At 37.7% G+C, this 120,900-nt stretch overlaps 1 protein-coding gene across 4 annotated transcripts; it reads right to left on the bottom strand.

Annotated features, from left to right (window-relative positions):
* Positions 1-4,369: 4,369 nt before the first annotated feature.
* On the bottom strand, positions 4,370-119,398 carry dgkza (diacylglycerol kinase, zeta a). Of its 4 annotated transcripts, none has more exons than XM_084403478.1 (34): positions 69,240-69,352; positions 48,600-49,447; positions 47,657-47,765; positions 47,444-47,539; positions 46,950-47,027; positions 45,997-46,053; positions 44,148-44,216; positions 43,987-44,058; positions 43,777-43,893; positions 43,170-43,241; positions 42,984-43,079; positions 42,767-42,849; positions 42,072-42,132; positions 41,310-41,423; positions 40,986-41,126; positions 40,804-40,882; positions 40,617-40,672; positions 40,192-40,254; positions 39,810-39,883; positions 39,496-39,607; positions 39,206-39,405; positions 38,000-38,103; positions 35,671-35,750; positions 30,986-31,055; positions 27,982-28,022; positions 27,685-27,878; positions 23,222-23,323; positions 20,661-20,717; positions 15,758-15,792; positions 12,307-12,356; positions 11,093-11,213; positions 8,697-8,733; positions 8,347-8,446; positions 4,370-5,833 (listed from the first exon to the last, which is right to left on the bottom strand). In XM_084403478.1, the coding sequence occupies exons 2-34, from the start codon at positions 49,412-49,414 to the stop codon at positions 5,717-5,719; spliced, it is 3,672 nt and encodes a 1,223-aa protein (XP_084259604.1). In that variant the 5' UTR covers positions 49,415-49,447; positions 69,240-69,352; the 3' UTR covers positions 4,370-5,716. The 4 variants fall into 4 exon arrangements, with proteins under 4 accessions (XP_084259604.1, XP_084259605.1, XP_084259606.1 ...); XM_084403479.1 differs by having other exon boundaries at positions 38,000-38,100; XM_084403480.1 differs by lacking the exons at positions 48,600-49,447; positions 69,240-69,352 and adding an exon at positions 118,869-119,398.
* Between the last annotated feature and the right edge of the window lie 1,502 nt (positions 119,399-120,900).

The following is a 120,900-nucleotide window of genomic DNA, read 5'->3' as shown; positions in this document are numbered from 1 at the left end:
AACCATTCTCATAGATCGTGTTCACATAAAACCTACTCTCAATAAACAAACACACACTTGTCGCACAAGCAAGCATCTTAACAGCGGCGCACACACGGCCTCTGACTGAAAAAGTGACCGCAGAGACTCAGATGAGACTTTTATTGCGGACAGAATGAAAGGGAGAAGATAGTTTGTAAGCTGTATTTCAGTCAGAGCACATCTTCTGAAGGTCGTGCTTAAAAAAAAGAAAAAAGAAGACTGTAATAGACATCATGCATTACATGTAAATGTAAGATTGTACTGATTTGATCACAAATATTTGAAAGGAAAAGTATACTAATTTAAAACAAAATTATACAAAAAAATCAGGAATCTGTTAGTAGCTGATTTGAACAAAAAAAAAAAACAGTTTTGTGAAAATACTTTAAAACATAATCAACTTTTGAGGGGAAAGTACTGTTCGTTTTATACATTCACTCCAAGATGACTAAGTAGACCACAGGGGAAATGGGGGTGATGGAGGAAATCAAAGTGGGGTGAGGGACAAAGAGAAAGAAAGAGTGGGTTGAGAGGCTGGGAGGTTTATACAGGCTACATATTTTGTAGCAAACTGAAAAGGCAAGACCTCCTCCCTACTCTCCACAGCGAAACCTCTGTCTCACAACAGAGGACCAGATGGAACAATCACTGTTTGAATAAAAGAGAGTTCACAGCCACCACAAATGATCAACAACTCCCCAACACTCCTCCTCTCCCCGCTCTATGTCTCTTTAGATCCACGGGAAGTCATGGGAAAGCTTGCCAAACGGGCAAAGGGTGAACCAGCATGTGAGAGTTTGTCCATGAAAAGGTTAAAGAGTTGAAGCAGAAGTCTGTGCTTTTTAAAACAGAAGTTTAGCCAGCATTCACATCATCATTATTCTAAAGGCAGGGGTCACTCAGAGCATGACCAGAAGAATGGACTCTACACTTCCTCTCACACACACATGCTGCTTCTCTTTTTCTTATCGCAAAAACAAATAAATATGTAATGAAAGACTATACAGACTTCTAAACAGTTCACAAGAACCCCAAAGATTTTTACCTAAGAGTGAAGATTCTATTAAACAAATAAATGAATCCTCCTGGCAATATTTTACAGCAATGTTTCACTTGTTAATAGAGTTAATGCTATCATGAACTAACAATTTTTTATTTTATTTTTAGGTTAACATTCATTTATATACATTTGTTCATTTTTAATTATTGTTCATTCATAATGCATTAAATAAAGTTAATTTATGCACTCTCACAAAAAAATAACAAACCTAGATTAAGACATTTTGTAAAGGTTTTGTTAAATGTTAGTTTAAACTAATGTTAACCGATTGAACCTTGTTAGAAAATGTTACCAAAATATTGACACTCTATCAGAAGTCTAACAGTTTTCCTCTCAAAGAAATCACTGGAATAGAGTTGAGCTATGACTATTCGACCATGAAGAACTTGCTGAACATTGGATCGTTCTCATCTATGGTTATTCCACATCATCAGGATCCTCCATTCATACCATATAGGGTGAAAATTCAACGACTGGCTTCAGGCTGTGAGAGAGGCATGAATTATCAGAGACAGCAATTGCATTTCTCTTATTAATGTCTGCCTCTCATCTCTGAGCTGGCAACTCACTCTTGCCAAGACAAAAGGAAACTCAGTATCAGAGTCTGAGGGAAATGTCACTAATACATTCCGAGGATGATTCAAATATATTAAAATGAAATAGCTGTATCAGACATCCATCAATCTATGTGGGAGAGCTGACGTGTGCAATACAGAAGAATACAAATTCTTTACAGGCTCCTCAAAACAAAGCCCACATGCATATGCACTCTTTAGGTACAAAGGTGTAAGGGTTCCGTCCCAGTGACAGCTTTTGTACCTTTTTTCGGAGAGTTTATCATTCTACGTGAACAGTACAAAATGAACAGCGGGGTGTATGAAGGATTGTTTACTCTGAAGAGGTCTTTCTGTTCGACTGGTGGATTAGATCTCATTCCGATTCTGTAGAATGAGCCACAAAGTTCATACTTTAAAAAGATTCTTCACATACTGATAAGGACAGAAAGACCATTCAAGGTCCAATCTTTTAAGATGCGTTTTCAGCAACAAATGACCTTGCTGTGCAGAATGAAATATTCAGTATGCTTTATTACGTTAATAACCAGACAGTAACAAAATAAGATCACTGAAGAGATAAATATTGACTACATATTGTTACAGAACAGAAAATTCATAAAACATTTCTTAAAACCCAATATATTGTATTGCACTGGAACCTATGTTTCCTGCTTTCCCATTATCAAAACATCTAACAAATTCTAGCTTTAAATTGCACTGGAAAAAAAAAGAAAAGAACTAAAACTAGACACAAATTAGTGTCAATGTCAGATAATTTCCCCTGTAAATCAAGGAAAGAGACAGTTCTTCCTCTTCTTACTGCTTTCATGCATCTCGACAGCTAAAGGCTTAAGAGCTTAATTGAGCGAGAAAATACACAGCAACAAAACACATTCAGAAATTCAAAACACATACATATTACATTGCTTTGCCCTTTGAAAGTAAAAGTAAAGATATTTTCATAACAGAATGGAAATCTAATCTCTTAAGTAATAATGCAGCATACATATTAAGGGGTGTTTATTGATAATAATGTTGACAATGTTCAATAGCGTCTCTACTATATGAGGTAAAACAGGATATTAGATGCATGTAATTAATGGTTGCTGACAGTGTATTGATGATAAGAGACGCTAAAATGAGCTATGCATTAAAAACTTGGTGTTAATAAGAAAGGGCGTGTAAGGTCCGGGCCTAAACAGCTGCTTGAGAAAACATGCAAGTATGAATTATGTATAATGAAGTAATATACATAACCATAATCTGTTGGTTGGACAAAAATCACAGCTGAGGAAACTGAAGTGTAATATTATGATGCTGCCAGAACCACTCGCAATCTCCTCTGAACGTGCCGAAGAGTAGATGAATCAATAACAAAACAAAAGAACCATATCATTAAAAGTCTGGGTGATAAAATCTTAACACCAGACTAAATAACTCAGTGACAGTGGGCTTATGCGGGGACATAAGACTCGCTTGCCCTTAGAGGTGTTAGAATGATATGCTAAAAGCAGTCTACAAATAAAAACTGGCCATTAAAATACCCACTTTACTGAGTTAATAGTTGTGGATTGAGTTCATGCAGTAGAACATCACAATGCCAGTCAAAATGCATCATTCTAATAATCAGGAACAGAACTGTGGACATACAAATATTTCTAAATCACCTAAGAAATTGAAGGCTGTTAAATTTCTATGGACTCCATGTCAAATAAAATCCAAATCAATTACAAGTTTTACAGAAACAGAGAGAGAGAGAGAGAATAGTATAGTATAGCCTATTGTAGCAAGGCTCTAGCATATTTTAAATGAGAAATAAAAAGTTGTAACAAACTGAATTTTGTTATATATGATACACTCAATACAACTGCTTTCTAAGATTTAAGTGACAACATTTGTTCCAACTATTACAGAACATAAGACAAAAAAGGCTCCTCTAAAAGCGTTTAGAAATTAATTCAAACATTTGGGGCAAATCTATGCCATCTGTCCTGCTTATTAGTCTGAAAAAAATCTAGTTTTAGGATTATTATAATTATGAAGAAATTGAAACTCACAAAATTGTCCCTTAATCCCTCCAATCTCTGAGAGAGTGAGAGGTTAATGTAGGCTGTTTATCTCAAATAGTAGAATTAAATGATCAAAATTCCTTGGTAAAGGAATGAAGTTGGCATGATTGAATAGAAAGTACTGTTGGCTTGAGGACCAATTACAGTTTCAGCTAGCCCGCTAGCTTTGTTCTCTCTGTTAACCTGTGTCTGTCTGAACTACATCAAACAGCTTTTCCATTACAGGAGCTATTAAGTAACACCAATCATCAAAACCAAGATGTGTTCTTATCCTATACACCTCACATGATCAGCCTTTACACTGGGGTTTCAGATGGAACATTATAAAAGGATAAAAAAAAAAAAAAAAAATCATGGACAACAAACCCAATTTTCCACACTAAAAAAAAAAAAAATCTATCATTAAGACATATTCCATGTTTATGAAGACATGTCCCATGTAAGAGTTCAGTGAGTTCAGCGTGTATGGCATATGATGTCATTCATCAAGACTCCTGTCAAATAGCTGTCAGGGTAAAAGGGTTGAATGGATGGTTGTTTAAACACTCAAATATTTCAATGTCTTTCCAAAGAAAGAATAGAACTGAGCTAATGAAGAGCATTAAAGATGCTAGTGTATTTACCTAAATACAATGTGTTATACATTGTGAATATGCATACATCCTGTAGAATGCCATTTATTGTAAATAACTTTGAAACCAGTGGGTCATATGATTAATGAAGTAGTAACCTTTCTGGACAGAGAAGAGTTTCATTCTGTGATGTAAATTACTGAAATACATTATAAATGACTAATATTATTAAATACGCATGTTTCACGGCCAAAATATTTTCAATATTTATCTTTTTAGGAAAATAATTAGCATCCTAAAATCTTGAATCTGTATTTAGACATCAGAAAAAAAAGAAAAAGAAAAAAAAAACACAACAAAACAAAACAATAAACAAACTCTAATAGAGTGTGTTGGTTTATCACAAAGAATTAAGAAAAATGCTGAAACTCCAATAAACCAAAATCTAATTTACAGAGTTTTATAATACAAACATGACAACACATATTTTTTTATAGCTACAAATTATATAAACATCTATTTACTTAAAAATATTGTAGGAAAGAAGCTATATTTAGTACATCAATTATAAATCCATATTATAGAATAAAGAAGGCAATGGAAGCTACAGTGCAAAATGCCCCTTAAACAGAAAGCTACTCGCATACATTTACAGTACCAAATGTTCTTATTAGAAACCGCACAGAAATCTATGAAAATGCAAAATCCTTCCAACAAACAAACCAGAAAAATATCTAAATCGTTCTGATACTTAAAAACCAAGGCCCTAGGAAAACATTCCTGTCTTTGAACCATCCTGAACTCTTTCAGTGCAGAGGAATCTAGAAAGTTACATTATACATTAACATCATATTATTTAATGGCTCTACATGTTATTAGGAAATAAGTCAGCTATGTTGAAATGTTGTTTCGAGTTCCGGTTCATGTTCTGGACCACTGACCAGACTAAAGTTCAGTCATATCAGAGCAATACTGAAGCTGTAGCTGCAAGTGCAGCTGGAGCATTCGCCATGGCTCTGACTCTACTGACACTGATGCCTCTGGAGACACACACAGCCCATGGGCATCTTTTGAGATCCTCATTCTATTCATCTAACATTCAGCATTGTCAAACTAGAAAAGCTAACTTGATGAGTGCATTCACATGGAGAGAATTCTGCATCCTGTTTCATACATACAAACTCTAAGATGTTTTGGCAGTGCAATGAAATAAAAGACATTAAGTTCAACAGGTCATTCAGAGAATGATGATAAAAGCTAGGGACCTCTTCAGAGAGTTAAGTGTCCGACCGTCTCCCCTCTCTGGGAATGAATCCACCCTCCCCCCCTTGTGCAGTCCAGAGAGCCTGCGATGGGTATAGCGATACATTTTTGGTTACTGTTGTTTTGGCACAAAAAGGAGGACACTGGTTGAGGTGAAGGGTGAGAGGTCAAAGGTCAAACTGCAGTCTCCTGGTCTTCACGCTGGATCATTTGGTAGTGCTGGCGATTCTCAAGATATGCCGCGAGTTCTGCATCTTTCGCCTTCTCGGCACGATGCTTTGGAGTGTCGCCCTGGAAATGAAGAGACGTGTTAAGTCCAAACACAACAAATGCTGGAGAAGTTAAAAAGAAAGTTGTCATAATTTATAATTAAACTGCTCTTCGTGAACTGAAGCAAAACACACAGAGAATATCTATGGTTGCTCCAGGCCTTAATTATGGATAGTTCCTTTCAGACAGATTCTTCATTAACAATGAGGAAGAGAAATCAAAGATTAGACTGAGCCTCTATTGGTAAACATGTTCTCAGAAAACGCCTCTGTTTTTCCATGTTGCTGGTGCCAGCATTGCTCAACAGTAATTGTTGTTAATTGCAGGCAGGCCTGGTGCTGAGAGTCTGAGAGAAAGGCCCGGACTGTTCCTAACAGAGCTGAGAGCACTCAAACTGCCCGCCAGGCGCTTTCATTGTTGTGGCACAGATGAAGCTGCTTTTGTTCGGGAATATACAGTACGAACGGCCACCAGCACCCTTTCATACTACGCAAAGTGTGGTGCTGCATCCCTCCATTTTCAGCCTTTCACATGCAGACAAAGCCAGTTCTGGAAAAGCTGTCAAAAACTACAGAGTCCTGTAGCAAGCACAATGGAGAATATTAGCCACGATGAACTAAAAGAGACGAGTTACACAGGAGAAAATAAAGCTTTGTGGTTGAGATCCTGATCCCCGCAGGGCATGCCGAACAGAAACATAATCACACTTTTAAAAAACCAGCATGCATTTATTCTCATACAAGTCACAAAGGAGAGAAGGGAAAAAAATGATGGAAAGGATAATGGGGATGCTTATTATATAAAGACAAAGACAGATAGATAGACCGTAAGAGAAACAGAGGAAAGAAAGCGAGAGGGAGGAGAGTTGGAGAGGAGGATTGCGCTTCATCACAGGGAAATGAACGATGAGTCACTCTATCCTGGATATGATGTTTTCTGGATTGAATGAGTGCAGGATCCTAAGATTTGATGGAAACCGAGGGACAGCGGAGCAGAAAAGTGCTGATGGAGCTGTTAAACGCAACAGACCACAGTCCAGAAAAATGGCAACACTAAATCAGGTCTTGTTCAGTTCAAGTCTGTCAGGAGCATAGGAGGACAGTCTCCCTGAAGAGAGCAGATGAAAATCATGGGATATCCTCTGAAGAGAAAAGTCTGTTCTCAGACCGTGTCAGACTGGTGACTTCCCACATTTCATCTCCTGCAACAGCACATGAGTTACTGATAATTACATAGATAGAACTTAAGGCTGTCAGACAGACTAGAGTCCATCTGCACCCAGGAGACTCAATCAGTGCCTTCTCACACATTTATCAGATGGGAGCTGGGAAAGGTCCGTTAGACTGCTGTGAGCTTTAGAGCAGACTCTTACAGTAAGGCCCAGTGGTGCAAAAGTACAAAACTACAGGGGAAAATGAGAGCGAGCAAGAGCGATGGATAGTACTGCTGAGAGTTCTAACCACAAATGAGATTTTTGTGCTTTGTGGAAAATCATTCCCTCACAGATCTCTTCAAATAAGTAGTTTTTAAATTGATGTTTCTTCTGAAAAGAAGAGAGGCAGTAATTAGAGTGTAGTGTATCTACAGCTGTGTGTAATTTTGCGGTACACCAATCAGAAGTGCTGCAGGAGAGCTCGAGTCTCTTGGCTGGCTCTGTGTGTGGAGGTGAGCGGGGGAGAGGGTGGGCTGCTGGGGGGGGAAGAATGGCTCCTTGTTTCATGTGGAGGTCTTAGTCAGCACTGACTAACAGAGACGTTTAGGGATAGAGACCAGCTGGAGGGCTGGAACCAAAATGAGACAGATCCAAAAGCCACAAACTCGGCTTGGCATGAATCTGTATTCAGAGCTCACCAAAATTATTCCTTCCTAAATTCCCATATCAAACACAAACTTCTGACAGAATGTCAATAGATATACTCAAAGCTATGACATTATTTCCCCTTCTGTTTTTGTCAGCATCAGACATGGGCTGCGTTTCCCAAAAGCATCGTAAGCCTAAGTTGATCATAGAGACCACTGGTGGCAATTGTTCTACGATCAACTTAGGCTTACAATGCTTTTGGGAAACGCAGCCCTGGTCATGAGGCTTCATTCTGTGCTTGTAAGTAGACCTCTAAAAACATTGAAGGGATGTTTTAGCCAAAAACGTCATCATTTACTCGCCTTCATGTCGTTCCAAACCCCCAAGACTATGGTTAATCTTCTAAACGCAAATTAAGATGTTTTTAATGAAACCTGAGAGACTTCTGTCCCTCCATTGAAAGTTCAGCAAACTAAAACTTAGAAGATTCAAAAAAGGTCATAAAGGCATCGTGAAACAAATCCATTTGAATCGAGCAGTTTAATCCAAGTCTTGTGAAGATATACAATTGCTTTATATGATGTGTTACAAAGATTAACCAAGTCTCATGGGCTTGGAATGACATCCGGTAAAGGTGAGTAAATGATGACAGAATTTTCCTTTTGGGGTGAACTAACCCTTTAACTTATCCAGAATCAAACACGAACTGTCTTTCTCTACATGTCCATCTCACCTGTAAGTCTGTCTTCATGAGAGATGCTCCCGCCTCCACTAGGTAATGACAGATTGTCCTATGACACAACGAGGCCGCTTTGTGCAACACCGTCTCTCCGCTGAATAAAAAGGGAAGAGATAGAAAGACAGAGAGAAAGCGAGAGAGAAAAGAACAGACAGAAAGAGAAGGCAGAAAAACAAGTTGGAGGAATAAACAGGCTGTTAAAAATGAATCTCAAGATAATTCCTGAAAAAGCTTTTGAGTTAGCCAGGCCTGACTATACTATCATAAAACAAAAGCCTGATCCTTTCCTGTCAACAGATAAAATGGCATCAATGTGCATTCTAGAATGACAGAACAGGCCTCACTTTTCTCTCTCCGTTACATCCAGAATATCGGTGGGTGCTGTGGAAAAAAGAGAGAAAAAAATAGAAATTAAACCTTGCAACCGCACTAAAGCATGTGCCCTGAGGTGATGGTGTGTTGCTTAATGAAGAGCTGTAAAAAGCTTGCGTGGGAGAGAGAGATGACCTGCTTCACACATCAACCCCCTACACACACCACAGATAATGCGCATAACAGCGATTGAAGGCAAAGTAGCAAACAATACCAGTCAGAAGTTTGGACACACCTGAATGCGTTTACGTTCAGAGACCTGTTGATCTAAAGGCCTGGACAGAGACAAACGGTGACAAAGGGTGGCTATTTTGTAGAATCTAAAATATAAGATAATCCATTTGTCATAGTTTTAATGATTATATTATTACTACCTTTCACACTTTAGAATAATAGTAAAGAATAAGTAGGTGCGTCCGGAAATGTATACAAGTATTGTAAACAAACCCAAAATCAAGCATGTTTGTCTGGGGTGGGGATTCAAGTCTGAGATCAAGCTGAAAGTCTAGGGCCTGGTTTCACAGACAGGGCTTACAGTAGATTAAGCCAGGATTAGGCCTTAATTTAATTAGGACATTTAAGTAGTTTTTATAAACATGCCTTAGAAAAAACATTACTGATGTGCATCTTGAGACAAAACTAATATATATTTTAACATATGTCAGTGCAAGTTGCTTTCAGTTAAAGCAGCTCAAACATGCATTTTAGTCTGGGACTAGCTTAAGCCTTGTCTGTGAAACCGGGGGAAAGATTCAAAACGTGTAATTAACTGTTAAAAAGATATTGAAAGAATTTAAACAAAGAAACATGACAGAAAATTAATATGATATTGTACTACATTTTTAGGAAATTGTATAAATTCAAAAAATGAGTTTTCACTAGTCACTAGACTTTTGGACCCTCACTGTATATGAGGATTTTGAGAGAGAGAAAGAGAGAGAGAGAGAGAGAGAGAGAGAGAGAGAGAGAGAGAGAGAGAGAGAGAGAGAGAGAGAGAGAGAGAGAGAGACTGAACTGGAACAGCACTGTCACAAGTGCTTTGACAGTCAATCTGGACAAAACCAGAGTCATGGTTATAAAAGACAGATCCTACAGCACAGCACTAGCTACAGTTATCTGGGCATCAGCGCTTCAGGAGGCTTCCGTCTGGCTATCAAAACACTGAGCGAAAAGGATCGGAGGGCTTTTTGTGCTATAAAGTCACAAAGTCAGTGAAATAAAATTACCCATTAAAACGTGGATAAAATGATATAATTCAATAATAAAACAAATTATTTTATATGGATGTGAATTTATTTAGAAATTATTATTTCTTTTTTTCTCATAGAAAAACATTTTAGAGGTCCACAGAAGCACTTCCAATGATGCCTGCAGGGATGAATTAGGCTTATACCAGTTGAACATTGAGGTCCAGAAGAGATGTGTTCAGTTTTGGCATCAACTCCATCAGTCCGCCCTGATTCATTTCAATATAAAGCCCTCCTCGCCAATGAAACCAGACTCTAAACACATTTGCTCTTCAACTAGTCCATGAAACTCAACTCTTGACTGACTACAGCTACAACCCCAAAACTTTTATTAAAGAAATTGACAAAAATCTAAAAGTTACTCTTGACAAAACACTAAAAACTCAATTTGTCCACCAAAATAAACTCCAATGTTATTCGATCCTAAAGAGAATCGCAAAATTGGCCAATTATTTATTAATTAAACAATTTAAAGAAAGACAAACCCTCCCCAAATACAGATTAAGTGACCAAGATCTAGAAATAGAAAAAAGGAAAGCATACAGAAACATGGACACAGAGAGAGCAGGGGTTCTGTAGACACTGTGATCTACAGCAAACAGAGGATGAGAAACACTTCCTCCTCATCAGTCCTAAACACCACAATTTAAGAGAAACATTTCTCCCTAGATTTAAAACACTGAATCCATCATTCAACTTACTGACACTGAGTTAGTGAAAATGCCTTGGAGAAAATGATAGGACAGCTGCAACTACTGCTAAATGTGTGTTAGTTCACAATGTTAGACATGGTTAATTCACTGAGAGACCCAATTTATGTAGATGGATATCATTTATTTATTTACTAGGCTATGCTATATGTAAGTATGCATGTATATATATATATATACTGTATATATATATTGTGCTACACAGCCATGCTAATAAAGCTCATTTGAAATTTAGAGAGACTGCTGATAATGCGAGTTTCACTTTACTCTTTCAAAGATCTACTCCACATAATTTACATTGATCATTCAAAAGAAAGAACAAGAGGCATAAAAACTACAGTGACAAAGACATTCCGTCTATGCCAGAAGCATTTTAGAGATGTTACAGACATGTGTTATGTGATCATTTACCATTATCAATGATGTATCTGACAATCTCCTTGCTGCCCACTTCCACAGCATAGTGCAGTAGGGTACGGCCCACAGGGTCCTGCACACACAGGTCTGCCCCCATCTTATGCAGCTCCTTCAACTGCAGAGAAAAAGCTGCCAGTTAATCAAACCAACACTGAGATTAACATCCCCAAACAATGGCAAACCAAAGAGAGCATCATTATGGTAAGCCACATGGTATCCTGATCACTGAGGCTCATTAATTATTCCAAAGTTTCCGCACAGTAATTCAAACAGAATCTAGTGATGGGCTCAGCTGTGCTCAAGGAGAAAAGCACAAGTTTGGCTGAAGGCTGATAGCAAACGTGCCAGTGACAGTCTCAATATTAGGTTCAAAGGACCTTTCGGTGCGATAAAGCCCCAAATCTGTGAGAAACTTGCCAGGACTCTTTTATACGCCACAGAGAGTTTGGGCTTAAAAAAAATACTGCCATTATCATCAGTCCAGTGAGTCTAGACAGACTAGTATCATCAGAGGTTCTTTATTCCTCAGTTTTCATTTGGAGGATGATGAATTCTTTCCTGATGATGAATAAACTGAGAGGAAAGAGGAGACACCATCTAGAGAGAGTCTATAGTTCTGCATCTTTAATGCGAGTTTAAATGTCAGAGAGAGTTGTTTATTGCTCTATGGTCCAGCTGTAAGGATGCTGAGATGCTTAATTTAAAGAAAACGCATTAGGGGCAGGTAAGGGTTGCAGTGTACATCACTGCCTACTGCAACATGCCAAACATCTTCATTAATATTTGAAATGTCCTCTCTTCTCTGCTCTGTACCATAACAGGTTTGGGGCTGGATATGAGAGATTATCATTCTGGGGAAAGCCTGTTTGGTCACCATAGAAACTAAGAACGAGTGAAAGGTCAAGAGAATATGCAGGATCATTTATCTGGTTCCGCCTCCGCTCTGCAAGATACTTGACATTTAATGGTGAGGTCAGTCCAGCGTTAGAGATGACAGAATATCCTTTAGGCCGAGTAAACATGTAACTAAAAGCACACGGATTGCTTTCTTGCATATTAAATTACTGTAAAACACAACATTCGAGCTATACTCAAATGATATTCATGTTCTTGCAAGTCATTTTGTAAATAAAAAATAAACATCTGTCAAAAGTCTAAGAAACCAATAAGGTTTTTATGTGCTTAATGTATTTAAATTATGCTCTTACCTTCTGGTGGTCCTTCATTTTCACACATTCGATTAGATTGTCTGCTGACACTGTTAAACAAGAAAGTACTTTATTAATGGAGATTCAAGCATATTTTTTTCTTTTTTATACAGTTTTCGCTGTTTGTCAATTATTTGATCTTGAACTTGTTTTGATCATTTTTACTTAATGATTAAAGCAGACTGTTTACCAAGATGTAATGTGATCAGATGTGTGAAAAAAAATGTAATCAGCATTAGAGACTTAAGAGGAGGCAATAATTGATCTTGAAATTATTTTGATGTTATTACTTAAGTGTAACTAAAGCAAGAGATTTACTAAGATGAAATGTGACCAGAACAGTATGTCAGAGTGCCCAGAACAGTGACCAGAACAATATGTCATAGAGTATATTTTGTTTCTTTTTTCTGTAGATTTGTTTATAAAAATAAATTGTTGAACATTGTTTTTGTGATTGAGCGAGTTGTGCTTCGGCTCCTGCTATTCTGTGCAGATGAATCTGATGGCTTGAGGCGCACCACTGTGCCCATTGTTTACAGGTGATCGTCTTACGAGTGCAAATGTCACCCCACTCCAAAAAATAAATACAAAGATGGATATGCAAAAAATGTCCTAAGAGCAGGTAAGTAGCTTATAAGCATCTGTTGTTTTGTCTCATTGAAAACAATTGGTCTAAAAAACAACAACATCTATTCATATTATATAATGTAAACAGTGAAAACTATTTAACCCTTAATCGCTGTTTGGGGTCAAAATGACCCCAATGGACTTTTCCTTCATTTTTAAAAGTGTTACCTTCATCTCAGGGGCATGAAACTCTGTGACTTTTCCTAAATAATCTATCTAAACATGCACAAAAAAAAACTGGGCTTGATTTGGTTGTTCTAAAGGTGTGTAAAAAAAAAAAGTACCATTTAAGCTGTTTGGGGCCAAAATGACCCCACATTGAAAATGAATGGGAAAATGAAAAAAATGACTTTTTAAAATTTTGTTTGTCAAAAAAATAAAAGTAAATCCATTATAAGTCTGAAAATTTTTACAAATAAACCAAGGTCTGGTCCTAGAGCATAAATAAAAAGTAGAACAAACTTTCTATCTCATACACACACACTCACACACACACACACAAACACACACATGTATGTGACTGCAACAGAGAGCATTTTTACAGAAATTGGCAAATAAAATAAACAAAACTGGCATAAGTCTAAAAAAATTTACATTTAAATAAAGGTCTGGTCCTAGAGCATAAACCCAAAGTGGAACGAACTTTCTATCTCATACACACACACACACACACAAACACACACAAACACACACGTATGTCACTGCAACAGAGAGCATTTTTATAGAAATTGGCAAATAAAATCAACTAAACTGGCATAAATCTGAAAAATGTCACATATGCAACATGGAACAAGCTTTAAGTTTAAGTATCAAGAAAAATGAAGTGAAAATGAACGAGGCTCTATGGCCCTCTATTGCATATATGTGGTCATTGCAATTTCTTTCTTTAATTATAATTTCTAAAGTTTTTCCACAAACCAGCAGATGTCAGTATTCTATCCCTAACACATAGAGCAATGTCCAAAAACTATTTAGATTTAATTAAGATCATCATTTAAGTGATTTTTTCTTTAAAAAATCTTTTTTCATGAGCCAATTTATGGCCTAGTTATGTAATTGTGCAGTAAATAGGTAAAAAAATTCAAAATTTCCACAAAAACACAGCATAAATGTATAGTTGAGAAGTAAATAAAAAAAATGATATATAGTTTTCCATTTAAAAAATGTATATTTCCTTATGCAATCGCTCTTTAAAAGTTTGGGGTCAAAATGACCCCAAACATCTTAAGTGTTATCCTTTTTTAACAGCGATTAAGGGTTAAACTTGGCTAATAGGCTATTTATAGGCAAATTGTTGCCTGCTGTTGATTCATGTTTTAGTCCATGCATTGTCGCTTTCCCTTTGACTCTAAACTCTTTTCAGTTTAAGGGTTATTTGTGGCTTCAGGCTACTTCGACAACTTGCACTGTAATAACCTGACCTTCTTTCCTTTATTTACAGACATGACAAGAACACAAAAGGATGAATGACTGAAGTATCGAGGTTCCTGCTAAATCCACCCGACAGCTCTAAAATAAATATCATTATTATAGGCTTACAGTAGTGAAATTATGGTTTGGAAGATGGATTTACTCACCATTTAAATTGTGTTAAATCTAGAACAATTTTGAAAATGTTACATAAAGCAAAGACTGAATCTACCAATCTGAAATGTGACCAGATGTGTGAAAACTATGGCATTAGAATAAAAAAACAAAGGTGGAATTATTTATAAGAAGATTTGTAAAGCTGTGATACCAGAAAATGTGCAAATACTAGAGTCAGTTTCCTCATGACAATTGATGACTCCATTATTACTTAAAGGTATTATTATTCATAAACTGCCTGCATGCACAAATCACTTATGCATTTCTGTTCAATATTCAGTTATTCAGAGTTACACAAGATGATGTTCTGGTTATTTAATGCTTTAGGAGCAGACAGTTTAAAAGGGAGTAGAAATACGATTTTAATTACGGGTGTTAATCACATTTGCTGATGCTGGCTCTGAGGGTTCAGTCTCAATATGCTAAATCTGTGTTCAAAGCTTCGCAATGCCCTTTGTAGATTTGCCTTCCTAATCCAGCAATCTTGTGTGTTGCTTCGCAAACCTCGAGAGGTAAGAAATGAAAACACCCAGCTGGAATGTTGGGCTAACACGCGCTGTAGAGAGGACTGCGAGGCTAAATCTACGCCTGCGTCTAAAGATATGCCCGCTCCAATCCAGCTCTGAAAACTCGGCCGCTTTATGGAATTGAAGAGTCTTTTTTCCTGTCTAGAGAAAAAGCGTGCACAGGGCCAAATCAGGTTTTGGAAATGCGTTCCTCCTATGCTCACGCCAGGAAGCTTTGGAGCTAGTGCTGAATTCTAATGTGGATCAGTGTGAGTGATGATAACCTGCTCTGCCTCGTTGCACCGCACAGACTGTGAGACAGACCTTTCCTTCCCCTACCAATGCAAAGAGAGCGGAAAAACACCACAGCCTTGGCAAATGCCCTCTCCTGACAGGCAGCGGCTCGTTAAAAGGAACAAGAACGAAGACCAAGGAGTGTTTAACACTCAACTTCCACCTTCTATGAAAGTCAGAAATGATTCACTGAGCAAGGGGTGCTCCTCAACTATATGTAGTGACCCCAATTTGCTTCTAGCAGAGACATGAGAGTCTGTACGACTTTAACTTGTTCTCACAAGGAAAGACTAAAATTCAGCCCTCGCTGCGCTCCTATTTACATTTATTCATTTAGAATTTTACATTATTATCCAAAGAAACTTTGCCAAAGTTCACATGATGTTCATTCACTGAAGAGCAGAATGCAAAATTAGAGCACTACTTAAACTCCTTACCAGAGTTCGCATTGTTCAGGGTGCTCTTCTCAAACCTGTGGGAGAAACAGAAACATTTGAGTGATTGAAACAGTTCAAGTCAAAAAACACAAATCTATTAGAGGACCTCTTCACAGCATGTATCTGAAACTAAAGTTCTTGATGCACACTCTGTGAAGCCATTAATCTCAACTTGAATCATCTCCTGATGTTTTTCCTGATGAAGCTGTTAAAGGGATAGTTCACCCAAAAATGAAAATGCTGTCATCATGTAATCTCCCTCATGTTGTTCCAAACCTGTATGATTTCCTTTCTTCTGCTGAACACAAAAGAAGATATTTTAAAGAAGGTTGGTAATTAAACAGTTGCTGGTCCCCATTGACTTCCATAGTATTTTTTTTTTCCTACTATGGAAGTCAATGGGGTCCATCAGTCGTTTGGTTACCGACTTTCTTCAAAATATCTTCTTTTGTGTTCAGCAGAAGAAAGAAAGTCATACAGGTTTGGAACAACATGAGGGTGAGTAAATGAGGACAGCATTTTCATTTTTGGGTGAACTATCCCTTTAAAATAATCTTCAAATGTTCCTAGAAAGAAAGAATGGCTACAATGCATACACACTCTTTTATGCCCTTCTCAATATTCAGCATCTCAGAGATTTATTGAGCAACAGAATAATAACTTCAAATAAGCTTGATATTCTTCTTCTCTCAGAGCAATTGAGAAGAGAGCCCAAACTCAATGAATGTCACTGCAATTCTACCTGTGTGACATAAACAGTGTGACATTACGTCTGTTTGACTTCATATGGCACTGCACAGAATGGGCATCTTTAGCAGTGCATGACAGTCTGACTTGACGAGGTGCTGACATATGATATGCCACTAAAATACAGCGAGAAGGATTCAAGCAGACTCAGTCAGCAGACTCAGTCATTTTACCAGAATGGCTGTATGAGCTCTGATGTTTTTTGGAGTAAAAATTTGTAAAAACTCTTTTCACTTAATCTTAATGTCATATCGTTACAAATGTTATGTTAATCAAAATAAAATTGATAAAAATGGTATTTAAATACTAATAATAAGAATAACTTTTCTCTTTTACATACAGGCACTGTATCAAGCAGCATGTACCCTATTCAATGAAAAGCGTTTCTGCTTGCTACATGTAAAATTCAAACATCTGTTTATCTGAGAAATATTACATCTAATCTTTGTCTGAGATAAAGTACACAAATACTGTGCGAGCGTCACTATGGGAAGCATAAAGTGATCGATTTGACAGCTTCTTTTTTAACTCCTCCCCCAACAGCAAGTGGGAAACATCACCGATCGGTAAGGACAGACGCAGTCTAAGTCGAATACACCCAGGACGATGATGCCATCGTTGACACTACACCTCCTCTCTGTCTCTTCCCCCAACAGACCTCCAGCTGACTGGAGCATCTTCTGTGTGCTCTCACCTGAAAGAATATTTGATCAAAGGGTTCCCCACCCCACACTAAGAAGACTGGCACATTAAGGAAAAGAGACAAGTGGCGCACAGGGCTTTGGATCCCGAACTTTGCTAGAAGCAGTGCAGCTCTGAGATGGGTTTCTTTGCCAGAAACACACTACAAGGAAATATTTAACAGCCTCTGACAGAAGGAGCCAATAAGGGGTATATTCTTTACAAGAAAGGTTTGCAGTAAATGTAACTGGTATTTAGGAGAGGTCAGATCACAGTCAATTGAAAAACAATAAACCTGTTTCACTTCAAACACAATGCCTCAAATTGAGTGAGAAAGAAAAAGAGGAAAGGAAAAGGTAAAGGGATTCATGAACACTTGAGTCAAAGCCACATAATACTGTTTCCATTGTGATGTGTCTACAAGTGATTGTGTGTGTAAGTGATTGTGTGTGTGTGTGTGTGTGTGTGTGAGAGTGAGTGAGTGAGTGAGTGAGTGAGTGAGTGAGTGAGTGAGTGAGAGTGAGAGAGATTTAGCCTTGCTAAGGAATCTGAGTGTGTCCCATAATTAAAAGCAGTTCACAGACTCATAAATCTGGGCTGACTCTGACATGTCTTCCCAACACACACCTTTGCTGAATGTTTGCATGCCTCCTCCAGCCTTGCAGCTGAGGTTCAGCCTCCAGGCAGTGAAATTTGCTCAGGTAAGTGGATTTCAGATCCCTGAAACCACAAATCATAACTCATCTATCAAAAACTAACTCTATCAATCTATAATTTATCTTTCCACACACACACACACACAAATATATATATATACATATATATATATATATATATATATTTTTTTTTTTTTTGACAAATTATGTTCAAAAACACTGATCTCTGGTCAGAGAGGAATGTTCAGATCAGCCAATCTTTTCCTGTGTGTCTGAGAGTTCACAGCATCAATACAGCATGAGAAAAACTTGACCATTTCAAACTAATTCACATCAATGAACTTGCCACAGTGATATGCATCCACATTTATCTTCAGCCATATCCATTTCGATACAACCTCTTCCTCAGATGGAAAAAAGGTTTGCAGCTGAGTTGGGACAGTATGGGGAGTAAAGATCTGATGATGTCACTCAATCTTCTATGTATCACAAGAGCTTGATACATGTGCCTGGAATCAGGGCAAATGCATCTCTAACCATCATGTCCTTGAGAAAAAGCTGGTAACGGTTTAGTCCCCTAGTGTAAAGATCATCCAGTGTTTAAACATGTCTGAACCATTCCTTGGTATGTAACCCAGACGGCAGCTTGTAATTACTGACGTTCCTCAGACTGCTTTCACAACATACTCACACACTCTAACACAGCTCTAAAAGACACTCTAACATGCACCCTGCACACACACACATGCTCAACAATGAAAATATAGCTCAAGGCAGCTTTAATGGGGTTATTGAGCTTTTGCTAGCTGTAATTGCTAGTAATTTAGCACATTTACAGAAAGGGTAGAAATGTGACATTGGACCAATTATTCGATATGAGCCCAGAAACCCCTCATTAAATCTAGAAAAAAACAGCGATCTGAATCCGGACCAGCCTGGCATTTATTCAGCCAGATCACCAGTTCCCACCAGTTCTCACAAATACGACAAATGGTATTTGCAAGTTATTTTTACCGTATTGATTGTGGACTGGAATGTTCTTCTCTAATCACCACTGAGATTTATGAGCAGAAGTCTTTTCTTAAAACAAAAACAGGTCTTAATGAGGGGTGCTTGATGGCCTGTGCTGTGAATAAAATACCAATAAGGAGACTTCAATATAGGAAGGTTCTTAGGGTCAAAGTTCAGCTCACTAGGGGCCAATGAGACTTTGGCAGCATGAGGATCTCAGCTTGATAATGAAGGCTGCGATGCCCCATTAAACTGCCCGCGCTGCTTTTGCGCATCTTTCCTCGCTTGCTTCTCCTCATCAATATAACCTTTATTATGCTCCTTCCAATTTACCATTTGCAGACACCACATTAAAGATGGTTAATTAAGCCTGCACAGGAAACAAGGGTTAATCTCTCTTGCGCGCTCTTGTTTCCTCCTGTTGTTAATTGCTTTGAGTATCAGTGTTCAGATGTGAATCTGCCTCAGAATGCGATCTCCTCATGGGCCCAGCTATAATTCCATTACAGAGGAAAACACAAATCCCTCATTTATGTATGACAGAAAAACAACATAAAACATGTATCAATTAATTTCCCTGGTAGACAGAGATACAGATAGATGCTGGTTTAATCAAACTTTAAAGCATCTTAAGCTGATCTGAGGTATTGATGAGATGTAGAATATGGGCAACAGAAGAGATGGTGCTGCTCTTAAAGAGCAGTTCACCAAAGAATGAGAATTCTGTCATTTACTCACCCTAATGTCATACCAACCCTTTATGACTATTCAACAACGTTAATCACCACTTTTTTTCAATTGTATGAACACTGTTCAAACTATCTTCTTTCATACTTCACAGAAGACAATTTCATACAGGTTTGAAATGATATGAGGGTAAGTGAGAGTAAGTGAAGTGCCTATCACATATTCTGTTGTCAGCGCTTTGACATGTAGCGTAACTGCTCCTCTGGTGACCTGAGTTTGATTCCTGGCTCGTGGTCCTTTGCCAATCCCATTTCACCCGTGCCACAAAAGTACCAAAGTATAACTTAAAAAAAAAAGGGAAAAAAAAGCCAGATTCCACATAATATCATCCAAATGCAGAGCTAAGATACTAACAAATAAAAGAAAAACAGGGTCTCAAGATGTGTTTTTTTTTTAAACTGAACTTCATTTACCTTGACACATCTTAAAAATGGGGTGCTCATGCAAGATGCTAAAAAAGCAGCGAGACGCACCACAATGGTCAAAGATGTCAGTTTAGGAGATGATTACATGGAAAACCAAAAAGCAGCACATTGGAACACAAAAATGCATTCTGTGTGACTCTGCCCTTAGTCTTAAAGCAAACAGCAGTTAATGGGATGACAGACATCAAACCGGAGAATGCAAGACAAGACAAAACATGAACAAACCAGACTAGAAATGCCTATACTGGACCAGAACATGGTAAATTACTACTCTTTGCTCTACAGAACTTTGTGTGTACTTGTGTGCGATTGTGTCTGTTCTACCCTCTAAAGTCATGTCAACAGAGACAGCAGGGCCTAATAAGGAACAGAACAGGCTGGTAAAAATAATAATCAGCAACAGAAATGGTGTGGTCCTGCTGTGCTGGATTTAATTTCCTCATTGCAGCAATGACACATAGCTCACATAAAGAAGAGCCACCGGCTGCCAGAAACTATCCCGACTGGGATTAAAAGAGTAGAGCAGCTCTTTGAACACTTCAACACTAACATCTATAGTAGCTCTGAGAAGAAACAACTGACAGGGTGCAGAGAAGGGAGGAATACAGAAACGTAGTCTGTAAAGCTTTGTCTCACCTGCTGGTAGGTTTGAAATCGGCTGCTGTTGTATTTGAGCGATGAACACCCCCCACCCTTCAAAACAACAAAAGAATTAAACAAAAAACAACATAAATAAATGGGAATGTACGATAAAATGATGAAGACATTACCATAAACAATAATAATCTTTTGACATAACAGTGATACAGTACAAACTACATTTGCATTTCCCAAAGGAAATGGCAGCAAAGAAAAGTAGCATAGGGTTCTGCATACTGTAAATAAAATGCTGCATTAGAGCTGCTTTGTCATTTTCATGACACTGAGCAAGCATATTGTTTTATATTGGCTGCAAACAATTCACACATGATCACTGTGTATTGTTAAATTGGCTAGACATTGTTAAATATATACAAGAGAAAAGTGCAAATCTAAATTCAGCATGCAAATAAATGTAAAAGAACAAAATACCAAATGAATTCAGTATTAAAATATTGTGGTAACGTCACTGCTACTGTGGCATTTTAAACAATCAACAGTCAATGGAACATTTTCAAACTTACAATAAGTAAACTGTAGAACAAACCCTAATCAGAATGTTATACAGTACATGGCATGGAAAACATTGAAACTAATAAATAAATACATATAAGAACACACATAAAAGAAAATAATAACAAGGAGAAAAAAAAGAAAAAAAAAACGGAGGATTTGTGCATTGTGCGTTTGAGTTGGTGTGACATTTTGAGGACATCAAGCATATGCATGTGATGTAATCCAGACACATTTCTCCATTAAAACTAGGGGTGGTTCTATTATCTCTTTTCTGGACAGATATTCCTCCCCTCAGGCAGGGTTGTGGCCCGGACCCCACTGAAGCGTATCAGTTCATGGCCAACACAAATGTTACATAATGGACCACAGACACTGGAGTTTCCTTTACAGAGATAGTATTGACCCTAGGAGAAACGTAATGGGACCCAAAGAGCCCATCATTTAGGAACACAAAAGAGCGTGTGAGTCCAGGACAGCCCTCTGTGCTTTACAGAGCTGATTTCACACAAGAGCGAGATTTGTGATTGTGGTTTCTGACTAGAGAGCAGTCAGGCAGTGATATGCCTTACGTCTTCTGTGCAGTGAAAGCTAACAGTTCATGGCCAGCTGCTTTCTTGCATTTTTATCTGTGCAATATCTCTTGGCCAGTATCCAGTGGTCGGTTCTTTTCTCTATATTTCATTATGAGGTCTGGGATCCTGTAGAGAATCTAACAGAAAACCTTTCTCATCCTCTCCAATCGCACATGCATATACGTACACACACATTTACATGAAGCAGAGCCGAATATCTTTCTGTCCTGTCGTGTAACATGAGGGATAGTTGATTCATAAGCCACTTCCAAATCAAGCATGAAAATAACTCATCGCAAAAATGATCACTTCTGGAGACTTCTGCCTGACAAACAACATCTCCAGCAATAAATGTATATTATAATTTATATTTTTATAAAAAAATAAGCAGGAATAAAAACTTATTACAAGCTAACATTAAAAATATTCAATGTAAGCTTCATATCATGTACAGTATGTGAAAACACTAACTTTTTCATGGAGTCCTCATGAAATGCTCATGGGGAACTATTAAATGCATCCTTAAAAAAACCTTCATGAAAACCCTTTGGACTCTCTCTCTCTCTCTCTCTCTGACACAGAGTACAAGGGAAATGCAAAATGCATTTCTGCACAGTAATGAGATGTCATACTTTTCACAAAAATGCCTGGTGGCCACAGTTGCACACAAGAAAACACATTTACACTTATTTTACCCTTATAGAGGGGAGTGAATGCAATACTTTACAAATTAAAGGTACTTCATCCATCGTTTTTTTATTCGGAACGCAGGCTAAAAGATATGATTATTCATTAGAAATGAATTATAAAATCTAGCATTTCAGCTAAAAACAAAAGATAGTCAAACTAATGTAGTAAAAAGGATGGTAGTGACTCTGCCTGAATGAGCTACAATGGAAAGATTTTAAACGTTTCTAAATGTTTTAAAATAACTGATATACACACACATTGCTCTGCAGTCATAAACGACTATTAGCGGCAAGTTCTTCCACATTCCAACTTGTTTGGGACACATTCGCTTTAAAATTTGTATGTAAATGTTAAAGTAAATAACATAAAGCAGTTCTAAATGTATCTACCCCTGTATAAACACTGCAGCAACATCTCTACCAGATAAGATATTTCATACTGCTGAGCCCTACAGAATGTATATATTATCAATAAACCATCAAGCCCCACTAAAAGAGAAATGAGAGTAGAGGAGTCAGCTCACTATTGCTACAATTAAGATTAGCTAGAGAGCGTTTCTTTCACAGAACAACTTGAGATTCACAGATCAGCATCTTTCATAACTATCACAGAACTCAATACTATGCTTAGGGCCATACAAATGCAAATCAGGAAGAACTTTATAAGCCTGGAAAAGAAAAAAAAGAACACTTTTGTGTGTGACAGCAAGCTTGATCCATGTGGCTGGAGTTTGAGAGATGTGTTCTGGAGGAGCATAAACGTTCTTTCTGTAGCTCTTACCTGCTGAGAGCTGCTTTGGTTGATCTGAGCGAGTCACTGTGTGCAAGTGCTTCTGCCACAGAACTGTCACTGGAAACACGCTTCCTTTGGAGCTCTGCAGCCCTGAGGAAACAAAGACAGAGACACACACAGATACATTATCAAGAGGAATATATGGTACTATAACAGCAGGGCAGTCATTATATCTGCAGCCAACAAAAACAAATGCTATGGTCCAGCTGCTAACCAATCAAAATTATCTGTGTGCTGGTTCTTTAAGGCTTGGAAGGCTTTGCAGAATATAAAAAAAAAAGTAACATGCAAAGACACACAATTACAGTCTGGTTAATACAAAACACACCTAATAGATGAGGAATATCCTAAAAAAATATAGACGTAGGTTTAGATGCGTATTGTTTGTGTTTTTAGTATATAATAATAGTATGTGAGCGAAAGGAAAAGGAAGAGATGAAGGTGGAGACAGAGAGACGGCATAAAATAGAGACACTATCCTTTGATCTCCACTAGTGCATGTATCACCCTGCAGCAGTCTGATCTCATTTGGTGGAAAAGCATAACCGGTGGAAAAACATTACGAAGACAAGAGAGAGTGAAATGAGAGAGAGAGAGACAGACAACATTTCTAGAGACTTAAAAAGACAATGTCACTTTGTTCACCCACAGTTCACCCAGGACGTAACACCACAAAGATATCACCACAAAGGCTAATGACCTCGTTTTATTAATTTAATATTCCTTTCATGAGCGATTCTGTGTGATACTGAATTGAACAATAGCATGTTCAATGTTGGCTAGGCGAGAGATCGTTATTTCATGCCCAAGGGAGTTAAGGGATGTAATAATGCCTGCCAAACGCATCACCAGCCGTACGCCTGTGTGACTGATTGCGTATGTGCAACTAACCACAAATCAGGAATAGAAAAGTTGCCGAAAAATTTAATCCAGAACAAAAAGTACCACTGATTGTTTGTTAAACAGGGTTCCCACACCTTGGTTACCTTTAAATTCAAGAACCTTTCAAGGACTTTCCAGGTCCAATACCCTTAAATTCAAGGACTTAATGTGGGGACACATTTGTTGTGTTCAACAACAAACGTTGAGGTGCCATCGTAGTAGTTTTGTGTATGCATAGGCCATGAAGTGTTGATGAAATAACACTTTAATCCGACCGGAGGGAATAATATGGATTTTTTTCTAGAAAACTTCTTGCACAAAATAAACCTGTATCTATGTATGTTTATTTTCCAACATTTTCCAGGGCCTCGACTTTTTTTTTTTTTTCTGATTTACAAACTTTCAAGGATTTCAAGGACCCATGGGAACCCTGGTTAAAGTGAAACATCCAAATAAAAGGAAGACAAAAATGGAAGGAGAAAAGGAGTATGAGCTGAGGAAAAAGCAGATGTTAATTACAAGAAGATGAGACAAAGTTCTCTGAAAGACTCTTTCGGTTTCGCAAACATGTCATTAAAACTGCAGAAACTATATTTAAGTATCGACAAGGAAGAAAAAAATCCAAGCCTGCAATAACGGACAAAGCGAATGGACATAATGATATCTGAAATCGTTTATAGTGCCGTTTTTAAACATTTTACAAGAAAAGAACCCAGATATATTTATAAATGTATAAAAGAAAAACAGAATGTCAAAATTTTATAGCTTTGTATGCTTGTTGTGCTTCTAACACAACAGATATAAAAATAAAAATAAAACACAATTATCAAGCTAAACAAGACTAATTAAAGAAAGCCTCAGCTTTGATGTGAAATACCCAGGTGGCTTAGAGTGAACCCGAGAAAAAGGGTGAGAGAAAATGTAGTGTTTGAATCATTAAGGATGACAAATGACACATTTACTGCAAATGCAAAGTAAAAGAAAGACTTTCTGAAGTTCAAATACAGAGAGATAGAGAGCATATCAGTACATCTCAAGCATCTACGGCCCCTAAAGTCAAAAGGCTGACTGTTATCTCACAATCACAGCATAGCACGCATGACAGAAGCAGTATCAGGACTGAAAGTGCTCTGAGGGTTCACTCAATGTTTTCCATTGGGAGCCATAAACAATAGCTCCTATCCGTTGGGTTATACAATGACATACATGACATAATCAGAAGAGAGTTATGCCCAGCGAGCGACTTCTCTGTGTTTCAACCAGACAAGCTTCAAACAGCTGGGGGATGCAGGAGGGCAACGATCATTATACAAAATTCACAGAGATAACTATTCAATAACTCTGATCAATCAATACACTATTGTCTCTTTCTGACCATCATGAGCTAAATAAATGAATAGATTTATAAGCAAATATCAGATAATTGCTAAGATTTTTTGTAAAAAAAAAAAAAAGTCTCGTTTTATGGTGAAATTATTGTCTTTCCACTTCCGTATTATGGCCCCAAAAGTGCTCACTGGACCATTCAGAAGCTTAGAATGGCGCCTATAACCAATGCCATCATTATGTTTTGCAACAATTAGGTTGCGAAGGTCTTGAGACAGTTCTTCGCTTTTACCCATCATGAGATGTGTCTTGTGTGACACCTTGGCAATGAGACCTTTTTGTAGGCCATCATTTGGGACTGAACCAGCTGTTATTAATTTCCACTGACAGGGGGCTGGATTGCTTTTTAATTACTGTAAGTTTTCAGCAGTTGTCTTTGCTTTCCATGCCTTTTTGCGCCTCCCTTTCTTCATGTGTTCAATACTTTTTCCCTGTGTCATTTCACATTATTACACATAACTTAATTTCTGAACTTATTTTTGTCTGTTTCTTTGTATTTATGGCTTACTTGGGTTGTTATCAACATCTGGTGAAAATTTCATGTCAATAGCACCTTTGGAAATATATTTACTGAGAAAAATGATGACGTGTTCAATACTTATTTCCCCCGCTGTATAGGCCTATATACGTATATGTACGGATTGTATATGTGTATATATTTATTTTTATGCAATTTCTTCCTGTGATGGCAAAGCTGAATTTTCATTACTCCAGTCTTCAGTGTCACATGATCCTTAAGAAATCATGTTGAAAACAGTTGCACTGCTTAATATATTTGTGGAAAACATAAATACATTCTATTTTCACATAATTTAATAAATAGAACAGAAAGTTCAAAGAGAATTGATTTGAAATCTTAAATCTTTTGTAACAGTATAAATGGCTTTCCTGTCACTTTTGATCAATTTAATGTGTCCTTGCTGAATAAAAGTATTAAATTCTTACTGACCGCAATAGTAGTGAATAGTAGTGCATGTTGTGTTTTGGATGCTGGTCCCCCATCATTGAATGCTAGCATATAGGTGTCCTCACCAGGCTTCTTAACTAGCTTAACCAGCAAGACTGCAATGGTGAACAAGCTTCACCAGCACAAAATCAGCAATAACCGACATGAATAGAAATTATGTGTGATGATGGACCTTAAGGTAAATATATTGATTTACACAAGACAATATCAAATGATTTCATCAAATCTTTATAATTTTATATTTACAAAGACAGAAAAACGAAATGCAAAAAAAAATATCTGAATTACTGTCTGTATTCTCTTTCTCTGTCTTGAGCTCTCTTACACACACACGCACACACACAGGAGATTAACAGGAGCTGCGGTGCTGTATGACTTTTTCAGGCAGCTATAAATAGAGGATCGGATCAAGCTCTGCGCTGCAGGAAACGCTCTGTTTTATTCACTCTGTACTACACAATTACACACACACGCACACGCACAATCTCACAATCACATTATCATTCCCATATGCAAACATGCATAGACATTCATGTATGAACCTGCCTACACGTGTGTGTGTTTACTGTATATTAAAAGCATTTCAGAAGCAACAACTATTAAGTGCCCTAAGTGAATGTTAAACATACAGTTCTCAGTACTTTAGAATTAATGTTGTTAATGTACTGTAGCATTTGTGTAAAGCAGCTAAGCTGTAAGAAACACACTGCCAACAGGCGGCTCGATGCTCTAGCTCTACTGCTCTCTGTTGGCTGAAACTGCTGTCAGCTATCAGCCATCTGAGTAATTAGCTACTGACGATTATGAACATGTCTCCTGTACGAGAGTTCGCGTAAAACATCAAAATCAAATCAAATCATCAAAACATCATTATAATGAAAGGAAAGTCAAAGATTAGCTTAAAGGGATAGTTCACCCAAAAAGAAAAATGCTGTCATCATTTACTCGTCCTGCTTTATTCCAAACTTGTACAAAGATATTTTGAAGAATGTCTACTTTGAATTGTTTTTGACCATATAATGGGGTCCCAAAACAAAATTGGACCTGATTGAGACATTTCTCAAAATATCTTCTTGTGTTCCTCAGAATTTCAGTCATACAGGTTTGGAATAACATGAGGGTAAGTACATTTTTGGGTGAACTATCCCTTTACATACTGTAATGGCACTGGATACACTGAAACTGTTTGTCCATGTGTGTATTTACGGTGTCTCACCTAGGTCCAGGTGAGTTTGGTGGCGAAGAGGATGATGGGAAGGCAAATTTATGTGGATCGGACGGGGCATCACCAGAGGAGTCCACCAGGTCTGGCATGCCTGGCGATGTGCTGACCGTCTCTGTGACAACCAGTTCCGGGTCCAAAACAAACAGCTCATCCTGAGAAATCTCAGTCACGTAATTAAGATGCTCCTGAGACAGACGGAAAACAAATATGCATAGTTTGTTTGTGGACACTCAAAATTGCTAAATTTGAGCTCAAATTACTCTTAGAGGTATTCTACGGAGGACTCACTTGAGCTCGATCAATCCTGTAGAATCGATCAGCTGTTGTAGCTGTAAACACAAAACATAAATAAGAATCCAAATCAGGCCTCTGATTAGTTACCAGACCTTCAGATCAGGTCTCCAATTACACAACAGTACCCTTCAACATCTACAGATCAAACACTGGGTTATTTTATCATATGTTGTTACTTCTGCCTATATTTGTCTATTTCTGGGTGTTCTTGCTTATAAATAAATTTCACCTTTTGATTATAGCCTGTGTTACTGTAGTCATTCTGTGTGTGGGTTAAAGTTATTTTAAATTCCCACCCATTTTGGGTTCATTCTAACCCAGCAGTACAGTAATTTTGTCATTTTTTTTATTTATTTTTTAAATGTTGGGTCAAACATTTAACCTAACCCAGCTGCAGTGTTGGGTAAGTTACTCTAAAAAAGTAATTAACTAGCTACTAATTAAATCTTCAACAGTGTAATTACTCTCTCTAAAAAGTATTGTATTACTTATTACTTTCTAAATCCCATATCAAACTCAACCAGTTAAACAATACAAGGATAGACATGAAACTGCTCTTTTAGTTCTTTCAAATAAATCATACACAATTGCATAAATTATCCTTCTCCATATTTAAAGGGAAAAGGTTATATTTAAACATACATTTTAACATTACATGTTAATTTTAATGTTAAATCCACTATTGTTGTATATGTTCTATAGTCTTTACAGTATTAAATGCAATTACATCAGAAGTATTCTATAATTAAATAACAGAAATATTAAAAGTAATCCCTTACTGTATTTTAATTACTTTTCCTTTGAAAAAGTACAGTTATTAATTACTTAGTAATGCATTACACCCAACACTGCTCAGCTGAAAAAACAAAAAAAAAAACAGTGCTGGGTTGCCAAAATGACCCGAACTGGGTACTTATATGTAACATAAAAAACGTTTATGGTCGACACAGGTTCATGACACCCCTTGACAGGGTTGGCTGCAACAGATGTTAGTAAGATGATCTGAACGAATCAGAGGGTGCCACAATAAGGCATGCCAGGTATTTAGACCAATAGTGTTGCTGGATTTGGGAAGGGGTGTGGCACTCCCTTGTGTTGTCTTAATGAGCATGAAAAGAGATGCTGCTATGGGTCTCACATCTCACCGAAGCAAATTACTCCCAAACAGAAAGCACATGCTGAAAATGCACACATAAACAAATTCCCAAGAGCTTGTCTTCATACCTGTAAATAACATATTTGCCGCCGCAAAAGTAATGAGTGCACATGATTCCTCACGCTCTGGTGACAATCCCCCCCCCCTAATGCTGCCCTGGGGTACACAAATGTGCTATTCCATGATCCATGAAAACGGCATAACACTGGCCTCGGATCAGACTTTCCCCCAGCTTGAACTGAAACTAATTATTTGACAGCAACTTCATAACACTGAGCTGAGATCAGAAGTGCTTCCACAATCACTCTGAAAAGTTTTGACTAATTCTGCAGCTCTCTGCTCTGGTAATAAAGCCCTTGGAAGCTTTTTAGTCTTAAAATGTTTTGCTCTGTGCCAGTGGGAAGAGAGGAAGGAGGGACTGGAAAGAAAGGATAAAAAAGGGCGGAAAGGGTAGAAAGATGCATGTACTGAACATGGGATTGTGATGTACTGTCATTTCACTGGTTTGATGTGTAGCAGTTTAGGATCTATGTGAATGTGACTCAGCTGTCACAGGGGATTTGTGTATAATGATGACTGACTCCCCATAACTCCAGATACTGTCAAATGAAGTCTGATGGCCCTTTCAACACAATTCGAGTCAATGCTTCAACACACCTCTCAACAAAAGCATCACCTGTATGCGAAAAGCAATTTATTTCTATTTATCATTTCTCATAGAATTCATAATGTGTACAATTATCTTTTTGCTCCGAAGAGTTGCATGCATTGAGGGATCAATAAGGAGATAACTACAAGAATTGGAAAGTGGTCCACATAAAGGTCTGTATGGTGGCAATAATGAGCTAGTAGGATAGTGTTAAACAAACAATAAAGCCCTATTTAAAAAAATACATACCATTCAAAGGTTAGAGGTCATTACAATTTCATTGTTTTTGAAAGAAGTATCATGCTCAACAAGGCTGCATTTATTTAATAGAAAATACAGTTAAATAGTATTACAATTTAAAATAGCGGTTTTCTATTTGAATATATTTTAAAACAGTGTCACAACTCCAGTCTTCAGAGTCACATGATCATTCAGAAATAATTCTAATATGCTGATGTGGTGTTTTAGAAACATTTCTTATTATTATCAATTTTGACAACAGTTGTTAATATTTTTGTGGAAACCGCTATACTTTTTTTCTGGATTATTTCATCAATAGAGAGTTCAAAAGAAATTTAAATGCATCCCGGCTTAATGCATCCTTGCTGAAAACAAGTATTCATTTCTTTTAACAAATCTTACCCTAAACGTTTGAAAGGTAGAGTACTTTAAAGGAAAATAAGTAAAACAAAAGTAAATAAATAAAGAATAGAAAATTTAACCTCTAATAAATACAGAAATGATTTATGTATGCCACATGCATGACAGTGATGCCTCTTTCATAATTTTTCATCATGAGTTCATGTCATACATGCAGTTAATATGATGCCAACAGCTCCACTCTCTTTCTCTGTGGCTGTAATTCTCTCCCGTTGACAGTAATCATCCTGGCACTCCTTATTAGTGCTGAAATGTCAGAGTAGATTCTGTTCTTTAGTATGGAGATTCATGACTCTTCACTCTCTCGCTTTGATTCTGTCACTGATAAGAGAATATTTTGTTCGTCTGACTCATGGTTTTGAATCTCTGACCTTTCTTTGCCATTTTATTCACAGCAAACACCTACACTTTGTGCACTGATAAACAACTCCAGCCCACATCCTTGAGGGCCACCATGACACACTTGCTGTTCAGTACCCCAGATCTGACTCTCTGAATTCTACCATCCAAACTACTGTGAAAAGAATACTCACAATCGAGAAAGCACCATTTTGGCGACAGCCTCTGAGATGACAAAGCCTTTGATTGGGCCCCGTCACCTTCCTGTGAATGAGAGGAGAAGGAAGTATGGGGTAGGAGGTGGGAAGAGGAGAAAGGTAGATACAGTTCTGATTAGTGTCAGTTTATGCCACTCAAAGCAAATTAACAGCATATGAAAAATGTGAAAGTTCACTATTTTCACCCCACACACACACACACACACACACACACACACACACACACACACACACACACACACACACAGACCTGTCATTATATCCTGTCACATCAATTAATCTCTTTCCTAAAGCGCCAAACTGCCATTTGAAGATATGTCATGCAAAGTCAAATACACACTACAAAGACTACACTAACAGAATCCACAAACACACAATAAATACAACACCTGCATGCACCATCACTATAAAGAAAGCTGCCATTCTCAACAGAAGCTAAATGTGATCGAAGGCATCCATCCACACAAAGCACATGGGAGCACTTAGGACCCAGGGGAAATATCCAGGGAACGAAGCTTTGAGCGAGTGTATTTAGCTTAGCAAACATTTAGTATAAATTGTGCTTATTTGAAGTTTCACCCATAACATCTGCCATGAGTGAATGCTGTACTAATGAGGGTTCTCTTCACGTCTGAAAACAGACTAGTGTCTAGGAGGCGCAAGTGTGCTGTAATCTCAGAAAATGATGCGGGAGATTTCGGATGAATTGTAGAACACTCTGCTTTGAGGATCATGTTAAGCTCTATCTGAAAACAAACTCTCTTGCTTATTTGATCTCTTCTGAGTTTTACGCACTCTCACGGTAAACATGTCTGCCTCCGAGCCTATTTTTAGAGTACACAAATGTGCTGCTGAAGTTTATGTAGTTTGGGTTTGTGCAGGAATGTCCATCAAAATCTGACAGGCCTTAGTACAAACAGAACTCTGTTTGGTTTTCTAGATTCTTTGTCCAGGCTGTATTTCCAGTCTTGTTCCTGAAAGTGCTCCAGGTGTGCCTGTTTTACCTCTCACAGGTCTCTTACCCACCTGGAGCACCAGCCGCTGCAGAGATGGGTGACACGACACAAAGTCCTGCAGGAGACCCCATTACATTAGATACATACACACACAAAGCCCATCAGATCAGGCACACAGTCCATCAAGTTCAGATACAAATGGCGTCATATAAGATTTCTCTATCATTTAAAGTCTCCTTTGCAGTAGATGGACAACAGTATTTCAATGAAAATTCTGCCACAGACACTCACACAACCTTCCTGCCAAGGAATTCATTATGACCTGCTGCACAGTGTGTGTGTGTGTGTGTGTGTGTGTGTATATATGTGTGTGTCTGTGTGTGTGTGTGTATGTATGTATGTATGTATGTATGTATGTCTGTGTGTGAGAGAGAGAGATTTCCCCTGCTCTTACCTTCCATATGATAACAAAATCAAACCTAAATTCATCGTACATATGTCTCTAGACGAAGGCTCTGACTGGTTTGAAATCATTTTGTTCTCCAGCTAAACGTGAAGTTATTAGTACGACCAATGTTTCTCAATGAGAAAGTATGAATTAAAACAAGGAGAGTATTACATAAACGAATAAGATATTCTATACCAGGGGTCACAGCGTCACTTTACCTTATTTTTAATTGTTGCCATCAAAAACTGTCAAACTACAGTATTTCATTTGCCACTTTGCAGAAACAAGCTACATTAGGCAGATGCTGACATAAATTCAGACTACATTATTACATAAATAATGAGTTGCAAAAGGACATTGTTTGTCACAATTTGTTTTGTCTATAAACTATTGGCTGGAGAGCATGGTATCATCTGAATCCAGGAATGTCAGTTTTCTTATTTCATATGTAGTTGTAATTTAGTATTTTGTTAGTATACAGTATTATAACACATTTTAATATTAGATTTTTGGGTAACACTCATACAACACTTTTTGTTAACAATGGTTAATGCTTTAGGTATCATGAACTAACAATGAATATGATATTTAATAATAAACCTTCATGAATAAACAATATATATGTATAATTCAAAGCGATAGTACATCCAAAAATGCAAATTGAACAATCTCTCAGCTTAGAGACTTATTTAAAAACATAAAAAATCTTAAAGATCCCAAACTTTTGAATGGCAGTGTATATTTTTATATATATTATGTTCCACAGGAGAAGAAAAAAGCCATACAGGTTTGGAATAACAGGAGGGTTAGTAAATGATGACAGAACTATCTATGGAAGTAAAATAATGCCAAATGAACAATTGTGAAACAAAAAAGCCAGTTGAATTGCACTACATGAAAAAAAAAAAATGCATCGCATTAACCATGCTCGCATTTTAATGCATTGTATTTTTAGGGCTTGCATTTTTATGGGCTGAAATTCAGCATGGTTGAATATTTAAACTGTGAATATTTCAATTCAAAACATTTCAAACACATTTTCATTATTATAAATTCAATAATCCATATTCACCTTTCATATTTCACTTCCAAAATATTCAAACTGTTTAAAAATACAACCTATAATATTCAACAGGCAATTTTCGGTCCATTTTATTTCGCTTTGCAAATTCACTTCCACAAATTCAGTGGTTCAAATTCTACGTTGACATCCAGGAACTGCAGGAAAAGCAGTAGATTACCGAGCATACTCTTCTTCTGCTGTTAGTCTACCTCACTAGCAGGTGGTGCAAAAGCGCGTGTTGTAAACGAAGACCAGCAACAGTTAGAGCAAGCCATTCATTCATAAAAACTCATGTCAGCAATGTAAGTGTATTTGTGATTATTATGACAGCTTTTTATGTTAAATTCAGTGTCTTCACGGTTACTTTTCCTGTGTAACCTACAAGCATCTTTCTCTACCGTGAACGAGATTATAATGTTATCCCCCGATGCGGATGTACAGATCCAATGTTACATTTGAGGTTGACATATATTTCTCTTGGTTGTTTAGTTGCCTTAACTTTATATTGCAGGGATGTGCTGCATGCATTAGGCTACTAGGGTTTCCCTCAATACTTCAGGATTCCCCGGCTGGACATATAAAACGCTTAAAGGGATAGTTCACTTTGAAATTCAATTTTGGTATGTTTTAGCTTACCTCAAGGGCATCCAAGATGTAGGTGTCTTTGTTTCTGCAGTAGTTTAAATTTTGATATTTTTAGGTCAAACCGTTCTTGTCTGTCAGTCATATAATGCAGGTCTATGGTCACCACCTCAAAGAGCATGCACAGAGAAGTCCAAATTAAACAATTCCCCATCGTAAGTACACATTGATGGCCTAAGACACGAAACGAGCGGCTTGTGTGAGAAAACGAACAGTATTTATATCGTTTTTACCTCTTGTACACAACCATGTCCAAGCGATCTGAGGGCGCGCCCGCGCTTACTGGTGTGTGACGTGTGCGCGCGTTCTGGCTTAGTCTGCGCAAGCGCCGGAAAGCACCGGAAAGCACCGGAAGTGATCTCTCGCGCGTGTACGTAAATAAACACTTGCCTGTAGCCTATATAGTACAGCCTACATCCCCAATAAGGTGCGAGTTTGGTCTTTTATATCTCTGTATTAGTCCATTAATCCTTGAGTATGATGAGGTATTGAGAGAAACCGATTATAATCCCGTTCATGGTAGAGAAAGCTGATAACATGTAGGCTACACAGGGAAAGTAAAAATGAAGTTATTGAATGAAACATAAACACAGCTTTTGTGTCTTTATCATCTTTTCCGCATATATATATATATATATATATATATATATATACACACATACACTGACCCAGATAATCATCACAAAAACATAATGTTTCATTATGCTGTAAATTAGTTTTTATGAATGAATGGCTTGCTCTAACTGTTGCTGGTCTTCGTTTACAACACGCGCTTTTGCACCACCTGCTGGTGAGGTCGACTAACAGCAGAAGAAGAGTATGCTCGGCAATCTACTGCTTTTCCTGCAGTTCCTGGATGTCAATGTTGAATTTACTGTTGAATTTGAACCAATGAATTTGTGGAAGTGAATTTGCAAAGCAAAATAAAATGGACCGAAAATTGCCTGTTGAATATTATAGGTTGTATTTTTAAACAGTTTGAATATTTTGGAAGTGAAATATGAAAGGTGAATATGGATTATTGAATTTTTAATAATGAAAATGTGTTTGAAATGTTTTGAATTGAAATATTCACAGCTTAAATATTCAACCATGTTGAATTTCAGCCCATAAAAATGCAAGCATGGTTAATGCAATGCCTTTTTTATTTTTTCAAGTAGTGCAATTCAACTGGCTTTTTTGTTTCAAAAACATTTGGCATTATTTTACTTCCATAACTATCCCTTTAACATTAATTTTGATTAAGAAATGCTGTAAAAACTGCTGTTCACTGAACTTTTGTTAATGAAGGTGTTGCTGATTTTTCTTTCCTATTGTACAATAAACAATTTTGATACTGTGTCGCCACTACAATCTAGGTCCTAAAGGACAAACCAGTTGAGTACCACTGTTCTGTATCTGTAGTGCAGTGTAACTTCTCCCTCCCTATATTCTGAGTGTTCCCATCATTAATCAAACTCCAACACCTCTCTCCTCTTTACTCTTTCCCTGTCCTCTTCATTTCTCACTTTTACCCCACTCCATCTGTTAACCCCACCCTCTCATTTTTTACCTCCTGTAGTCTCTCGATGTGAGCTCGGCAGGTTTCCAAATCACTGTCTCCCGGGACAACGATGAGGCCCAGCGGAATCGCTGCAGTAAGGATGGAAAGAGACGAAAAGAGAAGTTAGAACGAGTGATGAGGAGAAGAAACAGAATCTTTCCATCACTCTTACAGTAACAGTCTGCTGTGTGTTGTGAAAAACATGTCCCACATTTTCCTCTCAGGAGATACTGATCAGAAATGGAAGAAAGAGTAAAAATAAAAGAAAGACTTTTCTAAATCATTTAAGGTATACGCTAATTCATCTCTATCTTTGTGGATATATATTTAAGCAGAAGAGTTGATGAATATGATTTATGGCAGTTGTATGAAACATGCACTGGCTCAGACTCAATCAAACTCAAACTAATCCACAGAATCCTCATGAAACAAGGTCAGACAGTAATAGGACATGATGGGGAGGATGTGGCAATTTTGTCTGCCCTAGAGTCTAAACCACTGTAGGCGTTTTGTGGACACATGGCTGCAGGCTTGTACAGTATGTGTCATTGAGAGAATATGATGAAATATGATGTTTGTGCAGTGGTTGCTGAGGGTACATGCGTCCTCTCATGCATATGGACATTCTCAAGTCTAAGTCACTTTAGAGGAAAAGGGTGAAAGGCATAGAACCTGCACTGAAATCCCAACTGTAGCATGACACGCTCAATCACGTTATGGAAGTGCAGTGGTGTACTTTGAAGGCTGGAGGCGCAGTAGCCATGTCCTACCCTGAGCTGAGTCTCACAGGCTTCAGAGAGGTAAGGTAATATTTCTAAATTAAATGAGCATTCTCAAGAGGACGGCAAGTTTCTCTGACAAAGTGGGGAGCGAGGGAGTGAGAGAGAGAGACAGAGACAGAGAGAGAGAAAACGACAAGGGAAACAGGAAGAAACGAGCACAGAGAGAGAGAGTAGTGAGATATGGGAGAAGTCTCTTCCATTGAGGAATGTTGGGTTGCTTAGCAACATCTGAACAGTCGTTTCTCAAATTCAATTCAGGTTTGTTCTCCGCTCTCTGTCTTTCTGTTGAGTTGGTGGTATTGTCAACGCTTTTCAGAAAAGTGAAGACTAGTGAGGAACAGCAGTGAGCAGAACAGACACAGGGACGCATGGTATAGCTTTCTATCACAAAGGAGAGAGTACAGAACAACTTCAGTAAAACTAAAGCAATAATTTGTCTTTATAAAATCTCACATGAACATCATGCCAGAGAAATCAGACTAACAGGCCTAAATAAAGTGTTTGTAGCTTGGCTTCAACCAGCATTTATACATGTTACTCACACTACAATTGGTCTTGACATAGAGTGCTTCTGAAAAAGAGATCTGAGTGATGTGCAATGCATATTCAATAGTTCAATTATCTTATTACGTATTGTGTCATATATACTTCGACAGATAGCTTGATTATATCTGTATACTAGCAGAATACTAGCAGAATACTACAAACCTTTCATATGTTACAGAGTATGGATTTTTAAGAACAGAAATGTGTGGCATTAACATCTCTGATGGATCGGCACAAAATAATCTGTCAAAAACACAATAGCAGCATTAAGCTGAATCTGAACGTATTCTCAAAGACCCACTGAATTTCATCAGTACGCACTATAATCACTCACTGTAGTGATGGGACGACACCTAGTGTTGACAAATAGAACTGCAGCTTAACGGGATGGTTCAGTAGCAAAGTACCTAAACATTTAATATCTGACTGTTTAACAACAGAAAACAGTAATATCCAAACAACCGACAGTAATTTTTAGTGAAACAATCACAAAAATCTTGCCATTTTGAATCGAAAACATGCTATAATTTATGTTGAATGTGATGAGACAAAGAGCTTTTTGCACTTTCTACATATTAGGCATACGAATATGAGAGAACGTGTGCATATTTTAAAGTCACCATGAAATCAAAATTGACCTTTTTTTTTTAATGGAATTTTGCACCATTTGTTGTAAATGATTTATCCATGCATAGTCTTATCAAAATAACTTGCAGTGACATCTCTTCTCTGATGACGTGTTCACTGGTACGAGGGCGGAACATCCACATTGCAGCAATAGCAAACCACAACTATCCAATCAATTCCAGAGGGACAAAATCAAGTCCTGCTCTGCAGGTTTTCTTGTTCAAGAAGCTGTTTCACTTGGATATCCATCACAATAGGGAAGAAAATACTATTGCCACTTCCGTTTCACGCCGACTTTTACAATAGTTACTAATAATTACTTTACAACTAAAATCATCAGTACATTTGCTGAACTATAATGTTAATATGTGTTTCATACTCACAAGCTTCTTTGAGTTTCTCCTTGTCGTAGTGCAGAGCTTCATAATCATGCATGCTTATACGGCTCACTCTGATCCGTAACCGTTCTGGAAATGGTTGCTGGCTACTGGATGGAAAAAGATTCCAGTTAGAACAATCATACAAAAAAGGATGTACAACACAAATTGAGGCTTTCGAGAACAGATGCATGTAATAGAGTATGTTGGCTGTCTGCACTGTATGCACTGTCTTGGCTAGGTACAGTGTCTTGAACTTCAATAAATGGCATTGCTGTCGCCACACTTATTAAATCTGTCTCCACTTCAGATATTTAGCTTTTTAACAGTGGTTTCATTATGGGCATATCTGCTGTCAATACAATGCATTCAGCTCGAAGAGAGAGCGATTATCTAATTTCAGCAGGACTAAGCAAGATTGTCTGTCCTAAGCAGCCATTTATGAGGGTAATTTATTCACTTCAAGTTTCAAGGAAAAGAAATGAGAATGAGAGAGCGAATAAATCACACTAAATTTTCACACTTTCAGTAACAGCTCAATAGAGAAAGACATCAATCAAGCAGTTTAAATTTCTGCTCACTTGGCTTTTATTAAACAAGCTCATACAAAATACTCAAGTGTGTGTGTGTGTGTGTATTTTGGTGATTTCGCCCCTCTAAAGAGCCATGCTCCTTTAACACTCATTCTAAAATGGCAGACCTTCTGTTTAATAGCATATGCACAGTAGGGTGTTGCAACATAGCGGTACTGGCGATAACCGTGATATTTCAAAATTAAATATTAATATCATTGTTAATACTACAAATATGATAAAATCATAAATAATCCAGCGAATTCAGTGCCAATAACATATTACTATGGTCACGAAAAATCTTTTGAGATCACAGATAAAATAAACGAGACACTACCCTCACCCGAGGGGTTTTCAGATTCTGTTAGACACCCTATTTTGCACGAAGTGTCGATCAACAATCAAACTACACTCGTATTTTGAGTGTGATTCATTGACCAAAAAGAGAAAACAAAAAAGTTAAAGATGAATTTGAATGAGAGCATTATTATCTTTTTTTATTTCTATAGATAATGCAATTTTATTGTAATAGTGAATTATTTTGTCCCATGACCAGTGTAGTGAAAATATGATATCGCAACAGCCCTAATCTACACAAAGAATCCAGGAATGAGTGTGCTGTCACATAAGTTGGACTCACTCATTGAGCAGTGGTATAGATGTGCGTCTCTTGGTTTTCTGCACCATGTTGGCCTGGTTTCGCAAAGAGATGTGAATAACAGATGGCGCTAGTTTGCAAGGCTCGCCATCCACCTGCATGGGGATAGACTTAAAGGTGGTAAGGGTGACTTCACGGCACTGATTTAGCCTCTCACCGTGACCTCCGACCTGCAGCGTGGCCTATATTCACAACAAACAAAGCAGGGAATGTAAATTAACAATGCAACTTTCAAACCTTACTTCAAACTTATCCAGTCAGGTGAAACATACCAGTGATGTCATTGTGAATCCAATGACCTCAATGCAGCCATCATCATGACGCTGAGGCTCAAAGTCATGATGCTCACTTGGATTGCCCCATGGCATAGTGCCCGCACAGTACCTGCGATTAACATGCACATCCAAATGTACACGTCACACAAACAAATCTAGAGCAGAGTGACATGTTGAGCAAAGGTAAGAAATGTTTCTTGAGCACCAAATCAGCATACTAGAATTATTTCTGAAGGATCATGTCACACTGAAGACTGGAGTAATGATACTGGGAATTCAACAAGTTGCAGAAAAAAGATTTTGTGCATTACCTGGGGATATTGAGGAAGACCAGGCATTGCAGCTTCAAATCCTGGACTTTCGAGGTCAAATCTGTGCCGTCACACTACAGAGAATGAGAGAGAGAAGAAAGCAGCATAAACTGAGTAAGTCAGCAGAACAAACCAACAGTCAGCAGAAAAAAGGTTTCAGCTCATATTTAGACACACTACCTCTCAATGCTCAAGAGCCCAAAGCCCAAGAGGAAGAAACACAAACAAACAAACAAGCAAGCATGCAAATACAGAGACTTTGAGTCGAGCCAAAAAAAAAAAAAAAAAAAAATCACAGCATATTCATTTGCATTTCAAAACACCCTAACATGCACACATATTTCCTCTCTTGTTCTGCACAAAGGAGTTATTCTGTACGTACCACCACTCTGATGTGTTTAGCCAGGTCTTTGGAGCTGCCCATCAAGAAATCAGAAAACGCTGTCTGTTGAAAAAGGAAACAATATTTGCATTATTTGTCATCACCAACTCACTATCATATTTATTAATGTTTCAGCTAACAAAGGGGTTTGCCATTATTATTGTGAAGTAATGGAAGTAGCGAAAAAGCCTTTTTTCTGGATGGAGGGAGATCTGAATGCAAGCTTGGAGTTGATTTGAAGAAAGGGGTGGGGCTTAAGTGGACTAAATGATTGGAGAAGTCCACCATACATTACTAGAAAAAAGTCTGTCGTTTCACCGGAAGTTTGATTAAGAATTACAAGGTCAAAACTAATAAAACAAAAAATGACATACATCGAGGAATCAATGCATGCAATCAATCATTTAGAAATGTGTTTCACTTACCCCTGCATAAAACATTTTGTTTCTGAATCGGCTGTTAAATTTCTCAGGGTTGGCCTCTGAGAAATAAGACGACAAACCACCATTAATCTCAATAAGTACCAATCAATCTGACCTCATAGAAGAAATCCTTCTCACACAACCGCTGTCTGGCAAATTAACAGTCGCAGACTAGCGCCTTTACACCAACCTCGAGATTCGTGGAACTCTAAAGTCACATGAGCATCAAACCCAAGGCTGAAGTAATTATTGAACACGTCTAGAGGGAGCTGTGGGGCAGAGAAACATCGATCACTCTTCAGCTGCTTACATACTGAAGCAAACCTGTGCTTCTGACTGCATGTAAAACAGCACTGCAGGTGAAGCTCTTACCTTGTCCGTAACCTGCTCGTCTCTTTCCTCTGGGCCCGCATCTGGGTTGGGCTTCACAATAAGATTCCATCGATCCAGCTGTACAATATTCCCATCCTCAACGTGAGACAGGATTTTACTCAGAGGTTCATCTGTGTAACCCTACATGCATACGGTTGTACAAGAAATGCCCATTCAGCAAACAATGCTTACGAATGGATAGTGAGCAGACTATGCTACGTGAATTACATTCAAATTTACTATGGAGGAACATGATAAAGTTGGACTGATTGTTTGGGATAATTGTGTCTGAATGTGCAGATTTCTAACCCAAGTTTCACTCACCCCACCCCAGTTTAGCGTCCTAGCAAGGTCATTTCCTGTGCCCAGAGGAAGTACTGCCACAGCAGGAGAAGGGTTTAGCTGCAGCTGATCAAGAGAGGACAAGATCCAGCCCACCTGAAACAAAGCAGAGAAAGAGAGAGAGAGATGAATAAAAACTTCATTATAAAATTCATTAATAGTCCCTGTCACACACACACACACAAAAAAAATAATTGTTAAATAGATGATATCTTGTTTTGTACAATCACATCAACTCAGAAAACCACACAAGAAAAATAACTCAATATGAATATCTGCAGTATTTAACGAAGAAAACCGCAGTTCAGCAGGGTGGAGGACGGGAGGATTTAATCTCCTTATTTCAGTTAGGCTTAAGGCAATATTCCTAAACTTCTCTCTCATGGATCAAAGTCAGTATATGAAATATAGCTGCGTTCAGATCCCCCTTTAACACTCTTAATTACTCACACAAACGGATTATGGAGATGTGACAGCATGGGGTAAACCAGGACACACACATCAGCATTACATGTCAGAAAACTCCTCAAACACATGACTCATCTGAATAGTGTCACAGTATTATGACTCAGGAGACTCATCTCTTCCTCTGCTTACAGTCTGGAAGATAAGACTGCAGTGCCACACCCTGCTGGAGGGGCTCATAATCCTATATAAACCATTCACCAAACATCTACATAAGGGGGTCACAGACTATGTGTTTGCAGATTATTGCCACATACAGACACACACACATTCACTCACCGTGCCATCCCCACCACAGGCCAAAATTCTCAAGTTGTGAACTTTGCGATACATCTCCAAGCTAAAAACAAAACACCAATGCACATCCATGTAGAAAACATCACTGGTATGATGAAATGTATGACAAAATAATCACAATATATATTTTTGACCAAATCTTGCAGCTGTTTACCACAAATAAAAACAAATAAAAATAAAACATGTACTGTAGTGTGACCATTAACTGACATCAGAGAACCACACACAACTTAAAATCTTGAACTTATACTACAGTTGTAATTGAAAATATTATACCCCCATTGCAAATCCAGTTTGTTGGTAAAATGTACAGACTTTCAGCTGTTTGTAATGAATAAATCAAACAAATGTACAAAAAAGGGTGTTCCACTAAGTACTAAAGGTGCTTGGCATGAAGGGGCTGAATAATTTTGAGACTGCAGAAGTCATTAAAAGTTGCATTTTCAGTTGACTTTGGGGAAACCACTTGAAACATTTGTTGTGTTGAGCTATTTCAATTACTTTTGTTTGATTTGTTCATTACAAACAGCTGAAAGTCTGTACGTTTTACCAATAAACCTGATTTGCAATGGGGGTTGAGCAATTTTGATAACAACTGTACTGTATTTCAAAGGGGTTACGCTGAGAAAAAAGTTTGGGAAGGCCTGTTGTGAATCATTCCATATGCAGATACTGACCCTTCCTGAGGACCCCCCTGACTGAGATCAAAGACCTGCCGAGGGTTCAGATACCACAGAAAGGACTGGATGATTTTAGCTCCCTGAAAGAGAGAGAGCAGAAGGGAATAGTTCAAATAGGTGATAATCATTTTTATGGTTTATTTAATTGTTGTTAATATAATTACTATTAAATAATCATCATAATTATTATTGATTTAGAAAGTAATTATAATACCTGGTTTCCTCCACTCTTCGGGTTTACAAACACCAGCAGTGGCTTCATGAGTTGAGAGGGAATAGGTCTCACTATGAAGGGCTTCCATCGAGCCTCCTGGAAAGAGAGAAATAAAGAAATAAAGAGGGGTAGAGAGAGAGAGAAAGAGAAGGGGGGGGGGGGGGGGGGGTATGTTTGTTCTCATACCTCTGCTCCTTTCTTGCTGGATTTGCGTTTGAAAGACGCTCGTTTCTTCTTTTTGCTTGACTTTAGTGAGGACTACGATTGAAAAACAGCACAATAACATTACTAAAAAAGCAATCCACAAGTTCAACACATTCGTTAAAAAAAACACTGGAAACCTACCAGTGGAGATTTCAGTATAAAAATGCTCTCTGTTTCCACAGAGTTTCTCAGTATTTAAAATACATACAAAACACAGAACGTTTTATTCTAATTTAGTTCTGAACAGCCATTTAATGCCTTATCCATGTACATTCTGTATGCTGGAGTTTTTAAACAATCCAGGGAAGACAACGACATTTCTTTAGCAGAACAAAGCTCAAACAATGCTTTTGCCCAAGCAAGTAAGACAATGCTACGTTTAGAAAATTTTCTGAATTCTTTAGGGTTTGCACTAGGTGGAATGTAGGTGTTTACATCTATCGTTTTACATGAAATTGAGCCATAGAGATGCTGACTACCGTGCTTACAGAGCCACCAAATTCATTGATCTAATTCAGTTTGTGGGGTTTTCCCATTTAGTTGGCCATGCAACAACCGCAATAGAGAAGTAATAGAGTGTAGTGTATACCTGAGGTCGGCGAACCCGTATGATCCAGGTAGGAGGTACTATAACGGCGGCATGTGCTCCTAAAGAACAAGGTTCTTCTATCTGCTGCAGCATAAAGCATGTCACCTTATTATGATACTGCAGACAGACAGAGAAAGAGAGGAAAGTTACACACATTTACATACTCTACAATACTAAAACACACCAATGCATTCAGCCTGAGAGACTTACTGCTTGTTTGCACCAGGAGCAGCTAATGGCTACAATCTCTTTACTGTGAAAGGCAAATTTCTGCTGAAATCCCTGTAGGTGGAGATCAGACTCATTGAGATACATGTCATTTCCCAAACATATGTCACATAAACACTTTTATCATGATTCTTTCTACCCACCTTTCCACACTGTTTGCATTTGCCCTCTTGTCTTCTCCGATGGACCCAGTGGTGTCGCACTATTGCAGGCTGTCATAAAAACAAGACACAAGACCACAAATAGCTGTCTCATCCATAGATTATGACAATCAGTGTTAAAAATGTAACATTAAACCAGTTTAATGTAGTGAGGTTATGCTGCGGGGCAAAGATCAAGATCAAATCTGAAGTTATGGATTTGGAGTGACACGTGGACAGGAAGAGACAGCAGAACAGAAATCATGGAAATAGAAGACTTCTGGAGATGTATCTAAAAACCGTGTAAACTCATATTTGAATGCTATGATGCAATGCCTATACGAATGTGGGCAAGTGTATAATTAAATACTTGGGGGATAAACCCTCCCGCCCTCCCCCAGACATACACAATACTAAAATGATTTAGATTATTTTTTTTAATTCTAAAAATGCAGTTGTAAGTTATCTTTCAGGGTTAAGGATTGGGATTTGGGTTATATAGGGTTAGAATTGTTTCATATTTCCAAATAAATAGATTAAGATCCACAAAATTAAGAGAAATTCACACAAACACAAAGAAATCAAAAACATAAATAAAATGAGATTTGAAAATAACAAAAATGTTTATGTTACAAACACAACTCTGTCTGGCAATCATTTGTGGATTCTGAAACATTTCTAGCATTGTTGTGCACAAAAATCCATAAATAGATGGACCCACCGTCCACTCGAGCTAATCTGATATCGACAAATAAAACAGAAGTATTTGTGAATCTAAAGATAATTCAGAACTGGCATTATGGGCTATCAATAAAATTAAGCAGAAAGGCTTTTGGTAGTTTTCACAAAAGACCTGGAGCCATCAAAAACTGACAAATTTTGCTGACAAAGAAATAAATAAAAAAATCTCTGTGCAGGTTTTACACATTGTTCATTTACATATACTACTGACATTGTAACAATAGAAATTTTGTTGAAAATTTACCAACTAACCCTTTAATTATTTTTTGTGAAACTCATAACATATATTTGTTGATCACACTATTTATTTGTGAATTTGTTTAATTTTGCAAACTTCTTTAAATTTATTTGAATAGAACTTCTTTAAATAAATCTATTCTATTTATTTAGACATCTGAAACAATTCTAACCACATACGGTTAAGGTTAGTTTGTATCAATTGTAATTAGCTTTATTTAAAACAACAGAAATGTACAAGCCCTCATTTAGATAGCCAAGTAAAGGTGTCATCATAGTTGGGTGAGGGTGTGTTTGATACCTGTGTGATAGAGGTGTGTGCACTATATTTAGCTGCAGCAACTGTCATTTGTTCCAAAGCAGGGCGACCTCTGAAAGCTCTGCGTCGCCAGGTGCGCTAACCCACCAAGCCAAGATGAGAGACAGGAAGAGAAAGGGCACACAGAGGAGCAGAAGTGCAATGGCGAGATAGGGATGAGGTGACGAGGGATGGATTACAGCAGTGAGCGGGACATAGGGAACGTGTAAAAGGAAAAGAGGGTAAAATAGGTAAAATCAAGATTTAAAGATGTAAACAGCAAACAGCATCAGTCATTGTAGTGTGTGTCAAACAGTCTGGGGTCATTTGGACAGCTGCATAGCGCTAAATTTAAGTTTATAGATAACAAAAATGAGGAGCTATTTATCTTAAAGTATAATACATAAATAATAAAAATACAATGACAAAGAAAACTGACTCTCAGCACACCACTGTTGGCTGTTTATATCAATCTATGAAGATTTTACGACAATAAGTTTGATAGAATTGGAAAACAGGCAGAATGGGAGAGATATTAAGAAAACAAAGAAAGGAAGAGGAAAAGAAGATACTCACTTCACGGACATTCCGCGATCCTGACTCCCTGAAAGATGGTTTACATCTGAAGTTTATCTGAAAGACAAATAAAAAATAAATAAAAAAAATTCTACAATACTATTAAGTATTTACCCTAAATGAAACCTCAACAGTTCAGTAGTTTATCAAAACTACAAAACTGTTTTATTCTACAGAAAACATGCTCAGATTTGAAGATGACCCACTGAGATCAACATTTCTGGATAATTTTTTTTTTTTTTTAAATAACAATATGAGGACAGAACAAAAAGTAAAAGCACCACTTGCCTTACCATTTTCTCTGAGTTTGTTAGCCTGGTTAGTGAAAAGTATGATTAAAATCATCCCCTAATCAAACATCATTTCACCACAATCAGCCCCACATAGCAGACATAAACTGTCGAAGACACCAGCCAGAATCAGAACTGAGAACGCACAGAATCTGTGCCTCATGGATAAAATAAAACTCCACCCAACAACCTGACATTGACTTGCCCAATCAAAATGAAAGTGATTAAGGTACTAGTGAGAAAAAGAATATGTCTGGCAAGAAAACCTAATACGATTAGAACCAGCTTTTGTCTTAACTTCAAACCAATCAGGTTATCAAAAAGAGACAAAGGATGGCCCCTTCACAGTCTGGATGGACTGAGAGCTTAAGTGGCTCCGGATGTTAACAGGACATTGTTATTTGGGTGTTCTAGGTTTATCAGGCCAGACAGTCACCAGTCTTTACTAAGATCAGATGTGTGAGTGATCCATTAGCCCCAGTTGAGTCTGAGAAAAAGCCAGAGGGTTTCTCACTCTGAATGACAGCTCTTTGAGAGGCACCTCATCAAGCCCCTGAGGCGGAGCTTTCCAATCCAATAACTGAAGGGAGGAACACGCATGGTCTGTGATGCAGTGTCAGATCATGTCTCTACCTTTGAGTTGCCATTAGAACCGGAACTCACCTTCTCCAACTGTTCAATGCAGATGGAGTGAACTACGATCTTGCAAGCAGCACATTTTTTCCGAGCAACAGACTTTTGCTGTGAAAAACAGGAAAGAGAGACATCATTAGATTCAGACTCAAACTGAGGTCACAGGTGATCTCCACTTGATGTAAGTTTAATGGCCAAAATAATAAAATCAGACTGGTTTGATGTACATAATTCCGAAGTTAAAGGACCAAATCCTATGCAATGCATTCTGTGAGAAAGCCACCAGGGAGCAGCATTATACTAAGAGAGAAAAATATAAGAAAAAAAGAGAAACGGTGCGAATGATAGAATCTCTTTTCCCTTTTTACCATCCATCAATTTCTATCCTCTCGCTCACCTTCTTTTCGTATCTTATTTCATCCTTTATTCACTCTCGTCTGGAATTCCTCATTCAAGATGTCTTATCTCACTTTTGTCCCTACTCTTCCATTTACTCATTCTTTATATATAGAACACCCACTCACCAGTGATTTGGCGTAACAGTGCTGTTCTCCGACGTAACAGAAGTCCCCAGATACATTTGTCTCGAACCAGATGTGCTCTCCGTACAGAGCTGATTCCTGCTCAAACACACAGCATCAAATTAAATGTGAAACTGAAGAAAGAAACTATAGCACTATCTACAGTACAATGAATGGAGATCTGAAGTCTAGATTATTTGGGTTTGTGTTACTCACACTCCAGTCCACTGTGCTGCGGATTTCTCTGTCCGTTTCCCCCCTGGCCAACATTGCAGCACTGGGCTGGCATGAGAGGTGCTGGAGACCGGACTTGGCAATGGCCTTCCTACAAACAAACAAAATAGACAGGTCCCATAAAACATCAAGCAATAATGATATACAGAAACTCGGTGTATAACCCGGATGTACACATACACAAAGAAGGACAGTAAATGTGCATGGAACAAACAAAACCTTCAAATAACTTGAACTAAATTGAGCTGGATGATGACATTGTCTTCTGTAAAGCTGTTTTATAGCTGAATCTAATTTGTTTAATGATTAATGAATTTTGCAACAGCAACACTGTTACTGAACTAAACTGAATCAGAAACTGAAATGACTTGAGCTGAATAATGACACTATTGTCATTTTAGAGCTGGTTTACAGCAGAATTAGAATTAGTCTCATATTGTTTGCATCATTTATTACTGTGAAGTTGCTTTGAAATAATCTATATTGTATAAAGACCTATATAAATAAAGGTGACTTGACTTGTTTAGCAGTGTGCCTCACATGTAAACCATCATGCCTAGGGAGAAGACAGATATTTCAGTTTGAACAGTTTGTGCATACAATTGAAGGAATAGTTGTAGGTGTCAGAATGTCAGAAAGCTAAGAACACAAGAGAAAAATTTCCATAATTACCTCACTAATGACAAATATAGAGGAATTACCGTTGGAGTGCTTTATTTAAGGCTAGTATTAAGATAAGTTGCATTAGGGTTGAAATAATGTAGTGGTCTTTTTTTTGCTTCTCTAATCATGTAATCAATTAAAAAGGGGCATATATACTCTCGAACAAACCCAAAAGCAAACAAAATATTTAAGTAAAAAAAATAAAAATAAATTACAAACACACAAACATAAGACATACAGCTGTAGTTAGGGCTCTACATACGAGAGGAACCCGCTCCATGTGTCAATCTGTGGGTTGTAGTAAGTTCCCTGCAGTGTGTGTGAAAGACTGAGATCTGGCCAGCAAGGGGAGCTGGTCCTGTACAGTGCAACTGATCCTCGAGCTGCAAGAGAATTTCGCCTCCCTGCCCACAATCCACCCACATCAGACAGCCTGTGTGCCTGACTGGTCCTTCGGTAACGGCCATATAGCCCAGAAGAGGCTGGGCTTCGATAAACGGCCTCAGCAGGAAGTAGGTGTGAGGAGTTTCGCCGCAGGCAACGTGGTGCACGAATGAGGGGGCGGGGCTGAATGCTTTCTCCCGCCAACAAACCTTGAGCCAACCATGTCAGACGCTTATCAGACTCCGTCTCCAAATCCATCCCTGCTTGCTCCTGCTCTTCTTGACTACATTCGCTATCAGAGAAAGAGGAGTATTCTTCTACACTCTTATCCTCCCTTTCATGGTCTTCGCTCATCTGCACCACACTAGCCAGGAGCAGTGACGGTCCCAGGAGCTGGGCATGAATGTTGCGGTGTTTGGCAGCCTGTCTTCGTCGGATAGCGAACCGCGGGGTCAGGCAGGCCGTCACACCACTCGACCTCCTCCTAGTGAAGTGTCCTCTTCTGACACCTGCCTGCACGTTGCTGGTTTGAAGCTGAACGCTAGACCTGCGTCTATGAGCCAGGCCAGCTGAGGGAAGGCCCACGCTCGAGCGCCGGCGCGCTTTACTCGCTGGAAGTGACACACTGGAGCGCCTGCGCACGTTTGGCTCACAGGCTTTCCGCCTGAAACGTAGGCCGAACAATGTTTCCATTGGATGCTATACTGATGTCTTCCCAAGAGGACGCTGTGGGCGCAAGAGTGAGTCGGTCAGCACACAATATACACAGGCTACAACATACAGTACATGAACAAATGTGGTGTGTGACTGTCTCCACAAATGCAGTGCTGTTCCTTTGACCTTTATTTTAGATGAAATAACAATGATGGGATATCAGACCACCACTAATCACTCCAATCAACTCTATTCAATACCAATCAACTCTATTCTCCACACCTACGTGACTTATTTAGCAGCTCAGACAAAACCGAAGAAAACCATCCGCCACAATCTTTTGCATCCAAGTATCTGAATTGTAACCAAGAAAATGAAACCTCTTTTAATCAGCAATGAACCGACACATGATCACAATTGATTCAGGAGTATAATGTGGTCATTATATACCTGACGGCGCTCAGGTAACGTTACCTGGAGAAAGTGTATCTAACAGCGATATTTATAGAAGTCATCTCCACTGTCTGACCCGACAGGGTGACTTCAAAACAGTGCCCTTAATGGGATAATTCACACAAAAACTGAAAATTCACAACATTCAAAACATTCAAAACATCATTGGACCCACTGACTTTAATTGTATGGACAAAAAAAGATTTTTTTGTGTGTGTTCCACAGAAGAACAGATTTGGAATGACATGAGAGTGAGAAAACAATGACAGAATGGCAATGAAAAAATGGCAAAAAAAAAATTAGGCTACAGTATCTATGTAGGAAGTCTCTATTTAAACCTTGATTAACCACTCTAACCCATACTAACACCCGTACCTGAATTCTGCATCATTACTCAGAAAACTCACTGCTCAAAATAAAAGACACAAAGACTGCAAAAGTATGTCACTTAAAGCCTACAGCCACAGAGAAATTCAATAGGAGAACAATAATGAAAAGATGAGAGAGAGAGAACGTGTTTATCTATAGTATAGACCTCCATTTAATTTCAACAGTGTACAGTATGATTATTTGACTTGTCAACAATTACAAAACACAAACTTTTTCATAATTATGAACACATGACCATCCAATGAACCACATAGGAAAGTGATATTATAGAGAAAAATAATAATTTGATGTTTCTTAGAGTAAACCGTGTACTGTACAGTATCTCTATATTTAAAAACAAAAACAGGAATCTAACAAACAAAATGTATTATTATAATTGAATACACATACAAATTAAGTAATATTGAATCTATACAACATGGGAAGTGTGTGGATTAATTTCTGCAGTCTTTAAAAAGGGTTGTGTGTAACTCGAGCACTACAGTTTGAGCTCACAGGCCTTATCAGATTCCCACACTATTGAAGGTCACCAGTGAGTATCTGTTTGTCAAAATACACACCATGACTAACACATTATTCTGTAATGCAAATAAATGATAAGAGAAGAAAAAAATATACTGTAAACATGCATTTTCCATTAACAGAAGTCCACGAATATCAATTCAAGCAAGAATTTAAAGTGACAGGCTTGTGTTTTCCTGGTGGACGACACTAGTGCTAATGTGTCTTTTATAATGACTTTTGGATAAAGACTTTTCTACAAAATAATACTATAAGAGACTACAAGAGATTGTCTATTATATAATCTTGTCTTTTGCATGATAACACAGCCAAGTCTGTGACTCTTATGGTCATTCCAAATGATCAGACCAGTCACATAAAAAGTTTTATTCAGAAAGTCTTTTCATTTTTTGAGATTTAAAGTGTAACTTTGACGATTTTCTACGCACTTTGTATTGTTACAATGTCATTAGTATACTTAAATGAGCAATGTTTACTCGGTCTCTGTGTTACCTGGACCAATAAATTCCCTTTTATTTGTTTTGCATCATCCAGTGGAATTTTGACAGCTCTAGGGCTTTCGTAAAAAACTACAGATTATAATTCCGCATTTCTGTATCCCCGCCCACGGACAGCTGGATTGACAGAGGGCTATTAACAGGATAGTTATTGTAAGGGTAGGATTATAACGGTCTACTCTTTAAACAGCATTATGGTAAAAATTATTCACTGGCAAGGCAACAGCGTTTTGCTTTGCGATGTTATGTGGAACTGATGAACCACAGTTTCTTTCAGTTTCACCCCTTTGTTTGGCCTAAAACACTGTGTTTGTAGTCAAATCATCCAGTTTGAAATGTTGACTACAAACACAGAGGTTTTTTAAATGTTCCGATCCTTTGCAGTCTTAAGCTACTGCCTACAATGCACTGGATCCTTCACTGGAAACTGAACTCACTCCTGCTTTACTCTTTGAATTCTTGCACCTGGGAACAATACAAGTTGACACCATTATAACTAAAAGTTGTCTAAGAAGCATTTCCTACTAAAGCAAGGCCATATTTGACTCTGGTCAAGCTTATACATAGCAGACTGGTGGGAGCAGCCTTGGACGATAACATGCCCATTGCATTACGGGTGTTGAAGTTATCCTCCTTATTTGGCAAAAGGGAAGATAACAGCCTTTTTTCTGTTTTCACTAGTCAGGTACGTAGCACCGATTTCTTAAAAAAATGTGCCTCTCTACTGCAGGCATCCAAGTTTTATTTTGATAGCCCATGTGACAGCAGTGAAGTACCCCTTTACATTTAATATAAATTATTTCAAAAAAAAAAAAAAAGTTTAAGTTACCAAATAATTAGATGCAAAGATGACAGTGGCAGTAAAATGCGTCTGTGTCTTCAGTGACACTCTTTGGTTCTCATTTCTAAGACCAGCAGAGGTGACAATTCTAGAATATCCCACTGTGTGAACTGCGCTCTGAGAGGAAATTAAGGTCAGTATACAAAAGCTGACCGAAGGTCAAGAAATGTACTACTTGGCTTTGTGTGGTCTTCACTGTAAGTAGGGGGGGCCTGGTCGAACTGCAGACTCCACTGTCGATCCACTGATCTAAAATTGTGCCCCACTGCAATAGCCCACTTATACGGTGACTGTTTATTATTAAATCCAAACCAATAACATGCACATTTGAACATATGTCCAAAGAAGAGACTTTGCAAAGAGGAAGGGCTGTAAAAGTAAAATGAGCAAATAAACGTTAGTACAGATCTAAGTTACTGTGTCCTTTGGTCTTTAGGTCAATGTGAAAAACATTTGTGTGTCAGGATGTGGCAAGAATCTGCATAAGATTTTAGTTACACTTCCCACTGTGATTTTTAGATACATATTTTAATCTCTGTGAATTATAATGAAACTCAGAGAGCATTTAACTTGGATCTTGAAGCAGATAAACTACTGTATGAGCATATCCACACTAATTCCATCTTCTTTTCCGTAAGTGTTTTCTATGTACAGTATAGGCTACATAATATTCCATTCCATTTTTATATACACATGCATCCACCTTTATTTCTTATAAGAAAACACCTGTCATATTTCATAATATATTATGACGGTTTATGTTTATGCAAACTACTAGTATGTCTGTCCCAAATATCCCAAACATCTATTGCTGTTCTTGTATAATTTCATCTTCTGTCATACTGCAATTCTATATCCACTGCGAAAAACAGAGAGATGGAGGCACAGAGAGAAAGTGTGTGTGTCTGTTGAAAAGGGCCGCCCTCTTGGCCTACCTACAATAAGGAATAAGACATGAAACAACTCACACTCAGCTCTGTTATAGCGCTCAGAGGTCTGTGGGTTGAAGTCAGCAGAGAAAGAAAGGGTGAGAGAGACTGGCAATTAGGTTTGGATGACTCATGTAAGGTGAGATTGTTAGACCGACTTGTAACTGGAAACTTGACTCATTAAATTAAAGAGCATGAGATGAATTAAAATAACAAAAACTAAGTGCAGAAAGAACAAAATGGCACTTAAATATTTAGCTCTGAGTCACAAAAACTCATACACACAACCAGGTCGGCTACCTGGAGACACCCCAGGATGACAGCTGGGGGGGTATATGTATTCTGCAGCTCTGTTTTCTTACATCTTTCAAAAGTACATACACTAACACTAATCAAATTTGATACAACTGATTTGAACTGTGACACCTAAATATTTTAATATTTAATCTCATGTGACATCCTCTCTGCTTTTGCATCCAGGCAAAAGTATTAAGAGACCACACATTAATGCCAATAGAAAGAGTTAGTGTGTGTCTCTCTCGCTCTCTCTCTCTCTTTCATAACTGCATATCAATGGCTCTCATAACTGCATATCAATGGCTCAAGCCTCTGCTAGCTCTAAAATTACCACCTTGAGTCTTTTTCAATAATTCAATTGCCCATCGTAAATTATTTCTAACATATTTATCTAAGCTTTAATACCTCAAGCTTTTATTTTGTCTGAAAATTGCAGGGAGTGTTTCTGTGTTTTGTAACTTGACAACAGGTTTACAAATACTTCTAATTCCATATCTGGTAAAAAAAAAAAAACCTGTAAACTTGTCTCCACAAACATTTTGTAAATTGTGCAAATGTGAAAAGTGAACCTGTCGCACATTGTGGTTCCGACCTCACATTATAAGTGACTCAAAAGTCACAGTACATGCAGGATTCACAGTCACACACTACGTGAAAGGTTTGCATCCCATTTGTGGTAATGAATACGCCCCTGTGCAGCTGAGGTCGAAGTCCCTGTGTAAATGCTTTAATTTGTTAATATGGACACCGAAATTATAACGCGTGTCCGGTGTTAGTGTGGAGCAGCATTTACTATAAACTGAGCATCTGAAAACACTGTATCATGAGCTGCATGCGTGTTAAAGAACACAGAGCAGTGCTTCCCTTTGAAACATGCAGCACATCAGAATCAGAAAAATCAGAAACAGCTTGACAAGAATGTTTACACACACAAGGAATTTGTCTTAGTGACAGGAGCTTCCAGTGCAGAAGAAAGTACAGATATAGTGCAGACATACATAGGAATTAGGCAATAAAATGAGTAACAAAATAATAATATTATTAAAAAAGACAAAAAAAAAATACAATACAGTACATATTTATGAATGTACAGATATTATATTTATAAGTGTACAGTTTGAGAAGAATTTACAGATGTACGATTCTGAGATATGTTATGTACAAATGTACAGTTGTCAGAATATTTAAATTTAATAGCAATTTTGTGCACTTTGATAATAGCACTAAACCATATCTCGATTTCAATTTTATTCAGATTATTTGTGCAATACTAATAAACATCATTAGACCACAAACAGGTGTTGTCCAAATGCTTCTCAGTAAGTAAATGTCTCTTTACTGCGAATACAGATTTTTTTTGTGCTGACACCTTTTGTGTGAACAAACATTCACAGTGAACATCAAAATAGGGACCTTGCATTCTTGCACAATTCAAATGTTTAAATCTTTGATGCTGCCAGTAACCAGTTCACCCAAAAGATCACCCAAAATGCATCTAGTTTGCAAAACTGCAAAAAGAAAAAAAAAACATTTTCAGGGGAAAGTGTTTGTTGCCAAAATATAAAAAGCCTTGGTCATCTCTAGTGACTCAACATAGAATTCAAATATTACCTTGTGTTATATTCCAAACGTTCTCTTAATTATTTCCCTCATGAATGGATACCATCATTGTCTCCCATCACGTGCGGACATACATCCCTATAGCTATCCCCTATCTATAGCAATGGCATGTCTATATGCTATGGCATTGCTGAAACAAATTGTGACAAACTGGAAGGCTCTTGTACTCTGCTTTGCACATTGTGCACAGTGAACAACATATACTGCATTCCTGCACATCTAAAATTAATCTCTACACAACCTGTCACTTCACCCTTTCAAGCATTTTAGGCTGTTTGTTCTCCAGATTACATTTATGTCTTAAGAGGCAGGACTGTGTGTGTGTGTTTGTGTGTGTGTGTGTGTGTGTGTGTGTGTGTGTGTGTGTGTGTGTGTGTGTGTGTGTGTGTGTGTGTGTGTGTGTGTGTGTGTGTGTGCGCGTGCGCGTGTGTGTGTGTGTGTGTGTGTGTGATCCAGTAGAGCTAATGCTTATACCATGACCAGATTAAAGCCCTATCTGAAAGCAAGAAAGCAGCAGGGAAGAAGGTGTGTGGGTGGGTTAGTGCTGTGTAATAGATGCTGTGGTCTCAGAGTTAAAGGTTAAGGTTGCTGCAGATGTTTAAATATAGAAACTTTACATTTAACATTTCCTCTGCAAAACTTTACACATATGCACAAATTAAAAAAAGAAGAAGAAAAAAAAAAAAAAAACTGTCCTTCTCTACTCTGTTGTGGTACAACAAAATGTTTGACAGGTTAGTCTTAAAATCTATAAATCACTATAAAGGATATTTTATTAAAGAAAAGTGAAAAAAATAAAAGCCAGTATACAAATAGCTAGTATATTATCAGTGGTAAAAAACTAAAATACTAGTCATGATAGAAGACATCAGGGGTCTCATTTATAAAACTGTGCGTAGGAACCTTACTAAAAGTGTACGTGAGCCCGAAAGCCAAAAAAGGCGTACGCAAAAAAATATTCAGACTTATAAAACCGTTCGTAACTGCGCAGAATTCACTTTATAAATCCCAGTCAGCGGAAGATTGTGCGCACATGCGTCTTCACCCCGAAATAACCATATATGGAGTTTACAACGCCTAGATTTACTATGCAGATCCTCATCTGCATATCATTTGCATATGATTATTCATCCACGTGATAACGTTTAACGGTACAAGACACATTACATCATTAAAAATCATGTAGTTGCCTATCCTTGCCTTGTTTTCGAATACATAAATCAAATAGTGTAAAATACATTTCAGAGAAAGTTTTTCTCAATCTTTTCCACTGGCCGAATTGTATTTTTAATTGATTTATATTTTTAATGGAAACAGATAGGCCTTGGGTATTATTTGCACGAAACTATTTTCTCAGACAATCTGGTATTATCATGATAAGCAATTATCTCTGTGATTAAAACATTAAAACACAGCACGCCACAGGAAAAGTGTTCAAAAACATCGCATCCACAACAAATATTTCTATTGACTGAATAGGTTATAAAAAAATGTTGTAACTCCTCAGTAATGATTTCATGTTTAAGTGTTTAACTCCATTAATTTGAATGGCATATTTAATCTACATGTTTAAATACCAGAAGTAAAACATAATTTAAATCATTATTTTATTTATGTAAACTGTCATTTGCGTCAGTTTCACTAAACGGCCCAACGCGCTCGCTGGCGCGGACATTTAAGAAGGGATGGATATTTGCTTCAAGTGATAGGCTTGGTGAGTGAAATTATATTTTGTATTATCTTTCTGTATATGTCTTTAGATTTTCTGTCTAAAAGTGACCAAAAAGACATTTAACTCCAGCTCACCATCGGTGTCGCCAAACTGCTCCATCTCCAAAACGTTCGTACGCATGGGTCAGAGTTTGCGTGCAGGTGCGCAAATTTTCCTGTCAAGTTTGTTTTTATAAATCACAACTTGTGCGTCGGAAGTGGCGTACGCCTCTTTCATGGCCTGTTTTGTGCGTACGCAACGGTTATAAATGAGGCCCCTGGGCTCCGAACGAAAGGAACGAAAACAAAAACCGGAAACTAACGAAATTTTAAAAGGAACAAAACATTTTTCCCATTAACCAGTTAATAATGTTATTTTATCGTTCGGTTTAAGATTTTAATTTGGCAGTCAATCAATCATGAATTCAAATAGTACAGCCATATGCAAATGTGACGTTGACGCATCTAACGTGAGTGACATGCCTGCGCTCAGATGTCATGTCATGTCATCCTATGTAAGCTGCAAGGTAATGTGCTTTAGCTGTTGGATTGCAGGAATTTATCCGAGGATCTGTTACCATAGCAGGTTATATCCAGAGTGGTGTTTTGAAACCAGTGACAATTGCAGGTTACTGTAGAACCACTACTATTCAGGAAATTAAATAAAATGTATTTTTTTAAATGATTAAACACCATGTTGACAAAATAAGTATTGTGGCTTTATGTATGGTCAGTCACTTGCGTGTGTCGTTATATTATAAAAAAAATTCCAAAATCAAGCTCAAATGGAGTTACAAGGTTTTCATCATTAGAACAGCTGCATCTGAGGCAGTAAAAGCATTGCATCAAGTTATTATCAACTTACAGGTAACAAAGGTTATTGTAGCTATGTGGACGCTCAGTTTTTACTTTCATTTAATACATTTAGCAAAAACGCTTGTGTTATAAAAGACGCTACAGGCTGTATTGGCTTTGACTAGATGGTATATATAGCGACGACGTATAATGAAACGGTGTAGTAGTGGTGTCCCATTTCTTAGGGGAATATTTTCACCCCTACGCCTTGGCACTCTGTTTCAAGGGGCAAGGGTTAGGAGTAGGCGAAGGGTTAGGGGTAGGTGAAGGGGTATAAAATAGAATTGGGATTGGGCCTAAGAGACTCTTCTCTGCTCCTCAAATATATAAACATTAGTCTTTACACACACAATGTTTTGAATAAAGAAAACAATGTACTTATAATAATAATAATAATAAAAACTTTATTTTATATTAAAGCAGCTTCTCAAGGCACTTTACACAATACAAATACAAAGAGAGAAAAAATAAAGTCAAGGCAATGTGCATTAGCCATAGACTGTAAAAAAATATGGACGTAGTGTCCGTGACGTCACCCGTAGGTTTCTGAAGAGCATTTTTGAAGCCTAAAGTGGGCGGAGCCGGCCGTCGCCATCTTGGCCTTGCGTCACTCCCGGTTAACAGAAAATAGACAAACAGGCGGGGCGTGAATGGAGCTGAGGAGCCTGGCTATCTGAAATCACCTAGCTCGACGTGATTGAGTAAGCTGATGATGTAAAGCCAATTTAACGTTCCTATTTTTGCCCATCGAAATATTATAATAGTTAAAAGACATGGCTACAAGTGAGACTGTGTATTACTTCGAGAGTGTTTGTGTGTGACAGTGATTTATGTGCATACATGTCCGTCACTCTTTCATGGTCCGTCAGCGCGGCATCGCTCAAGTTCGTAGAGAGCTTATTCAGTCCATTTTAAATTCTGATGTTGGCCGTCTCTCAAATGGGTTATGGTTTAACCGTTAAACCATAGATATATTGCCTTTGAAGTGCAAGTAAATGCAAATCCGCGCTCATTCACGGACGGAGAAAGCGCCGACGCCCGCATGATTTCATCTGACGGTAACTTACATAAGCATATTATAATCCATCTGTTCCATGGGAGCAGAACGAACGAGCATTTATTGACGTTTTAAATTTGAAAACCCCAAAAAGCAACGAAATTGTCAGACATCCATTAGTGCATGTTCACAGAGGAAAACAACTGAAATACAGCGCTGGTTGTTCTCTCGAACGATAACGACGGAATCCAAAGACGTGGGCTTTGTAACGTTACCCAAGTATTAAATTGTATGAAATAATAATCCCGAAAAAAAGCACAAACACTGCAGAGATGGCAAGTTCAGCAGCTAACATTGCTGAGGTGAAGTGACGGCTAGTAACAGCCATAGACAGTATACAGCAGACAAATGGCTAGCACTGACAGCGGCAATCCATCTGTCACTCAAGTGGCTTGGCCACACCCTTAAATTTAAATATTAATCAACTAAACGGACGAGTTATAAAATAATTCACCCCCCTCACAGTTGTTATGAAGGGCAAAATTAGCTGTATAGACCAAATCCACATACAGACACCAGGCTGTAAACACGTTTTTTTCTGCTGTAAAATTTGGCATTTTAACATGGGGGAGATACAGATTTGACTCACTTCTGACAACAGCCTCAAGCGGCCAGTCAACGAATTGCAGTTTAACTCACTTCCGTGTTGGTTTCAAGAGAGAGACGGGGAGGTTGCCGCTTGGCATTAGCTGTTGGATCATAGGTTCACTCATTCAAAAAGACAGTTTTTTTTTTATTTACCCCTGCACAGCAAACAAGCAGAGACAGTCTCCAAAATGCGTGCAGGACTTCATTCACGATTGAGGCGGGTGGAACTGCTGTATGAGGTTTTGCTGAAAGTTTGAGGATCCACTGGAGTTACGAGGTTTAGTCACAAGCTCTTAGTATTAATTTTAATTCAAGCTCTGGTATGAAGTAAAGGCAAAAATAAATAAATAAAAACTTTATTAACTGGTATTTTTTCAAATCAAAACGTTTTTGGAACGTTAATGTTACAGAAGCAATGCATGAACAAATGTTAAAATAAAGCAATAAGCCCCTTGAAGCCGTGATTTACAGTGGATTTAGAACAGCTATCGGGTGTTGTTAGGCACGATGCAGAGCTGTTCTAAATCCACTGTAAAACTTATTGCTTATATAAAATGGTTACTCCAAAAAAAAATAATAAAAAAAAAATAATAATAATAATTATAATTATTATATATATATATATATATATATATATATATATATATATATATATATATATATATATATATATTTTTTTTTTTTTTTATTCATAAAATAAACAGCAGCAACAAAAAATATAACGTTATAGCATATTTATTCCTCCACCAAGCAATGTAGTTCCAAAGAGGTTGCCAAGCAACACGTGCAGCAACAAAGAATCACAAACAGCAGTTGTGCAGTAATACTAATGTAGTGCGGTCACAGGTGTATGTTTGTCGAGCAATTTACACCGGCTTTGAACGCGGCTCAACCAATCAGAATCAAGGACCGGAACTATCCATTTTATAATACAGATTCTGCTCTGAGTGAACCGACTGATTTTTTTTAAACCCTGGTAGAGATGCACTGATATTACAATTCTGGCTGAAACTGATGAGTTGATTATTATTTTGGGTTGTAGCTAATAACTGATAAAATGTTATACTATTTGGTCTAAATTAATTAAAATAAAACAAAAAAACACTACAAAACTAAAATTAATCTTTAAATGCTTCGTGTGAATTTAGGCGTCTCAACATTAGAATGCACATTGTGAAAAATGTGATTTATCCTGAGATTTGATGATTACATTTAACTGTTAAATTATTTGTGTTTTTAAAAAGTGAGCATTAGCTGATGGCAAAGCTAATCTAAATATAAAAATAGGGAACTGAGCATGAATTTATATTAGTGACAAAAGCAAAAAAATAAACTGCAGCAAGTATAAATTGTTTAACTCCCAACACTTGTAGATTAGACTTAAATTAAATTCTGACATTTAAGCTTGATTAGCAAATTCAACAATAATGCTGATGGACTCAAAATACTTAGAAAAAAAAACGAACGACGTGTTGGTAACTGCAGCACAAACAGTGACTTTTTCATTCAACCACGCTCTCGTATCATGCACGGCTTTGCATGTGAAAGCTTGATATTTGACAGCTTAACAGGATAGAGATGATCTTTCCTCCATTATGCTCAGAGATATTAGAAAAGCTGTCGGCTGTCTCAAGTGTTGACACTGAGGTGAAAGACTTGTGTGCATAAAGACAGTACTGTCAAAATAGTTTAAAAAGATTAACCAGCTAAGAGTATCAGACAAGTAAATGTATAACAGGAACAACACACACAAGTTGATCAGTGCTATGGAGTGGTGCTAGACTCGAAGATGATTTGCATATGCTGGCTTTAACAGGGCCGTGTTGTTCATCTGCTGTAAAGAGCGTGCCTTGTTGTGAGTGACGCAAAGACCACCTCTTGTTTGCATGAGGAGTTTGTTTTCTGTGAATAACACACTGTTAAAAGCAAACTTGACACGGAGGTCGGGAAGAAATCTGTTGTCTTGTATTGTCAGCTCGGTGGTACCAATCTCAATTTATAGAGACATCCAATTTATTAAAAATAGATATATCATTTTATATGTAATTTTGATTGCACTTTTGGTTTCAAACATGTAACCTTTTTTGACCAACAAGAAACTGATTAACTGTGGCCGGTTACTAGTCTAGAGTCATTCATTTTTTTCTTTAAGACTGGTCATAACTTTATGTTGGTTCCATAAAAGTATATTGGTGTCAATTGAATCTGACAAGTAAGATTAATTACACTCTGGGCCTTGGCTAACTGCTGGTCAGACTAGTTCTTAAGACACATTCTTAACATGGTGGCTATGTTTATGCAACTGGCCCTTGCTTAGAAAGATAACACTCCATATACCTAGTGTTATAATACATATGTCAGTCAGCCTTTATGGAAGTGCTTCACTACTAGAATAAGTGCTACACTACTTTAAAGTCCCCCTGTGGTGAAAGTTTTTAAAGTTGTTTATATGTCTATGTGGTGACTTTAATATGCTTTAAGACAAACCATGTGTAATCCAACCATCTCCATTGACTTTTAATGAAGTCAAATGGAGCTTATAAAAAGCTGTTCTGGTTTTTTAGCTTGTCTGCTGTACACCCTGTCACAGAGCAGCTTTTAGACATTTTGTTTTTTGTTATGAGACAGAAATGACAGGGAGGCAGCTTCAGGCAATACAAAGTCAATGGAGAGGGTTGGATTGTAACCCCCAATCCAATCCAATCCAATCCAATTGTTGGATTAACCCCCTTTTAAGTTGTAAGTTTAACTTTTAAGTTGTAACTTGACACAGTGTCTCAAAATTGCTCATACACTCAGAAAAAAGGTACAAAAGCTGTAACGGGGGCAGCACCCTTTCAAAATGGACATTTTAATGTATATTTTAAAAGAGTACCGCCCCAGTGGCAGCTTTTGTACCTTTTTTTCCTGAAAGTGTGGATTAAAGGTGCTCTAAGCGATGCCACATGTTTTTTAGGCCAAAACATTTTTTGTCACATACAGCAAACATCTCCTCACTATCCCCTAGCTGCCTGTCCCCTGAACACACTGAAAAAAAAACACAGTCTCTGTAGACAGCCCAGGCTCCACAAACGGCAAGAAAAACAAACTGGCCCAGCCTGGACCACGAAACATAACAAATAGTGTTCCAGCCAATAACCGACAAGAATGATTTGGGGGTGGGGGTTGGGGGGGTTAGTGTGCGCGCGCATGAAGGGGGGTGTGTGGGGAGTGGAGGTGAGTGAAGCATGAAGAGGGAAGTTAGCTAGAGGAGAGATGTCCTAAAAATGTATATTCTTGAAAATGTTGATATGGCCGTCACACAACCAAAGAGACGACGTTCCGATGAACAAATAACAAATAACAAAGAAAAGGGAAAAGGAGAAAGAACGTGCAAAGTCCCAAATTTACATCGGAAAAGCGTTCAAAAGGTGGCGAGAACTCCGCCGGCAGAAGGGCTTCCAATCCGAAATTCAGGTGGCTCTGTTTTTGCAGAGCCACCTCTGTTTTTATGAGCCATAAATATGGTGGGTAAATCCAGTTTGGTTTTTCTAAATGGTTCATGAGTGTTTCAGGAAGCACAGAAGGGAGGGGGTGGGGGGACGGGTTGAGGAGGAGGGAGGGTCGAGCTAGCCTCCGTTTTGTTTGACGATACTTTGAACGCCAACAAGAAGTGACATCACCCAACATCGCTTAGAGCATCTTTAAAATCTTAGACCAAAAGATAAAAAAGCAGATGTATGCAGGCCTTCAATTTACAGATATTCAACATAATATCTAACAAATAAATATTCTAAATATCTATAAACATATAGTGCACAAAATTATTAGCCTATATGGCAATAAATGTTATGCATTATAATGGGAAAACTGCTCACAGCATGCCATTAAACTGACAGCAATAGTCTTGAAATGTGTTATTGAAGGCAGTGAATTTGTTACTCAAGCAGAGTTTGATGGCTGTATAGCGCTGATGATTAAAAAGGGTTTCAGTTCATACCAATTCAAAAAGTTAACTAGGTAATCTATTTTGAGTTAAGAGAGACAATTTCTTGAAGAGAGTTTACTGTGCTGACAGTCTAACAGCTGCTAAAATGTTCTCTGTTCAGTTAAATCTCTTAATTCATCTGCTTTAAAGCATCAACACTAAAATAGTAAAGTTAAGACATTTTTTGTTTCTAGTTATTGGATAAGCAGTCAGCCGTCTTTACCAGGACAATCAATCTCATCCAACACACACACACTTATTCAAAAACTAAAACTATTTAAGATTCTGGTGGTTTCACGCTATATTTTGTTCTTTGCATGACTGGATCTTTGTAGTATCTTATTTTACTGCCAGGATTACATAGAATATAAAAACATAGTAATGTCAAACACAAATGAACTATCAAAAAATTCAATTTATAAAACTAACAATTAAGTTAATCTTTTAAAATGTAATAAAATGAAAATGTAATTAGTTCTTTTTTTTTTCTTTTTTTTTAATCTGCACAACAGAGGTTTATTGATTAAATTAAAACATGGACAAAAAATTGTTTTACTGTATGATATTCCTTCAAATTTTTTGTATTATTATTATTATCATCATCACTTTAAGAAGTATATTTATATATACACATGAATATATTTCTGTCATAATTTCTTCAAGTTAGACCAAACTTGACTAGTCCATATTGTGATTTGATTTATTGTACATGGCTTCTATAAATGTATTCATCCAAAAATTGCCAAATTGTGCGACACTCTCAATTTTGACTTTTCCGCATCGCAGGAATCATAGGGGCCAAACATGATATTTACCATTTTAAAGAGAGTTAGTTGTGTGGGTTATTTATTGTTGTGTTATAAAGTTATAACCATTAATAATTTAATAGAGTTAACAGCAACAAGTTAATAGAGGTCCCCTCTCAAAACACTCTACATGGCGCTCTTCGTGGCCATTGAATAGATGCAGCAGTTGTTGAGCTATGCTCAGTTGTATGGTGGTCTTTAAAAAAATATATGTTGTACGCAAAATAACTGTTACATTGAATAAACCAGTATTTGAAAGCAGGATATTCAGACACAAACATCAGTTCATACCAATTCAAAAAGTTAACTAGGTAATCTATTGTGAGTTAAGCGTCACTGCATGTGACTGCATGTGTGAGCGCATCTGTGTCAACCCTTCGGGATTCTGAAGTCTCTGTGTGCAGCTGAAGGTTTTGTTTGTCATTAGGGATTTTGTGTGATGTGTGTGAGATGTGTGTGATTGTGATAGTGCTGTCCCTCTCGGGCTGTGCCCCAGACCATGGGAAAGAGGAAGCACTTAAAACTGTCTGCGGTCAGTAATGTCTCCCTCTCATTCACTCACTCACATTCACTACAGACACTACGGACACTCTAGTTATGGATTTATGGGTCACTGACAAATAATATATAGAGATGTGGTCCTTCTTTTTGGTGTCCTGTCCACAACTGGAGCTGTCCCTGGAAATATCCCTATTTTACAGCACATTCAAGACGCTGCAAATACACAAAAAAAAAAAAAAAAAAAAAAAAAAAAATAACCGACCAACATTACCTGTTACCAAAGCAATTTAAAAAAGTTGCAATAAAAAGTTGATTTTTTTTATTATTACTTTATACAGTAGCCTATATTCATTTTGTAAAAAAAAATAAGAAAATATTATTGCAATAAGAAAATGTAAAAAATATTTTGAAATACAGTTGTTTTATTTATTATGTTACATTTGTGTAATGTGTTTTTATAAAGTCATAATTTGCTCTAATATATTGTTTTGATCTGTTTGCTATTTGCAATGGTTACTATTTACTATTTTTCATCGTGTGATTTTTGGTGAACTGTATTGAAACCAGTATGACCCGCGACCATCACAGTAATTATTGATTATAATAATAGTATATGCATACTATTAATAGCATAATTATTATTTACAATAATAGTATATAATAGTAATATACTATTATTAATTATAATAAGTTTATTCAACACACAATAAAAAAAAAAATATATATATATATATATATATATATATATATATAAAAAATAATAATAATCACATGGATTCTCATAGTTTTTCCATTCATAGATAACGATGAACTAAAATGTCCTGATTTCCATATTAGAAATGTCTTCATCACCCTGTCATTCCACATCCTGCATCAGTGTGTAAATAACTGTGAAATGTGAACTGTGCTCATGGTTATTTACATACTGTATTGCAGTTTTTGACCAATCGGAAAAACACGGTAATGTAAATATTTTCAGCAACATAAAAAAAGCTGCAATGGTCATTTACTGTACAAATAAATGTACTGCTTTTCAGTGTAAAACCTCACTTAAACACCTTTCGCCCTAATCACGTGCCTTAAAGTTTACCATAGCTCACCACAGACATGACAGAAAGACGGAGAGAGAAGGGGAAAAGAGAGAGGGGAGGGAGAGAGAGTCGTCTCAGCTTGAGTAAATATTTACATGAGAGCACAGAGACAGTTTTGGGATATGACATGCCTCTGTGTCTCACACACACACACACACACACACACACACACACACACACACACACACACACACACACAGGAACAGATTAATTGTGCTAATTTTGCTTTGTTTGTAAAGTGAAGGTCACACTTCTCGACAAAAATGCATTAGATAATGCCAGACCTGTGCTTGTTAGGGAAACTGTACCAGATGAAAGGAGATGAGAGCAGGCCTTAGAAGTTGAAGGAGAGGTTAGAAAGTAAAATTGATTAGGCTAATAGCTACACACACACACACGCACGCACATTTTTAGGGAAAAGAAAAGTTAGATGAGACACAAGCTAGCAGAGCCACACTGATGAGATTAACTCCTACTTTTGGTTGTTGGTTTTAGCTGTCAGTGGCTTCATAAAAAGGCTCATCTGTAGCAGTCGCTTTCTGGTGACCATGACTGCATTCTGCCTTGTTGTTGCAGGTCATTATACTGTACTGTGAAGCTCTGACCTTGCCTCTGTCTCAACATCACACAGTTCAGCTTTGTGAAGTGTGGGCCATAAAAATAACCCCTTGTGTGTGCTTAAGGGCTGCTGTGACCCTTTTCTGAAATCCCTTTGTGAATTTCAGTGAAATTACATTCATTGAAATACTCAATTCAGTGTGTTTCTGAGTGGATGAGTCAGATGCGACCTCTTCTCTATCACCTCGGCGGTGTCGATCACTGCAGTGCGCTTGTAGGTTACAACTGAATTTGTGAGCAAAGATTTCTCGACGAGTCTACCCATAATTTCTATTCTCTTACTGATGGCATATTATAAGATTTTCATTTTCAAAGTATATTATGTCCTAATCATACACTAAAAAAAATAGACAAAAAAAAAGGTTATGTGATTAGCATAGATACCTATTAATTTGGCAAACACAGCTTTCAGACAGATTTTTATGCATAATTTGTCATGACGCACTTACATACCCAGCAGTTCTGTCCAAGCCTGTTAATTAAACAGAAACTCAAAACAAGCTTGTTCAAGAGGCTTGTGTCTCCGACTGCAAATGATTCTGAGATGTGCACTGTATGGCTTCATGGCAACTCTGAGAATCAAAATATTCAAAATATTGAGAATCAAAATATTTTATTCTCATACATATCCCTCAAATGAGCTCAAATAATTCAAATGATTCAAACACCTACGTGATCTTATTCGCCTGTGTCTATGACCTTTGACAAAATTTCACAGAAACGTTAAAACCTGCGTTGACGCTACTGCCGCTGACATAGAGAAGTTGTCATGAATAGGTATGAAACAGCATAAACAGTCTTTTCAACCACACGGTAATCGCTATTTCTGAGTTACAATGATTCAAATTATCACAGAAGTACTGGGGTTTTAAAAAGTTTATAGTTTGGATATAAACAGTGATGTCATTCATGTCATTGATGTCATTGAATCATTCATTCAAGAGATTCATTCAAAAATGCTGATTATTCCAGTAATGAAACAATTGAAGTTGTAGTTTGTCCCTGTTCCAAATGGCACACTTCATATGCACTTTCGGTCTTGTGGACTTACAATGGCTGCCACGTGCGCATGTCCATTAAGTCCATGAGACCGTAGGGTCTCCCATTTGTCATTTTAGGTTTCAGAAGGGTGCTCGCGAGTCGCAATTGTTTAGGGTGCCATTTGGGGCAGGGCCTTTATGAGAGAGTCATTGAATCATTCATTCAAACAGATTTTTGAAAAAAAAAAATAATTAAAATGTATTCATTTGAAATAGACTGCAGCAATTCACTTTTTTTCAGAACCTCTAGTAAATTGTGCTTCTCAATTTATCATGAATCGTCCAGCTCTTTTTACATAAGAAAACAAAAAGCAAGATATCCAACATAGAACATACAGAAACAGATGTTGACTGTTTATGGGTCACATCCCTTAAGTAGTGCATTTAACCATAATTTGCAAGTGTGCAAGTGTGTTTAACTGTTATGTAGTTACATTCTAGCATTTCATTTCAAAGTAATTTTTTCTTTAGAAAAATATTATATATCACACATATCATTTAATTAATTTTAAATAAAACATTAAATTATTATTATAAAAAATATGAATAAATTATATTAATTAATTAATTATTTTACAAATAAATAAATAAATATATATATATATATATATATATATATATTTATTTATATTTATATATTGGGTATATTTATATATTGGGTATATTTATATATTTATATATTGGGCTTACCAGTCAGGGATCACTGGTGATCCCAGATTATTTTAGTTCAAAATATGTTTGAGCTTATATATCTCAATATTAATAACAGTCTGGTTAATTTTGAGTCTTGAACTATAAACTCTCAAGTGTTGGCTTTCTAAATGTATGTGTGTTATGTTTCTATTCAGAATTACTTATGAGCAGTAACCTTTTTATTTTGGGCATTTCATGTATGCAGCACTTGCCAAAATTGGGGGTGACTGAGAAGGGGTTAAAAATGATGTCAAGCAACTGGCCTGACAGGCCAAATTGTTTTCTCTGTATATTGTATAACCGGCAGTATTGTAATCGGTCATATAAAAATCACAGTTTCTGAGTTTATAAAACATATGCAATGACCTAATCCTGTACTTTGAGTATCCTCAAAGCCTCAAGCATACAGTATGTGCTGTAAGTGTTGTTGTCACATCATGTCTCAATTCTTAACGCTGTCTGAGCTAGTGTTCCTCTCTCTCATTTCTTCCTATGTTGTCACTGTTCATTCATTTATTCTGCTCTCAAAGACTTCTTCAGGAAAACTTTCCAGATTTGGACCTTTCCAGGGTTTTTTGTCACTTCCAAATGGGGTGCCAAAAAACCCTTAACCATGGTAAAATCCCAGTAAAACCTTAATAAATTCACTTGCCTAACTTGCCTTTAGCTTTGACTATATTCAGAGCCTCTCGTGCCATATTGCTTGTACAATATATCGGAAATTTCGGCTTCAGATGTGGCTCATGCAATCAGAATTTACAGTCAGAGTTATCTTTTTTTCTAAATAAATATCTAGTCTGCAATGAGAAGCTTGTGCATATAAATAGTTGAGTTATCTCTGTCATTATGGTAGAAATTACAGAGTCTGTCTCTCTCTCACACACAGTCAGTGGTCTATAAACATAGCAGTTTAATCATTTGCTTGACTCTGTTAAAAGCCTTTACTGTAGTTTCACTCTGTGGTATAACAAGGTGTCTTATTAACATACACAAACACAAGTGTATGTGCTAGTGCAATATTTTTAGAGTTTCACTGTCAGAGCTAGGAAGATTGCTGGTAACAACAGCAGCCTGCAATATCCTCTTTTAACTCTGAAACAAATATGATACAGATTACAACACCTGGATTTGTACAGTTACAAACTGCGGGGCGATACAACCCAAATACAGCAGCAACAGTTGATGACAGAATCAGACAGTCACAGACAGCAATGAGATTAGAGTAACTGTATCTAAACTGCAGATGATTTGCCAGACAACATGAGAATCATCTCGTCTTACTCTCCCACACGCACCGTTAACACAAATCACAGTCTGAAGGACACAGCACTGCACTCTCAACTCTAGAGATCAACAAAACAAAAGAGAATAGTCAGAGAAATGTACAACCTGATGGAAGAGTGTGAATCATCCAAATGTCTTCTCCTTTTCTCACCAGATAACTTTTAGAGAAAGCAAGAGTGAGGGGAAGAGAATGGAAACAGAAAGAAGGTTGACAGGGGAAGGGGAAACAGAGCATACAGTCTGTCCTAAGAGAGTGGGAGGGTCATAAAGCAAGCGGGTGAGAGAGAGAGAGAGAGAGAGAGAGAGAGAGAGAGAGAGAGAGAGAGAGAGAGAGAGAGGGATCAGAGACAGCACCATGATTATACAGATGAGGCACGCTTCCTCTGACACAAACACCCAGATATGTAGATCAAAGTCAACCAAAAACTTGAAAACATTTGCTCAGTCTGAACACATGTTGACATGTACATACAGCACATGTAAATATCTACAGTAACACCCCCAGAAATTATTATTATGTAAACAAATGAGTACCGCAAGCTAGTAAGAGGATCTACAGCAACTGTATCTCTGACTTAATGGAATAGATCAACCAAATATGAATATTCTTCCATTCCAAATCTGCATTAATATGGTCTTCTGTGAAATATATTTTGGAGAGCACTGGGGTCCAAACAACACAGGACCCCTCCGCCTATATCATACGGAACAAAAAAAATACTTCTGACATTTTTCTTTCGTGTTGCACAGGAGAAAAAAAGTCCTAGAGATTTGGAACGACATGAAGGATACTACTGAATAAAGAATCACATTTACTGTGTCGTGAGCTGGACGGATTGATTAAACCAACAACTAAGTTCTGAAAGTGCCTCAGAGCTTTTACACTTTTGGGTGGAATCATCAACTAATGGTTTACTTATACACTGTCTCTGCATGTTAAGCTGTGACATCAGGAAAAAAAGACACCCAATTACCACAGGCTGCCTTTTTTAAACAACTAACATCCTCTTGACTCCCCCACTGACCCAAGAGCAAGGTTACTATTTTACGCACAAACACACACAGTTTCCTATGGGGAGGACATCAACCACAAACATCCTCAAGCCAGCTATATATGTGTGTGAGTGTGTATGTGCGTGCGTGCGTGCGTGCGTGCGTACATGGGTACGTGTTTGTGCCGGGGGAAAGGGTGTATGTTTCTGTGTCAGTCTCTTAACTCTGATGTGACAGAGACATCAACAGTCCCTTTGATCAGTGTGACACCACTGCCTCAAGCAGTGAGTGTGTGCATCAGGACGCTGCCCGTGTGGTTGGACCGCAACAGCTTTTTTGTCCGACTGAAAGACCTTTCTCAGACAGAGCGGTTTACTGCATCTAACACAAAAAAACATGCATGCATACACTCAGCCATGCTCTCGGTTTCAGTTTTTGTTTCCAAAAATGCACAAGAAGCCTGTCGAGAAACCCAATTTGGCCTATTTCGACTTTTTTAGTAGTCAGAAATACAATTTAACCTATGACATTTTGTGACTTTTTTTCTTTTAGAGTCATGAACATGCCTGCAAGGTGTTAATACTTTAATGTGTTGTTGAATGTGCGTACAAAATTTATATTGTTAAAGTCAGCTCCACAGACCCGAAATAAAAACATATGTCAGAGAGTATTTACATTTATGTACAGTATTTGGCAGACACTTTTATCTGAAGAACTTGCACTGAAGGCATATATAGTTATCAGTTCTTGCATGTTAAGTTTGCTGGGAATTGTATTCATGATCTCGCCATTGCAAGTGCCAGGCTCACTGTTTGAGCTTCAGGAAGGCACACAGAAGTGTTTTTTCAAACAACTTAAAATGTTTTTTATTGTTTTTTTTATTAAATACCATTTATAATATTTATGAGTTTCATGTTTATGAATGATTTTTTTTTTTAATGTTAGTATTCCTCTCATGTTAAAGGTCTTTGGTTGTCATTGGTGTGATTTTTGGGGAATTGTATTCAATACATATAGGGTCAGTTTGGCTCCCACCATGAAAAAGTACCCAGATGTTTTACATAATACAAGGGATGTGTGAGCTATGAGTAATTGGTGACAGAAACTAAAAAAAGCGGCATTTACTGAAACAGCAACGCATGCATTCACACACACTGTACACTTCCTTCCCCCACACAAACACTTATTCAACCTGACTCTGTCGATATGCATGTGCACACACAAACAGAATCTGTTCTATGCAGATTTGATGAACTACGATGCACGCGTCTGCCGCCGCCATATATGGTAAAGGTGCTGCTCAGAGTATTTGTGGCTGCTAATGCTACACTGCTCAACAGACACAAATTAGACACAGTGGTTTGATAGTTCAAGACAGAGGGGTTTTACATTAGCATTTCATAAACCAGACAAGGGGATTATATTTAGAACTCAATCTCTGAGTGCAGGAGTGGGAGGAATGAGGAGTGTGAGTCACCATGCAAACAAGGAACAGAAGCAAAGTCTGTCTATTTATTTTGTCATGTGTGAACTGAACGTGCCATCTCAGACGTCGCTACACCGTCTCCCGCGGCAACTTTTTGGCATCTGTCTGGGTGTCACAGCACATCATTACCTGATAATCATCTGAGCAACCACCTAAGACCAGCTGTCAGTCATATTTCCGCTAACAGCCCAATCTTCATCTGCCATCTAATCAGCCCTTCTCATCCTGCACACACTCAGGATTGAGCATATTGAGAAAGGGGGGCATCTGCTGGTCAGAAGCTGGCATTACAGGCATAATAGTGTCATTAACTGCCTGTCAGTCTTGAAGTTTTGATTTTAAGTGCATCATTCTGTTCCTGTGCACTCAGATATCAAACTCCTCTCAAAATGATCATCAATAGACGCAGATTTTTATCAAAAGCAATGTAACTTATAAAGATTATCATTCAAAAGTAGTGGTTTTCTTTAGCAAGAATGCATTAAACTTATCAAAAGTGAAACCAAAGCCATTATACTGTTAAAAAAAATCTATATCAAACAAATACTGTTCTTTTGAACTTTCTATTCAAAGAATCCAAAAAAAAAATTAAAATTCAGCCAAATCAGCATTATTAGAATGATTTCTGAAGGAACGTGTTAAACTAAAGAGAAAACGATTACGTTATATTGTAATGATACACTGTTTTTACTGTATTTCTGATTAAATAAAAGCAGCCTTGAGACTTTTTTTTCAAAAACGTTTAAAAATCGTACAGACTCCAAACGTTTTGAACAGTAGAATCTTCCCTTCTGCCAGCATGTATCCTCCAGTAGATGGCAGCAAATCACAAAGTAATGTAATGTGTAGTGCAACAGGACAATAAAATAAGAATCATATTGAACTGAACTGACAGTTCGTGAATTTGAATCAAATCTGGAAATCTGTAATGATACCCAGCCCTATTCAGTATTTTTCTACCTAATTATCCAAATGTGAACATACCTGTTTGACCTCTAATTGTTTCTAAATCCTTTTTTTATCCTAAACTATATTAATGAATTGTCCTATCCATTTTTTTTTTTTTTTTTCTGATTTACCAATCTTCTAATTTCTGTTCTTTGGCAAAGAACATTACTATTACCACCATGTCCTTCTCCTTTGCTGCTTCAACATGACATAAATAAGCAAACACGCACATATACACACCCTCTGGAGCAACATAGTGCTTCTTGCAACAACTTTAGGAGGGAATGCTAATGTAGCCAGCAAACAAACAAAAAACAGCAAACTTCCTGCAAACAGACCTCTTATTTAGCTCTTCAGTCACATGTTAGTGTGATGCGAAGGAGAGACAAAACCAGACCTACAGAGACTCCACAGTCTCCATGGCATGGAAGCTAACGTGCTGTTAAAAAGCAACACCTTTCATGACTGTTGTAAGATAAGCAATCGCAACGGCTCAGAAAATTCTAACCGTGACAGCTGTCATCAGAGCTTTTAGCAAACGTGCAGTTGAAATTCATCCTCGTCTGATTATGAGAAATATCCCTCGCTGTTGAGGACGTGGCTGATATTGATCACCCTGATTCTGTCAGGTTACATCACTAGACAAAATCCATCTAACAAATAACACTTAACAGGCCATAACCAGCATCCCTGCTTCATCTTTGAGATCGTAATGAGATTTTAAACATGGCCAATAGAAAGTATCCTTCTCCTTTTTTCCAACAGATCTTTCTCTTTTTTTCCTCATAATCGTTGTACACCCAGCTCCAGTCCGCCTCTCAAGAGCAGCAAGAATAATCACAGTGTCATCATGGTTTCAACAGGGGTACCAAAAAACACATCCAGCAGTGAAAAATAATGAGGTATGTAAAAAGGGACACTCCACACACAAAAAGACAAACGCAAACACAAAATAACAGGGCTTTCAATGACTTCAAGAGCCTAAACCCTGGAAAATCAGATTATTTTTGGTGTTTTTTGTTATTTTGGTGTCCAGTTTATCTTTGACCAGTGACCCTTGAATAAGACAGGGATGGATAGAGATAGAGAGAGAGAATTTGTGACAGGTGAATATAATGGCTGGTTACCCGAGCATCATTCAAGTTTGTTCACAATCTTCTTCTCACAATTTTGCATTGTTAGAATTTATAAAAATGTTACCGGGCCACCTGGCAATTGACACCATTTCATATACTTGCCAACACAGTGTTAATTTTAGGCCCTGCTTTAAATGCTTGTGTATGTTTATTTAACTGAGAAATACTTAAAGGGTAATAAATAAGATCAACAGTGCAACTATGTTGCTCTTTCACAGCACACTATAAAATATTTATTCTAACTTATTTTGATACAATTTATTTTTATTTATTAATTTTATATACATTTAAAATGATTTAAAATGATATGAATTTGTACATATTTATATGTAACTTTAAATAAAGGATGTTCTACATAGCAAATTAATTTTAGCTGTGGTATAATAGTGTGGAGAATTGTGCAATTTCACTGCTACTGATGTCAACTACTGAAATGTTGATATAAACCCTGTGGTAGGGTGAAAAAGTGGAATAAATATTAATGAGGACATGCACTTTACTCCTGATGCAAACACACACACACGATACCAGATCCCTCTTTTACACAGACTGTGTCAGCAGAACAGATCCTTTTCAAAGAGACATGGATACTTACCTATGACAGATGATTTAGTCATTCAAAGAACCAGTGAGAGGGAGAGAAAGAGGGAGGAATATTGATTAGCTTGAAATCAAACTGTCCAAACACTAGTCATTTCTTTTAATGATTAGACCAGCTGTAATTCAAGCAATTCCAAACATGAAATTGTATTCCACACTGATATTTACTCTAGAGTATCCCACATTACTAAGAGGAGGTATTTATTCTTACGCATGACAGACAGGCAGAACATTTCATCATTAATGACACAGACACGCCTCTTCTTAACTTCTGCTTAAACCAACACAGGTGTGCTCAAACACACAACACACAAAAAGACATTAGCGCATGACTGCGCATATGGATCTAAACTCATCTACACCCTTTAGATCTGAATAGGATGTATTTCACGGATGTTATGCATGGGACAGTCTGCACAGAATAAGAGTAAACTGTCAGTACAGCTCAAAAAAAGCATATCCTTGCTTCTACTGAAAGAAAAAAAAAAGAAAAATGCTTAAACATATCCAATATCATTTTTATGATGAAAAACAACAAACACATTAAATTAGAAAATGAGAATAGAGCAACAGTAAATTTATGTCAGACAAAGCTTGGAATATAATATACAGTAGTGCATAAGTCATGTCATTCTGGTACTTTTATAGAGCTTTTGTAGCTTTTTGAAGCTCGAGTTTCCTTTTATTCTAATTAAAATTTAAATCAGTTAATGATTCTAATATTTTTACTACAAAAAGGTTGTTTAAAACTAGATACTTGGCATGATAGGTTAAGTTTGTGTTAAACAGTTCTGTTAGGCTTCTGCTTGAATAATTGTAAATCCTGACAAAGAACGTTAACCCCTTTAGTGCAATCTATTCAATCACTTCAATCAAATAAACAGGTCGAAAGAGAGCGGTAGCAAGAAAATGAAATGAGAGAAAGGAGTAACAGTGAACAGACAAACTCAATCGGAGCGCTAACCTCCATCCCTTTCACCTACAGGGAGGCATCCACCCACCTTTACACACATGAAAACACACCGCACTGCTTTATAACAAACGGTGAACAATGATTTACTACCGCAGTCCAATTATATCCAATTACTGGAGCTCTTGGATAATGGATTAACTAAACCAAAACCTGCTCTGCCTGATTTAGTTAATCCATTATCCAAGAGCTCCAGTCATTTATAAAAGAATCATTACAGGTCATGTTTCATGTGTTTTATAGGCATTTCAGCTCCTGCTTTACTGGCTGAATGTTTAACTCTCACCAACTGACAATTTTTTCAGAGCCATAGCCTTGTGGACAGTGCTGACATATGGTGCAGTAGCACTTCAGGCGACCCAAATTCGAGTCCTTTCCCGATCCTGTTCACCCATTGCTTCCTGTCTCCTCTACAGTCTTCCTGTCTCCTCCGGTTCTATCCAACAAAGCCAAAGAAATGATAAATGCAACTAAAAATCGTTTTTTGGCAAGTACAAAATACTTTTTAAGAACTGCAACACAAGCATTATGTGTAAATCCCATAAATAAATAATTAGAAACAATAACTGTTGACTGAGGACTTCACTTAGCACCACTTTGATGGAGATCAGAATTACTGAGCAGGATTTGTGAACAGATCTCCATGTTAACCAGTACAACAAGATCCTGGTATAAGCGGTATCGGCAGTCGCCTATAACATTCTCTGGGACGCCCACACATGCATAGAGTGAGATGCAGACACCTCTTCTCGCACTCAACCCCAGCATTTTCACAGCGTTGCGCCCACTATCTGTTCCACCCCACAGCGTAAATGAATTGTGACCTAGCAGGTAACTTTTTCAGAGCGGCTCCCAGCACTATGCTCCTACGCCCCCTCTCGAAAAAGAGAAGCAGCCTGCCTATAAAAAAATGTTTCTTTACCAGTAAAAGTCAATACGGTTAGTCAAATCATCAAATATAATGCGAACAGTCTGCTAAAATGTTTCCACTGATAATAGTTGCAATTTATTGTTATATATTTACATTTTATTTTTAAATTGATAATTTATTTAATAGCAAATATAGTATATTGGTGATTTTTTTTATTAATTTACACTCCCCGTTTAAAAGTCTGGGGTGTAACATAAGATGTCTATTTAAAATAAACGCTGTTCTTTTGAACATTCTATTTAGCAAACAAGAATAAATAATAATAACAACAACAACAACAATAATAAGACAGATGATTGCAGTAATGATGCTAAAAATTCAGCTTTGCCATCACAGCAATAAACCATCTTAAAATATAGCAAAACAGAAAGCAGTTATTATTAATGGCAATAATATTTAAAATATGACTGAATTTTTGACATTTTATGAGCAGAAGAGACTTCTTTCAAAAACTTTTTTTAAAATCTTACCAACCACAAACTTTTGAACAGTAGTGTATTTCTTAATTTTTTTAAGGGTTCTGAGGTGCACCTCATTCCACTAGTGCACCATTCGAGTTGTTACTGAAGAGCAGCATGGCTTTGATGTCATGCTGCATTCCTGTTTGACACAGACAGACTGAAGGGAAAGTTTACCAAAAATCTAAATTGTCATTTACTCACCCATAAGTTGTTCCAAACTTGTTCTTTTTTTTTTCTGAACACAGAAGACGACATTTTGAAGAATGTTGGAAACCAGACAGTTGACGGCACCAACTGATTTCCATAGTGTAGGAAAAAAAATACTATGGAAGCCAATGGTTACCAACATTTTTTCACAATATCTTCTTTTGTGTTCAGCAAAACAAAGAAATTCATACAGTTTTGGAACAACATGAGGGTGAGTAAATGATGACAGAATTTACATTTTTAGGTGAACTATCCCTTTAACAAAGAGTGTCTGCTCTTTACAATTGCCTTCCTTTATTAGTTTCACTTCATCTCTCTCTCTGCTGTTGAGGAAAAGACACACCACTGCATTGCAACCCATAGCGTGTGTGCATCCACATATGTAAAACATCTAACTGCCATGCTACATATCCGGCACACAAATCTGTTGAGCTAGCTCACACATACATATTTGCAAGACGTGGCTATTAATAGACAAACGCACGCCGACTCTAAATTAACTGACAAAACCCTTCCTCCACTCTCCTTCACTCTATCTTTCACAGTTTGCAGAGAGGCAGGTCGTGAGGTGCTGACAGATGGATGCTCAGTTCTGTGGCTTCTGCTGAGGTCTGAACGGGCCACAAAGGCGACAGGCGAACACCGAGAGAGAGAAGAGCACACAGAGGACAAAGCCAAGGGCAGATCATCTTCTGTTCTACACTGACCACTACACCCATCTGTCATTTCTCTTTTCTGCTTAGTTTTTGCAGTGCAATCTAAACTCTGTTCTCAGTCCAGCTTTAAGAATACGGAGCTCCTCTGCTTCAAGTGAGCAATTGAATGTGTTATCAAACACAGGAATTTGTAGCTATAATGCCACAAATGACTTCAAGTGCACTTTCTGTCCATCTTGTCCAGCCTCCCCACCTCCTTTCCTATCTCTCACTCCCACAAGCACAAAGAAAGCAAAAGGTTCTCCTGAAGATGTGCACAGGAATAGAGATGAAAAGCATGCTGGATTCACTCTCCTAATTTATTCATCGATCTCTTTGGTATTGTGCGCTGTAAATTAAAAGAATATTTTGTTGCTCCCATCAAAATGAAGCTGCCTACACTGCAAACAAAGTAGACTGCATTGTAATGTTGATTATGGTTCTTTCTTGATTATATCTAGTAAACTATATGTTTTGACACTTGACGCCTGTGGTGGAGACTGCACTAACAAAGTGTTTTCTAAAAAAGTGTCCAATTAATTTAATATCTAATTAAATTAAATTATAAATTATAAAACTTCTAATTATACAGGTTATTGACAACTTAATGAAGTGACTCATTTTTAATTAAAAATGCATAAAGTCATAGCATAAATCAGTGGCGTGTGGGAAATTAACTAAATAGGTGCCAGATCCAGTTCTGGAGGTGGTGGATCTGGTTTGTTTTGGCACAAATTTAATCCTGCCTGTCTGACACCACCGCTATATGCCAAATGAATCACAGCTGCATACAGCAGGTAAAATATGGCATCTGTTAATTTATAAATAAATGAATTTGTCTTGAACTCTTCAGTTTGATAAGGACTTCCTCAGTGAATTACTAGTAGCCTCAAAGCAGGTCAAAGTTTGTAAGACTTAAATCAGTCTAAACACTGACCAGTTGCTAATTTTAAGACATTGGCCACGTTCACACCGTGAAATTTTTAGGAGTGAGAACCACCTTTAAATACAGGAGTGAGAGCCCTACATTTTTGTTCTGTGTGTGTCCGGAACATGACTCGCTCCCGAAACTGCGATGATTGACAACGTTGTAACAATAGCAATGTTCTGGCATCTCACGTGTTTGGAATCCACTGTTTTTACCAAAATAATACTACAGCCATGCACCAAAGACTCATTATGTTAGACGATTTTAACAAAACCACCATCAACAGAGGTGTCATGTTTTGTTTATGTTTTAAAGGATGATTTGCAGAGCGATTACTAGTGATTGTATTTATAATTTTTCAGCCGTTTGGCCAAAAATAATCAAAAAAATATATTTCATTACTCATTGTTGGTATTGGTCTGATGCTCCCAGCCATCCTTGTATGACTCATGCCTTTTTTGTGCTTGGCCCCTTCAATTGCAATATAAGGCATTTGGATTTATTTAGGTTTATTATGGGCTTGTTCTTGCTGTTTTTTTTTTTCTAGCAAGATCTGGCAACACAAATGAGTCGAGGCTTTTTCTTGTGCATACAGAAACAATCTCTAATGTGCATTTATATAAATTATTAACAACTAGTTGTTCAGTTTGGTTTCGTATAGACTGCATGGAGTTTTTGTAAATGTGGCTGTTAATTCAGTTGTAGAATGCAGTTGTCACTCCCATAAATGACTGAACTCTGTGTGTACAGGACAGGATTAAGCAGAAAAAGTTTAATTGAAATTTTTATTTAACTACAGTGTGTGCCTGGCTACTTTCAACAGTGTTCTGTTGGAATAAATACTATAATTGAATTCAGGTTTTCGTTCATTATATACACTAGCTAGGCCTGAATTTGGGGGCAGCAGCAAGCTAATTTGAAGTGAATAACCTCTTGGAAAAATTGAATACACACACACACACTTATAAAAGTATGATCAGACTCAGAGAACATCAGAGATTGACACATACAGTACATGAGTCAGAATTGTCAAACATTCCCATGGCTTATTTGTCACACAGAGTTATATGTGGAGATGACCCAGATATCTGGAGTCTCACATGATGAATACATCTCCGCTGAGTTCTTCCAGCCTGACATAGGGTTGCCATGGTGACACAGAGAGTTCCAGGACATGATCAGAAATATCCCATCATGCCCTAAAGCACACTAAGGTTTATGTATTTAAACAATTGCTCTCCTTGTGCTTAACGTCATCTCTGATGTCACAAAGACTCTCAATGTAAACTTGAGTATTCAACAAAAAAAAGTAAACAAAAACAGACAAACAGTGGGAGGAGTTTCATAACCAACCCTGTCTGAGATTGCTTACAAAGGCTTGGAAATGTAAACATACAAAATGACAGAGTAAACAAATACACAGAGAGAGAGAGAGAGAGAGAGAGAGAGAGAGAGAGAGAGAGAGAGAGAGAGAGAGAGAGAGAGAGCAGAGGAAGTAAAAATAGACAATGTAAATTATGACTATTCTTTAAAGCTGATTTTATATTTCTTCTGTGTAAATCTCTCACACACCACACAGTGAAGACGCACTTATTTCAACCACACACAACCTCGCTACTCGCTCTAGTCTTTATTATTACTCTGATCTGTCTGAGAATAAAGTGATCCCAGAGAAATCAAGCTCTACCAGTCTGATTGACATCCTCTTCTCACATCTCTGATCACCTTCATGCATCAATTAATAAGCTCAACACGCTAAAGCACACAGCAGGAGCTGTCTCATCAGTGGGAACACACGCAGAGCTGAGAAGACGAGAGGTAATAGAGGTGATAAAAATGTTGTCATGCTGAAAAGACTTTTCCTTATAGAGCAGACACTAACGTGCACCATTTTAGCAGAGCAAATCCTCCCATTCTGCCACTCGATGACATAACTAATCACTCTGTGATCTCTTTATGTTCTACATCATTATGTACATGTCATGGGTATGAGGATAGGATGGGATGAGTTTGCATATCCTACCATCCACCTCTCCCTCTCTCTCTCATTCGGTTTTCAGTCCATCATGTTCTGTTTGCTCTTTGAAACCGTTTGATAGATAGGAAGAACCAGATTAAAAATAGAAGATGACTAACCCAAGGTTGACAACTCAAGACAAACCCAAACCCATTCATCCATCCATCCTTTAAGCTATTCTCAGAACCACTTGTCCTGTGTAGGGTCACAGGGCAGGGTGCTGAAGGCCAGCGTTTTGGGCTGAAAGCAGGGAAACACCCTGGATGGGTGGCCAGCCTAATACAGTGTCCTAACCAGACACAATGCAATTTTTTCTGTCCACACCGGACATGACAAACTCAAATCACAGGCAAGTAAAAGAGTGCGGGGGCAGACTCAAGATTTTCAACATCTGAGGTAAATTATCCATTGTTGCTTTGCTTGCATATTAAAGTAATGCACAATGGTACAGGCTATAGCTCAAATTAATACAAAACATAAATCAATACCTGAGCTGTAAGCTGCAATGCCGTAGAAATAGAAAATGAAAACAAATATGGTAAATGTATCCCTAAAAGCTATGTGCAAATACAATTTCAAACTGATTGCTTACCATCTGACAGTAGAAGTTAAAATCACAAAATTATAAATGATAATTCAGAAAAACAAAAGCACATACAAAATGTTAACTGGTACATGGGGAGGAACACAAATTCAATCATCTGATCATATACTCCACAACGGTCCCTTTACTGTTACTGCTCTCATAAAAAAGATCTGTGTATTGTGTTAAAAGTAGAAATTTAAAAACTTTACATGTCTAACAATACATATTTTTAAAAAACATTTTTTTTTTTTTTAGGCTCTAAATATGATGATTTCTTATGTTTAGAAAAACTTGGGTTATGCACTTTTCCAACAGTTACTCTGTGTCCTCCACTCCTTTCCAGATTTGTTTTGTTCATAGAAATGTGTTATTCACTACTGTAAAATAACGTGACTGACGGATGTTTTTCATGAACAGTGCACAGATGCGATTAATTGATAATCGAATACATTGCTGATTGATTTTTTATTTTATTTCACAGACTAGCTGTTGCTACCAGAACACCAGAACTAAGCCCAACCTGAACACAACACAAACAGTGAGCAAACACACAGCCACAGTGTGGTTAGGTGACATGCACTGCGTTACAGACACGTTGTTACAGCAAATACACATTACAGGGCTCAGGTTTGAGATGGAAACATTGAATGGAAACTTGAGCACCCGCACACACACACGCGCTCTCTGCAAGTTCTCATAAATACACAATCTTTCTTTACATCTACATAGACATACACAAGTGCACTACAGTGAGCTCAGATCCCACTCATCAGGTGCAAGTTCGACTCACCTCCTTCCAAACAGCCGTAACCCTGAAAAAGTCCTGCTGCTATGCCGGCGACCCACCGCGACTCTTTCACCCTCAGGCAAGGCGTTGGACAGGAGGTCAGAATTGGATGAAGAAGCGGATGTGGAGGCCAGAGAGGTTGTGACCTCTTCCCTGTCCTGCGAACCTGCTCCTAGCTCCTGCTCCATCAAGAGCCTTGGCCGTCAATCAAACAATCGTAACCAATCCCAAAGTCATGCAGTCAGAGAGTCCTCATGACGAGAAAAACTAGAAGAGAAGGGTCGCACCATCCTGCTCTCTGCCTCTCAGAAAGAGAGGGAGGACAACGCGAACAGCGCTCAATGCTCCAGATCCTTGCAGACTTCCACGTGTGATCCGCTTCCCATCCGCCTTCAAGACACTTAATCCTATAAGCAAACCCCAACATTCCTCCCCCCTCCTCCTCCTCCTCTCTTTCCTTCCTCCCTCTCTGTCTCTCTCTCTCTCTCAGGAAGTTCTTACAGTCCCGGTCTAAGCAGAGCCATAAAGCAACGAGTATTCCTTCAGTCCTCTCTTCATGTCTTTCTCTCCTCCCACAGTGGTTGTCTCTTGCACTCACACACGCGTCAAAGCAGGCACATACACATACGCTCTAGCTGCCGGTTGCACTCACAAACATTGCACCACACCAGGAAGTGTCAAACTCAGAAGAGACTCATTTGTAGGACCCCAAATATAGCTGCCCCTCCAGGTGCCTGATTGTTTTCAACCTTACTTTACATCTAATCTCACAACCTATGTCTTTCTTTCTCTGATAGAGGCTTTAGAAGAAAATGTGATCTCTGACAATGGAAAAAGCAGCTCAGTTTGCAGATCAGATCAGTAGTCCATCTAGTTTTGTTCACAAATATCACTTACGGACAAATGGCTGCCATGAGTTTGAGGGGTTATTTGAAAATAATCTCTGTATAGAACTGGCTAATGATAAAAGGTGTAACTGAGGTCACAGAAACGCATTAAACTATGTAAAACTACACACACACACACAGAACAATGCGTTTGTGGCTGTGCAAGCACACTTGTAACAGGAGAGCAGGTAGGAGGAGGATCTTATAGTAGTGGATAAATGCAGTTTGACACTGAGAAAAAGAAAGAAAGCAAAAGGCATGAGAAGAAAAGATGGAAAGAAAGATCGCCTCAGGTTTTCGGGTTATTGATTTCTGTCAAATCCTTGTATGTGTGTGTTAGAGGCAAGTGAGTATGCCTCTTAACATCGGTTGAAGGGTTTTCTTTTACATCTTTTACAGTTACATAAAGATTAACAACCAAAATACAATACAGTACAGTGTCATATTGTGAACAATGGTTATTATAGTTAACTAAAACTAAAACCATAAAAACAGGGCTGTACCCACCAGTGATGCGCGGGTTGATCCAAAATGAGCGGGTGCCTGCGGTCACCCGCGGTTACCCGGGGTTACGGGTCATCCAAAAATATTTTTAATGATATTCGGGTCGCGGTCGGTCGGGTCGTATGAAATAAAGATGCCAATTAAACCTTTGTAATTTATATAGTACTAGCCTACCTGTTTTTGTTTGTCTAAAATGCGTTAATAAAGACTTTATTAACATATTCTATGCTTGCATTTTGTGCTTGTGAGAGCTTCAATTGGGCATCCACGTGGCGAAATAGCCTAAGCCTACTAATACAAGTGGGAAATCCTTATTTACCTTTTGAATGTTGAGCGTTATTAACTTTTGAATAAATGCTGACGCGGGACAAAATGCCCGATTTCCCAACACGTTGAACTGAGCAATGCCATTGTACCATTTTAATAGGCTACTTTTAAACGCATATAGCTCAGTAATGTCAGTTTTATGTATTTTCTGAGAGGGGGTGGGATTTTTGTTGGGAAAGTCGGGGGAGAGACGCACACTTCGATTAGACTGGATAAACACATGCAGCATCTTAATTGTTAAGAAAATGAAACGAAATAAATGAATAAATGAATAAATTCCTACGTCTATGGCCCAATGACGCTACGATGAGCATTTACTACTTTAAAAAAATGCGGGTCAGGAAGCGGGTCGGGTACAATATTTTCTTTTCTTTTCTTTTTTGCGGTCCGAGTTGCGGGCGGGTTAGTTGAAAACGTCGGTCGAGTGCGGGTTGTTTATACATTGACCCGCGCATCACTGGTACCCACCATTGAGGTCCCACATATGATATAAAACATTTGATATAAAAATCAAAAGTTGTATCTGTTAATATTATATAATGGACCTGAGCTAACATGAACTAACAATGAACAGTTGCACTTTTATTAACTAATGTTAACAAAGGAGGCATGCCCCTGAACCCCCTAGCAAACTCTATTTCGTGACCTCTGTAATTAACAAAACCTGCGTACAGCCGCGGTTACCCGGGGTTACGGGTCATCCAAAAATATTTTTAATGATATTCGGGTCGCGGTCGGTCGGGTCGTATGAAATAAAGATGCCAATTAAACCTTTGTAATTTATATAGTACTAGCCTACCTGTTTTTGTTTGTCTAAAATGCGTTAATAAAGACTTTATTAACATATTCTATGCTTGCATTTTGTGCTTGTGAGAGCTTCAATTGGGCATCCACGTGGCGAAATAGCCTAAGCCTACTAATACAAGTGGGAAATCCTTATTTACCTTTTGAATGTTGAGCGTTATTAACTTTTGAATAAATGCTGACGCGGGACAAAATGCCCGATTTCCCAACACGTTGAACTGAGCAATGCCATTGTACCATTTTAATAGGCTACTTTTAAACGCATATAGCTCAGTAATGTCAGTTTTATGTATTTTCTGAGAGGGGGTGGGATTTTTGTTGGGAAAGTCGGGGGAGAGACGCACACTTCGATTAGACTGGATAAACACATGCAGCATCTTAATTGTTAAGAAAATGAAACGAAATAAATGAATAAATGAATAAATTCCTACGTCTATGGCCCAATGACGCTACGATGAGCATTTACTACTTTAAAAAAATGCGGGTCAGGAAGCGGGTCGGGTACAATATTTTCTTTTCTTTTCTTTTTTGCGGTCCGAGTTGCGGGCGGGTTAGTTGAAAACGTCGGTCGAGTGCGGGTTGTTTATACATTGACCCGCGCATCACTGGTACCCACCATTGAGGTCCCACATATGATATAAAACATTTGATATAAAAATCAAAAGTTGTATCTGTTAATATTATATAATGGACCTGAGCTAACATGAACTAACAATGAACAGTTGCACTTTTATTAACTAATGTTAACAAAGGAGGCATGCCCCTGAACCCCCTAGCAAACTCTATTTCGTGACCTCTGTAATTAACAAAACCTGCGTACAGCCCATTTAAAAAAATATATATATATATATTAACTTAGAGAAAATAAACATTAACAAACAAAATACAATTATTTTATCATTTTTATGATTCTATTGATATGATAATTATTTCATAATTTTATAAGCATCAACACCCAGTTTAACTTGATCGAAAACTATACAGACATATTAAATAAAAAATAAACAACACAACAAAATGACTAAAACTTACATTTAAGTTCAAATGAAAACACAGAATCTCTATGATACTAAAATAAGACTGTTGAGGACAGAACTAGAAGGGAAGTATTCTCAGTAGGTCATAGTGTGTGTGTGTGTGTGCGCGTACTATAAACACTATACCCCGCTATACCTCCTGTTCACACTCACTACAGACTTCCTGTGAAGGAAGGAAATGATGTCACTAAAATGGGAGTCGTACACAATTACGGTTGGACCACAAACCATGATATTGTTTCCTGCTATTCTTCTGTTAGCAATATGTGTGTGTGCTTGTGAGAGAGAGAGAGAGAGAGAGAGAGAGAGAGAAAGAGAGAGAGAGAGAGAGAGAAAGAGAGAGAGAGAGAGAGAGAAAGAGAGAGAGAGAGAGAGAAAGAAAGACAGACACAGAGACAGAGACAGAGAGAGAGAGAGAGAGAGAGAGAGAGAGAGAGAGAGAGAGAGAGGAGAAAGGAGGTGAAAATAGGACAGCTGAAAGGATCAGTAGGTAGAAAATAACTGTGTAGGAGTAACAAGTAGGATCCACTGTAACCTGGATTCAGCCTATCCCACCACAGCAGGGAGACATTTTTCAATTTCAATTTTTTCACCACAGCAGGACACATAAAGTATCAAGCATCAAATGATCATTAACAATTTCTACAGAAATTATGATTTTGTGCATCCCTATTCTGGATTTCCACCTTGTGGTTACATTAAGCAACTGCATGCATGCAGGCATTTCTCACTGACTGTGGTTACAATACTTCAAAACCACAGCTTTATTTATTTACTCAAGTTACACTAGCACAAGTCATAATACAATGAAAGTGATTGTGGTTAATTTGAGCACCATCTGAACTAGGAGCAGACACTGTGTTCCCACAATAAATACAACTAATGGAACTATTATTAAACTGTGTATTAATCTCCTTACATACATAAATATCTAACAACATCACATTGCTTCCTTCCTCTCTCTGTCTCTCTGTCTTTCTCCGTCTCTCTCTCTCTCTCCCTCACACTTGTTTGATGAGATTCTAAGATAAGAGCTGCTGGTCACAGAAGGTTTTCATATGCAGGTTTGGCGATAACCGCATCTGGACTAAAACAGAACAACCAGCTATAAGCCTTAAACAGAAGCCAGATACAATGAGTATGTTTACATGCACAACAGAATGCTGGTTATTGCGAGAATGCTGAATGAGTTGCAAAAGTGGCATTAACATTTACATGCATTTTATGACGCTAGCAATGGCAATGTCAGGTGTTCAACTCGTGTGTGTGATTGATAAATCTCATTTTACTTTGGGTAAAAGCATAAATGTGAAATGTAAATATTCTTAACCTGCATTTATGTAACGTTTCAGAAAACTGCTTTCTGCAAAAAAAGCAGATTACAGTCACTAAAATGGCTCATATTTAAAGGGGTGGTTGATTATGATTTCACTTTTCTAACTTTAGTTAGTGTGTAATGTTGCTGTTTGAGTATAAACAACATCTGCAAAGTTACGACGCTCAGAGTTCAATGCAAAGGGAGATATTTTATTTTAAAGAAATTGCTTTTCAAGGACCCGAGCTTCCTCCCAGGTTAGTGACATCACAAACTCTAAAATGTACATAAACCCCAGCCCTGGGAACACGATTTATAGATTATCATGACAGAATAAGCTAATCAATGACTAGAAGATAACTACACATAAGCTACATAAATTTATCAACTAACCATTCAGAAATGTTGTCTACATGTTGTCACTTCTTCTTGAGTCTCTCCATATTTGTCCGACTCCGGTTTAAACATAAAAGGCTAAAGGTGTTTGACATTTTCAGTGCATGTCTGTGTGAGGTAATCGACGCTGCTAAGGACTAGTGATGGGTCGGTCATAAACGATTCGTTCATTTTGAATGAATCTTTAATATGACTCGGGACTACCGAGTTGTCTCAGTGAGTGATTCGTTCATTTTGTGTTGACCGCGCATGCGCAACATCCAATAGGTTCTGTACTGGAAACAGAAATGATTAGTTCTCTCGAGTCTTCGGGTTTGGGTCCGAGTCTTTCGTTCTTCCTGTCAGCCCCATAGAGACTATGCTGCCAGTACCGGATACTAGGGATGTCACTTTTTAGAAAAATCGAATTCGAACGGGTATCAAATATCAAGCAATGTATTCGAATATCTATGATGGTGCGTTTTTGCTCAGCCTCAAAAAGTAAAAATTTTAACATGCTATATGCAAATATCTGTGGGGTATTTTGAGCTAAACCTTCACATACAAACTCTGGGGACATCAAAGACTTATTTTACATCTTGTGAAAAGGGCATTTTACCACCCCTTTAATAAACTTCCGCTTGTGCTGACAGCACAGCAGATGCACAGACAGTATTACTGTATGATGCACAGTTAAATACAGTTACAATATGCCTGCTACCACATTTGCAGAAGTTCATAAACACGCGCTACTGCGTACAAGACTACAGAAGCTGTCTCCGAAATCACACACTGTCTAGCATAAACTACATCTGTTAAAAAATATCTATAGAGTATGAATATGGGTAGTATTTGGATGTACAATATATGCATAATGTGGCCTCAGGATAGTAAAGTGTGCACTCTATAGGCAGGTCACTCTGATTCTTTTCACCCGTTTTCAAATACTATGAATACTGTTTTTCACATAAAAAGCAGGCTGTAGTGAAAGTGTTCTTGTTGCAATGTCTTTATGGTGCTGATCAGAGCTTCATTCTTACAGCTACATGAGCTGGCACAAGTAGCATGGGCCATCAAAAGTTGCAGGTGTAGTTCAGTCTTACCTGTGGTGAGGTTGAGACGGAGGGGTGGGGGGCAAGACCCATTTCCCTCTGTGAGCCCACATTTCTCTCTCTCTTTCGGCCTGCCAGATTGCCAGATTGAATCAACTTACTCTCATACACACATCTTGACAGCAACTGACCCTCACAGCCTATGCCTCACTGAGCTAAATCTTTCTTCCCTAACACCCCCTACTTCCTGTTGTGACACTTCCTTATGTGAGTGTATGTTTGTGTTAGTGTTGTATGTGTGTAAGACAGAGAACGAGGGATGGGTCAGGGGTAAAACTTGGTTCTGGTAAAGGAAACAGCCTCAAATAGAATATGAGCTACTGTACATACCGCAGGCACACACTCACACTGAGAACAGGGTCCTGTAGGAAACTATTTTTAGTACTGTTAAAGGAGAGCCCCACACACACACACACAGACAGAGGCAGGCAGCTTGCCCTGTTTCCTACAGAGGAAATTGGCTGATGATCTTGAACTTTTATATTTCTTTCTGCGCATGAGAACACAAGCTGCTATAATAAACAAAGATGAAGAACAGACAGTACTGTTATAGCTTTGTCAGCCTCCTCTCAGTTTTAACCACGTGAAATTCACACCCACAGATGCATAGCTTATTATATTTTATAAAACAAATATTGTTGTCCATTTGCATTGTCTTTTTTACATTCTCTTTTTCTATTAGAGATGTGCATTTTGTTCATTTTTACAAAAACTTTAATATACTTAAATATTTATGGTTTTGTCATCATCATCATCTATAAAATAAAATAAAAATTCACTGATGGCTCTAAAAGTACCATCCAAAATATTACTGTAACACATCACAAAATTAAAAATATTAGTTTGTAGTTGCTGGACTGGGCTCAATATGAAATCAATTACACATGTGAATTATGTTTTCATAATCAGTCAGCTGAATTTCTGTTTATCCTCTCATTGTCTCTCTGCAGATTGTGTTACCTTGACCAGACTGCTAAAAAATCATTAAACTCTAAAATGATTACTCCAAGATATAAAAGGACAGAAAGGTATAGAAAGTCCCTGTAAGTCTCCTCTCTCCACACTAGGGGGAGAATTTACTCCTCTTTACTGATGGCTCCATAATCTTTTACCCTTTCCATCTCTTGATCCTGTGGTTCCAAACCTGGGTTACTTTCTTTTTTCAATGGAACAAAAAAAAAAAAAAGGTTTTTGAAGAATTGCGCTGGCTGCTCTTATCCATGCATTTAAAATGAATGAGCACTGAAGCATTATAGCCTCAAAAATAGGCTATGAATATTATTATTTTGAATATGAAATTTGTTTATATTTTTCCCAAATTCTGTTTTCAGTTTTAATGTTTCTGGTTTCTGTTTCTGTGTTTTATGATTGAAAATACATTTATTATCAAAAACGATGGCAATTCAATGAATGCATAAAACTTTAACAATTTAATTAAACTTTTAAAATGCAAACATATGAAATTCGAATAAAGCGCTGCACAACAGAGGTTTTAATAAACTATATTATTATTATTGTTATTATTACTTGTAGGTGCACGTTTGTCCTATTTTTAAATTGTTGGTTTTAACACGTTTGTTTCTTCAGCAGATAAAAATTAAATGCAATGTCCATATACCTTTGGTACGTGGATATTCCAATCCATTTATTGTCTGCTTCTTTGGTCAAAAACAAACAACAACTAAAAAAAAGAAAAAGCAGCAGCTATTTCATGCACTTTACCAAAAAAATCCATTCAAGTCATTGCGGTCAAAAGAGTTTGTTTTACCTTCTTTGCACACAACTCTGTGTCGACTTTACAACATGTGTGTGCCCTCTAGCGGTGTGAAAGAAAATGACAACAACAAAAAAGGCTCCTAAATTCTACAATATATTTCTGTCAATTTCTTCAAGTTAAACCAAACTTTTATTTTGGCAGGTTGTAGTGAAGACCTTTGAGGGTCTGTGATATGACAGTATAGGTTTTATCAAGTAAAATGGCAAAATGCTCTTGAAGTGAACTCAGATCTGGAGATTCAGGTCATGTGTTTATGTCCTCATATACTGAGCAAACAAAAGCTGAAAAACCATAAGCATCTTGAGTTCTTGTATGTGTAGTAGACGAAACTGTGCCGCTCATACACATGAAGACAAGCAGACGCATTTAAACAATCTTTTTGTGGTTTAATATTCACTGACATTTGTTCATATTGCAATTTGATTAAGTATTCAGCCCTACCATTTGATTTATTCATCCATATTCAGCATTATACAGTAAATTACAATTTTATGACTGGATTCCATGGTTGCATTGGCGTTTTCTGCACCACTAAATATTTTTTCTGAACTATTCCTAAAAATCCTGCATATTTATACAAAGAAACCTAGCCCTCTGGGGTTCAGTGACATTCTGTTCGCTCATTTTGAACCTTCACATAAAGAGCAGCTCGGCCCACCGGCACACATACAACTGTCAATTATGAGCAACCCAGAAGGAATGATTTAAATATGGTAAAATTTGTCACATGGATCTCACAGTACTACACTCTTCTTGGAAGTGTGTCAAAATATTTGATGTGCACAACTTTGTTCTGCAGATGCAGATTATGTGTGGTTTGGCTTATCAGAAAGCCTGCTGCCACTTCAGTGTGTTTGTGAGGTGGCAGCGTCTGCAGAATCTCTCATAGCGAGGTGTGTTGGACATCGTGTTCCAGCCCATGAACTCCAGTTTCAGAGAGATCAAGGCCAAAGTTACCATGGTGTCTGTCACTGTAGTGACTGCTTATCAGCTAAAGCATCGATTAACTAGGAAACCGTAAAGGCCGGGAGTGATTGGCTTTCATTAGCTTGCTTGTAGCATTTTCATGACGACGTGATATACTGTGAAAACAAGATTTGATTGGAGGAAAGAGTTTAGAGTTTAGGAGAAAAATATAGAGGGAACTACAAACAATTTGTGTTCTGGTAATACAGAGAGTGTCTACTCCACAGAGTAGACACTTGCACTGAGGCACGCTGTGCCCACTCCTCACTCTGTTCCAGTGCAAACACTGAGCAAGCACACACTTCACATCTACTCAAATATCGCTCTCTCTCTCACACACACACACACACACAGTGGTGTTTGTAATCTGTGTTGTACAGAAAAGGCTTGAATAATTAATTTGCACTCAGTCACAGCCTCTCCTGAGTCAGTCACTGTCCTTTCCGTATGTGTCTGTGAGCGCATTTGTTCCAGCTCTCTTTCTTTCACACATGCAGTAGGACTGGTTAAGGATTAGGTTTTCTGACAACATCAAAACAGCTGCTTTCTCTCTCAAGAGCATCTACTTGATCCCTTAAGACCACTTGCAGACACAAACTAATGAACAGGACTTATAAAACGGCACATCCTAACTCGAGTACTTACTTAGCCACAAAATGGTTCTGTGGGATCTGAACCTGGTGTGTTCAACAGTGTCTCGCTCACTTTAGAACCATCTAATGTCAAAAGTTAGGGAAGAAATCTGTCAGTGTTTAAAGCAGAGGAAAAGAGGTGTTTTTGTGATGGCTCAGACTGTGGGAGGAGAACTCCTGATAAAGCAGCACCTACAGGGTGCGCTGACTCACTCACAATACACTCCAATCTACAGCCATAACACAAACCCTTCAGTACAGCTTTTTTTTTTATGGTATAATGTCTCGTAATACTGTATATTGGACATGAGAAGTTTTGCCTCATAACCTTTTCATATAATGGGACTTGTCTATCATACACTGATAATAGTTACCAGAAAATAAATAGATCACCCCATAGACAACATTTGCAGCAGATTAATAGTTTAATTATTTGTATTTTTTAAATTACACCACCACAATTTCTTTTTTCTTTTTTTTACATTATTGGGATTACCCCTTAGAAATATATATTTTTGCACATTTCATGCATATGTACGTTATTAGATAACATTTTAACATTAAATAATAAACAATCTCATCCTGGTAGTTGTTATTTTATGGACTCTTATTTTTTTTCATTCTGTTCTGTTTTCTTTAGTTCCTGTTTCCCTGTTCTTAGAGATGCACCGATTACAATTTTCTGGGCCGATTCTGATTTCCGATTTTTCATTGGGGCTGTTTACACCTGGCCACTTCATCCGTTTTCTCAGATCGGATAGCTATCCGATCATGAAAAGACCAGGTGTAAATGCCCTCCAAAACGCATTCGAGACGGATTTGAATCCGATCGCTCAAACCACTTCAGGAGGTGGTCTGGGCCACATTCCAGACGAAACTGGACAAGTGTAAATGCATCTGGTTGTTGAAACCACATATGTAAATTGTACTCCTCCCAAAAATGCTAAAAAATAAACGTGTGAGAGCGTGTTATAGGCTATATGTAATGTTATAGCCAGATATGACGACGCTACTGGAACACGCGCGTCACAGCAGATGAGAAGCTGAGCATCTATTCATCAAGCCAACGTGCAAACTGTCACAAATCAAAGTGAAAGTGAGTCGCAGACGCTTAACACACAATCATCATCATCATTAAAAGTAAAAGAAACGAAATGATCTTACCAGGGCTGTTGCTGCTCTCTCTTATTGCGGTCTTTGATTTAGAAATTTTAGATGATCATCAAAAAAATGCAGTTCATATCTGTTGCTTTCGGTGACGTGCACTCCAGTAAATCTGCATATAGCGCGGGAACTGAAGATCGGATTTAAATCCGTTTCGCAAAAACACATTTATGTGACCAGGTGTAAATGGAATCGTTTTGATAAATCAGATAGCTATCCGATCTGTGAAAACGCATGAAGTGGCCAGGTGTAAACAGCCCCATTAAGTTTGACCTGCCGATACCGATTTTAGCCGATTCCAATTTCATTTTTTCTAACCACTTTACAGCACACACAAATATTTATTTTATATCTTTCCTGTTATAGAACATTTTACAATTTTTGCGTAGTAGGCCTACATCTTTTTTTGAACAGATAAACGCTATAAAATAGAACTATATAAATTACTCCAGGTGTGGGTAATTCACACACATCTAAAGTGCAGTGTTATGGAAGAACCATTTCCTTTTCACATTCAATATCCAATCATTTTTTTTATATATGTATTTAGCAAACTAAACGTCTGTATGAAAACAGGGAATGGCAATAAAATAATATATAAATAAAAAATTAAATAAATATAGCCTTGCAGTATAAAGATATTTCTCAAGCACACACACACACAGGCCTATTGCAATCACTTGTACAAACTAAATGGGTACATTTTCTATAAATATTAGTCTTCTTTTCTGACATGGCCTACTCCAGTTCTTGTTAAACACGCAAATTCTGTGCATTTTGGGCACTTTTTTGTGAAACCCTATTTAGGCTATTTTGTCCATCAAAAGTGTGCTTTCCCTTTAATTGAGCGTGAGTAGTGCAGCAAATAGACGCGCTTCACTCGAAACACGCGCTTCACTGCTCGCGACGCTCCTACTTGACGCTCACGCGCTGCTCCTGCTCCGTTGTGAATGCACTCATTGATGAACATGCACGCCGGAAAAAAATACGCGCTTGCGGTCTGAACGGACGTAATTCACGAGGTTTCCTACATGTGTGTTCCGTGTGCACGTGTGATGCTGATGTTGCGCGATGTTAATCATGCAGCGCCCGAGTGCATTTGACCAGCATAAAATCGGCATTTGTCAGACTGACCGGCCGGTCGCCGGTCACGGCCGATCACGTGAAAATCGGCCAATTCCGGTCACCAGCCGATCAATCGGTGCATCTCTACCTGTTCTATTTAGTTTCGTTTTCCTTGTTTACTGATTATATCCTTGTTTCTGTGATTATCATCAGCTGTATCTTATTTAGTTCCTGATTATCCCCTACATATGAAGAGTTCGGATGCAAAAGACTCTAAGTGCCATCTGAAATTTTCTTCTAGAATGATCATTTTTATCAAGCTCGTATATTTAAGTTCAGTAATTTCACTTAAATGACAATGAATAGGTCATTTTCATTGCCATTTAAGTGAAATTACTGAACTTAAATATACGAGCTTGATAAAAATGATCATTCTAGAAGAAAATTTCAGATGGCACTTAGAGTCTTTTGCATCCGAACTCTTCATATATACTCTCTGGTCAGTTTAGTTCTTTGTCGGTTAGCCTATCGTTCATGTTTGCGGTTGTGTTACTGTATACTCCTGAGTAAAAAGATTGATCTAGTATTTCTCTATCGCCGCACGCTTCATTGCAGCCACTCAGAACATTAAAAATAACAATAAAAACAATAAATGGAGCAATTCCAATAGGGTCCTCACACCATCGGTGCTCGGGCCCTAAATATGCTTTTGACGTCACAAATCACATTTAAAATCAGTCAAAACAATTGTTTTGTCAAACGTAGCATGTTATCTGAAACAGAGACTGATGTGGCATATTTCTATTTTCAATAAAATATCATACCATATGACAATATGAGGGATAGCAGAGAAAGATGTGAAACACTGAAATAGCATAAATTCAAGTAAGTAAATTAAATGAAGTATCTGATGCTAGTCTGTAGACAGATTCACTCTGAGAGAAACAGTGTGACAATAATGAGAGATGGATGGAGGTTGAGAAAGATGAAGACAGACAGGGGGTTATACAGAGGAAGGAAGAGGGAATAAAGGAAAGACGGAGGAGGAATAAACAGAATAAGAGAGACTCAATTATCAAACGCCCACTTCCTTACTGTGTGGCTGCAGCATTATTCTCAGGAACAACCCTCAAACACACAGATGACTGCCAGAGACGATCAAATGCTGACTGAGTGCCATGATCACTAATCTGACGACTAAAATAATCTCTCCACTGACATTATCTGTGGAAATCTGTACTTATTTGTTTTCTTATTGGGTCACAAAGGAGTTTCCATCTGACAGCTTTATGAGGCTCTTGATTTTTCTCTGCGAAAAAAAAATCCATATGACATTCATTGAAAAAAAATTCTTCTCCTTTCTTTAGTCTCCCATTAAAACCCATTTTCCCCATCCCAAGCATCGTACCAATGTCATGACGACCCCTAATTTAAATCTCTTCCTTTTGAATCGACTCTGTTTCCAGTTCTTTTCAGCAGAACATGCATATGGTGAGAATATTATTTTTGCCCATCTCACACTCTAGTGTTACAGTAGACAGATTCTGTAAAGCTCAAAGAACCAGAAGTGTGTGAGAGAGATTTAAGGCGAGACACGGCAGGCAAAAACATCGGTTTTTTTTTACTGGACAATTTTGAGCTTTTGGGATATTTGTCTTCAATAACATGTCTTCTTTCAGACTTGTGGTGAAAAAAAGTTCAAAATACACATTTAGGTCTTTATTTTATTACACTTTGTCTGTTTGCTTCTGTAGATTTCTCATAAATTCAACAAAAGTTTGCATTAATCAACACGCTGCTCCGTGATCGCTGTCTGCACCCTGTCATCACATGCACGGCTGGAAAGCTCTCTCTCTCCTGTACAATGCTGTCGGATCCAAATATGGTCATTTCCTTTTTATCAGCAACCAATCGTGAAAGTAATAGGGCTGAATGCGCAATCCCATTGGCTGATGATAAATCTTTAAAGCCCGTTTTCTCAAAATGACTTTTCTCTTATACTCCGAAATCTCCACTTCAGTAGCACCTATATACACCAAACTTTCCAGTCTTGTACCTAGTTATATTATGAAGACATTTACAGAGGGATTTGTAAATATATTATTCCTAGCCTGATTTATATAACATTTTATTCCAAAAAACATGGCGAAAATCATTTTTTTAAGGCTATTGACAGTATTTTGTGATTTACAGGATAACAAAAGTAGATATCCATAAATCCCTCTGTAATTTTTTTTCACATCTAATATGTGAACACAATGAAAAAATTATTTTTAATCTGGCTTTATCCAATACTCAGATTTCGTTTTTTTTAAATATATGCAAATTAGCGCATATTTAATTAGATATTGCCTATTTGCATATTTAAACATTAAATTACAGAAAACTTGTAATACATTTTTTTCTCATCTTAATGTAGGTAATCAACTGGGAAAGTTTCATGGTGATATCTGCTAGTTAAAATTTTTACCCTATTCACCTGTAGTGTCTCGCCTTAAGAGATGGAAGAGTATAAAAGAGGCAGGAAAATTTCCTGGGATTTGCAGAATGAAGCTCTTGTAGCAATGCTGTCGAAACAAAGCTTGCCAAGAGATAACATCAAAACACACCAAAACAACCAACTTCATCCAGCCTTTTAAGACTTATGAGTGTTTCTGTCTGAAGAGCAGTTACAAAAATGAGGCTACTACAAGAGCAAGATGCATGCATCATGCAAATTTGTCTGCACTTACTGTTTACAACCCCAGGCAAACATTTTGGAATCACCACACTTAGAGGATGTTCACTCAGATTTTTTACTTTGTAAAAGTAGGATGAGCTGGGGCTTCTGGGAGGTGAGAGGAGGTGCTCTTACATCTACAAACACAGATACGCCTCAACAAACCGTGAAAGCGAAAGACAAAAACGCTTCGGTTAACCCTTTAATACCCCGTGTTTATTCAGACTTAATGGATACAGACCCATGTACAGACCGTGCGGACTTAAAGCAGACAACGTTTAGGTTGTTTCAGACCGTAAATCATGCAAAAATACTCTGGGACCCCAAAGTTAAACCAAAGGGTATTCTTGGTGGACATTTGAATATTAGGAGTGTCGTGTCAAAGACTGAGCAACTGGAGCATTTGCTGACAGACTCCAATTTGGATTTTTTGTGTCTGTCAGAGACTTGGTTAAAACCATCAACTCCACAGAGTGTCTTTTTTGTACAAGGGTATAACGTTTTTAGATGTGACCGAAAACAAGGAAAAGGTGGTGAAGTAATGATATATGTGAAAGAGAGGTTTGACTGTAAATTAATTGAAAACCTCAGTGATTCTTTAGAACGTGTGGGTTTAACCATCAGTCTCTCACCGGAATGTCATTTGTGGTTATTGTGTTGTATAGACCTCCAACAGCAAAGGACATTTTCTTTACCCATCTCACTGAGATACTTAAAAAATTTAACAATAAGGAAATTATTTTGCTAGGAGATTTTAAAATCAATTGCCTAGATAAAAGCTGCAGAAAAAAATTACAACAAATAACAATTAAGTTTCACATGGCGCAAATGATAAAGAATGCAACTCGTATAACAAAATCATCCCAAACATTGATTGATCTTATATTCACAAATAGAGAAGAACGAATTGCAAAATCCTATAACCTGATAACTGGTCTATCTGACCACAACCTTATTTTGATAGTCAGGAGGTTATCAAAAGCGAAATATAAAACTTCTAATAGAATTGATATCAATTCAGGGGCTTCATATATCTCAAAAAGAGACTTGGAATTGGTTTATAATGAAATAGAACAAATTCAATGGAATCAGATAACCTGTGGCAAAAATTGCCAATCAGCAAGTAATGACTTTATGATAACTTTTAGTGATCTCCTATTGAAATATTCCAAAGAATCATCTCGGAAGATCAAAAGTAAAACACCTCTTCCCTGGATGAATGAGACGGTGTGGAATTTAATGAAACTAAGAGATGCAGCACTTAAAAAGTCCTTGAAAACAGGCCTTTTGACAGACTCGCTTTTGTATAAGGAGCTCAGAAACAAAGTCACCACACTGTTACGAAGAACTAAAGCAAATTTTTTTATGAATTTAATTGAACAAGCAAAAGGAAACACTAAAAGACTTTGGCAAACCACTGATAAAGTAACTGGTCGGAAGAGTTGTAAAGGTCATAAATTAGAAATTAATATTAATGGAAATCTGGAAACTGATGCTCAAATAGTGGCGAATCATTTTAATAATTACTTCATAGAATCAGCCAAAGAACTGGGAATTCAAAATAGAGACTCAAATAATTATGTACGAGCATCTGAATGTATTGATTTATGTACGAAGTCTGACTGTATTTCACATGAACAAAACATGCTAAATTTTCAATTGGCAAACGAATTTGAAATAACAAAATGTTGCAATCATTGACAAATTCTAAAAGCAAAGATATTTGGGGAATGGACAATGCTCTTCTTAAAAAACAAAGAAATTTTTGTAACTCCCATCACATACTTGATAAACAAATCAATAGAATAGAGCTTTTAAAACCGCAGTAATCACTCCAGTATTCAAATCGGGGGACAAACATGAGGTCTGCCATTACAGGCCGATTAGGATACTTCCTGTTGTCTCAAAGATTGCAGAGAAAGTAATTGCGGAGCAATTAAAAGAACATTTAAACAAAAATAATATGCTACATCCCATGCAATTTGGATATAGAAAACACCATTCCACCGAAACTGCATGTTGTTACTTTACTGAGGTGGTGAAGGCAAAACTGGAAAAGGGCGGGGTCGTGGGCGCCGTGTTTTTGGATCTAAGCAAGGCGTTTGACACTGTCAACCACTCTGTGCTACTGAGGAAGCTGAGCAACTATAATTTGTCTCTAAGTGCACTACAGTGGGTAGAATAATAGCTCAGTGATCGTGGCCAGTGCGTAAGAGTAAAAAGTAAGTTATCAACATCTAAGGCTAATGACATGGGTGTCCCACAAGGCTCTGTTCTTGGGCCATTGCTGTTCGCGCTTTACATAAATGATCTTCCTTCGGTGTGCGGTGAGGTGGACATGCAGATGTACGCGGACGATACTGTAGTTTACGTGCATGGAAGCGATGTGACCAGTGTAGCTAATAAACTAACCAACGTTATGGGAAACATCTTAAATTGGCTTTCCTCTGCCTCGCTCACACTGAATGTAAATAAAACAGTAGCAATGTATTTTACCAAAACTCAACGACTGAAGTCCTCCTTTCCATGCATTTATGCAAACCAGAGTCAAATAAAAGTAGTGAAGGAATTTAAATATCTAGGCCTTGGTTCGGATTCAACTTTTACTTTCAAAAAACATCTAAACATCAGCACGCTAAAATACAGTTTGTCTGTTTTTAGACATATTAGGAATACATTGACTCATGATGCTGCAAAAATGTACTTGGAGGCAATGATAATTCCTCATATTAATTACTGTATTTCTTGTTGGTCACAGACGAGTGAAACAGCAATACAACCTTTAAAATCTTTATATAATCAAGCTGTTAAAGTATTAGACAAAAAGCCACTGAGATATCATCACTGTCTGATTCTTGGAAAATACAGCATGTTAAACTTTGATAATATAATTGTGTATGCCAATGTGCGATTAGTTTACAAAATGTAGATTACAAAATTCAAAAAATTTTGAATAATATTGCGCCTGTTTGAAAAACATTTGTCCAGCTCTGTTCTGAACAGATGACTAGGAGCTCCAGGTCTACGAGTTGCAATGATTGCAGACTGACTAAACGTGGCTCGGCCGTTGCACAGACAGCCTTCTCATTTAAAGGCATCAAAGAATGGAACAAACTCACACAGAGTCTGAAACTTTCTTTAGACCTGAAGGATCGTGTCAGCATAGATAACTGTGTATGTAAATATGACTTTTAGTGATGTTTTATTGTAGTAATTTTGGTATGATTTACTTGGACTGATGGTTGTAATGGGGAATGGTTGAATGAATGAATTAATAGTTGTATTTGAGTGACTAATTACATTTTATATTGTATATTTTGTATTGTAATTCACCTGCTCGGGGACTGCAGATGGAAACTAGCTCAAGCTAAATCTGGTGCAAAGCATCTTTAATTAATGTTTTTTGCACATTGTCCCTGTTGAAATAAATAAATAAATAAAATAAATTGTAGCAAAAAAAAAAAAAAACATCACAGATATGACACAAAAAAGGTTTTGTTCAATAGCTTAACATTCTGGATTAATGAAACATACCTCAAACAAATCCACTTTTTTATTTATCAAATCCAAATTGTATTAATGGCCTGTCTTTTTCCAGAACATGCAGAGGGGAAAAAGTATGGAATCGTGCTTACACGAGAGTGCTTACACACCTTAACGGGCCATGGAAAGGATTATAAAAGTCCTCCAAAGAAGCTGGTTGTTCCCAGTCAGCTGTGTCCAAAATTTGGTGCAAGTATAAACTAAATGGGAAGGTTATAAAAGAAAACATACGGGCAGACCAAGGAAGACGTCAAAGCAATTAAGACCTTAAAGCAATATGCCTATAAAATAGAAAACGTACAACAAAACAAATGCAAAACTAATGGACAGAAACATGAGCCAATGTTTGTGACAGAACTGTAAGAAACCAGCTAAATGAAATGGGAGTTACATATAGAAGAGCGGCAAGAGCCTAACGAAAACTAGTACTAACACTTAAACAGAAGAAAACAAAGTTACAGTGGGCAAAAGAGAAGCAATCATGTAGTGTGGATGATTAGATGAAAGTGATATTCAGTGAAGAATAGTAAATCTGCATTAGCCAAGGAGATGATGCTGGAACTTTTGTCAGGTGCCATTCAAATGAAACATATAAGATGACTGCCTGAAGAAAAAAAATGATATGAGGTTGCATGTCAGGTTAAGGACCACAGCAGTAAATTCACAGGTATACATTGACATTTTGGACACTTTTCTCATTCCATCGATAGAAAATAGCTTTGGTGGTGATGAAATCATTTTCAGGATGATGATGCATCTTGCCACAAAAAGTGTTTTCTTCAGGAAAGGCACAGAACTGAATTACATGGCCAGTAACCAGTCTGGATCGAAATCCAATTAAAACTTTACGGTGGAAATTGAAAATATTGGTCCATGATAAGGCTCCATCCTGCAAAGCTGATCTGTAAACAGTTATTTGAGAAAGTTAAAACCAGCTTGATGGCGAATATTGTTTTTCATTAGTGAAGTCCATTGTTGTTCTTGTAGTTTTTTTGATGATTCCATAATTTTTTTCTCAACACTGAGTGATTCCATACTTTTTTCCTCTACTTGCTCTGGAAAAAGAAATGCCATTAATAAAAAAAAAAAAATGTAAGTGGATTTGTTTGAGGTATGTTTCATGAAGCCAGAATAAAACCTTTTATGTATAATATCTGTGATTTGTTTGTTTGCTATCAAGTAAAAAAATCTGGGTGAGCAACCTCTAAGTGTGGAGATTGCATTGGTTTTGCCAGGGGTTGCAAATGCATGTCATGCATGTCTCTTACATTGTGTCTACAACAGGCACAGACATTGTCACGTCGCACAGTACTACAAGAGAGCAAGGCTGTGCACACCGAATGCGATTGTGCAAATATTCAAAAATCTATTTGTACTGTTGTCGGTACGTCAGAAATTCATAATTTTCAATCACGTGACTGGCGTGGAGACCTAGAAGATAAAACATCCATAAAACTGCAGCACAGGGGTGTTAATTTCCATCTGCTTCAATCCCTGAATATTTAGATCACCACTCAAAATAAGAAAAACAAAGATATGTGAACAAACTTTAAGTTTTGGGCACTTGTGATCCATATACATCACCCACCGTAGTATTTCAAACACTAAAAATAGTAGGACATTCGAAAGACAATGTATAATAAAAAAATTAAAAACAATTCACAGTATAAAATTTAAATATCAGTATTAATGGTGGCCGATATACCGGTAGACATTTGTCGAACAGTAGAGATTTTGGACTATCTTCTCTATCGACATTGCCATGCTGACCCGTCATGACACAGTAGTTTATCATTAGCATGTGTTTTTAAGCATTGCTGTTTAAAGACAAGAGTTTTAATCACTGAAGCGCAAAAAGCAGAGAGAGAGAGAGATCTCATTTCTATATGTGTACAAGCTGTCTGAAAGATGGTTTCTGAGTGAGGATGCAGAGGATGCACAGAAATTTCAGTTGCCGAAAAATATCAACTGAAAATGGCATATTCAGTTTTTGTCCGAAAGAGAAAAATGGCCGAAAATATGTGCCGCCCCGCCCCTGCCCATCAGTGTTCAGTGCTCAATTTTACTCTCGCTCTAGCCATTATGACTGCACGTACGGTGTGGTGCTAAATATTCCTTTCCATGTATGCGCGCTCTAATCAGTTGCTCACGGCCAATGCGGTCCACCCATGTACCGCTCATGCTCATCGGAAAAGCAAAGTCCACTCAAACAATGTGCCAATATAAAATTTCTGCATAGTAGTAAACTTGTTTCTGTTTGCAATAGCCCTACTGTGCTGTAACATGGTGTGGTATAGCCGTGCTGGGCAACGCTGCTCATGTGCTCTGATAATAATAGCTTTGTAAGACTATACATTATTTGGAGAATTGATCAAAAAATGTATCTGTTAATCTGATTCTGTGGCATAGAACTGAATAAAGAATAATATATTGTTATTTTCCATCCAATTTTTGCGTTACTTTCAATAAAAGTGTGATTATATTATTTTATTGGCTTGTATTTTTGAAATTCAGTATCATAAAAATGATTGAATTTCATTAAAAAGTCTAATATAATATAATTATATACATTTTCGTTTTGCTTTCGCTTTTTCGGGCAAGTGCATTCAGAATGTTCGGTTTTGGCCCAGTTTTTTTTTTTTTTTCAGTGCATCCCTATTTCTGAGCGCTGTCTGAGAGACGCACGCACATGAAGCCACTGCTCATAGAACGAGTGAATATTGAACAGAGTTATTTTTACTGCCTTGAATGGTCAAATACACACACTTATGGGACACAATTTATCCTATTGTTTACTATATTTATTTGCTTTGTTGTTGTGGGTTTTGGCTCTTTTGCTGTTGTAGGCTGTAGTACCTTTGAAATAACTGAAATCATTTGGCGAAGTGACATGGAACTGTAATGCGGTCAAGACATGGCTGGAACTACTTGAGCCGTGCGTTTCCCTGAAAATAATTGCACACCTTAGAACGTTCATAAACCAATCAGATTCAATCATCCAACAGCCCCGTAGTATAAGTCCCATTCATTAATTTTAGTTAATGCATTAACTAACATTAACAATGAGCAAATTGCAATAGCTACATTTGTCAATGAACTTCTTTATTTTAGATGCTTTAACATTAGTTGTACCTGAATGCTTAGGCTGCATGATAGATGAGCTGAACACTATATTATATTATTTATTGTAGCGAATCAAAGCTTAGTGGCATGGGACACAGTCCAGCAAGTCTGTCAGATGGCTCAGACCTTGTTTTCAAGATGTACATGGACACTGAGCAGATCTGTCTCTATACAGATGACACCAACACCAGCTGGTCCTTTATGAAACCACACATGGCCCATTGAAGCAGCCTAATGACATTAAAACCACCAGACCTACATGAATTATGAATAATGGGCTTTGTAGTCTACCAGGTCTGATTAAGATGAAGGAGACGGTGTTATGGTTAAGGAAGGGTCACTCATGTCTGTATCAGATTTGTCTTTGATGAAGTAGGGGGGTGGGGCGCTGATGGCCCTGCATGGACTCTGTTTGCTATGCAGTGCATTGATTTTTCCAAAGTAGTTGTCTGCTTTACCAGGGCTGCATTCTGCATCAAGAGATCTAAATTTACCACATTATTCAACACGTAATAATACTATTATCAGAAACCTCTTGCCCATTCATACTGCATGTACCCTGTCAGATTTTTGAACATCCAGTCTGTATCTTCGATAATTAAGTGTAAAAAAAACGCTGTTGCAGAAACCACCCAGTCTAAATATAACCAGCCCAATCAAGTTGCACTGTCTGACTAGACTTTTTATACACACGTCTTACAGTTGCTAAATGTGTATTTTTTTGTATATCCTAATATCTAAAGACAACTAATTTGAAGGCTGTATGCATTGCAAGGATTAGATGTAACGATTAACTTGTTTGTTCTAGAAACATTTCATGTAATTCACTCTGGATTTTTTATAGTTAATCCAGTTGTAAAAGGCTGTTGTCAATCACTGTACAAAATAGACAAAGACGGACAACCGTATTAAGCTGCAGTGTGTACGTGACCTTTGAGATCATGAATCTGTCAGTTAAAGATCTTCTCGGAACTTTATACACAGTGGTGATTTTTGGTTTCCCAGAAACCAGAACACACAAGACTGGGGCTCATTAAAGCCAGATAATGACCCCGGTTTCCAGTAAGAGGATCAAAATGGAAAGAAAATCTGTTCTTCTTCAGAATAGGCCACTGCTGCAGTAATGAGATACCTGAAAGGTCAGGTCATAAAGGGGGTTGATGGAGTAATATAAAGGTAATGAGTGTCAGGAAAGCCTATTGCTGTAAAAGCCATATAATTCTGGTTAGAGACAAGTACATATTTTCTATAGTGGAGTACAAAATTCTGAGCCTATTTAACAGACCTTTCATTTTAGGTAACGTGACTTTTCCTATCTCATGAACCCTGTTTCTCGGCATGTCCTGAATACATATCCTACAAGAGGCTGTGTGTTACAGTAATTTCCCCACAGGTAAGACCTGTGATAGACACAAAACAGTAGTGGTCGACCGATATATCGCCAAGGCCGATATTTCGGCCGATATGTGGCATTTTTGAAATATCGGCATCGGCAAAACAGTATTATAATACTTATTCTAGAGTTTTAATAATCAGCATGAAGCAATTCAGGGGGTTCATGAAGCAATTCAAGGACTGAGCCTAGGGACAACAGGATGTACCCTGTTATGTTGATGCATTAAATTTGACAAAGCAAATAACAACAAATACAAACCCCCTGAAATACTTCAGCCCAACAATGAGAGCATGTTGTGCCAAATGTAACAGACTGAAAACGATTATCCATAGTTTTATCCACACGATTATCCAATACTAGTTAGCTTGAACTGAATGTTACTGTTATGCAAAACAGCTGTTTTATGCCTGGTAACAGGATAAAGAGAATTTTTACATTTGTAGTTCTCTTCATATTAATAATATTCAATAATACACATTACACAATAATAGCTTCCAATTAAAGAACAATATGAAAAGCATCACTGTAAAATATAATATAATTAGTAGGGCTGTAATCTCCCAGTCGATTAGTCGATTATTTGGTCGATACTTTCTGGCTCGACCAAAATTCTGATTGGTCGATTTTTTGCCGCGTTCAGTGTTGCCGCGTTCATTTCATCAGTTTTGCCGCGTTCATTTCATCAGGTGGAAAGCACTAATTGCTAATGGGGGTGTTTTCAGAGCACCCCTGTTTCACAGGTAGCAGTCTGTCTTCAGAAAACCCCCCTTGATTTCACTTCTTTTGGATTAGCCCAACCCACTGGAGAAGAGAGACAGACTGAAGAAAGTAGGCTACTAGAAGGTTTGCTGAATATTATTTATTTAATTGTGAGAACGTTTAATTCATAGTCAGTCAGTCCTCTTCTACCATGTCAACAAAGACTTCGGCAGTGTGGCAGCATTTTTTTTTTAAGTTAATAATCTATTCATGTCTCAGCCGCGAAGTTGAGCTCCTATGCAGCGGTGTGTGCGAGCTGCACAGAGCGGCTGAAATGATAGTGTCTGTCAGTTGTTATAATACATATGACAAAAACAACTGTCTAAATTATGTTGCATATTCCTCAAAAGTTCTTGTGATGATATCACTAGTTGACAACATAGTACTATTTTCGGTATGATATTGCGCAGGTGCACGTGATGGAACGCTGTCAGAGCCGACAGACTCGTGTGTCAGACTCATTTCAGTGCAAAATAATTAGGTCAAAAACGATTTAATATACTGCAAATAGCCTACTAGTTTTTATGTTTATTTATAATTCATTTAGGCGGACAACAAGGCTACCAAGTACTGCGCACAGTGCGCAGCTAATTAATTTAACGGGGTTTTTTTGTAACATAATTTTTAGTCGAAAATGTTAGGACTTCAGTCGACCAAGATTTTCTTTGGTTGATTACAGCCCTAATAATTAGTGTACAGTTTTGCTTGCAGCATTTTAAAATGCCACGTATCTGTTCGAAGGAAGCAAGGAAGGAAACATTTTCATATTTCACTGTAATGTTTTTTATTTACCCGCCTATCTGTGAGTGATGTAGTCATGTGACACTCTGGGCCCTATCTTGCACCCAGCGCAATTGACTTTGTACACCGACGCATGTATCATTCCTATTTTGCAGCTGCGCAAAGCGGACTTTTCCCTCCACAGACGCACGTCGGTTAACTAAGAAATACACTTGCGCTCCCCGGGGCGGTTCAGCGCAAAGAGGAGGCGTGTTCTGGCGCAAACGTTCCCTCATGCTATTTTACAGGTTTAGAAAACAATTGCTCCACTGACCGAAAAAAAAAACAGTTTAAAGTCAGTGGCGCATGTTATTATATGCTATTTTAAGGGCGCATGCTTGGCCTTAAAGGTGAACTAAGTAACTTTTTTACCTTAACTGAACAGCTTCAGAGTCATTGGAATGGTTATAATACTTATTTCGGGTTGAATGGTGGTCGTTTCGCACCCCCCTGGTGCCCGTGAGCGGAAAATACGCACTTGCAATTTTGGGCCGCCGGCCGCCGCGTCAGGAAGTCTTGCGTGATATCAGGTCTCGCGATGTAAACAACTGCTTTACGGCCAAAAGAAATCTGCTAAAATGCTGTCATTATTGCGCTCCCTCACGCTGTTCGAACCCGAATGAAGAAGACGTTTTAAAGAATGTCCCATCTGCTTTGATGTCGTTGATCTACTAGCCTCTGGTGTCTGAGAATCGCCAACGAGTTTTTACAACAGTGTTGTCAAATATCTATTCCGAAGCTGTGGGGGAGCTCTAGAGAGAAACCTGCGAGCAAAAAGCGAGAATACAGCGTAGAAATCCCGAAGCTACTGAGTGCTGCTTTAATCAATGTAGCGTGTGCACAACGCGCATACACTTTGATTCTCTCATCTACACACAGACACAGCAGTTATCATTTTTGCAAATCATACATTATTACGATAGATAGATAGATAGATAGATAGATAGATAGATAGATAGATAGATAGATAGATAGATAGATAGATAGATAGATATTTTATTATAAAAGCATACATCTAGCTTACACATTACCCAAATTATCATACGCCTGTTTAACCGAAGTTAATTTGGGTGTGTTTCTCCATCCCCAACGTCCCTGACGAGAGCGTCGGTCTCCTCGGCCTTGAACCGCTCCTGTCGTGCGCCTGGCAAATCCGCCGTTATAATAGGAATCCGCTTTAGAAACAAGCGCGCCTGCTCTTAAAGGGAATGTGAGATGTCGCTCTGATTGGTTTATTTCACGTTACGCCCAAACCACACCTATGAATAATGTAGCTACTTCAGACCAACCCCTTTTAGATTTGCGCCAGGCGCAAGAGTCATTTATCCCGCCGGGAAAATAGCAACAGCGCCAAGACCCGCCCACAAAGTTACTTGCACTTTGCGCTTTGACACTTGCTTTTCAGATCGTTAAAATAGGGCCCTCTATGTGTGAGTCTATATGTGTGTTGTTGTAATGGTAATCCAGTGTAGGATTAGTCATCTGTGTAAATCTACACAGGGGATTAAACATAAAACTTCCACTGTTTGACCAGATCAGTTGAGATCTCATAAAATACAGATAACCTTACACAAGATTAAATTCTGTGTGTTCTAGAACATCTATTTGACAAAAATTAAGTAAACATATTGCCCTCTTCTGATAAGGATTCCATCCTTCGAAAGCAAAAATTAAAGCAGCACTCAGTAGCTTCGGGATTTCTACGCTGTATTCTCGCTTTTTGCTCGCAGGTTTCTCTCTAGAGCTCCCCCCACAGCTTCGGAATAGATATTTGACAACACTGTTGTAAAAACTCGTTGGTGATTCTCAGACACCAGAGGCTAGTAGATCAACGACATCAAAGCAGATGGGACATTCTTTAAAACGTCTTCTTCATTCAGGTTCGGACAGCGTGAGGGAGCACAATAATGACAGCATTTTAGCAGATTTCTTTTGGCCGTAAAGCAGTTGTTTACATCGCGAGACCTGATATCACGCGATACTTCCTGACGCGGCGGCCAGCGGCCCGCCGCCCCAAAGTTGCAAGTGCGTTTTTTCCGCTCACGGGCACCAGGGGGGTGCGAAACGACCACCATTCAACCCGAAATAAATATTATAACCATTCCAATGACTCTGAAGCTGTTCAGTTAAGGTAAAAAAGTTACTTAGTTCACCTTTAAATCAATAAATAAAGTCCTTGTGCTGTTGTTCGCTAGCAGACATTCCTACTCTCCACGATATCAGCTGTATTACGTAGTGGGTCACTATCTGCACTCCAACTGGTAGTCCTTGTGCTGCTCATTTGTATAAAGCTGAGCTCTGCCAATGTTAAAAATAACTGCTGCGTTCAGAAGATACAATCCTGCATTAAAAAAATATATAAATAATAATAAATAAATAAAAATACAGAGTTGTTCTTTCTTATACACCCTGGAAATCACAAGGTTTGCCAACTTCCCTTCATTCTACTATTATCATTAGTTCTCTTTTTAGGAATACTAGCATCTATCACAACATGAAGGACACTGAGAGGCTGAAGGTAAAGCAGCTGTTGGGGATGGTAGTGATTTAATGGTGAGAACTGCTGGAGTATTTTCCTCTTTCCACTGGTCTCTGAGCTAGGCTCAGCATGACTACCCCCCTAAATGTGATGCATTACTAGATATGTTTTAATAGATATTGACATTTGTAGCACACTGTGGTTCTCTAAATAATCATTTTCTAAGTTCATCCAATTGTCAGATAGAGCAGCATCGAAATATCAGCACATTGCTCTTAAAGGAGCAGTAAATTATGCTCAATCATCATGTTAGTAGTAATGCACTTAATGATCTGTAGCCTGAAAGGTAAAGTTCTGCTTCATGTTAGATATACAGTTAAACCAAAAAACATTCAGACACCTTGCTATCCTCACTTACATAAATTAACTTTAGTGTCCTGCACCCACTAAGAAAAAATATCAAAAATCAAATCTGGTGTCTGAATAATTTTTGGTTTGACTGTATGCCACTCACAACATAAAACATGATCTATGCCATAAAACTAAAGGGCAGATTCACTAAGAAAAGAACAGTTTTTTTTTTTTTTTTGCATGCGCTAACTGTGCTGGTTTAGTACCCAGTTTACTGAAGGAATTATGTACAATAAATGAGACCACAGAGTATTACATTTGCACTGATGCCAGGGCAAATGACCTAGACGCAAATATATGAAAGAGTGGTGCAACCGTTTAAAGGGGTCATGAACTGGATTGTTTTATTATTTTATAATGTTTCCTGGGGTGCCCTTATAATGTAAGTATGATTTTTACATCAAAAATTGTCATAATTTATAAATAAAAGCCATTTTTCCAAGCCTGATTTCAGCCTCAGATTTGAACGCTCCGTTTTAAGGGGCGTGTCTGCTGTGAGACTGCAGTGCAAACGCCCACTGCTGTGATTGGCTGACATGCTTGCATATGAAATAGCTAGTATTACATGAACTCTCTCGAAAACTTTTACTACGTTTTTACTATTACAGCTATCGAGATTAACAAATCGTGAAAAGTATCGTTTAAAGCATTATATTTAAATCTATTACATCGCATGAAAGGTTGCAGCATGATGAGCACTGACTGAGCAGATGACAGACAGTCTGTTGATCGCGTGAATAAAGATCTTATCATTGCAACGCAATTTTTGCACTCTCACAAATGCTTACACCAAATCACAATGCAAACACGATGTGAATACACAGTAAGAGCTTCGTTGTGTAGTGTAACAGTGTCATTATTTCATCACGAGTTTGGTAAGTGTCCAGATAAGCTCTCGCGGCTCGCGCTGTGCTGTTTGATTGACAGCTTGGGCGAATGGAAAGGGATCGTTCTTTGATCGCTTTCTGTATATAATTTAATAACAGTTTAAAAAAGATTATTTTCATAATACTACGAGAAATTATGTGAAGTTGATCGTTTAGTCACTGATGCATAAATAGTATTGAACGATTTTAAGAGAAAGATATCTGAACTTGAATAATTACACATCAGAAATCGCTGATCGCAGATCAGGCATTAGAGTACACATGGTTACTTACATGTTGCTGGCAGATCCGTCGGGAAATTGTGATTGACTGATTTAATAAAGTTTAACCATGCTGGAATCCGAAGGAAGCTTATGCAGACTGTCTTCTTCCACAAACAGGCACTACACAATATTTAGTAAACAGCATGTTTATTGCTTGGAAGTAGCTCGATCTGGTTTAGCAATTATCATGTCGTCCTATGTTATTTAGCATGTTTGGGCGAATCGGTGGGCGGGGCTAAACAGGCCGTGTTGAAGTAGGCGTTGATCTTCTTTTGTGGAGGCGGGGTTTTATCCTCTTTGACGTCATAGTTCCCCACTTTGAAAAACGAGTCGTTTGCTGAGCCTGATGTTTATAAAAGCTTTTATTGGACTAACAAGGTAGTTTTCAGTTCTGAAACTTACAGGATATTATTATAGTATGATGATCTCTTATATGTCAAAAGCTCAAGGAAAATTTGATTTCTCAGTTCATCACCCCTTTAAGGACTTTCACTCTACTCACTACTCATGCTGTTTTTGTGTGTTTGCTTGCTTATGTTTGTGGAGGGGAATGGTTGAAATTCTACAAAATTCTGTAGCGGTCTCTAGAGAAGTCTGTGGATACAGATTCAAGTGCAGGCCTAGGAATCAGTCAGTGCGTGGATTTAACCTTACAGAATGCATGAACCAAATAATCTACGCGCATGCATAAAAGGGGTCAAAATGGCCTGTAGGTGTCCTATTAATTAAATAATTAAAATAATTGATGATACACAAATCTTTTTCTATATCAATCAAACATGTTTATTTGTTCACTTTCCTTGTATATATGGATTATATAGATGAAAGTTATTATTTCTAAAATGCAGATGTACTTTTTCCTGAGCAAACTTTCACTACCCACATTTCTCACAGATCAGGTAAAAATGATAAGGAACAACAGAATATATTACACATAAGATGTGTACCTTTCTGTGTATAACTTTTCAATTCAATTAAATTCAATTCACATTTATTTGTATAGCACTTTTCACAATATAGTTTCAAAGCATCAAAGTATCGCTGGGAGACAGGCTATTGTATGTAGCCTAATTTGGGCGCATCAGGGAGCACACGTTTTACTTTCACTTTCAAATACTCTGTGTAAAGAGTGCAAGGTGGTGCTGAGCGTGCATTCTACAAGATAAGACATTTATCAGATGCTTAGGCTCTGTTGCAACGAATCATCCGCCATCGTCATGTGATGAGTGAACTGTGATTCCTGCTGCACTGTGTGCGACTGTGCACTCCGCAGCTCGTGCTGGATGAGTAGAGAAGACGTTTAAAATAGTTTACAATTGAAGAGGCCGTTATCCAACTGAATTAAATGTTTTTCATTTCTATAAAGAAATCAAAATGACAGTGGAGGCGGTGACGCGGAGGGCACCGTAATGTAATGTAAATATAGCGGTGGCATACTATGCTAATTTCACCCTCAAGCTTATCGCGTCATGCCATATCGCGAGACAGCTTTTCCCCCCGACGAGAAATGTCGGCACATTTTAATCTAGCGGCACGAGATCTTTGTAATATGTATGTTGAAAAACATACATATTTAAAACTTTATAGACTATAATCACTGGCTTCTGGCAACGGCCGCACGAGAGAGTTGAGTTCCGGCAGAAGGGTGACCTCTAACCGACACAGGACGTAGCTCCTCTTCTCTTATATCGAAATCCTCTGACATTTTTCTTTAAAACTTCTCGTTTTAGACTTCTAATTTGTAGGGGTGTGACTGGCCCAAATGGGCAAGTAGAAAAAATCCTTAGACTGGAGCCCTGCAGTCTCAGAAGTTTTGAGGTACAGTCCTGCAGTGTGGCTTCTTCTACGGCAACCGAAAAATCAAAACCAATAGTATGGGATTAATATCCTGCCACGATTCAAAACTGAAAATAAAGTTCTGAAAGGTTGAAACTAAGTGTTCGAAAACTCAAAATCATACAAAAAAAAGTTTTGTAAGATCGAAAAATAAGATTTGCAAGCTTGCAAAATGTACAAAAAATAAAAAATATCTCTGCAAACATTATGATGTTTTTGAGATTTCCTTCTTCAGAACTGCAAAAAAAAAAAATTACGATGTTGCGCAAACAATTTTTCAGAGTTTCAAATTTGTCAGTGTTCTCCCACTGTATTAGTTTGTTTTCCAGGTTTGAAACCTTGTAAATGGTGGTCTGAAAACTGGTGTGCGAATGTGTGAAAAAAAGTTTTGAAACTCTGAAAACAGTTTTGCAGGCTTGCAAAGTGGTAAAAAAAAAAAAAATCTCTGCAAACATAATTTTGTTTTTGAGTTTTCCTTCTTCAGAAGTGCAACACTCTTTTTTACAGTGATGTGCAATCATTTTTTCAGAGTTTCGAATTTGTCACTGTTCTCCCAGTGTTTTCCAGATTTGAAACCTTGTAAATGGTGATCTGAAAACTGGTGTGCGAATGTGTGAAAAAAAGTTTTGAAACTCTGAAAACTGAGGTTCGAAAGGGCGAAACTTACTACATTACATTACATTTGCACTCCTATTGCAGACTATTTTTTCAGAGCTGAGTTTACAACACCCACTTTGCGGAGATACGCCCACACAGTTGCGAGCTTGCGACTCACGTGATTTGTGGCAGCGTTGTAATATTTTGTGTATATTATGTGTATTTTATGTTTGTTTAATGACTGCTGCTGGCCAATAAAAAAGCCAGTAAAACTTATGAATACAATTGGAGTTAAAAAAACAAAAAATAATCATAAAACATAATGGGGCATTCATGTTGAATATTCTTTTGAATGGTGTTATCAAATAATAATCTGTTATAATCTGATAGAGAAAAACAACATGAAAGTAATTTATAGGCCTACAGTTAACTAATGTGATCTTTACAAAACCATAATGGTGTATGTAACTTTGAAATGTGTTTTACCTATTTTGATAGCAATGTGAATCAGCAAAAATGGAAATGTCACTTTTTCAGAATATTCTATTTGAAAGATAATTTATAAAATAAACTTTTTAAAAAGCCGTGCATCCTGTTTGCGTATCCTGTGCGCTTTCGTCATTGGCGGAGCAGTCGGTCAATCCCACCTTTCCAGTAAATACGACTTGTGATTGGACTGTACGTCAGCAGACAGCAAAGCATTGGCCAAGAGCAGAAGGCCCTCCCTCCAGGCTTTTTTTTAAGTTGCGAGGTTGCGATTGCGAAGCTTCATTTTCGCTCAGTCTGAGTTTCAGAGTTTCAGAGCAGAGCTGCGTGACAACGCTGCCACAAATCACGTGAGTCGCAAGCTCGCAACTGTGTGGGCGTATCTCCGCAAAGTGGGTGTCGTAAACTCAGCTCTGAAAAAATAGTCTGCAATAGGAGTGCAAATGTAATGTAATGTAGTAAGTTTCGCCCTTTCGAACCTCAGTTTTCAGAGTTTCAAAACTTTTTTTCACACATTTGCACACCAGTTTTCAGATCACCATTTACAAGGTTTCAAACCTGGAAAACAAACTAATACAGTGGGAGAACACTTACAAATTTGAAACTCTGAAAAAATGTTGCGCAACATCTAAAACATTTTTTGCAGTTCTGAAGAAGGAAATCTCAAAAACAAAATGTTTGCACAGATATATATTTTTTTTTTTACATTTTGCAAGCTTGCAAATCTTATTTTTCGATCTTGCAAAACTTTTTTTTGTAAGATTTTGAGTTTTCGCACACTTAGTTTCAACCTTTCAGAACTTTATTTTCAGTTTTGAATCATGGCAGGATATTAATCCCATACAATAGAAGCACAGAACGTAATGACACAATTAGTGCGACAACAACAAACCACCACTTGCTTCACACATAATTTTTTCCATTTTACGCAGCACTATACAGTTACAGAATACTGTTGTCAGTCCTATATTTTATGCTTAATACAGCTGCGTTCATACACCATTCAGTTTTCAGTGGGTGTGAGGCTGTGAGACGTGCAACTCAAACGTACTCTCTGCAACCGCTTACAAAGCATTTAACGCTGTTGTTGGTTATTTAAAATATCTAATGGATGAACTCCCGCCTCGATTAGACTCTTTTATTTAATAACACGCTGCTAATCGTTGTAAAACTTTACTGTTTTATGGACACCGCCATGTTTGACACTGTCGCTATGGTTACCGCTATGGTTAGAAGAATGCGGTCATGACTTCAGCTGAATAACATATTCAACACATTCATCTACTTTAATCTCCTGAATAAACAAAACATTGTAAGCAACTACTGCTGTCAATCCCAAAAAGTGACTGTGAAGCAATGGTAAACACCTTCCCTGGCCTACACTGCATAATCCTTATCTTTTGTCATCAATAGTATAATTAGGTAAAAGTTCATACACAGATTACGGTGGTTATTTATTGGTAAATTTACCAAAGGATTAATTGACTATTCAGAAAATAGGAAAAAAATAATAATAGCTTAATTGATTGAAAAAAATAATAGTTCGTTCCAGCCCTAGTAGTAATGCAAAAGTTATATATAGAATATATGAAAATAGCATTGATGAGGTAATTCTTCAGTATATTTTCAGTATTTCATGTAATATCAAAACAACAAATGTTTTTTTTTTTTATAACATTTTTTTTTAATCACAACCTGTTGGGTCAATTTGACCCCCTTTATTCGTTCTAAGATTAATTACTTTTTGCAGTCTATAGGGAGGGACAGACATTTCAGAGGAATTCAGTCTGAATTAAAGTGAGAGGAGAGACAGTGACCTGCTTTGCAACTGTCTGTAATCTTAATCTGTGCTGCCTGCACAGAGACACAAAACCTCTTGACTATCATTTATTTAAAGTCGAAATGAAATCAAAATTGACCCTATTTACTTTGTTAGCGCATATTACTAGTCTTGTGTTGAACAATTAGGCCTAATCCGTGCAAGTTAACAAAAAAAATTGTTTGCCGTGGTAATCTTTAATCAAAATCTGAAAAGTTACTTCTGGTCTGGAATGGCGCTCCTTTTCTGATGACGTCAGTTTGACGGCTTAGGTTGAAAACGCTTAACCACTCCCCTCAAACCGTTAGTCTGCTATGAGCAGAGATGGAGAGGAGGAGCGCTAAAGTAAAACCCTGCCCTCTGTTCAATACTCCGTTTCACTTGGAAATACGTCACAACACTGGAGAAAAATCGTTTGCAACTTCCGGTTCACAGGGACTTTAAAGTATCTTTTCAATGCAAATACTAGAACATAGAGCTGAAAGAAGTCGTGACTGCAGAAACACTGAGATCAGGGCCCGTATTCATAAAGATTCTAAGAATCCTCTCAGAAAACTCTTAATTTAGCTTAAAAACTTGTATGTAGGAGTCTTAGCTTAAGAGCGATTCGGGACCGATCTGAGAGCCACTCTGAGTAAGGAAAATACAAAAACTTTTATCTTAGTGAGGAGGCGGGGTTGACCCCGTTGCTATGTATGACACGATCTTTTGAAGACTGTGATTGGTTGGTTGTCCAAGAAGGGAAAAAAAAGTGATTTTAAGTATAGGGTCTATTCTAAGCCTCCACTTTGAACTTACATGCGTAATTTTTCCTATTTGATCGTTCTCTCACACACACACACACACACATTATATATGTGTATATAAATCCTTTTTTTATTTACCATGCTGTTGATTTCCTATAAGGTATTTGATTGCTTAGAATGATAAAAATTGTTCCACTCTTTCCAGTTACACTGATTGCTGGCATGTCTATTTAAGCGGTGGTTTGAATGTTGGTTTTAATGTATCAAACATGGAATTTTCCCAGTTGCCAAATATCTTAATGTAGTGATTACTTTCATTTCAGGCGCTATGGCATTTCTGCGCTGTGTTGGAGATATTAGCGTGTCTCTATAAAGATCAGTCACAAACATGATCCCTGCACGATCTAATCTATAGCGTCTTATTAACTCACTGTTATCCATTGTCTGCAACACATTTCTTCTCCCTCTTCGTCTTTCTGCCATTTTCTCCTCTGCTAAAGAAACTCTTAAGCCTCTTAAAAGTCCTCGTCCGTGCTCCTAACAATTTTGACCTTAAGACCTCTTTTAAGGGTTAAGATGCTTTCTGAATTACTTTTTTCTTTACTAGGAGTTTTTCTTTAATTTTAAGAGTAAACGCCCACATTTCTAAGAATTTTCTTAGAATTTTGTCACTAGGAGCGACTCTTTGCATTAAGATTCTTTATGAATACGGGCCCAGATCAACATTACAAGAGAAAAACTGGTTTTAGTCCTACGATATAACATCCTGGTAGATATTTACCAAAACACAGCAAGAGCAACATTCTATTGTTTGCATTGTCAGTATTGCATTGTTTTTGCTCTGTTAATATTCCCATAGGCAGCCATCCACACATTTTGCTCTTTTTTAGCTGATAATTAACTCCCACTCTAATCAGAGCTAAAATGATGATGATCCAAGGCTGACTGCCCTAAACACATTAGTGAGGTCACAACAACAGCGCTGAGGTGGACGGCTAGAGGGACAGATTGGTTGCCATTGCATTTCCGCCTGTTTTTGACTGTTTCAGTGGTGATCCTCTTGATTTCGAACTCTAAGCCATGAATTGACTGCCCTCAGTGCTGGTGTAGTATGTTGTTTGTGACCTTATACGCATCTATCAGCATCTGCCCAACGTGCATCAGGGTCAGACAGGCCTCTCTCTTCAATGCAAAACTACCTGTGATTCCACACTGTTTCCCTAGTTAACCTCTTATATAACACACTAAGAGCACAAAGAACCCATCCACCATCTTACCCACAATCACATATGCAGTGTGTCCCTCCCTTTACTTTACACTGTGTAGTATAAAAACCCTGAACATTATTACATAATCAGCACAGCTGGTGCTGGTTTTATTTTAGATTAAAGCAAGAGAGGAGAGCAAATCTATAGGCCTACTGTATTATTTCCCAAAGATTCAGTCACAAAGCCAGCGAAAAACTGAGGAAGCTCTTACAAATTATTTAAACCTTTAATTTACTTCCTCTTTTTTCAGGCCATTAAATGTCAAGAGTTTCAGTAACACAACAACATTACTTTGTCCAACAAAAACAAAAGGGAAAAATCGTTTGCAGGATTAATGACAGAACACAGAAGTAAGAGGTCATAAACCTTATCTGAAGATGTTGTAACCAATATACAACACAAAAGCATGTTTCACAACAAAAGAATAAAGATTTAACACACTTTTTTTTCATTATTTAACTCAAATTTAAAGCGTTTCTTTACATTGAAATTAAGTTAGTTCTACATACTGGTACAAAATATTTTCAGTCTCTATTCAAGGGAACAAGAAATCCAGTGTAACACAATAAAGTATACCAACATGATACAGCAATCAGGAAAAGAGCAAAGTGTGTGCTATGAACAATCACATAAACACACACACTTTTATTGCCCAACATGGCATGGCCTTTACCTGACAAATAGGCCAGTAAAGCATTACACACACTGCAACCACAGTAAAATAATTAAGAGCACTTAGTGCACACACAAATGCTTTCTAAGTAACGAAGCATGGTGCCATATACTCCGAGCCATCACACAGATTGTCAGATGTGGCATTCTGTACAAAAACACATGGCTGATGTCACCAAGGATACATTGTAAGACCAGGCCTAGTTGCTCTAATGAGAAGGATGACAATGTTAATGTGCAAGGAGATTCTGGCATCTGACAGTAATTTAATTTACATTCATGATAAACTGACCCTGATGACAGAGAGCCATGCAGTTAGGCCTGATGAACTATAATTAGTCATTAGTTTCAAATAAAGCGGGGTTTTCAATCTTTTTGATGCCATGAATCCCCCAATATGATCATCCTTGTGTGAGGGAGACCAATCTTAAAATTTAAAAGGCACCTACCTTTTATAAACAACCATATTACACACTGAAACAATTTTATTAATTCATATTAATGTAGCCTACTGTTAAATGTGTTATTTGTTTATTTTATTCAAGTCTAATTTATTTTTTATTTATATCAACGTATTTATTTATTTATTTAAATCTAATTTGTATTTATTTCAAATTATTTATTCATTATAATATAATTTAATATATTTAGCCTAATAGATTAATAACTAACTAATATGCATTCTATTTTAATCACATTTTTATTCATTTATTTATATTTATTTTAATCTAATTTATTTACTTATTTTAATTAATTTATTTTTAACCCGTTTTACATTGCTTTTCAGACTCCCTTGTGGACCCTGTGGGGGTACCACTACCAGTTTGAAAACCTGTCATAGACTAAAAATTTGGTGTACCATGTCAAGTTTAAAGAGGAAATGTGCATGTATGTATACACACATATATAATTAGTGTTTAGTTGTATTAGTTGTTAGTAGCCTAGTAGGTTACAAGAGTGTGGCGATTCAGTTTGTGATGGCAGTAACAGTAATCCAGATCATCCAGTCAAAGGGAATCAAGACGGTTCTTCGAAAAAAAGACAACATTCAACAAGTTGCAACTGACATAACTAGCCTATGACTGTAACGATACTATCAGAACAATTACCAAAAGCTACAGTAATTGCTGCTGGTCAAGGTTAGGCCCATCAATTAAGACAAGTGGGAGCTGGAGTTTGAAATCAAGCAAAAATTGTCAGATTTGTATTGCTCTATATGTTTACTGTGAGAGGGATTTACCTGTATGACACCTGTTTCCGGATGGTGAGGTGTAAGAACTCGCTGCTCTCCGCCTGGTATTGAGGACTCAGCCCTCCTTCTCTCCCCACTGCCAGTAGTTCTGTCCCGTTCCCCGAACACTCTAAAGTTGTGCCGCTGTGTCCGGTTTCAGAAAGGAACACGTCCTCCTCCTCCACCACGTCTTCCAAGGTCGGCGGTATCACGACCGTGGTCAGTGAGTCTGCGGAGCTGTGTGCCGCACGAGACGAACCGTCAACGGTCGCTTCCGATGCTTCTGCCATTTATTAAACTAACTTAATACCGATGTAAAGTGTAACACTAAGAGGCGAGCCCAAGTTAAGAGGATATATGTGCTTTCCCTTAAGTCGCACGAGTGAAATAGCAGCCGAATTGTTATTTAGGGGAAGTTTGTGATAGATTTGACCATCACCTTCCCTTACGGTTAAATCTGCTTTCAGCGCCGACCACCTCGAAACACACAGCTGACTGTGTCACGAAGACCCACCCACATACACTACCGATTCAGAATCAGCCAATCATATGAGATAATGCCCATAAGCCCTGCCCAACCTAACCACAGCAGCAGGATCAACCAATCATAACAAAGAACTCTCTCTTTAGCCGTGACACACACGTACATACACACACACACACACACACACACACTAATCCTAAACAACAAGCTAAGACTGGTACAGAACCACAGCACTTTAAAAACAAATCTCAGGAAAGATCAAATTGCTTTTACTATAAAATTCCTAGCTTTGATCATTGCAACAATATTCAGTGAGAAACAAAGTTGACATTGACATTGGGGAGGCCTGACAAAGGGTCAGTTGTCAATGTTTGAGCCTGTTTGTGTGAAGGAAGTGTGCCTTTGTAAATAGAGCATTGTTTTCTGTTTGAGGCTATGCCTGCATGTGAACGTCATTTGAAATAAAACTCAATTCAGTACATTAAAGCAAAATCTGAAGTATAGGCTATAGTTCACTGGCATTTACATCCAAATGTCAGTTGTTGCAATGTTATTGAGTAATGTAAGGTCAGATTTATAGCCATCATCAGGCACCACGCTTCACAGATCACTGGCTGCAATGCCAGGAAGCTAATTCCACCAATGACATAACAGCTTGTGTGGAAATAAATCGCATTAATCTGAATCCGTTAAAGGAGACAGTAATCAGAATGTGGTCACCCTAAATAAAATGTGATATCTATCAAATCCCATTTCCCTGGCTGCTGCATTGACACTTACACATTTACAAAATGCATTGACACTTCTGAGTATGTAAATGTTTAAGCACAACTCTTTTCGTCTCACTTCACTGGCTGCCAGCTGCGGCTCATGTCAGGTTCAAAGCAGATGAACTGACAGCCATTGCAATCTCCTCAACTCACTTCTGCAATTTTGTGTTCCCTCTGAAATCTGTCGTCATTGAGTAAGCAATTTGTGTAAACATGGGGAAAATGGAATGGAATCATTTATTTGTTTTCCTGCCACGAAAGGGTCAAAATAATTCTATTTTGTAACTGTTAGAATTCTCTATTCTGGAAAGTTCATTGCAGTAAGAGTTTTTGTATTAATTCATATAATAGGAACACTTTTGAAATGAAACATATGGTTTCTATATAAGCTCATCACGACACAAGGTCCCAGTTGCTCCTTAGAGAATCATCCTCATTAATTACTTGTTTGAACAAAAATATACTGTATGTAATGATCCATAGTCGGCTGGCCTTGGTGCTTTACTTACAGTGCAGTCCTGTGGGGTTATGGTCACAGATGCTGTCTTCTTGAAAATGAGTTTACACCTGCAGTTACCTCAATTAACAGCATGAAGTTCATATTATACATTTACTGTTGCTGACACAGTCCCAGTCACAGACGATTCATACCATGAATTTCAGCTCAACTGAGTATTTATTGTCAGATTCTGAGTTAAAAATTATTACAGCTTTCAAGAAATAAAAATAGAGTAATATAGTATCAATAACAAGTGCACACAAGCATGCACACAGACACAGGCTGCAT

This window comes from Rutilus rutilus (genome assembly GCF_951802725.1).
Source record: "Rutilus rutilus genome assembly, chromosome: 3".
Lineage (NCBI taxonomy): Eukaryota > Metazoa > Chordata > Actinopteri > Cypriniformes > Leuciscidae > Rutilus > Rutilus rutilus.
Note: the sequence above shows the minus strand (reverse complement) of the source record. Positions and strands in the feature narration are given on the sequence as shown.

What these genes read in the sequence shown, in the direction of transcription:
- dgkza (XM_084403478.1), bottom strand. Translation starts at nt 49,414, where the DNA reads ATGGAAACATTGTTCGGCCTACGTTTCAGGCGGAAAGCCTGTGAGCCA. An exon ending in ACAGGATTGATCGAGCTCAA is followed by an intron (nt 27,879 to 27,981) that starts GTGAGTCCTCCG and finishes CGTCTGTCTCAG; the next exon opens with GAGCATCTTAATTACGTGAC. An exon ending in CCTGAACAATGCGAACTCTG is followed by an intron (nt 12,357 to 15,757) that starts GTAAGGAGTTTA and finishes CTTGTTTAACAG; the next exon opens with TGTCAGCAGACAATCTAATC.